This window comes from Amphiura filiformis, chromosome 14, assembly GCF_039555335.1.
Source record: "Amphiura filiformis chromosome 14, Afil_fr2py, whole genome shotgun sequence".
NCBI lineage: Eukaryota > Metazoa > Echinodermata > Ophiuroidea > Amphilepidida > Amphiuridae > Amphiura > Amphiura filiformis.
In genome coordinates, this window is record NC_092641.1 from 21,555,346 (window position 1) to 21,699,524 (window position 144,179).

General features: G+C 36.3%; 3 protein-coding genes and 1 long non-coding RNA gene across 4 annotated transcripts; all 4 read right to left on the reverse strand.

Moving 5' to 3' along the window:
* Positions 1 to 1,000: 1,000 nt before the first annotated feature.
* On the reverse strand, positions 1,001 to 102,730 carry LOC140169277 (angiopoietin-1 receptor-like). The gene is made up of 18 exons (XM_072192532.1): positions 102,476 to 102,730; positions 99,027 to 99,141; positions 97,675 to 97,878; positions 97,141 to 97,374; positions 96,233 to 96,453; positions 95,568 to 95,757; positions 92,296 to 92,402; positions 75,262 to 75,472; positions 73,480 to 73,622; positions 72,232 to 72,475; positions 71,565 to 71,675; positions 70,273 to 70,460; positions 70,001 to 70,114; positions 68,318 to 68,388; positions 67,010 to 67,050; positions 5,514 to 5,607; positions 3,156 to 3,255; positions 1,001 to 2,960 (listed from the first exon to the last, which is right to left on the reverse strand). Exons 1-18 carry the CDS (start codon positions 102,728 to 102,730, stop codon positions 2,889 to 2,891), a joined length of 2,715 nt encoding a protein of 904 aa, XP_072048633.1. The 3' UTR covers positions 1,001 to 2,888.
* Positions 50,644 to 52,679, reverse strand: LOC140169825 (uncharacterized). The gene is made up of 2 exons (XR_011861413.1): positions 52,295 to 52,679; positions 50,644 to 51,310 (listed from the first exon to the last, which is right to left on the reverse strand). It is a non-coding gene; the product is annotated as an uncharacterized lncRNA (long non-coding RNA).
* A 785-nt stretch (positions 102,731 to 103,515) lies between the features above and the next one.
* LOC140169278 (uncharacterized) lies at positions 103,516 to 117,439 on the reverse strand. The gene is made up of 4 exons (XM_072192534.1): positions 117,135 to 117,439; positions 104,875 to 105,050; positions 104,179 to 104,368; positions 103,516 to 103,568 (listed from the first exon to the last, which is right to left on the reverse strand). The coding sequence occupies exons 1-4, from the start codon at positions 117,256 to 117,258 to the stop codon at positions 103,516 to 103,518; spliced, it is 543 nt and encodes a 180-aa protein (XP_072048635.1). The 5' UTR covers positions 117,259 to 117,439.
* A 16,511-nt stretch (positions 117,440 to 133,950) lies between these two features.
* Positions 133,951 to 140,693, reverse strand: LOC140169279 (tyrosine-protein kinase receptor Tie-1-like). Its single transcript, XM_072192535.1, has 5 exons — positions 140,644 to 140,693; positions 140,294 to 140,334; positions 138,406 to 138,499; positions 136,874 to 136,973; positions 133,951 to 134,022 (listed from the first exon to the last, which is right to left on the reverse strand). Exons 1-5 carry the CDS (start codon positions 140,664 to 140,666, stop codon positions 133,951 to 133,953), a joined length of 330 nt encoding a protein of 109 aa, XP_072048636.1. The 5' UTR covers positions 140,667 to 140,693.
* Between the last annotated feature and the right edge of the window lie 3,486 nt (positions 140,694 to 144,179).

Here is a 144,179-nt window from a genome sequence, read left to right on the forward strand (position 1 = left end):
AAATGCAAAAAAAAATCATTCTTGCTTTTTAAAACATGTTGGGTACAGCAATACACGAATTAAATTTTCCTTTGGATTACAAAGTAATACAACAATATAAAATCATTTCAATTTCCAATTCAAAATACAAAATACAAATGCACAATTCTGAGTAAAAAGTAACATATAATTTTCAGTTCACATTTTCAAACAAGTCAGCAATGAAGACTTATATTTTTGTGTAAAGTACTCTTTTCCCTAAATTTCAAAACATAATAGATACAACCATATAAAACCAACTCTATTTTCTTTGCAGGATACAAATATACAATGCTGAGTTAAAAGTAAAACATATCATTATGATGAACACCATTTTTGTGTAAACATTGAGCTCACAATTTAATTTGACTGCAACATAAATGAAAGCAAATAAGTACTGTTTTGTTTCCTAAATTTCAACCATGCATAGATACAACAATATAAAACCAATTGAAATTTCTTCAGATTACAAATATACAATTCTGAGTAAAAAGTAATATATAATATCGAGTTCTTTTTCACATCACAGTATTATGGGGATATTATCTTTTTGTTTAAACATTAAGCTGATATCTTAATTGACAACATAAAATAGTGCTGCACTTTTTTTCTTGATTTTCAAAACATGATAGATATAACAATACAAAACCAATTTTTCCCATGCTAGATTACAATTGAAGAGCTTTGTTTCAAAACCCCTTACATCCATTTTTGAGAACACGTCAAAAAATCATCAAAAAAATCACTGATATATGGGGGTTTGCTACAAAAGCAAAAAGTTTTTGGCGGGATGCTTAGGTAGGATGAGCATCCCGCCATAAACTGCTTTTTTTTTTAAAACACCTTATATCAGTGATTATTTTGATGATTTTCTGATGTGTTCTCAAAATTGGGCAAGTGGATGTAAGGGGTTTTGAAACAAAGCTCTTCAAATACACAATTCTGAGTAAAAGTAACATACATGACTACACGACTGGTCATGGGTCGACAGTCCCAAGGGTACAAAAATCATCCAATAAGAGTTGTTATAAGCCCTATTTCACACTAACACTTATCATAACCCTAAACATAATCCTATTGCTAAACATATCATTGATTCTAACCTTAGCCTAACCATATTCCTACACTAACCCTAAATTAAGCTATTCACCCTTTCCTGGCTGATGACTCTTTTGACAAAATAGACTGTCCCTATTGACTGAAGTAATAAATGCAAAAAAAAATCATTCTTGCATTTTAAAACATGTTGGGTACAGCAATACACGAATTAAATTTTCCTTTAGATTACAAAGTAAAAAAAATAATCACAATTTGAAAACTGGACCATATTGGGGTAAATTGTTTGTTTTTTAATAGATGCGCTATCTAATCCTGCACATTAGTACGTACCACATTGAATCCGATGTGACCTCAGGGAGTAAAGTAACAAGCAATAGACGAAGGTCCAGGTTTAACAGTGACACTCTGGCCTATACAAGGCGCACTAAAAAGATTCCAACAAGCGCAACAAAGAGAGAACACAGTTTCTTCAATGAAGCTTTATTTAAAGCAGTTTATTTCGGTTTTTATTTCTCATAACTTTCATTTTTTGTCAGCTCCTTTGTTTCAGTTTTCTTTTGTTCCTTTGTTTTAAATTAAAGGCACGCACAAATTAGCCATTCACCACTCTCAAACCTGACGTCTAGTCAGTGGAGTTTTGAATAGGCAGTTTGTCACTTTTAAAACTGGACCTTCGTCTAATCAAATGCTTGGTACTTTACTTCTTGAAGTTACATTGGATTCAATAGGGTGTCGTAATGTACCGGATTAGATAGTGCATCTATTAAAAAAAACAAAATTACCCCAATATGGTTCAGTTTTGAAATCGTGATTATTTTTTCAAGTGTAAGGATATTTTTTATGGCGCAGTATATATAGCATTGAGGAATTACTTTTGTGATATATAGATAATAATATAAAGCAACGTTTTCCTCTTAAGGTTATTTTTCTGAGTAAAAGTACAAAATATGATTCTTTTTAGCTGTCATTAACAGACGACAGTACTGTGACAGCATATTAGAGCAATGGGGGATAATTTACCGGTAAAAATCGTGCTACACTGTATTGCTTTCCAAAATCAAAGGGCAACCAATTATACATCAGCCCCTGCTCCCTCAACATGCCCAATTCAATATTAGACAAAGTCATTTTTCAGCTCAGCAGGCCTGTGACACTTCCAATTGAAAGGGTTGGGGAATGTTGGGATACAGGACATCGTCTGTATACATCAAGTGCTTCAAACGACAATTTCCTTGATGTTGTGCTTTATCCAAGGTTGTTTGATGGGATCATTTATTAGTTTTTCAAACAAAACATAATGAACAAATTTTAGGCTTAAACAGCTAAAAGCAATATCATGCTAATGTATACAGATGCTTTTGAGTCATTCGCAATTTTAATTTCCCCTCTTTTACAAAATTATTCACTTTTATAGCATTTTTTAAAGCTTTTTCGGATATAAAATGTGCCTATTAATGACAAAATGGGTGGCACTATTTAGTTTAGTTTGATAAAGTATGCTTATAAAATTTCCTTGGTGCTTGTTTGAACTATTCCGGCTGTTTTAATGGCAGTATTAATCACCTACCTCTTGTAAATAGAGAAATATGATTTAAGATAAATAGCGCCATCTATAGTTTGCATTTAGTTAATAATGAAGTCATTTCTGTATACATCAAACAACCGTGTTTCCCCTTCCCTAGATAAAATCCTCCTTGAGGTCAAAAGTGCCAAATGTTGCATTTGCAAAAGTGCGATTCTTGACCACCGCCTCTGAAATTCACTTTGGGAGTTGCCACCCACCGAAAACACGTTTCTTGTGCCATCACTGCCTATCTGTCATCCTTGTCTCTTCTGATTGCAGCATGTTTGAAGTTCTCATAGTAATGAGTTGACATATAAATCTGAAAAAACACAACAATGGCGAATATATTAAAATATACAACTTTTGAAATTTAAAAGAGCATTGCATGATTGTAACATGCTCATTTAAGGGTATAGAAATAGATATATTAACAAAACAAAGACAAAGGCTTATACATTAGCGAAGTATGTGAATTGCTATACATGTGAATTGTTAAAACATGCAACAGCCATACCTGCTGTTGTTCTGCCATGTTGGTTAGAACATTGACAATATCTTGAAATGATGGCCTTGCATCTGGATCTTCCAGCCAGCATGATGACATCAGCTTATACCTGGATGAAAACAGACAGGTGGCATAATTACAAAGTATTGAATGAAGTTTGTTCATGTCTGGAAATTCTTAAGCTAGAAAAGGCCTAGGATGGCTGGCATTTTCTTAAGTCCCAAATATGTCAGCCATTTTTATAACTCCCAATATTGTGTTGCAATGACGGCAAGTCTATTTTGCATAACAGAAAGTGCATAACTGCATAATGGGATTTGCAGACTAAAAGGACAGAGGACTTGGGGAGTTATTCATTCCTACGAGTTACAGTGTCTGCCAAAATAACCTCATCTCCTATGGCAAAGTTCATTAACACCATTCAATAAATATAGCTAAAAGTTGACCTCAAGTTAAAGAGTATGGGATTTTTTACCCAACAGACTCAAAGGTCATTCTATGCCTGTACAAGTGTATTGGGGAATAAAGCGTGTTTGTGTTAGCTCATGTGGGTGTTATAATTTGTGGTATTAATTGTTTTAACAGGCCTCATGTTCCAAGGATGTCTGTGTTTATATTTATCATTTCAGCTTGTCATATTATGTCTCAAGTCAGTTGAGGAAATTTCTGATACTGTGTTGAGTTGCATGTTGGATCTGTAACCATGGTAATGGTGATAGAAAATACACACAATTTTGGACTTGGTCAATACCGAGGTCAATTAGACATGAAATTGCAGAAGTTTAAAAAGATTTTGTATTGCTCGCCTGCCTGGTATAAATATTAGTCTGATATTAATTAGTAACATTTTTTATAAGATTACAGTGGCAGGGCAAGGGGGAATTTCCCCCATTTTTTTGCCCCCCTCCCCACTTTTGAGGGGGAAAAAACCCCAAAATTACGTAAATTTGGGCCGATTAAAAATAAAAACATTTTTCTAGTCCGAGTTTTCAACAACAAAAAATGGAGGAGAAATTGTTCTGACTTTTGTCGGAATTGCAACTATTTTGGGTACCCATAAAATCCTTGAGACCCCCTCCCCCAAATACTAGTAAACTGAAATGCATTATTTCATCAAATTTGCATTGTGTAATTTGGTAGGCCAATAACAATATTACTTTAGGCCTAGTATACGATATCTAAGACTGAAAATGAACTTAATGAAGAAGAAACAGAGTAATATTATAGGCCTATATGTTTTATATCCACTATAAAACAAAAGAAATTGAAATATACATGGATTAGCTTTTCTGTGTCCATGATTTCGACTTTCCACTGCCAATATTAATCCACAAAAAAACAAACAATTGGAAACAACACAAATCCTGTGAGGTACTACTTCCCGAGATCAATGCTTGGAATGTTCTGGAGTTTTTAACCTCTCATTTTAATTTTAATCTGGAAATGATATTAAGACATTAAAAGTTTACTTGACAACATTTTTATGAGTACCATATAACATTAATGTATACAGATAGACTAAGATAAGATATAGACTAAGATAAGATAAATAAACATTAAACCATACCCCACAATGCCCCACATAAATTAGCATGAATTTGCTATGTGTTCATATTTTGTTTTATGCTAAACATGATATTGTACAGTACAGTGAAAATTCTACTGAATGCTGGGAAATCATTCGGGATCATGATTCTTTAAGTGGAAATTATGTTTTGTTTTATATTATTGGCACCTACCTATCCTATATAGTAGTTTGGCCAAGCCCATATTTAAGACCTTGCCTGCAGGATCTCACGTCCTTGGGTATACAGAAACTCATACTCCACAACTTGAGTTTGCATTTTAAGCACTTACTGTTGTATGAGGCTATTGAACTATGTTATTGGAAATGAGGCTGGTTTGCTTCCAAAGGCTTGAAACAAGTCTAACGCTTATCGAAGAAAAAGTCTACCACCATGATTTTGGAAGTACAAGGCATAAACAAATGCAGTGCAACTCCTCACTCTTGGGAGCTCTACACGATTTTACTCATTTAGCCTGAGAATCTTTGGCATTTTGGTATGCAGGTTTATGCAGTTTTATGCACATTCTGTTATGCAAAATAGACTTGCCGGTTGCAATGATGCTTAATCAGTAATGATTAATGGGGAAACGATTAAGCATCAGTAATAATCTCCTGTACTTGTGTACTTGTACTTGGGTAACATTTGTTTGTGTGTGTTGTTTAATTGTAACACATTGGGTTGGTAAACTGTTCTTGTTCCCTCTTGTAGCGAGCAATCGTTCCCCATTGTGTTTATTATTGTGCAGGATGCGTATCCCCATTACCTACTTTACTCATTAGTTGTTCAACTTTATACTTACATGTCTTCTCCACAGTTTGGGTTGGGCATGCGGTAACCACTTCTCAGATAGTGAGAGATGTTTTTCGTGTCTATGTCCGAATATGGTGTCCCACCTTTTCAAAAACATAATAAAAATCACATAAATAATAATCCAAGGAGCACATTTCGCAAAAAATCATGGGATCGAAATTTATATTTTAGTGTTCTGAACTTAAAATGAGGATGCCTATATGCTTCACCCTGAGAGAGTGGAAATAACTAATGCAAGCACAAAAATTATGATTTTAATGAGTTAATCAGATTCAGGCAAACTGACATTGTATCTAGGTATATCACCTCAAAAATAAGGGCAGCAGAAACACGTTATTTAATGTTTCTACATGAATGACCTTTATTAAAGCATCAAAAATCAAAAAACCGAATTGAAATCGGTCAATGCATTGTGACGTAGTGTCAATTTTAAGATGCTCATAAATGGAATGAAAATCTGCCACAAATTGCTATAATGACAAAATTGGCACATTTCGAGATTTTGAAGGTTTATTTGGACACTTGCTTGAAAAAGCAACGTTAATTTAAGTATCACAGGTTAATTGCCTATCTTTTTTAACTTTGTCAAAGAAAACAAAATGAAAAAATCTATCATTGAATAATTATAATAAATTAACCAAATATACTATTTTAGCAATTCCGGCCAATCTGCAGACAAATAAAAGTTGAAAAAATGACTAAGTTCAGCTAATTAATATGCAAAATTGATGCCAACAGAAAACCGTACATGATATCAGGGTGCGGTTTTTTTCACAAACATATGTATACAAAGTTCTTTCAATTGATAACAAAAAATACACAAAAAGTAATCAATTATGCAAATTAGCTTATTACAGCTAATTATGTATTCATGATATTATTATGTAAATTAGGCATGAGTAATTTTGTTTTGTTTTTCGATGTTTAATGAAAGTCTTTTCATTCATCATGAATTTGGCAAGTATGAACCTGTTATGATGTTGAGTAAAGAATCTGCAGTTAATTACTTTAATATAATACAAAAAACAAACTTTGGCATTTTGACGGTGTCTGGAATAGAATTTGCATTTTTTCTGTAAATATGGTATGTGTCACCATTGCTCAAAGCCAAATCCGAAAAGTAAAAATAAAAATTCATTTGCAATGAGACTTTAAATTAACATTTTAATATCTGGATTAACATGGGAAGAGAAACGGTAAACGGAACAGCCCCTGTATTATACCGCGTATACAAAAATGGTGTGGCCTTCGACACACACAATGGCTTAGAGCTATTGTGGTTTGGAATATTACTCCCTTTAAACTCACTTAAAAAATGTTTTATTTCAAATCGTTCTCCTCAAGTGTGCCATTCGTTGTCGACGGAAATAATTTACATGCTTAGAAAGATTAGTATTTCAGCTAAATGGTGGTAGATCTTGATTTTTCAAAAGGCTTATATTTATTGATTTATGAGGGATCTTCAACAATCCATAAAAATAGGTAGTAGCTCTTAAACGAAGCAATATTTATTTTTTAAAAACCCGATGGTAGTCACAGAAAGGTTTCACACACCATATATCAAAAATTCAAACAATTGTGATAAATAGCACATATGAGGAAATTAATTTTTCGGCATGGATGTTTGCCAAAATCGAACAACTTTCATGCGCGCGCTTTTCAATTTACTGTTATGCTTGCATGCACAGTGTGGCAGAAGTATTGTGCAGCCACTGTGACATGCCTAATAATACACTGAGAGAGTGCAAATAACCAGAACTTGTGCAGAGATTTACACGGTTACACGAATACCAGTCGAATGTTTTACCACTGCACTACCCTGAGTTCACAGTAGGAACATGTACTCCAGTAATCTCAACTAGTCATGATTACATAGCTTACTATTCGTCAGCGTGTCTTAACAGTAAATGACTGGTTGAGATCACCCATACACGTACCATTAAATATGGTAATCTCCGGTACCGCAGTGGTAGAACTGTCAATCAGTAATTTTATTTTTAGTTTGATCAAGCCTTTTAATCATAAGACGTGTTCACATGGGCGGTCATAAGTCACTTATTACCGGTAATAGGTCACTTATGTCCGACCGTGTGAACACGATTTTAGATTATAGACCTCAAAGTCATACTCTCATTTGCCGTAGAAGTGATGATGTAACAGAATTCATAGCAATAGGCTATAGCAATTTTTGAATATATCACCCTGTACTACAAACAAGTTGCACTCATCACATATGTATGTCTGCAATCATAGATTGAATACAATACCGCTCTTTTCAAAGATACTAATCTCACAGTTGCGAGTGATCAGCATGATATGAATATTTTATAGAATTACGTTCCAGGTCTTTATCCCTGTTCCTTGATATCTATGCTAATGTCTAATATGTCTGCACTCATGGGTGTTATGTGTCCAGAAAATTTTCCTGAGAAAATTGACCCATAAATCCTGACTGATAGTGCACACCTACCAAAAGTAGCAATCTCCCAGAGCAAGATACCAAATGACCACCTGAAAAAGAAAAGAAAAAAGAATTTTGAAAAAATGAATACATCACCATGCATCATCATCATCATCACCATCACCATGCATCATCATCATCATTACAATTATCATCTTTATTGTCCTTACAACAAAATCACATGGAAAGGTATGGCTACAGAATGAATTTCTTATAAACGCATCTATGCACAGTTTCTACCTCGATACACATGAGCAGACAATTTCGTCCAACAGCTTCCAATCAAGCAGTCGATTGGCTCTACAGTCTTTGTTTGCATTACACGGTTGGGTGCATAGCATCATATGTGCTGTGTGAGCTTCTATCTGGACTAGTGGAAAATAGGCATCTGTGATTGGTTTTTGTCAAAATATCAAGGGTTCCCTTCATCCAATCAGAATTTTGTTTCCATTTTTGTTTTCATTACGTTAAACGATAACGCAATGTGGTAAATCTGTTGAAAATGACCTATTCATGCAAGATTTTTGACCAAAATGTATGTTTTAAAAGTCAAAACCGCAAGTGTTTCTCACAATATTTTTCAGATTTTATGTTAATATACTATCTTCATTTCAATGAGCAATGATCAATTTTTTTAAATACAAATCTTGTGCGAAAGATTACTAGTTTCACTTGTTTTGTCATACGGTTGTAAATTCAATGAACAATGACTTTGCTTAACTTTACTTTACTTACACATCACTTTTGGTTGAGTACATCCTCTGTGTCAGTGATTCAATGGACAGCCATCTGGTAGGTACACGTTGCTGAAAAGTTGCAAAAAAAAAAACAAAAAAAACAACAATTACTACTTACAGTAGCAATAGGCTATAATATTTTTTATTTATTTTTTTTTTTTATATTTTTTTTCCTGTGTACATTTTACAATCATAGTTTACTCAGATAAATACAGAAATTTGATTTTTATACACCAGGTTTTTTTTTAAATATTAAACAATACATAAACAGTACCAGCACACACACACACACCCACATACATATAGCCTATAATATACATAATTAAAAACATACTCTCCTATTTTTCTACAGACAAATAGATGTGATGTGATGAAAGGGATATGATGAAATTTGAACGCAGTTAAAAGCTTTCACTTTTAATACAATAAAATAATACTAACAGGCCGGTGGTATGGTCGAAAGTGCCCTATGTTTTGTCCACCTGACGTCTGCTCCAAGATGAGGCACCCAGGTGGAAGTGGTTTGCAAGGTAAGGGTTGAAGATTGAAAACACTGAAACCTTCTCTTACTTACATTTGATTTTTGGATATATATGTCTTCTTCACGAGACATGCCAAAATCTGCTACTTTCGCCGTCAATCCTCTCCCTACCAGGACATTCCTTGCTGCTAAGTCTCTATGGATTACCTGCAAAAGTTCACATTGTTACGAGTCATTAATGACTCAAGGCCAAAACACATTTTCTTCAGAATGCACAACAAAATGCACTGTTGGATTAACCTAACAGATCAAAGTCTTAAATCAAAAGTTAAGTATGATTTGACAATAATCTTGTGAGTAGACTTGGGCATCGTCAGTCTTTCGCATATCGCAGCCAAAACATATCGCGATATCGTCATCTGACGATATTTGTATCCATATCAAACAACAAGTATACAAATAAACAAGTAGATAACATACTTATTCAATCCACGGCAATTGTTCAAAACAGTTTATATCCAAAACGTTATTCAAACTACTCCCCATTCCAGATAAATACAGCACTATTTTTTGGGGATTAAAAAAATATGATAAAGTTTTGCAAAATAAAACATAGCTAAATCCTAATCCTTTAGTTAGTGGCAATAAAAAGTACAATTTTAATATTTAGCCAATTTCTTGAAAAAAGAGCCAAAAACATGCATTTTTGTCATGTTTTCTGACAATCGAGTCACAAAAATCAAAGACTTGGAACAAGTCTAAGCATTAAAAATCATGAGTAAATGCCGCAGTTTTGCTCTAATTCCCACTTTTTTTTTGTTACTATAATTAAATAATGGGTTATAAAAATGAAACATGTCTTTTCCAAAAACTAGAATGCATAAACTGAAATTAGTCTTAGTACAAGTCTTTGAGCTTGATTGTTACAGCATACGAAAAACACCCTAAAAACGCATGTTTTTGGCCCTTATTTCCAAAAATTGGCCAAATATTAAAATTTTACTTTTATTGCCAGTTAGGACTAACTAAAGGATTAGGATTTAGCTATGTTTCATTTGGCAAAACAGGATAATATATTTTTTATCCCAAAAAAAATTAGTGCTGTATTTATCTGGAATAGGGAGTAGTATGAATCCATTTGCGTATTATACACTTGCAATATTTTTAAGTGCAATCGGCAGTACTTCCGAGATTTCACCACAAACGCGGCCATTATTGTGCATGGTTTCCACTATTATATTGCACTGCATGATGGGTAGTGAACATTAAGTCGGTCGTTGTCAGATGCTGGATGGGAGACCAGTATCACCCGTCACCACTGCTACTACATATCGTCGCGATGTATCGCATGGCGCCTACTTGTGAGTTACAATCAGTCAGAATCAATCAAATACATTATGTTTAATGATTTTACTTAGCCAGCAGCTTTGTTGTTGTTGTTGATCTCATAGTTCTGATGTATATACTAGTATATCTTGATTTGCTTTTCCTGTGAAGATCACTGTTCAGCGAAGTCCACTGATGACTTTTATACATAAAATCCTCGTACAGTTGTCTATCTCCAAAATGGTGTTATTTTCACCTTTCACACAATTTCCTCAGGAAAAAAGGTCTGCCTCCTTTTTTGCTCTCTTTCCAGTAGTAATGACAGATGTGATTTTTCATAAACCAGACTTCAGCAAGTCGACAGAAGAGTGTATACCTTTCTTGGAAGAGGTACACACTTTGACGTATTCTAGATCTTCTCCGATATAACTGGATAGTAGTCGCAATTTCCTTTCTTTGAAGGCATATGGACTGTTAGGACATTAACTAGCCCACAACAACACTGTAAACTGTGACGAATTATGTTTACATTTTTTATATGCCAAACACAGAAAAATCCCATTATATTAATAAATAGCCAATTACTACTTTCACAACATTATGATGTAATCTGGAAATTCCCAAGAATAATTATAAACATTAACATTTCACATTACATCACTTCCTGGGGGAATTCCAATATGATGTCACATACATTTAACTTTTTAGGGAAATACCCAATTGATAGTCCTGGCTTTGTTTACAGTAATTACGTCACAAAGGGGTTTCACAAATATTATTACACACCGACTTTTGCAAGGAAGTTGACCAGAATAACTTTAAATATTGTAAACAAAGATAAATAATCAAATTGAATTACTCAGGGCACAATATAAAAATAACTGTTTGGAATAGGCTAAACAAACAAAATATACAGCTCAACTGATCATACTTTTCCTACATTCGACCTTGCATGATTTTTGAGTTGACACAGTCATGAAAATAACTATAGATACTTGACAGACCATTAGTAGCCCATTTCTGAACCTTTTCATTGATCATTCATAACAATAGGTATCTGATGGATCCGTAACCTTGATATTATAGTACATCTCGAGGAAAAAGTGCAATGGACATGTTTTCATTTTATGTTTCAAATATCCCGCGCATGAAAATTGAGTATTTAACCCAAAATGGAAAATGGAACAATTTATTGAAAATCTGTTTTAACAGATTTTTTTGACATCTTTTTCTGCACTGTATTATACCTAAATTAAGAAATTTGATAAATATTCAAAGAAAATATAGGTCATCCAAAAATGTTGATTTTTACACATTTTGGGGCAAAAAAGGAAAAATAAGCAAAAATATCAAAATCTGTTTTAACAGCTTCATTCATCAAGTAATAACAAACGGCCTACATGCTTAATTTCTAATAAAATATTGAAATTGTGAAAAATATAGGTATTTATTGATTTTCATGTTTTTTCTTGCAAATATGCTAATAATATGCAAATTATGAAATTGCAAAATAAAGTTTCTACATAGCATACATCTTTCAAGTGTGATGTTCAAAATGACAGACATCAAAAAGAGATTCGATGAAATGTAAAGGTATAGTAACAATTTTGGCATGGACTGTCTGGTTAGGCAAAGTACGGTAAGTTGAGCTGTACAAACAAAAGAAGACTGCATGTAAATTCAACTTTTAAAGGCAAAACTTATAAAGTCTGAGCCTAAAAAGCACCAACAAAACTATTCTTACCCCACAATCAGACACATGTTTCATTGCCTTCGCCACACCAAGTGCAAAATTGAGTAGTTGTTCTTGACTCAGATCTGTGACAACTCTTTTCCCCCTTCTGAAAGCTTCTTCACTCTCTGTACGACTTTTACGAAGATATTTACGAAGATTTCCATGATGAACATATTCCAATACGACATAAAATGAACCTAAAATGTGTAAATTTGAATGAAAAACGAAAATTATGGTCAGTATGTGCCAGAGAGAATAATACCACACCACACAATATATGAAGAGCTTTGTTGCAAAAGTCCTTATATCCACTTTTTGACTTTTTTGAGAAAAACAGCTTTTTTAATTATGTAAGTATTACTTGTTCGATTTGATTCAATTTGGGTTCAGAATAAGCGTTGATGAGTAGAAAGTAAAAGAATATGTTTGGCACATTGTGAAGCCTTCCTAATTATTGTATTAATTATTTTATTTATATCGCACCTTTTGTGGATGCAAGGGCTTTTGCAACAAAATAAATGTACCCCTTTTCTAGAAACCACATTTGCAATCAAATTTGAGCTCATTTGTTTGCACTGCTTTATGTAACTTGCCTAATGCTTTCAAAATCAAAAAGAAAAATTGAAATATCTCATTTACTTTTTTAATTATGCATTTTAATTAAATCTGGAAAAATTTCAAACAAAGTGACCACAAAACAGTTCCTTTTGGTTTGAATAGTTAAAGAACATTTAAGGCTACTATTATAAATCAAAAAAATTAATTATTTTCCTAAAATTTTATATTCAGATTTCCGGAAATTTCTTAAGATTTCCCAAACTGGAAACATACAATATCTCCGGAAGGGAAGGTGGTATGAAGGTCATACAACCACCAAAATGTGTATTATTATCCCCACTATAATGTCATGCCAATAACTCAATTTCAGCAAAAAGTGGATGTAAAGGCTTTTGCAACAGGGCTCTTCATTTATAGGTCTGACCTTGTCTGACAAAGGGGAAATGCTTCATCATGTTCTTGATGAGACAGGTGCCCTGTTCAATCCCAAAACTAGGGTGGAAATATCAATAATTATAGCAAAATAGTGAATTTGAATATTTGAACCACAAAACAATAAAGTACACTGCCATGACTATCTGACTCCTTTTGCTGCCACCCGAGAGTTACACCACTGCCCAGCTATTTCATTGGTACTCTAGGGAGTACACACATCGGAATCACAGGTACATTTATGAACTGTCTCCATACCTGCATGTTCACAAGACCATTATTTGTCTCTAAAAGTGGACTAATATAAATTTATCATGTGAATGTCAATATTTTTTATTTCGGGTTGGGTGTGGTCTTTTGATTTTTTACATAACGTAAGTTTGGATAGGGGCTCGAAACTCTAGCCCTATATCTACGGGTCAGAAAATAGGTACCCATTAATTTACTCTCTCCATACCTGCATGTTCACAAGACCCAAGAATATTGACCACATTAGGATGATGACCGATTCTTGTCATTGTGTCAAATTCTTCCTTAAACAATACTCTGCTCTGATGCAGGTGTACCCTCTGTGAAGAGAAATAACATTAACATAAGTGCTTTGTTATTACTATGCACTTGCGTAATTCTTTGGGGTAATTGTTTTCCACTATTAGTACTAACTAAATTCCTACATGACAGTGGCATTACCAGATATTAATTGAGTGGCAGCAAAGAGGGATATGTTATGGACGGAGAGAAAGATCAGGCCCTTTTACATAGAAAGTGAGAGTAGAAATATAGCATAAACCACTATGAAGAGAGAGGAGAGGAGAGGCATATCAATTTGTAAGCGCTCTTTCTTAAAAGTTATAGTTCATTGAATTTACAACCATATGACAAACCGGCGAAAATAGTAACTTTTTGCACAATATTTGCAATTTAAAGAGAATTGGCCATTGCTCATTCTAGTGACTCTAGTATATGGACAATAAAAGTGTGCTTTTTTATTTAATGACATAAAATTTGAAAAATATTGTAAGGAACACTTGAGGTTTTGACTTTTAAAATCTACATTTTGGTCAAATAATGTGCTTGACTAGGTAGTTTTCAAAAGATTTTCCACATTTGCCTTACTATAACATTGAATTGTGTTATCTGTTGACCTAGTGACGAAAGGTGTTTTTAGGGGGAAGTGTTAGCTTTCATTTGACATAAAAACATTCTGATCGGATGAAGGGAACACTTGAGGTTTCGACAAAAACCAATCAAAGAGGCCCATTTTTTTAGCTAAAACAGCTCCTACATTGCTATGCACTCGACCGTGTTGTGTAATCAAAGACTGTGGTGGAGACATTCACTGCTTGTTCTCTACTTGGAAGCTCTTGGGACGAAAATGTGTGCTCAGGTGTATCGAGGTAGAAACTGTGCGCATGATGGTTTATAAGAGAATCGTTTTTGTATAGATACCTTTCCATATGAGAGGAGAGAAGAGGAGATAAGAGAAGGGAAGAGGAAAGGAAAGAAGAGGAGAGGAGAGGAGAGGAGCGGTGAGGAGAGGAGGGGAGAGGAAAGGAGGGGAAAGGAAAGGAAAGAAGAGGCGAGGAGAGGAGAGGAGAGGGAGGAGAGGAGAGGGGAGGAGAAGGAGAAGGAGAAGGAACATGAGAGGAAGGAGAAGGAAGGGGAGGAGAGAACAAAAGACTATAGAGAAAAAAGAAAGAAAACAGTCCACTTACCTTTGAGAGTCTTTACTTCTGCAGGAAGAAGAGAGGAGAGGAAAGGAAAGGAAAGGAAAGAAGAGGAGAGGAAACGAGTGGAGTGGAGAGGAGAGGAGAGGAAATGAGAGGAGAGGAGAGGAAAGAAGAGGAGAGGAGAGAAGAGGGAAGGAGAAGGAGCATGAGAGGACGGAAAAGGAAGGAGAGAAGAGAACAAAGGAGTATAGAGGAAAAAATAAAGAAAACAGTCCACTTACCTTTGAGAGTCTTTACTGCTGCAGGAATCCATTTATCTTTGATCCAGACTCTGCCCATCTGAACATCACCAAAGTTTCCTTTACCAAGTATCTTTCCTGACAGACTCAGATTCTTCCACTCAATGTCCCATTCTGAAGATGTCACTTCTTCATATTCTAGGCTGTCTAAGCTGATGTCATCATAATCATGATAACCTTCATTATCTTCTATGGTGAAGGTTTGGTTATCAAAACGAATGCCTTCATTTGTTACCTTGATATCACAAAATGAAAAAAAAGAACTAGACTTAGCTGTGGTCTAACCCACGAACACAGCCGTGTTGTGACCCCTAATGACCTTTGACCCCAAAATATATGAAATCGCCCATAGACATTGGCTAATGTCAATGCATGGGTGCACGTGGCACCACTTTGCTATGTTACTTGTGGCAGAAGGGGCATTTTGAAGGTTTTTCGTCTCAGACCGGAAGTGACCCCTTAATGACATTTGACCCCAAATAAAAAATACCACATATGAATTGGGTGACCACAATTCATGTGTGAGAATACCGTTACTGTCCTATGTTTTTCTTAGCAAATAAAATTTTTTGAAGGTTTTTGACCCCAAATCTGTGAGGACCCCATAGACACTGGGTAATAACAATACATGTGTGCAAGTGGTGTCACTGTCCTACGTAATTTGTGGGAGAAGAAGCATTTTAAAGGTATTTCGTTTTATACCGGAAGTGGCCTTAATGACCTTTGACCCTAAATAAAAATACCACATATACACAGGGTAACTACAATTTATGTGTGAACATACCGTTACTGTCCTATGTTTTTCTTAGCAAATAAAATTTTTGAAGGTTTTCGTTTTATACCGGAAGTGACCCCTTAATGACCTTTGACCCAAAATCTGTGAGGACCCCATAGACACTGGATAATAAAAATGCATGTGTGCAAATGGTGTCACTGTCTTACGTAATCTGTGAGAGAAGAAGCATTTTAGTTGAAATCACGTTTTTGACCCCTATGACCCCTGCGTGACCTTCACCCCACGAGTTTCATATGACATGTAGGGGCATGGTCAATGATGGTTGTGACCAAGTTAGGTCAGAAATAAGCATGTAAGTGCTAGAGCAGAAAGAAAGAAAGAAAGAACCTGTAAACGAAAAGACACAGCCGTGACGTTAGTCACGGCTGTGTAAATAAACAGAGTCTGGTCTAAACATTACAAACAGTAATTATGAAGTCAGTTTGATGGTTGAGTTATCGGACAGAAAATTAGATTTTTTCAATGCTCTGAATGCATACTCGACCAGACCCTGAATAATGCTGATATGGCACTATTTACACTAGCCGCATAGATCACGAAAGGCTCATAGGCAGGTATGCCCAGCGTTTTTTCTCTGGTTTATCTTCATATGCATGTTGTGTTTCCATTATAATTTCATGTTAAATTGTGCTAGTATGCGATCTGCCATTCTTCCTTCTCTCTGTTTAAAGTATTACTTGATTTTGGCATATGAAAACCTGAGCGCAAGAAGACTGTAAGTCCACTTTTGACGAAATTGAGTTACAGGTGGTTTTGAAGTTATTGGATGAAGACAAAAATTTTGACAATTTATTTTTTGACATCTGGCCCCCTCCCCATAGGGGTCACGTGAGGGGTCAAGAGGGGTCAAAAATGAAAAAAATGTCCAATGTCGTCAAGAGACACGTCAATTTACTCGTCTCATCACAACGATTTATCGGTTAATGAGTAAGATGGTCACTTCCGGTTAGAGGTCAACTGAGGTCAAATTTTAAAACAACCTTAAAAATCAACAAACAAGGTGTCCAATTGCTCGTCTTTGCACATATACAGCGTGTCCCAAAAGTAACTTAACATTGTGAATTGGCCATATCTCAAATGTTTCCTACTTCATACCAAAATGGAGAACATATTCATATAGACCACTTGGCATGTGACGTCATTGCCCGGCAGTATGCGCGCGCATTATGGCAATTTCCATTGTTCTTTGCCCTGCAGTGTGGGTACGCATCGTAGTTTGCTAAGGGCACATGCATTTTAAATCGCCCGCCACATTCATATAGTACAAGAAAGCCATTGAACAGTGTAGCGGCTCGTTGAAGCATATCGATAGACGAGTCCCTCGCCTTTGTTGATAAACAGTGATGTCAAGTGGTCTATAGATTGATCTTTTAGAATTATTCTGATACCAAAAACAGCATTATTGATGACCCTTTGACCTTACTGTGCGACTGTACATATGTGTGTATCAAACCCACAAAAGCAAGCTCATGTGTTCTTTGTTCAAGAACATGAATGATGTGCTTCCCTGAACAATAGAGTTGGTTCACTCACTGCGCACGCTGCATTTAGGTATGAACATTCATGGATTACATGGCTTAGCGTAAGCGTGACTGCTGTTTTAGATTATAATTAGGATATATTGACAATATTAAACTTTACTTTAAAACAGTTGAAGTGAAGATGAATTTCCTATAGATCAACGGATTCAGGTCGTATGGTTCTTTGCCGAGACAAAGTCGGACAAACTCACTGAAGCAATGTTTAGGGAACAGTTTAATGTAAATTATGCACTACCCAGCCGAAATACAATCCAGCAACTAGTGCTGAAATTCCTATCAACTGGATCTGTTCATGATCTACTTCGGGCAGGACGCGGAAGAACAGGAAGATCGGCTACAAACATTGATGTCATACGAAGAGCGGTGGCGAAAAGCCCAAGGCCCTCAGAAAAGTTCTAAGTAGTTTCCATATAAAACTCAGATAAAACAGAAAATGAAGATTACGCATTGAAAAAAACACTCAAACAAACACAGCCAAATTAAACAAAACAGATTTTAAAATGATAACACGTTATATCGTGTTCACGTCTCAAATGACGAGACTTATTTTGCGTTTATAACGGTACGGTAGATATCCATTAATTTCATGCCAAAGGTGCATGACCACATAGGCATGTTTGGTATCATAACATTTCTAACAGAATTATCTACATACTGTGCAATTTTTGTAACAACACTATTAACCCAAACGCAAGTTATGGCAAATTCACAATGTTAAGGGACTTTTGGGACACCCGGTACTACCAATATGGTTAAATATTTCCAACATCTGCATTCAGTTTTGAGTTAAGCTTTTATTTCAATCCGAGCGCAAGAAGACCGTAAGTCTGAAAATGACATATCGATCAATATTGACCAATATTACAGATATTTACTTGGTTGATCATGATGCAGTCATGTCTACAGTAGAATTCAACTCGACCTTTGCAGGACTTAAACCCCATTAAAAGCTATTAAACCAAGATAACACTCATTGAAAACAGCTCAACTGATTAAATCATATCTTCTCTGGTTAAATACACACAACATATGTGTCTGCTTTACACGTACAATGGAGCAATGAGCTGGGATTATACTTTCAGTTGGGTGAACGATTATAAAGCGAGCGCTAGAGAACAATTGTGTGTGGTCTTTGTTTACGAAATGAGACAATACGTGCTTATTGTTAACCAGCGTTCTTGAAAATGAGAAACATGGTGGTTTGCAGACTTAACACGGTTTGGAAATAATTTCTTCATGTTTTTGGTGTTATCTGTCGTTTACATATCCTTCCTAAAACACCAAAGTACGCATATTTCCAAACATCTAAATTAGCTAAAAATTTAGGACATGTTACAAAACTATATTTTCTAGAACTTTAGAAGAGTATTTTTAATATTAGCCGGTTATTTTTCACACAGCGACGTTAACTAGGCATATCACCATACTTTTATCGTAGGCTATTTGTAGAGGTCACGCGTCAATGGGAAAGAGCACTGTGTATGTGTATAGGAAAACGGACAGTAACTGCAGTATGTATACAAAATGATTTTTCTTGCCTATGCCCATGTACTTGAGAAGTATCAATATTATGGCTTTTTTGGGTTTCTAAATTATCTTATTTCAAAAAGTTTAAACGATCATATCTCAAAATGCCAAATACAGACTAACGGTCTTTTTGCGCTAATGTCTTTATAATTATGTCTTAATGCCAAGGTACATTGATTCGGTTCCATACCTGACATTTCAATATGACAAATTTATATAGAGTCGAGATTCCTTGGTTTCACTGCTCTTGTATCTTTTCTGTGTGAGGAGAATTGCCCTTCTGCATGTAATGACTTACTTGTTTATCAGCTGATTTGTCTTGACTTTCCTCGTTATCATAATGCTGGCCTCTCCTTCTTCTAACCACCAAAATCACGATTATGATCACAAAGATTATGATGATGACTGCTACCACAATACCAACAATAGTTATCTCCTCTCCTCTCCTCTCATATGGAAAGGTATCTATACAAATATTGTTTTTGAGATATTGGCAAAAACAGTGTTTAAATTCTTTTGTTTTATATTGCTTTCAGCCATTGATAAATTACTCATAACTCAGTAACGAGATGTCCGAATCTGATGGGGTTTGCATCAAAATGAAGTGTTTGTAAACTGCAAGAAAATCATTTAAAGAAACTTCTAATTGAAAATTGCCGATATGTGACTCATTCCCCTTGATCATGTCACATAAGTAAATGAAATTTTACTAGGGCGGATGGGTAACAACTCTTAGAGCCTATAACTTGCATTAAAACGTAGAACTCTGGAAAAGAACTGCATAAATTGATCCAATAGTCCCAAAACATATGTAAATTATTATTAAAACCCATCAAACAACAATAAACATGGCTACAGTAGTCGTTAAATTTCGAATTTGTAACATGTTATCTAAAACAACATTTTGAAAGTATTTGACGACGGAAAAATATTTATCGACGAAAACGTTTACAAAGTTGTACATGCGCACAGCTTCCACCTCGAAACACCTGAGCACACATTTCGTCCAAGAGCTCTCAAGCAAGCAGTGAATTGTCTCCACACACTATTTGATTACACTACACGGTTGACTGCATAGCAATGTAAGAGCTGTGGAGATTCTAGCTGAAAAATGGGCCTCTTTGATTGGATTTTGTCGAAACCTCAAGTGTTCCCATCATCCAATCAGTATTTTTTATATTAAACGAAATTCAATGTTATAGCAAGGCGAATGTGCAAAATCTGCAAGTGTCAAAAGTCAAAACCTCAAGTGTTCCTTACAATATTTTCAAATTTTATGTCATTAAATGAAAAAGCACACTTATATTATCCATTATACTAACGTCACTAGAATGAGCAATGGCCAATTCTCTTTAAATTGCAAATCTTGCGCAAAAGTTACTATTTCGCCTGTTTTGTCATACGGTTATAAATTCAATGAACTATGACTTTGTTAAAGAGCGCTGACAAATTGATATGAGACAATTTTACTGCACAGTCTCAAGTTGCTTACCGCCTTTACATTCAAATGTACAGTTAGACCACCGCTTTGTAGAAATACAATTTCAAGTTATTATGGCAGCGCGGAGGTGGTCACGTGCGTATTTATAAAATATTTATCATGTTTATAAATATTGTAGAAGCATACTGATTATAACATCCAATTTGAGCTCCGAGTGCATGTTTCTGAATAATTTTGGTAAAAAGGCCCAATTTGAGTTCAGATGACTCCATTTTATACCCTCAAAACTCAGTTCCGGAGCCCGCAGCACGTAAGTACCTACACTGCCTGATTTATTTTTGAAAAAAGTCAAGAAAATGTCGCGCCAAATTGAGGTATTGTTTAATTCCAAATATCTCGTGAATGAATGTATGGAATCTGGTGTTTTTTTGCAAATTTGTAGACCGATAACACAGGATTGATGCTTTACTCTTTTCGACTTATAATACCATTATTTATTAAAGATAAAGGATCATGTTGAATATCTCCAATATTGAGTAGGCTTTATCACCCATTGTTCTTTACATAATAAGGGAGGTCCCAGTGGTGAAATGACAAACATTTCATTCTTAATGAACCCTTTGTTTTCAAAAGGTCATGTTTTTTGTAATACAAGTAGCCGATAGAGAGGCTCGGTGATGAATAAGAAATTTAAATTTCAAAAGTTTGTCTAATTTTAGACTTAGTATAGCAATTCACTCACACTCTTACTGTTCAGCAAAACTTGCATTAGTCACATTTTAGCGCTTTTTTGATGAATATTTCTTTCGTAAATTGTTGGTACTTTTAATCATGCATATCATGCAAATTTCTATTTCTATTGCAGCAATTTCTATTGTCCTGACTATGATCTCTCATACCATACCAATAATCATATTTGATTTTTTGTTTCATTTTGGAGATAATTTTGATTTTTGTTTCTACCTTGTGTGCTCTTCTCTTTATGCAAATGAGATGGCACTGTTTTGACTAAAGGAAACGTTAGAGGTATTGTAGAAATTGATCGGATCATGTTGATTTTTTACCCCCTTAACCCAATCAGAAAAATTGGCATCATGGTTTATTTGCAGTACGGTCCATGCTGATTGGATATCAAAAAAAAAAAAAAATTCTCACGAAACAACATTAAGGCCCAGACTATAATAATAGTTACCTCAACTTTCATGACTGTGATATCAGCTTGTTCGCTGAATTCCATATTCCCAGACGTATAAATACAAGTGTACTCTCCAGCATCTTCCACAACAACATCCACAATCAGCAAAGTGTTGTTGGATTTCAGTTCATATCGAATATTATTTGATACCCAGGTGACTTCTGCTGTGGTGCTACCATCTACAGTGCATGTCAAGGAAAGATCTTCGCCCGTTTTCAGGAAGGTTTCACCTTTGATAACAACATCTACAGCAAAACGCATGTTTTGAAATCAGTATATTATACAATGACATTTAAAGTCACTAGTACTGGATTTAAATAGTTCATAATAAAGGTAGTCCTAAAACAAAGGTGTGTAAATAACAATGGTTGTAAATACAAAATTAGGTCATTTAAATGTGTAAATAAGCTAATACAAATTACACATCACAAGAGGTGATCATCGGTTATTGCATATAAGCTGCAGAGTGGACTATCAATTATTAGGCAAAATATGCCAATAACCTCGTTAATATTCATTAATATGCAAATACCATGAATCAAAACTATACGGCACAGGCGGTGATCATACTCTATCTCCCTGGCAAGTTAAAAGTTCATCGGTTATTGTGTGCAGGGTGCAGATTGAATTCAGGCAAAATAAGAAAATAAGCTCCTTAATATAATATGCAAATATTCTGACACAAAATTACACAACACATGGGATCACCATAATTCCATCACCCTACCAAATTAGAAGTTCATCGGATAGTGTAAGCTGCAGAGTCAATTAATGGTTTTGCTGTTATTTTTTTTACCTGTATCTCAATTTCTTATTTGCCCTTTTATTCTCTCCCTACCCCTCTATTTCTTTAGGATCCATTTTTTAAACAACTTTATAGCATTGACTTCATTACCATAATCTTGATACACATTTAATGTTATTGTAAATGCTCCTAAATTTCCATTTGCATGTCTGCAGTCATATTCCCCCTTATCATCTGCCTGGGCATCCACGATTGTTAAAGTGCTCTCTACTGAATTTTCCGCTGGGTTCGTTGTGTGAGCCACAATATACTGTCCAGGATCGTTTGAAATTTCGGCAGAATTTCTCTGCCAAACTAAGCTTGGTGGTGGCCCAGAGGATAGATCGAGTTTACAAATAAATATGTAGTCCTGACCGTATGGTCCAGTATGGCTAGGAGGTTGCACAAAGACTACGTCTTCTCCTAAAGCAAAAACAAACAAAAAGTGATGCGTTATTTCACTGGCTAATTTAGAAACAGGTTCCTAATCTTTCCGTTCTTTTTTCAATGTTTTTCCGATATCGCTAAAAACATAAAATCATAAAAGTATAAAATATATACATATTCAGAAACTAAATGATGAGAGGAATCCAACTAAAACTGCAGATATCTGCAAAAATGAGTTGTTGTTGCTTTTTTTGTTGTTGAGAAAAGCGCAAAAAAAAGAAACATTCCAACATGTTACCACAGACCGAGTGACAAACTATAATGAGCTGTGACATCATCACCCAATATACATATCGCCGCCCACAGCCAATACAATCCATTACTCGTTGACTGCCGATAAAACGCCCAATAAAGACTTAGTCACCGGACCGAGCCGGCCAGTTAAAGTACATGCCCTATCACACCACTCCACACCATACATAAATTCTCCCAGTCACATTTCCCAAATATAAATTTAAAAAAGTCAAATTTTAATTTACTTCTTTTAAAGTTTGGCAGAGGCGGGGTTCGAACTCACGGCGCAACCCTTAGTACTCTATGAGCCTAGCGCCTTAGACCACTCGGCTACTTGTCTTGTTGTTATTCATCTGAAACTTATTTAAAAATATAATCGCAACTTCAACATAGGCCTACCACGTGACAAGCAAAGGCAAAAAACGTATTATATTTAGGAATTTTACCATTAATGTGTATTATAATAGAGCTACCATTATTTATATTGTTGAATTCTCAAGCGCATCATTTCGAATTGGGTTTGGATTCCTAAAGCCCGATACTGACTCCACCTGTAGGCCTACATTTTAATTTCATCGCGGGATGCTGAGATGTTTGAAAAGCATCGCAGCATCGCATACTGCTGCGAAGTGGAGTCAGGATCGGGCTTAATTCGAACCACCAGCATCCATGGTTCGATGTAGAGAGTCTTTCCTATTCAGAGGAAATATTGCAATTACACACCTTATTGCCTTTTAACAATAACCAATGACACTAGCACGTAATTCCAGTCAAGCACCAATCTTTAATCCTATTGTTGAAGAGGATAATAAGCTTATACTTATGTATAGCATTCGTAAAAAAGCTTAAGTCTTTGTTTGCTTTGGTTAAATCCTGTTCAAGTGGTGGGTTAACCAACAATTAACAATGAGAGCACATTCCTGAACCTAGTTCAGTTGGTGATGATTTGAAGTGACCGCCAATTATGACCATTTGATATTTAATACCAGCAATGTGGAAAAAAGAAATAATGTAGTGCCAAAATAATGTACCCTTTTACGGAAGGAGCAAAGTTTAACAAGTTACAACTCCGCTTCTGCAGTACGAATCTCAGCGGCGAATGTCAGGTTATTATTTCCCAGTCTTGAAAAAAAATTGCAGGCAGAGGTGGGAATCGATCTCGGTACCTCCCGGTTAAAAAGCACTGTGCAAAACCACTAAGCCAACTAAATATCTGTTGTGAGATGCTTGACATTAATCTTTGATATTGCTTAATGGAACAAATCGCGGAATTAAATCAGTAATAAAAGAAGTAGATTCTTATTTAGCGGCCAAATTGGATAAAAGGGGAAATATTTGTCCCTGATCTAAAGAAAATATAGTTTAGAAAATTATCAAATAAATTTAAATTAAAAATTGAGATTTTATATTTATTTATTTCACAAGGCGACATTATCACAGACAAACACTGTATACGCTAAAAACTCGACCCTTATTACTAGATGATGGCATAGCTCAGTGTTAGAGCATCAGACTGGTAATGTTAATATCGTTAGTTCGAATCCGCCTGCCAGCAATGGTTATTATGATTTTAATGCTACGCTACAATTTGTTCAATTTTTTTTTTATTTATTTATTTATTTATTTATTTATTTATTTATTTATTTATTTATTTATTTATTTATTTATTTATTTATTTATTTATTTATTTATTTATTTATTTATTTATTTATTTATTTATTTAAATAATTTGATATATTTGAAAGGGGTATTTGAGCAATTTGAAATTTTTACCCCCGTATAATCCTATGGGGTCATTTTGAACCCACCCCTCCCGAATTGCCAAAACCTATGAGTTTAAATCATACATAATGATCAGTACGTCAATCATGAGTTAACACCGGTCGGTCACTACATTTATTTGGGAATGTGTAGGCACTGCAGCTTGATTCACCATCCACAACATGATAATGTGTGCACATGCTACATTATATACACTTGTAGGCCTATGTTGTTGTTGGTGTATAAGCACGGAATAGGCCTGGAAGCGGCGCTAGAAATTAGCATGAAGCCGCATTCATATGTAAATAGCGTATTGTTATTTAAATTTGCGCCCAGACGTATTGAGGGCGACAGTCATGTTATCCAGACAGAGAATGTCTTGATGCGCCAGGCATGTCAAATTGCTGAGTGAATGTGTATAAATCCCTTTCTGTATAGGTAATAAGCTAGTATATTTCGTGTTCCAGTTTGTTATAACAAAAAATAAGTATTATATTAAATATATTAAGTGTATAAACTTTGAAATTGACGTGAATTTGAAATGCAGAGCTCCAAATCTAGCTAAATCGTGTAGTGTGAAATTATGCTGTGTGACCCCCTCTGCGTGGTAGAATTATATTCATAAAACATTGAATTTAACATATAATATGGGCAGCCAACCACGATTTATCAGCATTTAAAAGATATATTAATTAACAAAGATATATAATCAATAGTACAAATGACAATTTAACTAGTAAACAAGTCTGAAATCTTAAAATGTTGCCACGTGATTTCCCGAACACGTGATATGTCTACATGTGACCATTATTCAGATTTACCGAAGTATTTAGAGTATGGTGCACGGCTTGCAGGCAACTGTGTATTTCTTTACCTCCGTATAAAATCAATAATTCATGCTGGGAGCCAAGTAACATTCTGTCTGCTTAGTGCAGTTTGGTATTTTATTTTACTTGAGAGCATATAGAAATACATAAAGACGAATAAGGCGCCATGATGGAAAGCTATGGAAGGTATCAAAGGTTATTTTAACTTCAAATACTACTTGTGTTTCACACCTTGCCTCTGTCACGTATTTCCTTCATATTATTGACCTCAAGTCCTAATTTTGACTTTGCTATTGCAAAATGTCATTTCATATCAAATTAGTAGACTTTCTTTGAAAAAACATATCACTGGTGCCTGATGGGAATATCCGTCCGCCATTTCATTAAACTGGATCGTTTTCGCCTGGTTTGCGCCCAGATGTATTGGGGGCGCGCTATACTCTCATTGAACAGGCAAAGTTCGCAAAACTAACAACGTTGTTATTTGCCAATATCAATTAACATGATCCAAGGGTCGAACATGAATTATTCATAACGGATCGATAACTGGCCTCACTTTCTAGCTAGTAAACCAGCGGAATTTTTCATAGGTTTTGCGTTGCTAATAGAACAACCGTGAATTTAGTGTCACCCCCTTGGTATAAGTATAAGTAATGGGCCTTGCAATTGAAATGCCTCAAGCTTTTAATCCGATATGCAGATTATCTATTTGTTTTCATGAATTGGAAGACATTCTTTGATGTATTACTGAGCTCAATGATCTGAAATTACTGGAGTGTGAGGTCAGCATAGTATTTTATTAACAGAAAGTATAGAGGCCCTGCATGAAATTATCGATTGGCTCCAAACAAAGGATTTGAGCCGGTGTCCTTCACCGTAGTTATGGCGGAGTGCAGTCCATTCAATCAAATGTTGTCATCAACCTATTTGATTGCAATCATGCTTTTGTTGAATTCATTTGAGTAGTCCACCATATTTACGGGATGATATGTCACATGCAAGGCCTCTATTCTCTAAATTCATTTCCTAATGTATGTGAGAATGATACAATAATGACATGATGAACATAGTCATTGATGCATCAGTTTTAAAATAGACTAGGCGGTTACCATATTTTACCATATTACCAGGCTGATGGTGACATGCCCATATGACAGTTTTTACTAATTTGACCTCAGATGACCCCTGGCGACCCCAAAATGACCTTCCAAAAATTTGGCTCTAAATGTTGACTGTACCCACCAAGTTTCATGCCCATACGACAGTTTTAGTAATTTGACCTCAGATGACCCTGGGTGACCTTGGATGACCCCAAAATGATCTAAATTTATAACTCTAAATGTTGACTGTACCCACCCAGTTTCATGCCCATATATGAGTTTTTACTAATTTGACCTCAGATGACCCCTGGGTGACCTTGGATGACCCCAAAATGATCTAAACTTATAACTCTAAATGTTGACTGTACCTACCAAGTTTCATGCCCTTACGACACTTTTTAGTAATTTGACCTCAGATGACCCCTGGGAGGGGACCCCAGTGTCATGTGATTTTAAAACAAACATAAACATCTTCTTGCCAGGACAGAACTACACCCACCCACCGAGTTTGAGCCCCGTACGACCTAGTTTCATGCCCATATGACAGTTTTTAGTCATTTTACCTCAAATGACCCCTGGGAGGGGGCCCCGTGGTCGGATGACTTAACGAACATAAACTTCTTCTTGCCAGGACAGAACTACACCCACCCACCGAGTTTGAGCCCCGTATGACCTAGTTTCATGCCCATATGACAGTTTTTAGTCATTTGACCTCAAATGACCCCTTGGAGGGGGCCCCGGCCGATCAAAGCTTCACGAACATAAACTTCTTCTTGCCAGGACAGAACTACACCCACCCACCGAGTTTGAGCCCCGTACGACCCGTAGTCACAGACAAAACCTAAATCTACAGAATATATCCATTACTCGTCTCGAAAGAGCTCAAAATAAATAACTTAGAAAATTTTCTTGATGTCCTTTAACATGTTTCCATAGTTAACCATCGTTAGCCATGGATATCTATGCTGTAGAACTGACCGGTGACTAAGTCCGATTTATTGGGACGTCTATCGACCATCAACGAGTAATGCGGAGCACCATTGACCTATTTGCTAAATATTTATGAGAACCGCATACACTGCCACGAGAGGATGATCATATGACGTGTCATACCGTAAATATGGCAGACTACTCAAATGCATTCAACGAAAGCATGATTGCAATCTACCGCGACAGTTCGTCTAACACACATAACGGGCTATTCCAGAAATTAAAGGCACACCCCTAAAGAAGACATGGGATTCCCAAAAATTTTCACCATTTTTTGCTCTGGGAATTCCCCCAAAAAATGGCCATTATTCTCACAACCCTAAAGAAGACATGGGAATTCCCAAGAAAAACACGCCTTTTTAAGCTTGGGAATTCACAAAAATTTTGGCAAAAATTTGCATGTCTTCTTTAGGGACACTGGGAATTCCCATTTTTGTAAGCATTTTTTTTCAAAATGGGAATTCCCATTATTTTGGATATAATTTTGGTTTGGGAATTCCCAAAACTTTAAGGTAACAATTTACATGTCTTCTTTAGTCCCCTTTTGCCCTTTTTAGGAGTGCAAATTTTCCTCCAAAAGGGGTTGTCATTATTCTGGAAACCCTAAAGAAGACATGGGAATTCCCAAGAAAAAGACACATTTTTAGGAGTGGAAATGCCACCAAACCGGCCATTGTTTTATTATTTTCAAAACCCTAAAGAAGACATGGGAATTCCCAAGAAAAAGAAAAATGTCCCCTTTTTTAGGAGTGGGAATTGCCCCCCCCCCCCGGTTATTATTCTTAAAACCCTAAAAAGACATAAGAATTCACAAGAAAAAGACCCCTTGTTTTTTTAGGGGTGGACATTCCGAATAGGGGATTCTCTAGAATAAAGACCTTCTTTCAGGAGTGGGAATACCCAAGAAACTATTCTTGCAAATATCATATAGGGTGGATAAGTTAAATTTTGGTTCAAAAAGTACACAATTTTGTTCTTCTCTTATTTACCCCCATCAAAACCAATGTGCTAAGAACATTGTAGGCTTTCAAAAAAAATCAAACTTCAATATGAGTTGTGTTGCCTTGCTGAGATACAGCACATAGGCCTATCCTGGAAATCAAGATCTGTGGATAAAGTGTGTTCAAAACCCATACGTAATTTTTATATATTTTATGACTTTCTCAATCAAAACTAACAGCCATTTCCTAATCTAACCATCTTCATACAAATGTGCATGAAAAGGTATGTAAGATTTGGAATTCCAACCAAATTTAACATTGTGTGAGCACATGCTCAACTGGACAAATATCCACATTGACATCAAAATTGCTGATGGAGACATGGTTAGCCTATGTAAAATCAGAGATGTAAAATTATCTCATACTAGTATGGGACAGTATGATAGGCCTATAATGCAGCAAAAATTGAACTGTGTAGCGTAGGTCATCTCAGGACAAATCTATCATGTATTATATAGGCCTAATCTAAACAGCCTAATATCTCATGACTAGTTATAATTGCTGGTGAAATCTTACACTAAACCTCCTCATTATGTAGTTGAGAATGAGGTTTTAATAGCTAGTCAGCAAGTTCTTTAATAGCTAGAATCTCAGTACCAATGAATGCCTTTTTAGTTGTGACTGTCCTTTTTTAATAATATCGCCAAAAATACTAACCCTAATCCTAAACATAATCCTAACCCTAACACTGATGCCTAACTCTAACTAAACAATAGACCTAATCCTAAAAACATACTAAATATAAACTTTTAAAAAAAAGTATAGCATGCACATGTAATTTTCAAGTGGGGGTAAAATAGTCCAAAAACAGGGTACTTGAAAGAAATCTTTAAACAACATGGGACCATATTTCAAAACATTTTGCTGGTTTTTGTAGTAAAAATTACCCCTAGAAATGGAGTAAAAATAACCCCTCTGATATGTGGTAAAAATTACACCTGTAGACGCTTATAAAATGTTGTAGGGGTTTGAAGTTGGGGACTCGAGATCTGGCCTCTGCCCCTCCTGCCATGCAATGAATAAGTTTGATCATGTTGATAGTTGCGGAAGAGCAACCTAATTGGTATCATTTAGAGGCATGCAACCAATGTCCACCATGATCACAGACAAATGTAACCAGTTGCTACTTCTTGTTCCAAGCAAGGCAATTAAATAATATTTTAATATTATTTAAAAGAGGGAGCATGCTCATCTCTTATACTTCCACTTGCCTGATCCTGAGCCTGGGTCCCCTTGCCCTCTTTTCAGTCATTCTTCTCCATTCCGGCGTGCCTAACAACTGGACCTTTTGGCCACCTATATCATTATATATAGACATTCCTGAATAGTGCAACACATGGTCTTTCTGTCTTGTTGGTGGTCGTCATAATTGTCTCAAGACATCGAACATGTCGAAGTCATTCTGTTATAGACTTGGAATGGAATGGGAGTTGTTCTAATATGTGGGGGCAATTTAACAATATACCCAAACCATGTCAATTGCCACTGAGAAACTAAAAATTAAATCACAACAACAAAATGGGATGTTTTATTTCAGGCTGATATTTTTTATAATATAAGTGCTAATTCTATAATCGTCCATATGACAAACAACATATCATATCAGTAGAGTCTCTGGACCTTCGGAATCCACATTGTTCCTCTCTGAGGTTGTCGCCGTTTATTATGGTTTACTCAGAACCATCTTGCAGAATACTCTCCATCTCTGAGCTGACAGAGTGATTGCTCATAGTTGGCTGAGTCTAGTTTCCCCTGTGCCTCAAGAAAGAACAGATGATTAATTGTGTTTTCAACTGATTGAGTGTCCCAAGTTAAAGATAAAATAAAGCAAACAAACAAAATCCCCCTTCTTGAATCCTGGGTGACAAGACCCTGCTCCTTTCAATTGCCAGGGCCTTTAATTCATTCCCCCTTACTTCTTTGTAACCTAGTGACCTATATTTCATGCATATCGATCAATATTTGAAGCAGTTTGGAAAAATTGTGTCTCTGCATTAGGCTGTATTAGGCTGCATGTCAATTTAAGTGAGTCATATTTTCACATAATATTCTGAAGTTGAAAGATAATGGTACAGGGTGTCCCCCCCCCCCAAAAAAAAAAAAACCCCAAACAGAACCCTCATTGAGCCCTCTTTTTCTCCTATTTCTGAAAAGGTAATCAAATATATTTTGGTATGTAAAGAAACCTTTAATCGTTAGCTTAAATAAACCAAAATAATTATGAAGATAATGTCCCCGTTTTTCACTTGGTACACGGATGAGGTTTGGCTTTGGAATGGTCTGCAAGATCACCAGACCTCACACCGCTTGATTTCTTCCATTGGGGAACATCCAAAGCGACGTCTATGAGCAAGGATCAGCTAGCCTCCAACTCCAAGATCTTTGCAACCGTATTATACTGCTGCATTCACAAGTATTGGTATACAACACAATTGATGCAATGAGGACCAGGGCTGAAACAGGTATTTGTCAAGAAGGCAACCAGGTTGAGGGCAGAGCAGCACAGTAAATTACAGGGCTACCTTTTATCCCAAAAAGAAAAATGACTTATGTTGTAAATAAAAAGAAAGCTTAAAACAACAAAGTAAGAAAGTAAGAAACATAATAAACAAAGGCATAAATAAGTCAAACAATCCTACAAAAATCCTACAAAAATGCACCTGTTTACTGAAAGGCATAAATAACCAAAAATATAAGTAATTACCCCACATCCATTTTGCCCACAATTATGACACGTAACAAATTCCACAGCCCATAAGCCCACCGGTAAAGCCCATTCCCTAAATAAAGTTGTTATTTTATAAAGTTATCGTTGAGTAATGTTTGATATTCATGCATTATATTTGTGTTCCTTTTTTTAAAAGTTTTTTTAAAAAAAAGGAACACAAATATAATGCATGAATTATATTGATATTTGAATTATGTTTGATTCAAAGATTAAAATCTTTGAAGTAGCCAAACCTCCGTGGACAGAGGGAAAATGGGTACATTTCTTACAAATAGCATATCTTCAAAAGTTGTGAGCCGATTGAGGGGAAATATTTGTTTTTTCAATTTATTAAAGTTAACGATTAAAGGTTTCTTTACAAAAAATTTATTTCTATACTTTACTGTGTAAAATGGCTTTGACAAATGACATTTTCTCAGCTCAACTGGTTGCTTCAAATCTACATTTCCTTAAAATGACTGAGATGTAGGTAGTCATAGAATATGAGAAAAAGTGTGCCTATACATGTATATGGACAAGATTAACATTTTGTCATTAAATTGCCATTTGTTCAAAATCTGTAGAATTTATTTTAATATTATATTATTGACCAATTTGGTATTTCTACAAAGCCTTATAATTGTTTTCAAATTGACTCAAAGAAGGCATTTTCACTCTAACAGTGTCCAATTAATTACCCATGAATTGCCCTTAGTTATAATATGATGAGAACAAAATATTTTAGAATTTTCAGGCAGGTATATTTTTTCAAATATTTTCTTTAATTTGAAGAACTGAAAAAGGCCACTGTTGTCATTTCAACAGGACTTGTGTCATCGACCATAATTCTCTATTTTAGGTGTGGTATGGCTCTGAAGGGCCAAGACAAATCTTGGAAACTTGAAAAACTTATTTTCCAAGATCTGTGGGGAACTCTTGACATTTGTGGAAAATCGTTTAAGCTTTAAGCATCCATAGCACTAGCGTTGGGCTGGGACAGGCATCTGCTATCTACTGAAGATAGCAACATTCACATAATTAATTCTGATTGGTTTGTGTGCTTATGTGCACAGTGCACACAGTGATTTTCTTCACTTGTTCCATTGTTCCATTGTACTTTTTATTTGTATTGTTTACCTGACACTGCTATGGGTTCTGGAATTGGTCATATTTGGCCATCAAACTTTAACTATTTTCATTTTGTTGTTCAGTTTAGCGTGTCTGCATGCTTAGTACACATTATGTTAGTATACCTTGCACTTTTTTCTTTCCAATTCTGAAAACCTGAATGGCTACACATGGAATGCCCAAAGGGTTCTTAGTTGAACAGAAAAAAGGTTTTTTATCCAAGAAAATTATTTTTAGTACCAAAAAGGGTTAACACTACGTTTTACTTTTCTTAACTTTGTGATGAGTCCCAGAATGAATGAATTAGAATGTCCCCAGGCCTATTTAAATCTTTAAGGTTTTTTATAGAACCTTTTAGGGTTCTTTTTAGAACCTTATTACTGCTTAGGGTTCTACATACAGGACAAAAAAGGTTCTAAGTAGCACCTTTTTTTCAAGGAGTGTAGGGAGTTACGTAACCACTCCGCTGGCGAATTAAAGGAGACATTAAAGGGGCGTTTCGTGATCCACAGCCTCATCCCCCTTTTTCTCAAAAAAGTTGAGATTTTTATACCACTGAAAACCTCTGGCTACATAATGTTTATGCGTACAGAAAATTTCTTGCAGATTAATTCTTTTCAATAGCAAAAACATTGTCAAATTTGTATTTTGTTCTGGTTTGAAACAGAACAAAATTGCAACACAGCAGTTTATACACATAATCATGTATAACTCGCAAACACAAAATCGGAATCAACTGACATTTTGGGGAAAAGCTTTTTTTCATGGATATCTACAGAAAAATGTCATAAAAGTATCACAAAATACTTCTTTTAAAACATGACCATATCCTTGCTGACATTATCAACGCTATGTTGGGCGGGACGGGGAGAGAACAATTTTACCGTTTTACTTTTGCAAAATGAAGACCTAATTAAAGCCATTTGATGGACCATTTTGACACTATTATTGTGTAAAATTTGAGTTTGAAAGAGCGGAAAATTTGTGAAATGATCATGACGGCTCATTTCCCATTCGTGGACAAGTTTTCAATATTATTGTATAAATTCAGTTGCTTGCGCGACGCAGGGGGGTGTCTGAGGGGGGATGTGCCCCCTGAGAAGTGAGAAACTTTTGCAAAATGAAGACCTAATTGAAGCCATTTGGTGGACCATTTTGACACTATTATTGTGTGAAATTTACGTTTGAAAGAGCGGACAATTTGTGAAATGACCATGCCGGCTCATTTCACAATCGTGGACAAGTTTTCAATATTATTGTATAAATTCAATTGCTTTAAACATAAAGTTCCGGGTATCCAAGCATAAAGAAAAGGGCAACTTCTTTTACGCAAGGGGTCTCTAAGTTGGAAAATTGAGCAAAAAGAGGTCCAGTTGAAGCCATTTGGTGGACGATTTTGACACTATTATTGTGTAAAATTTTAGTCAGATAAAGTTTGGAAATGTGTGAAAATGAAGGCCCAATCGAAGCCATTCGTGGAACATTATTCACTATTACAGTAGACCTAATCATTAAGTTATTACTTAAAACAATATAGGCCTTATACGGGTATCCGAACAAAAGTAAAAACGGCCAGTTGTTTACGCATACGTAGGGGTGTCTGAGGGGGAAAATTTTGCAAAATGAAGGACTCAATTACACGCAATTTAACCTTTCTCTTCTCTTTTTCTCGCCTTTCTCTCTCTTTTTCTCCTTTTCTCTTTCTTTCCTTTCCCCTTTTCTCGTTTTTACGGGGGGCGCACGCCCCATCTTTCCTACTTTTGCTATTTTTACGGGGGCGCTCCCCTCCGCCCCCCTCTGGATCCGCACCTGCGATAACCTCTATTATGTGGAATCTAACCTCGTAATACTAATGTACATTATGTATAGGCCCCTATGATGCAAATGTTAACTACGGAACAAATATTGTGGATGGGGAGCATGACCTATAGTGGTGTTTCCATTCAAGCTCAGACAAATAAAGATTACACTCAAGCAAGAGAAAATGAAGACCTATAGGTTCTATAAAAGATATCCCAAGACATGTTATAAGGAAACTCCCCAGCAAACACAAAAACGTTTTTAAAACGTTTTAAATAAGTTATATTTTGGGTTTTGGTTTAGGTAAAAACGTTTTAATAACATTAAAATGTCGGGTTATATAAAGGTCGTGAAATCGTTTTAAAACGTTTTGTATGAAAACACACTACAACAATATTTTAAAAATGTTTTCGAAATGTCATTGTAAACTATTTTGGCAAACATTTTTGGCCAAATATTTTGTCAACACTTAAATAACATTATGTTAAAATATTTGCACCCAGCAAACACAGAAATGTTCTTAAAATGTTTTTTACAAAGCGTTTTAATAACATTTAAATGTCGGGTTATATAAAGGTCGTGAAAACATTTTAAAAACGTTATTGTAAATATTTTGGGCAAACATTTTTGCAAAATATTTTTCAACCCTAAAGTAACATTCTGTTTAGAATGATTTGTAGCAAGATTTCAAAAATGTTTTTGGAATGTTATTAAAACGTTTTTATACCCTTTATATAACCCGACATTTAAATGTTTTCTGTAAAACATTTGTGTTTGCTGTGCAGTTAATTACCAACAAATGTTATTTAATGTTATGAGAACGTTTTATACCATTAAGGCTGGTTCAAAGTGAAAATTCGAAGGCGAATATTCGGCTTCGAATACGTTTTGGGCGTCAAAATATATGCGGCTTCGAATATAAAACTATGAACCGGAGAAAGATATATTTCTACAATTCACAGCGTTGCCCGACTGTTAACAAGTATTGCCCGTTGACCAAGGTAAGCAAAATTTAGAGAATTTCTTTAACGAAGTTAATAAAATCATAATAGGTAAACTCCATTGAACTATTGTCATGATTTAATGTCTGTATAAATGGGTCTAAATAGGAGCAGTGGCGTAATCAGTGGGGGCCGGGGGTGCCAGCTGCCCCGGACAAAAAAAAAACGTGGAAGAAGAATAAAAAATTGGGAAGGGGAAAGAGAGAAAAGAGGGAAGAAAAAGAGGAAGAGAAAGGGGAAAGAAGAGAAAAGGGAAGGAGAAGAGAAAAAGGGAAGGAGAAGAGAAAAAGGGAAAGAAAGAGGGAAGAGAAAGGGGAAAGAAGAAAAGAAAAAGAGGGAAGAAAAGGGAGAAGGGAGAAGAGAAAGGGGAAGGGACTCAAGGGAGAAGAGAAAAGGGAAAGAAAGCGAGAAGAAGATCTATAGGCCTACTACTTTCATTGTGAAATTTGTACTTTGAAACACTGATATTTTCTAATATGCCAAAAACCAGGAGCTTCATGGCGCTCAGCCCCCTTGACCCCGCCTGGGCTTTGCCCCTGGACCCCACCGACTCCACCCGTTTAACGCTTCGCGGCAAGCGAGCTTTCTCTCGAACATAAATACTAAAACTTTTGATCAGAAATTGGGAGATTTTTCATTCTTGCCCCCGGAAGGTCAGGTCTGGTTACGCCCCTAAGAGTCAAAAAGATTTGCTTTTCGGGGCATTTACGACCTGCCTGTAACTGGCGCGGAGGTTGACCCATACCTTCTTACAGGTTTCAACTGCAAAACAAATCAAGAAATGAATGAGTCAATAGATAAATAAATAAATAACAAATAAATAAATAAGTCAATAAATAAGTCAATAAATAAATAAATAAATAAATAAATAAATAAATAAATAAATAAATAAATAAATAAATAAATAAATAAATAAATAAATAAATAAATAAATAAATAAATAAATAAATAAATAAATAAATATCATAAGATATGATTAAAGCGACGACAAATATGACAGCCCTCACAAGTGTTATATATGAGACCACCAACGGTGACCCACCAAATATATATCTGTCAAGTTCAACAAACTTCAACTCCCACAAATATATTTCCGGTGAATACTTTTTCATTGGCTGATATCCACTTGAGATCGGTATCATCAAAGTAGTATTGCTCTCATTTCATGATTCATTGAGCAATCAATTTTGGCATTCGACCGAAATACGCGTCAAAAGATAAAAAGTCTCGTTCCGAACTTGTGTAGGCCTACATTGCTAGGGCCTAAAGTGTGTTTTAATGCCTGATTCACAAATTATAGAAATAAACAAGAATTTATTTTTAAAGAACACGCAATGATAGGGTACCAACGCTCGTGGTTTTGGTTGTTCTGCATAGTTTATGAAGATATTCATTGCAAAGCGCTATATATCAATTCCTACATGTTACTTATTTTTCCCTCTTAATTATTAATTATAATTATGAATTTGACTGAACGCATTACATCTTTAATCCGCCCAAAATAACATCGTTTATAGGTGCCCAAAACGTCAAGAATTCCGCTAGTGCGGAAAAGATGACAAAAATGGGTGAACCTCCGTGGCAAACGCATTTTTATATCAATACCAGTAAACACAAAAACGTTTTAAAACGTTTTAAATAAGTTATATTTTGGCTTTTGGTTTAGGTAAAAACGTTTTAATAACATTAAAATGTCGGGTTATATAAAGGTCATGATAACCTTTTAAAACGTTTTGTATGAAAACAGACTACAACAATATTTTTTAATATTTTCAAAAAATGTTATTGTAAACTATTTTTACAAACATTTTTGCCAAATATTATGTCAATACTTAAATAACATTATGTTAAAATGTTTGAACCCAGCAAACACAGAAATGTTCTTAAAATGTTTTTTTCAAAACATTTTAATAACATTTAAATGTCGGGTTATACAAAGGTCATAAAAACGTTTTTAAAACGTTATTGAAAATATTTTGGGCAAACATTTTTCGCAAAATATTTTTCAACTAAAATAACATTCTGTTTAGAATGTTTTGTATCAAGTTTTCAAGAATGTTTTTGGAATGTTATTAAAACGTTTTTATACCCTTTATAAAACCCGACATTTAAACGTTTTCTGTAAAACATTTTTGTTTGCTGAGCAGTAGATTATCAACAAATGTTTTTTAAGGTTATGAAAACGTATTATACTCTTAATATACCCTTTATATAACCCGACATTTAAACGTTTTCTGACAACCTTTTATAACCTTTTCCGAATAATGTCGAAAACGTTTTGTGTTTGCTGGGTAACCAATGATTTACCACCCCAGACCCTCACACATCCTCTGCCAGGGGCAGGTGCATATGGGGACCTAGAACTGGGGCCACCGGGGTGGAGGCATAAATCTGAATTTGGAGTTAGCCTTTTTTCCTGCATCAGTCGATTTAAATAGAGCTACGTTAATATGGAAACATTCACTTGTACATTTAGGTTATGTTTGTAAGCCTAAATATCATAACCATAAAACATTACTTTATACCATCACTACAGCATTGGAATGCTATTGCCTGCCAGGCATTTTCCTTTTCCTGGACGTCTTAATAGTCCCTTTACTTTCATATCATATAAAAATGGGTACGCTTGTACCGCACTAATAAGGGGGCACACCACTAAATCAATGCGCCATTTGTGTAACCCTAATGAGTTCCGGTAAAATACAGAAACTATTTGAGGTATTTTGGGCTGGTCTTTAGACTTATTAATCAGAAAGAGTGGCGAATTATAGCATAAATACATAAATTCGTCGCATTTTTATAATTATTGAGAAAATAGGTCCGCGAATTAAAAATGGCAGAATCGGGTTTGGAGTCTTGAGAGCATGTCAAAATCATTGGGGATTTTTGAAATCATCGTTCGTCGAACGATATTCAGGTGACCTCGAGCCTTTCATATAAATCAATAGTATCTCGCTATCAGTTGAGCGATATTTAATCCGATCCAACTCATATTTTATTCGTTACCGTATATATTTTGACGTCACAAAAAGTATTCGGCATCGAATATTCGACTTCGAATATGCACTATGAACCGACCCTTAATGTACCCTTTATACATGTTATATAACCCGACATTTAAACGTTTTCTGACAACCTTTTATAACCTTTTGCGAATGATGTCAAAAACATTTTGTGTTTGCTGGGTCCATAAACTTTACAAGAATAAAGAAAAATGAATAAATTAAATGAAATACTAGTATTCGCCTGAGTTAGTATTTACAAAAGGGTGGGGAAAGTTCTTGATTTTGATTTGGGTAGGGGTACATGCAGCTGGGATTAAAAAACCATACAAAAAAAAAATAAACCAAATTTGATGAGGAGACCAACATATTTTTGATTATTTCTGTTTAAAATTATGGTAAATTTCCCCAACTATTTATAGTGGTATGGACAAAATTGCACAAAATTTGCTAAAACAATAAAGAATTTTTTAGATTTTAGGAAAAAATTGGAAACACCACATGCACCTCAAGACACAAATTAAATTATGGCCCAGAGTAATGCCAATAAACCTGAAATTCACCCTAAATCGAGGAGGGGGGGGGGGGGCACTTGATAAAATGGGGTCGGGGGGGTTTATGTGTGGCCACATCTGACATTTCCAGTAACTGTAAACTCAGTATCCCTAGTTCCAGTAACTGTAACTCAGTATCTTCATTTATCATTAGGACGTTATTAGATACTGAGTTACAGGTCCGTAGATGTGAGTATGTTTATGATAAAGACTGAAGTCTTGCTTGCAGGACTCCTTCTCACCCAAATGACCCTGTTATTTGTTTAACTGAACTCCTTCTCATCCAATGACCCCCTTTTTGTTTGCCTGTCACCAAAAGATTCCTTTTTTTTTTCACTTTTGGACACATTTCTGATAATCTCTCACCGGACCCTGACATCTTTTATACTTATTTTTCTACTTTGGCCCCAAATGTTTCCTAGTCTCATGGAAAGACCCCACCCCCTCCTTTTTGGTAAGTCTCTCCGAATTAAGACCCCTAGTGGAAGAGCGAGGTTTATAAATAATGTTTTCGAAAATGTGATTTTTCACTATCACACTGATTTAGCCTTGTCAGTTCAGTAGACTTCATTTACACTTCATTTAGTATTCATAGAAATATTTAAACAGATTTATTGTAATGAAAAAAAGTCGGGTCAAGTGGGGTATGAAAAGTCGGGTATGAGAAGTAGGGTCACAAATTGTACCAACCCGTGGAAAGGTGTGCAGCAGATTTGCATAATTTCAGCTATTAACTTTGGGTATGTTTCAGTCCCGGGTTTCAGTAGATATCCACAAAACACCTATCCCCAAATTTTAGTTGATTCCTATTTTTCGTTAGTGAGTTATGCATGATTTATATGTATTATAGGCTCAGTAGGCTATACTTGTTATTTTGTAAACAATACAAATTTGATATCACATGGGGGAAAATGGGAAATAAAACGACAAACTATTTTAAAAATGTTGAAACATTTTGACAACATTTTAAAAATTATAAGTATTTAACTGGGGAAAAGTCATACAAATTATAAAATTCAGTGAAATCACTCAAAATCTCATAAATATTTTTGAAATTTAACAGTCCTCGATGTAAATGGTATAAATTTAATGATATTTACTTAAAGTGTGTGTAGCTGGGATGAAAAGCCGTCCATCATATGAAAATTTTGTCCTTTTGTATTTAAAAAATAGATTTTTTTTCCCAAAAGCACCTAAAAAATTTAGGTCTTTTCAAAACAAAATCACATAAAAATATTAAATCACAAGAAAAAATATGTAATCGCAGGAAATAAATGTGAAATAACAGGAAAAATCATTCCATTATGTGTTTTTTCATATTGAGATTGGGGCTTTTGCTTAGGTAAAACTCAATTCAAAAGTATATTTTAATATTTAGCTATATTTAACCCTGATCTTCAATTTGTCCATCAAGTGTTCCTGACATTTCACCTATGGCCAAACCATCTCCATAAAATACAGTTAAATTGGTTTACAAAGATCTACAGGTTTATATTAATTTGAACAAAGTTAACTAGTCAGACCATGGAAATAGTAGATATCTACTATTTCCATGGTCAGACTAACACTTCAATTAATTCACATCAATACCCGGTATCAATATAAAGAGAAATGTAGGCTACGATACGGCCTAAAACCCCAGTAATAACCACTATAAAAAATTCAAATATGTAGCATGCTCAAGAAGGTATATCCTACGGTGTCTGATCTCCGCCAAACTCCCCCTTTTATAATTCATCTCCCCAAATTTTCAGTTTTCCCCTTTTTGCGAAATGCTTTCCCCTTTTTCAAATAGTTTCCCTTTTAACTTTCCCCCTTTTCAAATAGTTCCCCCTTTTCGACTTTCTCCTTTTCAAATAGTTCCCCTTTCGACTTTCCCCTTTTCAAATAGTTCCCCTTTCGAATTTCCCCTTTTCATATAGTTTCCCCTTTTTCAATTTCCCCTTTTCATATAGTTTCCCCTTTTCGAAGTTCCCCTTTTCATGTTTCCCCTTTTTCAATTTCCCCCTTTTCATATAGTTTCCCCCTTTTCGAATTTCCCCCTTTTCATATAGTTTCCCCCTTTTCGAATTTCCCCCTTTCATGTTTCCCCTTTTCGAATTTCCCCCTTTTCATATAGTTTCCCCTTTTCAATTTCCCCTTTTCATATAGTTTCCCCCTTTTCAATTTCCCCTTTTCATATAGTTTCCCCCTTTCGAATTTCCCCTTTTCAATTTCCCCCTTTTCATGTTTCCCCTTTTCGAATTTCCCCTTTTCATATAGTTTCCCCTTTTCAATTTCCCCCTTTTCATATAGTTTCCCCTTTTCGAATTTTCTTTTCACCTTTTACATAAATACCATTTTAAAACAGATATCCCCCATTAAAATAGTTTCTCCTTCTTAAATTTTTACTCCTTTTTTATTCCCCGTTTGACGATGCGTAGGCTTTACCAGTAGGCACCGACCATCTATAGTGCCAGCCTTCATGCTTCGATCGTGCATACATGTACTTCGATATTGAAATAGGTCCAGCCTACACGTTGAAAGCACGTGATTGTCTGATACAAATTCTTGAGCTAAATAAAATGAATAAAATGATACTTATTATGTAATTTATGAATTCTAATTCTATAGGATATAGATCTACATTTAAGAAAAATCATAATCTGAATTATATCATGCAACTAAATATAGACCAAGGAAAAGGCCAGGAGATTGGAATTCGAATCAATTAGATTGCCTTATTAATCGTTATTATTTTGGACTTGTCTCGACTTTTAAAAAAGACTAGGCTTAATTGCTACTTAATTCTTCATCTAACATATATAGGGCCTACTAATTCTTTTTGGATTTTTGAGGCGTGCACCACTGACCGAAGTCCCTGGTTCATTTGCCATAGAGCCTTTGATTAGAAAGCACATTTTTATTGTTACGGGATTGTTGACAAACAAAGAATAGCGAAAATTACTCGGAACTGGCTTAAAAATAAAGTTGCATAAAATCACACAGCCACACTTGTCATAAATATGCAATGCCCATTTTGTCCAGGCCCGTTTTATAAATGTATGCTTTTATTGTCATTTCACTGTTAAGACCGCTTGTTTTAAACTTTGGTGCTAACTTTAAAAAAAACTTTTGAATATATAGCACAAACAATTCTTATTAATATGAGGCCTATCTAGGCTTCTGTAACAATGGCAGCCAGTTGTTTGTTGTCTCTGACATATCCCTGTTTATAGACAAGTTCTTCACATACTTTCAAACATAATTGCTATGAATTTGACAAGCATAAATATTTATGCATGCCATTTCACCCGTTTAACATTCTGAACATCATTTGGTTTATCAATCATATCGGATTTGCTCTTTGTACAGCCCCCCTATAAAAGTACATAAAAGTTGACGGATCCCTAACCCATTGAATTTAGCGGCGCTTGCACAACAGGCTATAAATCTACCTACGTTGGTATCCAAATTCATGTAGAACGCCTTTCCAATAATGGATGTAGCGGAATGAGCTCTAGTGAGTGCACGGTACTCTCCAGGGTCCAGGCTTACTGGTAAAGCCTACGCACGGAAAACGGGGAGTACCCAAACAAAAAGGGAGTATTAAAAACAAAAGGGAGTATTATTTTAAAAGGAGAAACTATTTAAAATGGGAACCTATTTGTGAAAAGCGGGAGGAAAGTTAAAAGGGGATTATTTGTAAAAAGGGGGAACTATATGAAAAGGAGGAAAGTCGAAATGGGTGAAAATAAAAAGGGGGAGGATTTGTAAAGGGGTAATTCGAAAACGGGGAAACTATTTGAAAAGGGGGAAAGTAAAAAGGGGGTAATTATTTGAAAAGAGGTGATTAGAAAAGGGGGAAACTATATGAAAAGGGGGAAGGTGGAAAAGGGGGAAACTATTTGAAAAGGGGAAAAGTCGAAAAGGGGGAAACTATTTGAAAAGGGGTAAGTCGAAAAGGGGAAACTATATGAAAAGGGGGAAATTCGAAAAAGGGGAAACTATATGAAAAGGGGGAAATTCGAAAAGGGGAACTATTTGAAAAGGGGGAAATTAAAAAAAGGGGTAATTATTTGAAAAGGGGAGATTCGAAAAGGGGGAAACTATATGAAAAGGGGGAAAGTCGAAAAGGGGGAAACTATTTGAAAAGGGGAAAGTCGAAAAGGGGAAACTATTTGAAAAGGGGTAAGTCGAAAAGGGGGAAACTATATGAAAAGGGGAAATTCGAAAAGGGGGAAACTATATGAAAAGGGGAAATTCGAAAAGGGGAACTATTTGAAAAGGGGAAAGTCGAAAAGGGGGAACTATTTGAAAAGGAGAAAGTCGAACGGGGAACTATTTGAAAAGGGGAAAGTTAAAAGGGGAAATATTTGAAAAAGGGGAAAGCATTTCGCAAAAAGGGGAAAACTAAAAATTTGGGGATATGAATTATAAAAGGGGGAGTTTGGCGGAGATCAGACACCGTAATATCCATACAAAAGCTGCACTGAATGTTTTATCTTAGATAATCTATGGTTTTATCAAACTTTGAAACTACATGTACACTGTATAGCATGTATACAGTATAGTCATGATAGTAATGCTGCAGGCATCAGGCATATAGACCACAGATATTGGAACACATTGGGTCAAGGTCATATTATGTAATAGTTTCTACCAAGGGTTTCTGGTTTCTACTGTCTACATGTAGCATGATCAGCGGCAGGTTCGTTTTGCATACCTGCATACTGCATATTTTTAGAGTTTCTTAGTGGCGAGTTATTTGGAGGGCATGTTTTGGTGATGTTGGTGCGAACTGTGTGGTGGTGGCGTGTATGGAGAGGGGTGGATGGGTGTGTATATGCACTTCCGTTTAATTTCTTGATATTTTTCATTTTGATAGGTTAATGAGTGTTATGTTTTAACTTCGATAATATAAATTGGAGAAAAAAGAACCCAAGATATGTAGTAGATGCACTGTCACCTTAACAGTTTCACTGGATTTCCCCAAGGCTACATATGATGATATGATCATTAATCAAACTTACAAACACCTTCGATCCTCTAACCACATGTGTATATATGGTTTATCTACCATTTCGTTTTTGTATTAAAATGTATCATTGCAAACAAGCAATGTATTGTATCATTATTTTGTTCTCAACTATAAAACAGGAAGTAACTTTACTGATGAGCCCCTTTAGAATCGAATAACAAAAAGAGGCAGCTTTTATGAATTGCATGGCACCATTTTGGGCCGAAAAAATCAATGTTTTGGTTCTCGTACCTTCCCTCCTCAATTTCTGAGATTTGTCAGATTGTTTTTAGTTTCTAGATTTTGGAATAATAATATTTTGGAATGCTTTTAATAGGAAAACTTCATCAATAGACCTAAATAAGTTTATTAAGTCTTTTCTAAGGGGTTTATCCCTCAAAATCACATGTTTGAGAAGAGAAAACAAAAGGGACTTTCCTAAAGACTAGGAAAAGATTGAAACTACTAACAATGAAAATTTTACATTGGAAAAAAAAACCTACCTCATCAGTTCATGAACACTCATGTATAAAATTACCATACCTCGTCCCCGTGTCCCCTATTAATAGGCCTATGATACTAAGTTTAAATTATACCCTCCCCCAATCCCACTTCACCAAATGTTAGGGTTCAGGTTTATATCATTATTTTGAACTCAAACTATTTCCCAATATTGGCATGTTTAGATGTCTGTATGGTGTCAAATTCCACCTTTCTATTTCCAGGGTCTACATGTATGATTCCACATTACTTGAGTACCGGGGTATTTAGCATAGACCATCCAAAGATAGGCATTATGGGATATGATGCCACAAATCTACACTCATAATTGACATAAACAATGTGTATATTTTGTTTTGGAGAATAGCAAGAACAGCCATGTGCTAAATGAAATGTTATGTTAAGGTGATGCTGACTGAATCATTTAAGACTGAATGTTGTTCCAAATTGAGATGCAGACACCCAGAAAATTAATTCACACTCATAACACAGAGCTCGAGCATTGCACAGTCATCCAATCTAATTTATAGCATCACTCGCAAATGTTGAGATGTCTGCCCAGGGTCAAACAAATGTGTTTATATTTTGTTTATGATATATGCCCAATCTTGCAGCATTTGATGCTTACAACTCGCCACTAAGAAACTCTACAAATATGCAGTATGCAGGTATGCAAAACGAACCTGCCGGCATGATCAGAATACCACTTATTTGGTTAAATTTATGTAGCATTTATATTTTTGCAAAAGTCTGGCTTTGAAACTTCCACAATGCAGACAATAAATGTAATTTCCTTGCCCCTTGAAGTCTTTTTTAAAATAATGGGCAGTGGACACAAAGTCATACTTGATTTATAAGTTGATATTTTAATACCACAAAATAACAGGAAAAATAAAGAGTTGAAGTTTCTGAGATAACACATTTTGTCTTGTTTTTTGTGTCTTCCCTGGGGTAAATTTTGCAAGTGATTGAGTTATATAAAGTGCAGGAAACGATTGAAACTGCCCCCAAAATAAAACAATTGTAAGAATTTTTTAATATGGTTAAATCGCATGAAGTATTTATAAAAATGGTAAAATACGAAGTAATATTTCTAAACTTCCCAAATAATTATACAATTGTAAGAAATTTACAAAAGATGCCAAAAAAGTTGTTAAATCGCATGAAATATTTAAAAAAAATTGCAAACAATTGTAAAATCACAGGAAATAATCTAAAAACATCCTAACATTTGTAGAATTCCGGGATATATTTTTAAAATGTCCCAAAAATTGTAAAAACACAGTAAATATTTCAAAATGGGTAAAAAATTAGTAAAATCGCAGGAAATCTTCAAAAATTGCTTCAACAATTTTTTTTTTTTTAAAAAGAGGGAAATCCCAGAAAATATTCAAAATCGCCTTAACAATATTTTTTTTAAAGTAAACTCACTGGAAAAAATCTAAAATCGCAACACATTTAGAAAAATAAAAGTGGAAATATGTCAAATATGTTAACAAAAGATTTCCCATTTTACCCCCATGAAACACTCCCCGGTCGTTGCACCTCTGAGTAAGGGGCAGGGCAGAACAAATTTTGTGTCTAAGGGGCTGTGCAATAATTATGAGCCGGGGGGGTAAAATTTCCAAACGGCTCGCCAAAATCGCTTGCCCCTCTCGGCTCGCCAAAAATCCCCGTGCCCCCCCCCCCCAAGACCGAAAAAAAATCTTTGCCCCCTTGTACATGCCAAATATTTGGGATGCCAAGTTTCAAACCTTAAATGGTCTATATATATATGTTGCGAGCGCAGCGAGCAGGAAGATTTGCATATTTAAGCGTTTCCGTAAGAATGTGTGCCAAAATCACTTGCCCCCCCCCTCTCGGCTTGCCAAAAATTCCTTCCCTCCCCCCTTTGGCTCGCCAAAAATTCCCCCCCCAATTTTACCCTCCCCTGGGGCTCATAATTATTGCACAGCCCCTAAATTTTTAGGCTTGGGAATTCCCAAAATATTGGTAAAAATTTGCCTGTCTTCTTTAGGTACACTGGGAATTCCCATTATTTTTAAGCATTTTTTTCTGGCAGTGGGAATTCCCAAATAAAAAGGGCAGCATATTGAGGCAACCCTAAAGAAGACATGGGAATTCCCAAGAAAAGTGCCCCTTTTTAGGCTTGGGAATTCCCAACAATTTTGACAAAATTTTGCCTGTCTTCTTTAGGGTCACTGGGAATTCCCAAGTTTTTTAAGCATTTTTTTATCAAAATGGGAATTCCCAATTTTTTGGGATAAAATTTTGGTATGGGAATTCCCAAAAATTTTGGCAAAAATTTGCATGTCTTCTTTAGGGTCACTGGGAATTCCCAATATTTTTAAGCATTTTTTTATCGAAATGGGAATTCCCAATTTTTTTGGATAAAATTATGGTCTGGGAATTCCCAAAACTTTATGGTACAAATTCACATGTCTTCTTTAGGGGGGTGCCATTAATTTCTGGAATAGCCCAACAAATGCACTACCATCAAATAGGTTGATGACAACATTTGATTGAATGGACTGTAATGCACTACTGATTACGGTGAAGGACACGGTTCAAATACTTTGTTGGAATATATACATGTTATGCAATATCGATCAGCCAAGCAGAAGGCAAATTGCGTCAAGTAGCCATGAGTTATGCATGATAAAATTGCATAAAGTTGGCCCGACTGGGTGATTTCCGACCATGGAAAAATACCCGAATGATGTCCTAATTTGGCTCAAATATACGTTATGGTTCATGAGTTTGACTGCAGTATTAAGGCAAAAACATTGTTTGATTGCCCTCCACCGACCGACCCAATATTGGCCAAAGCCCTTAAAAAATTGAATAGTTTAGTGAATGGAAGATGTCCGCGAACTTGCAAAAGTGGGAAAGTAAAAAAGGGGAAACTATTATAAAAGGGGAAAAGTAAAAAAAAAGGGCAACTATTTGCATAAAGGGGGAAATGTTGGGGAAAAGGGGGAAATTAAAAAGGTTAACTGTGTTTGCAAGGGGGGAAACTATTTGAAAAAGGGAAAAAGTAAAAAAGGGGAAACAATTTGAAATGGGGAAGTAAAAAGGGAGCTATTTGCAAGAAGGGAAAGTAAAAGGGAAACTATTTGAAAAGGAGAAATTCAAAAGGGGAACTATAAATGCAAAAGGGGAATCTATTTGAAAAAGGGGAAAGGAAAAAAGGGGGAAGTATTTGCAAAAGGAGGGGGACGAAGTATTTTGCAAAAATGGGGATTAAAAATGGGGGAATGAATAATAAAGGGGGAAATTTGCGGAGATCAGACACCGTAGTTTTGTTTCAAAAGTTCCGTCAGAAATGTACAATATTCTTACAGCATATAACACAGCAGCGATTGCAACTCAACAAACAAACAACACCTAAATGCAAACTATTGTTTTTAATTTCACTATAATGATGACAGGAGATACAGTGTGATACGGGAGATAATGATGACAGGAGATGACAGGACCTACACCAAAAACGTGTTCTTCTCCAATGACAATATCTTCCTTTATTTATTACCACCATGTCAAGAAACTCTAAAACTGATTTAATTTTCAGTGTTCAATATCAATTTGTTCAATGTATTTCTTTTTTGCAATAGTAAGAAAGAAATAAAAAGACAAAATTATGAAAACAAAGGTGTGTCTGTGTTCAACTTTCGTTGCGCGATATTTTGATGGTTAGCCACTCTTGACACCTTTGTCATCTTGCGCTCATACGTTAAAGACCCATTCAGTGATACCAACGTAACTGTACAAAAATTGTTTATAAATTGCTTAAAGTAAAGGATATGTCATTCAAATTGTCATGCTATTTTTGAAATACAAAATTTGACAAAAACCGAAGAAAACAGCAGTACTGACGATGTTGAAGCCCCATTCAAGTACATGTAGCTAATTTATATACTGTCAGTATCACAGCAGCAAAAGAAACCCCGCCGCGATTGGGAAACACCAAACATATTATCAAACGATCGCATCACGTGATCGCTTCAGTTGTGATCATGGCTTCCTTCGCGATAGACGTCCGGTCGATCGCAGCATCACAGCATTCTGATTTACAAGACAACGAGTTTGTAAATATTCATTGAATAGGAAAACAAGAGAAGATTCGGATCAAATTTGACAACTTTCCTGGAGGCCTTGCAATTTGTCGCCTGGCATACATTTCGTTCCCAGTCAAATCTTCCGAGAGAGAAGAGGTTGTTTAATTATCGAAACGAACGAACTGCAAGACGAGACAGTCAGCGCTCAGGTCACGGGCCGTAGCGGGCTTAGATTCAGTGTACACACGCTACACTCAGTGACCTCCATGTAGAGCAAAACATGGACCGAAAGCCATTCAAAATTTTCGTATTTCATTAACTCTTTTAAAAACAGTCAATTTAACCATACATGATTCATGATTTATGTACAAAATTCTGAAGAAAAATTAGATCTTCAATTAGATTTTACCCCTCGCAAAATTGGAAAATTTTCCTATTTTTCCGTAGCAAAAACAGTCTAAATAAACGATGTTCCGCTTTGCCCAACACATTTATACTTCAGAATATCAAAGATTGATATGTTTTGTCATGAAAAATACCATAGTTTTAAGCCAGGACTTCTTTTAAGAAATTCAAGACCACGGTTTATTTGATCGAAGTCACAATCGGTCCCAGTCAAATCTCGCCATTTTTGACTGCAGTGTGTTTTGATTTTGCCACAATCAGCAGGTCATGACCTTTCACTAATTGATCGCTCCTGATTGGACAGTTAAGTTCCACCAAGGTCGTCCAAGTGGTGGGGGGAGGGGGTACATGTTATTGAAAAATAAAATAAAAATACCAATAATTTTAAATATTGGGCAAATAAATAGGTTATATAGGCCTACATAATAATGAACTCCCTGAAACGTGTGTGACTAAAATCAGTGGTTTCAAGATTAATTAAAAATACAACTTGCAATTCAACATTTTTGCAAGTAATTACTCAACATTAATAGAGTGGTTCAAATAAGGGGCTAGCATTTTCTTCGGAAGGGGGGTTCCCAAATATACAAAATGTCGGCATCAATAAAATTGTGACCCCTATTTCCGCAACAGAATTTTTTGACCCTTCTACCGATACATCTTACCTCCTTAGTAGGCTAAATTTTTTTTTGAATAAAATAAACACACTATCTGTGGTCATCTTGTGACTCCCTACATTTTGGTCATCAAATATTTTATGACCCCCCCATATATTTGGGACCCCTTTTGAAGAAAATGATAGCCCCTAAGAGCCTGGTGGGATTTTTGACAGGTCAAAAGGATGCAAGCAATTAGTGACTGACAGTCCATGGTAGAGGAGGGCAGGAGGGATTTCCCCCTTTTTATTCCCACAGACAGCTGAATAATCACAGAAAAATATTATTTTCGGCATTTTTTGTAAATTTCACACCCTCATCGAGTCAAGAAAAAAATCCTAGCTCCGGCATTGCAGTTGATTATTGGCGGGCATAATAAATACTACTTAGGGACTGATCGTTATTTACGGCAGGAGGGGTAATGGGTGTTTTGGAAAAATATTGACAAAAAAATTGTGTTCCCCCCGCGTCTGCTCTGCTCAAAATTTTCGGATTCCCCTTGTTTTCCCAAATTTCTCCACTCCCCTTTTAATTCAACAAAAAAAATTTGTGTTCCCCCTCAAGACCCCCCAAAATTTTGGGGTTCCCCCTCAAAATGCCCATTTCCCCCTCTATCGCATCGTAAATAACGATCGCTACCTTAGGGACACACCATTTGATTATGGGGGCATCAGAGTTTGTGTCAGGCAGAATTTTTTTCCGCCAATTTTTTCTTCTTCAATTTGTTGGGGGAGAATTTTTTAAATCATCAGCGAAGCAAATTTTTTTCCCTGTTACACTAGTGGGGGCGAAGTTTTTTCGTCTCACTAGTGAGCAAAGTTTTTTCCCTGTCTTACTATCGGGCAAAGTTTTTGTTAAAAAAAAACCTGTTCCCCACCTGGAAATCAAATGGTGCGCCCCTTATGGATGATTGAATGGAAACAAAATCATGATAAAACAAAAAAGATACATATGAATGTTCCAAGTTTCTGTTATATTTTTCATTTTTATTCAGTAGTAGTAAAAATAAAATAACTAAATTATTTAATTATTATTAAATAATTATTAATAATATTAAATAATTATCAGCTGCAAATAACACCATCTTTTGCACATTTCTGCCTTATCATAGGCGTTGTCCCTGATGCTGCTACACCGACAACTTGTTCTACAAAATTATAGTTCCCCTCATCTCTGTTGAGATGAAGCAGGTCATGTTCGGAACAGTCTGGCTTTCAACGTTTTTCAACTGCAAATGTGAAGTGAAGTAATTTGTGCCCAGGTCTGAATTTTGAATGTCAAGTAATTTTATGTCATTTGTCCAAGTCAGAACAGTAGAACTGCCTCATTTTTTTTTTTTCAGGGTACAAGCATATCACAATTATGTAAATTCTGCAGCAGTTCGAGAAACAAAGTCGGAATTTCATGTGTTTGTTCCCACATGAAGAAATAATATCTGGCTAAATTCCTGCAATATTTCGAGTAAGTTCGACACCTGCCATGCTCGAACCGTTGCCCCTGGCTTGTTGAATGGAGTGACCGACCAGTCAACTGAGTCTTTGTAAATATCAAAAGTGTCCCCGGCCATCGAAGTATTTGATGAGCGAGTCCTCAAAGAAAAACAACTTGCAGAGCCCCAAATCTGGCGAGCACCTGTAATGTATAGAAAATGAAAATATCAGGTTTATTAATACTACAGGAAAAACAACAACAAACCCCCCCAAAAAAAAAAAAACACACCATAAAACACACAATCGGATTTGTAGAAAAAACTGAGCTGTCACGCCCGCCACGATCAATATATCATAAGCAGGCATGGCAGTGACGTAGTGAGTCATGTGGGGGTGGGGGGTTTGGGGTGACACCGACCATGATGGGGGGGCAGTCCTACGTTTCTTGACGATTTCTTATCGATCATGTCGATTGGATTTGGAGGGCACATTGGCGTAGCATGGATCATCACATGGGGGGGGGCACCGACCATGATTGGGGGGGGCACAGGCACCGGGTCTGATGGGGGGGGGCACAAGCCCCTTTGACCATGATGACACTACGGCTACGCCACTGTGAAGCATGTCAAATTACGCTTAAACTTAGTATGCCATATCGCGCGGCTTGCATGACAACAAATGCCTCGAGAGCATTCTGAGGGAAACCGAATACCCCCAATTTTTGTTCCATGCCTGCATCAAGATGGTGATCGAGTCCCGGTTCTTTCATCTCTAATTCTGTGGCACAGACCGAAAATGCCGAATTCATTTGCTTACACTCTTACTCTTTCCAAAATGGTGTATAAACAATGGTTGGCTTGTTTTAAGTTTCATATTTGGGTTTAGTAAAAACATCCACACAATTGTCTCAACATGACATTGAACGTGGACATTCGATTAGAAGACAATTTAAACACAAAACGGAAGAACAAACACTGATTTCCGAAGTAAAAATCAGCACATGCTGAAACTGGCGACATTAAAATAGCTACCATCATGACAATTTTAGCGTCAATAATCCTTCCTTTTACTCACTTTCTGGTCACCAAATGCAATTTCATGAAAAAACAATATCTTGCTCGCCAAATGCACCTTCCAATATTAAAAAACAACTATGAAATCATAGAAAATATATGCTTTTACTTACGAAAAAATCACTGCTCCGGACTCGGCAAACAATGTGACAGGCCACTGTTTACTTTTCAACGTGACCCTTGACACGAGTTCTCTGATAAATGACGTCATACATAATACTGCACATGCGCATAAACTGAATTTCCCGAATTTGGCTGGTAAAATTTGATCTTTTTTGTCATTCAATTGTAAGAAAAAGAAGGAACCGCATACGGTAAGGTACCAAGGACGCTTTCATTATAGTTTAGGGGTGTTATTTATGTGGATGGGAATCTAAGCGGCCCAAATTTGAGCGAGTAATAGCAAGTTTAAACGGGCGAACTTTTGTGTGCATTTTCTATGGCACTCGCAAATCCACACTCCACCCTGCAGTGCGTAATGGGATAGTATCGTTTGCTGCTGTGTGTCAGTATATAAATTACAGATTCATGTAAAATGCCTATTTTATCTTAAATTACACGGCTTTCGGCTGAACTATTACCACATCTATGACAATGACAGATACCATAAGCTGAATGTTTTTGAAAGGTCAAAATTTTCAATTGATCGTCGACTTTTCATCCCACCTACATACACTTTAAGTATATATCATCAGATTTATAAATTTTACTTCGAGTACTGTTAAATATCAAAAATATCAATTTTAATGATTTGCCATAAAATGTGTATTACATTGCGAATTTCAAAAAATCAAAATTATTTGATATCAGAAGGACATTCTTCGTATTCAGAATGCAATTCGATATGTCTGATGTGCTCTAATGTCCCACAATAAATACTGTCCAAACGTTCATACCCCTTCCCTTAAGGTTGGTCTGAACCTGGAATTATGGAGCCTCATAACGGCTAACAGTTCCTAGATATTTTTATCTAGTTTTTAAAAAAAAATGTGTCCAAGAACTTTTTTGTTACGTTTAACGAAAAAGAAGTGGGCCAAACAACCGATTTTTGGAATTTTGGGCCAAAGCATTTTGGCCAAAATTTGACCTCATAGATGAATTTATCAAGTCTTTGCCATTCTAAATATGTAAACTTTTATATACTTTAGACCAACAATTAGCAGTTATGAGGCCCGAAAGCATGAAAAGTTTGAGTATGAAAACGTTAGGAACGTGTTCATTTATGAAAAGTTATGATAAGAGAACTTATGGTTTTAAATTTGGGTTTCCAAAATCTAGCATGTGTAAATGGGGGCAAAGATTTTTGGCGCCTCAAAAGGGGGGAGGGGGCAAGGTTTTTTTTGGCACGTCCAAAGCGGGGTCTAAAGATTTTTTTACAAGGCCCACCAAGTGGTAGACAATTTTGCAATATTAACCACCTGGGTAACACATGATTATTGCACAGATACAGAACTCGTAATATTTTCTTAGTTAAAACTCGAGGGTGTATTCAAAAATCATTTTGCCTAAAGTTTATGATATTCTACATTTTTTTTTTTCTGTTAGATTTTTCGCTGAGAGGTATCGAGAACTACCTAAAATGAGCCCAATATAACGCTAAATATGATCAAATGAACGAAGTCCCTCAATCTCGCCCTCAGTGCTATTTAGGTGTACGTGTAGGCTGACCCGTAGCCAGGGAGTTAACTTTTCAGGAAATAAATAAAGCAATAATACACAAGAATAACCGAGTTATAGTGACAAATTAACAAAGGGACCACTTCAACATTTTAAGCCAAAAGGTCAATTTTGGGTTAAACCTACCTTCTGCATGTAAGCATATGTAAATTTATTTAGGAAAATGTCCACTTTTGCCAAAACGGTGATAAATCTGATCATTCAGCATAGCGATTAGTCAGTGGTTCCGGAACCGGGGGGGGGCTCTCATGTGGTGGAATATAAAGAGCATATTCTTTCACAGGTTCGACATCTTCAAGACGCAGTATAATGGCCGAGAAATTTGAGTTGATGAATCTTGACTCTGGCAACCAGTGGAGTGGTATTGGTCAGGTTGTAGATGGTTTCATTTGGAATCCTATCCACACGCTTGATGTTTAACATGACTCTGTAGCAAGATGTTACAAAGGCATTGATGTAAAGCTCTCTCCCCTAGTAAAAGTGGCACAATTATTATTTTACCCTTTCGTTGTTAAATAAACATATCTCGAAATTGAAACAAGCAACTTGAACAGAACAAACGGCATTTGATAGCTAAAACTGCGCCCTTGACAACGGTATTTTCTAATTGACAAAGAGGGCGCTTTTCACTTGCACAATTTGTTTTGAGACAAGCTGTATTCTGTTTTATGTAGGCTATACAGGGGTAAAAATATTAAAAACTGGTACCTTCATTCTGTTGCTGTCTGTATTGTATGTGTGTCGCCCAGGGAACTTACGGGTGCAACTCGGCCCCGTTGAATAACTACATTATGTCACTGATATAATAATTTCATTACCCAATCACATAATATTTCACCTACCTTGAGCATCAACAGAGTATTCCATTGCCATTATCGTGATGATTAAACATGGCAAAAGAATAATCAACCGCTGTTTTCCCGCCATTGTGAATGCTCGTCTGCTAAGCTGAGTCTGGCTGTAATATCTAAATTCAGAATGTACGTGCTTAACCACCAGGTACATGTACATAACAAAAAATTGAACACGGAATTAAATTTTGCATATGGTAGCAAGGCTAGTGTCAGTGTCACCATTCGAACAATAAAATGCCTCCTAAATAATTGAACAGAACTAACATTTAAAATGTCCTTGAACAGTTAAATGTATTGTTCCTACTTACTATATATATACAGTTAATAGGATCAGATGCATAGACAATTATTGACCTGGAACTTCAGTTACCCAGTTTGCGAAAACAATATGAAGAATTTGAAAAGAAAATCATGGGAAATCCCCAATGACTTGGCATTTAATTTAACCCTTGACAATGTGTTCATGTCTAGTGCAAAGAAAGTTTTAGTCAAGTAAATTGAAATAATTTATAACCATTTCAATAAAAGTAACAAACCAACGATGTGAAGAAAGTGTCATTATATATTATATTTGTAAGCTTTTCCTCATCACAATGGTTCTTTCTCATCAAAAATAAACATTGCAAAACAGTTTTCAAGAATATCTACTAATAAATATTGCCGGGCCATCGAGAGACCCGTGGCTACCGGTCGCCGATCGAATAGTTGGGGTTCGAATCCCGAGGGGAGCAAACAAGTTATTTGTTCATCTTCTCTCCATATCTCTTCCTTATTTCCGTTCCCATAGCCAAAAGGCACGGTGGAAATTAGGGTTATGTCATACAAGACCAAATATCTAAGCAAACCAGAAACACGTCGCTTTCCCCGTTATTCCCTAACTCCATTCCTTTCACAAAATATTCTTCACCACTTTCATCAGAAACTAAAACAAGAATTTTGAAGTAAAGGAAAAGTACAGAAGCAAGGAAAACAAGTTCCGGAGAAAAGAGCCAGGAAAAACCCATGACATAAAGATACAAAACTAAGATAGAAAAAGTAAAGAAATAGCAGGAACAAGAAACAAACAAGTAAGAAAGATAAAAATATAAAAATAATGTAGTTCGAAGAAAGAAGCAGAGAAAACAGAATAAAGAAAACCGAAAGTGAGAGAGAAAAGACATAATTATGAGGAAGTGAAAGAAGGAAGAGTAAGACAAGACAAGGAATGGAAAGATGAAAAGAGGTATGAGGAAAGGAAAAAATGTAATGAAGCGAAAGTTGTATTGTTCAAAATGGTATCGTATAATATTTTCTCCATTCAGAGAAAGATGAACATCAAGGCTGTCAACTTTCTGCACAATGGTTATATTATCTATTGACGTTTTGGCCTGTAAAAAGATAAGAAATGGTATGAAACTTCCGGGGATTCTCTGGCAAGAACAGTGTTGTTGTTTTTTACTATTAGTTCAAGTGATATAACATAAGTGACAGGATTATGTCCATTTTTGGCATACATTCACTTTTTAATAACACGCTCTAAAAATGCTTAAAAAACACAGCAACGTTCAATTAGGTCTATGCAAAATTTTCTGCTCGCTACGTTGGCATCATACGTCTAGACCAATGAAAGTTTACACAAATTTGACATGTGCAAAGGGCTGGCCAAGATTTTTTGGCAGGCCGAAAAGGGAGGCAAGCAATTTTTGGCATGCCCAGGGCTGGGGGTGGGGCAATCTTTAGCACGCCATTGGGAATTTTACCCCGGGGCTCATAATTATTGCACAGCCCATAAATGATGGCGAATCAAGAACTTCATAACTGTAGTACAACTTTGAGAACTTTCTAAGAAATCAGTAGGTGTGCTCGTGTCATAAGTTGTGTAGATATGCCGGCTTTATTGATCCATCCACAGCGATAGTAGGGCAATCCATATATGCTATGTCCAGTTTAATATAATCGTTTAATATAATTAGGCATGGGTCTATATTATACCTATAATGTACGACGCACAGTTTTCAACATTTCAGGATTACGTTTCTGGCAGGGAGGGAGGGGTTCAGCTCAGAAACGAAACTAGTTACGTTAATAGGATGTCATCGATCTTTTGGTCTGTTCCCTTAGTTATCTAATTATCTTTGATCTTTAATGATTTTGTGATGTGCACCCTTAAAATCATGCAATTAGGAGAACCCCACAATTAGGGTCGGTTCATAGTGAATATTCGAAGGCGAATATTCGTTGTCGAATACTTTTTGTGACGTCAAAATATATACGGCAACGAATAAAATATGATGACACGCCGAGTTGAGTCGGATTAAATATCGCGCAACTGATAGCGAGATACTATTGATTTATATGAAAGGCTCGAGGTCACCTGAATATCGTTCGACGAACGATGATTTCAAAAATCCCCAATGAAAATTAACCTGCACAGTTGTGCAAAATACGCCTGGATAGTTCCAAAATGGCTGATAACGAACTGAAAGAAAACGTTATTAGTGCGGTACAAGCGTACCCATTTTATATGACATAAAAGTAAGGGACTATTATAAAGACGTCCTGAAAAGGAAAATGCCTGGCAGGCAATAGCATTCCAATGCTGTAGTGATGGTAAGTTATGTTTTATGCAAATAATATGATATTTAGGCTTACAAACATAACCTACAAATGTACAAGTGAACGGTTCATTGTTTGCTAAATCCAAGCGAGATCACCCGAAAATCTATTCAAGAGAAATTTCTACTGCTGCTGATGAAAAATCTAGTACCAGTAGGCCTAATAAATTCATAAAAAATAAAAATAAAATAAACATTTAGAGCGAATGTTTTTACTCACTGCTCATCTGATCCACTTTCCCCGGAAATATCGATACTCCTTTTTTTCCTGACTTTCCAGACATAATTATGAATAAACATCAAAATTAATGTTTACAAAACAATCAAATATATATATACATTCGTTTGCATTTTGTACATTAATATTAATATTAATATTAATAATGTACAAACATTAAAAAAGGGGCCTAAGAGTATGTCTATTTTTAATCATATATTAATTCCGCCATGCCCAAACATATTTTATATATGAAATCGTGTAAAACTGACCCCTTGTAAATCTATGGAACCCCAAATTCCAATCAAAAATAAAAACAACTTTGTTATCAAATACACTAGGCCTATACATTGTATTACAGGAATTTAATAGGCCCTAGATGGTGCATTTTAATAAATAAATAGATTAACACGGGTAATGGACGAGACATATTTGGCAATACCGGATTGACCACATAGGCAGTGAATAAAGAAATTAATAAAAATAAAAATAAATTAAATGAGAAAATGAATGCAAGGACATTTGGTAAAGTATTGTTTTAGAATGCGAAGGAGTCCTAAATGTTATCCTGGCCCAGGACACTGATTAATGTAAATTCGACCCACATTTATTTTATCTACTTTTGCCAGCATTCAACCTGTTCAAGGTAATTTATGCCTATTTTAAATAAAATTCCGAAATCTGACGTATCAACGTTGTATCGTGCACAAATTATGATCCGAGACTATTTCATTTGACACGGTTGTATGGATTTCAAAAGATCGGTCCTATGATAGATATCGATTAGAGAATTACAGCAAGAGACTTTGAGGATGCCGTAATCCTCTTGACCATCAACCAATCAGATAGACATATTTCAGAAATATATTCGTAGAGTTGAAACTTGTTCAACTCTTGAAATATATATTTCAAGTAATCTCGTTTCACATTTAGCAGCAGTTTGGCTTGCAATAAAGTCACGAAGGGGCGGTAATGCTAATATACGATTTCAGTCAAATATTGGTGCAAATATACGATTTCGGTCAACTATTTGGCTATTCTTTGCCCAAAATTATGAAATGTATATCAGTAACAACTCTTAGGAGGGTTTTCGAGTAATTTTAACGAAATAATGAGGTAAAATAAAAGAAAACCCACTTACAATTTTGGACTTGACGCTTAACTGTGGTGTTCTAGGGGAATTAAAATATCACAATTAATATGTTTAATTCAAAATCGTTGTCCTACAAGCACATGTTAAATGGCTCGATTCACATTGGGTATAAGTTGGGACATTGTCAGATTGTGTGAACATTTTAAATACAAACAATAAGGTTGAAAAGAAAAAGCCATTTAAAAATAAATTTAAAAGATCGTCTATTTGTAGCTTTATGACACTGAATAGACCAAATATCTGCCTCTGACGAAAAAAAAGTTTTCCATGCTGATTTGTTTTTGTAACGAGTATGTCATTTCAAAAAAGAAAGAAAAAAAAGGCGGATATTACTTTTTAAAAACTCAACGCATTACTATTTATAGGCCTATAATTATAATTATAATGTTATACTTGATTAGATAACAATTAGCCATGTGTTTGATAATTACAGAAAATAAAATATGCAAAATTGTTTCTCAAAGCAAATTAAATTACCTGGAATATGATTGCATGGTGTTAAAGTATGCAGTTGTGAATTGTAAACAAATGTGAAAAAAGAAATGGCCCTCTTGCATTATATGACCACTGGGGGTCACTTATATTCAATTTGCTCCTCCTGATCATCATCAACCCCCCAAATTATTCAAATGTTAATACTTTTTTACAACATTTATTATGCCTACTGTATTGGTCTCATCACAAGCTTTAGTTTGACACCAAATTTAACTACATAGGCTGTAGGCATCCCTGGGTAGGCCTATATTATGAACCCCAAAATGTTACACTTAAAACGCATGGTCACTTATTGAGTTATTTATTTCTTTATTAACTTATTAATTAATTTATTCATTTTTATTTTACAGACATTAAATCATGACAGTAGTTCAATATTGAGTTTACCTATTATTGTATTGACTACGTTAAAGAAATTCTCTAATTTTTGCTTACCTAGGTCAACGGGCAATACTTGTTAACAGTCGGGCAACGCTGTGAATTGTAGAAATATATCTTTCTCCGGTTCATAGTTTTATATTCGAAGCCGCATATATTTTGACGACCAAAAAGTATTCGAAGCCGAATATTCGCCTTCGAATATTCACTTTGAACCAGCCTTTAGGCAAGTGATTAATCCTATACCGTATTGTGTACAGTAACATAATCAGTCACATGCTTAATCCCAACTGTCAGGCAGGATGTTAATAATGATGGCATCACCTGGGGAATCCAGGCATGACAAGCAGTGTTGCAATGTGCTATGGCACAAAGGATGTTTTCATCTCCTTTTTGCTTGGTTTGTTCTTTCTTTCTCCTATTATATAAAATGTTTGGTCCTGACCAATGTTTTTTTTTCTTCCCGTTTTTCCTGATCATTCACATTTTTTGCTTACTTCTGTAAGGCATCATTGCATCTGCTCACACTTGTTAAAGTGTTAGACCCGAAACGTTGTGTATTTAACATTATTATTATTATAATACAGGGTGTCCCAGAATGATTTATACCGGGAAAGTTGGTACTGTTACTAGTGGTAATGTTCTTATAAATTCTAAGTTAAACCCCTAATTATCGCACATGTTATTTGGGGTTCCAGTTTTGGGGTCTCAGCTAACAACCAATCACATCGCCGCTAATCTCTACCACATTCGCAAAGAATTGATAAACGCTCGTCGTACATCCAATCGTTGTCATATGATTATCTGACGGCAGTCTGCATGATAACTGGCCTCAGGGAAGGGGCAGCCTATTTATTTAACATGGCACAAAGAGGTACGGGGCAACCTACTTTGTTTCAAACTCTCTGCAATTGCATCAGCAGATAGGCAAGGTCTGCTTGTTTTCTGTTGACAGTGGGCAGTATTCAGTGAACGGCTCTTTTCTCTTTTCAAAGTAATCAAACTTTTTACTTAAGCAGATAGGTCTGCTTGTTCTCTGTTGACAAGGGCTGTCTTCAGTGAACGGATCTTTTCAGAGCCACCAAACCTTTTATTTTAGTAGATAGGCAAGGTCTGCTTGTTTTCTGTTGACAAGGGGTAGTCTAGAGTGAACGGCTCTTTTCTCTTTTCAGAGCCACCAAACGTTCTATTTTAGCAGATAGGCGAGGTCTGCTTGTTTTCTATTGACAGGGGAAAGGTTTTTTTTATTGCACCGCACCATCTAAATTTAAAAATGTGAACATGACTATATGTTTGACAAACCTTTTGAAATCCTTTATTCATCTAAATCGCCATGTTTTTGAAGTCTTGTTACATTTAACGAGGTATCAAAATAAATTTGGCACATCCTTTGTGTAAGATATTCATGAGTTAGCTAGTGTAAAGACTCCATTGAGGAATTAAGCAAATTAAGGAATAAAGTTATCCTTCAAGATGGCTGTGCTATAATACCATACTGCTCTCATTACACAGATCATTAACCACGAGTTAACTTTTTGAGTCATTTTGAGTATTCTTGTTAGACAAGCCTATCTGTTACTATAAAATACAATTTGAACCTTTCTCAGAAAACATTTAGTCGTATGTCGTATATAAAAGTTTTAATATTCAGAAAAACATTTTTGAAATCTTGATGTAAAACATTCTTGTTAAGAGTAGACAAAATATTTTCCAAAAAGTTTGCCAAAAAATAGTTTACAATAACATTTTGACACTATTTTCTAAATGTTGTAGTGATTTTTTTTAAATAAAATCCTTTGAAATTGTTTCATGGCCTTTATATAATCTGACAGTTAAATGTTATTAAAAGGTTTTGACCAAAACCAAAATGCATTTGTAACACGTTATATCGTTTTAAAGACATTTTTGTGTTTGCTGCGTTACAAACAAATATACATAAACAATTCAGATAAACATAGCAACATGTGTGGGTTTTTTTTTCTGAATTTCAAAATATGATATAGGTATACAAAAATAAGCTATTTCATATTTTCAAGATTGGCTAACAGCTGCATATAGACCACAACCTACTAAGCAATGAGGACTATGCACTGTGATTCCTTGTGTTCGCAATTGAGATTACAAAGTGAACTGTGGACATCTGCAATTCCTGGCAATGACTGCAGTCTTATTAAATTAAGACAATGACTTAATTTAAAACGGTCAAACATATGCATCACACATAGAGATACAAAAAGATTCCTTTCTATCTAAATTCCCATGTAATTTTCAAATAAAATGTGCAATTCACAACTGAACTTTAGTATTAAAAATCGAATAATTATAGCCAACAGTAACTCACTTTCCTTGATTGCCTCTAAACTATAGAAAAAGAGTACTGGTTATGAATGTCATAACATGATACATGTATATATAGAAATTAAAAATCATTCACTACCTTAGAAGAAACAATTTTGTTGCGGCTTTTTTTTGTCATTGTACATAATTTTCAATTTTTTTAGCTTGAGCTCACAATTTAATTTGACAGCAATCATGAGTGAAAGCAAATTAGTACTCTACTGTTTTTCTTAAATTACATGCATATAGATACAACAAAATAAGACCGATTTAAATCAGATTTCAAATATACAATTCTGAGTAAAAAGTAATATATAATATTGAGATCTTTTTCATACGACAATATATGGAGCACTGTGAAATGATCTTTTTGTTTCAACATTAACCTATAACTAATTGACTGCATAAGATATTGCTGTACTTTTCAAAACATGGTACATAATTATATATATAACTATATAAAACCATTTTGTTTTCAAAGCTAAATTACAAACATTCTGAATAACAGTTACATTATATGATTTAAGTTTACAAATTACAGTACATGTATATTGACTGATTACAGGTTGATAGTCCAAATGGTCCATAAATCCAATAAGAGTCATTATAAGCCCTAATCCCGGGCCTAATCATTAGCCTCACACTAACCATTAGTCCCTTACCTATAACATAAGCCCTAATCCTAACCCTATTGCTAAACATAATGAGCCCTGACTCTAATCCTATCACTCTAACTCTATAGCCTACTCATATCCCTAACACTAACCCTAATGCGAACGCTAACCCTAATCCTAACATAAAAAATAGCCCAAGGATGCTTATACTGATATTCTCCAATATATCGGGACGTTGATATATCAGGCTACAGGAACTGAGCTAACCTAAAATATGCCATATCCCTAACTTGACCCTTTCCGGACTACCGACTCTTTAGACAAATGGGATGTTTCTTAATCTTATCGACTGTAGACGTAATAAAGCAAAAATAATTCTTGTTTAAAAAAAAATTATGGGTACATACAGCAAATAAACTAATAACCTTTTCTAATGCTCACAATTCTGAGTAAGTGGTATATCATGATATGATATGATAATGAGATTATCTTTATGACATATAGATACATCAAGTTTGGTTTGTGATTGTCAAATCCAAGGATACTCACATAAATTTAGACTTTTGCCATCTTGGCTGATGGCTTCTTCAGAATGACCACTGGGGATCCACTTTTCCCGCGGGATTGACCGCTGCTTCCGGCGATTTTCGCATCACTCGGTTGCTGAGTTCTTATGAGTGGATCGTATACGTGATCAAGAGAGTAACTGCCGATGTCACGGTTGACTGTTTTATCCCCCCGCCTTCTGATCCAAATTACTTCTCTGATGAGTCTTGCTGGTTTCCATCTTTCTCGAATAGTTTAGGCTCTTCCCAGTTGATGACATGATTTTCTATGGTAATGTGGTCGGTTATCGCCGATTTGTTAAGTTCGGTTGTTGACACAGTTCTATTCTTTCTTGTATATTTCCTACCAGCGACTTTTCAGCGTCTTTCTGATGTTCTTTGAGTCTCACTCCAAACGGCCGTCCCGTCTCGCCGATGTAGGACTTGTCACATCCTTTACACTCAATTTCGTACACTACTCCACTAGTCTTGGTGGTATCGACTTTATTCTTTGGGTGTACAAGTAATCTTTTCAACGTGTTGTGTGGTTTCATGACGACAGAAATATTATGTTTTCGGAAGATCCTCTGGAGTTTCTCTGATAGGCTTTCTACATAAGGGATAACTACCATGCCTTTAGTTTCTGTGTCCTGATTGGAGTTCTTCCGCTCTCTTTTGGTCTTATCCAAATCTGCTTTTTCAAAAGCCCACTTGGGGTCTCCACAACTGTATACCGCCTTCTTAATTCTACTCTCCTCCTCTTCCTTGTCTTTGTCTTCTGTGACGATGGTATGCATTCTGTCCAGTAAAGTTCTGACGAGGCCGATTTTTTGGTGTAATGGGTGCTGTGATTCAAAGTTCAAGTACTGATCGGTATGGGTTTTCTTTCTGTAGACCAACAGTTTTACACTACCATCCTCCTTTCTCACAATGAGTGTGTCTAAGAATGGGATCTTGCCATACGTGATCACGTATCCGATCCACTCATAAGAACTCAGCAACCGAGGGATGCGAAAATCGCCGGAAGCAGCGGTCAATCCCGCGGGAAAAGTGGATCCCCAGTGGTCATTCTGAAGAAGCCATCAGCCAAGATGGCGAAAGTCTAAATTTATGTGAATATCCTTGGACTTGACAATCACAAACCAAACTTGATTTAAACTTTCAATCCTACAAATGCATCTGTTTCATATAGATACATAATTATATAAAGCAAAGTTTAACTCTTAATGTTACATTTCTGAGTAAAAAATATATGATTTTGAGCTGACTTTAACAGACCACAGCATATCTAAGCAATAAGAATAATATACCGGTATCCTGCTATATACTGTAATACTTTCCAAAATCAAAGCGCAACCAATACATCAGCCCTGCTCCCCAACATGCCCAATTCAATGTTGAACAAAGTCATTTTCACCTCAGCAGGCATGTGGCACCCTCCAATTGAAAGGGTTGGGGAATGTTAACATACAAGACATTGTCTGTATACATCAAGTACTGTAAAACACAAATGTTTTGTGCGATGTTTTTGTGCTTTGCCAATTTTCAACCGTTTCACTTGTTTTTAACTCGCGGTTTCAAAGTTCCATACATTTGCATTGTCCTTTTTATAACAGGGAACACATTCACTCATTTTTATTTTTGGCAAAAATAAATGATGCGCAAAAATATGCACTTTTACAACTTCTACAGTTTTCATGTTTTACATGATACTTGCCCGGCAAACGTTTAACAGGAAGGTTTAATGTATGGTTTTATGAAGGATATAAAAACGTTTTAATAACATTCATAACACATTTTAGAAAACGTGATGCAAAACATTCTAACAGAATGTTATTTAACTGTATTTGCCATAGCGTTTTAAAAACGTAGTATTCATGATCTTTATATAACCCGAAATTTAAATGTTATTAAAACGTTTTAAAAGACGTTTCAAAGAATATGTTTGTGTTAGCTGGGTGGATACGCTTCACACCAGAGCACTCTTGCTTCATAAATTGGAAGTGTTTTGAGCAAGTATGCCATGTATTTTTTTTTCTAGGATATCAGCTGTATAATCAGTAAAAATTACTGCAGCCTTAATTATTCTAGCTATTTACAGTAGTGGCATGAGGGTCAATTCCCTTGATATTGTGCTTTCCCTTCCCCTAGATAAAATCCCCTTTTTGGGTTCAAAAAGTGCCAAATGTTGCAATTGCAAAAGTGTGATTCTTGACCCCCGCCTCTGAAATTCACATTGGGAGTTGCAACCCCACCCACCGAAAACACCTTTCTGGGGTCATCGCTGCCAAAAACTGCCTATCTGTCATCTCTGTGCCTGTGCCGTCATTGCCTATCTGTCATCTTTGTCTCTTCTGATTGCTGCATGTTTGAAGTTCTCATAGTAATGAGTTGACATATAGATCTGGAAAAACACAACAATGACGAATGTATTAAAATATACAACTTTTGAAATTTAAAAGAGCATTGCATGATTGTAACATCCTCATTTTAGGGTATGGAAATAGATATATCCACAAAAATAAAGACACAGACCTTGGCGAAGTATGTATAAGAAAACACGCAACAGCCATACCTGCTGTTGTTCTGCCATGTTAGTTAGAACATTGACAATATCTTGAAATGATGGCCTTGCATCTGGATCTTCCAGCCAGCAGGATGACATCAGCTTATACCTGGATGGAAAAAGACGGGTGGCATAATGGTATTTACAAGGATTGAAATAAATTTGTTCATGAATGTCTGGTAAGGTAAAAAATCAACCACAAAACTCTGGCTGTCGTTTTCTTTCAAATTCTCGGTCAATTTATATATGACCCCAACCTCGTGTTTTATGTTTTATGACCCTAATGATTGTGGCCATTATTTAGGCCTACATATATATATGACCCCCTACATTGCCTTTAAAAAATATATGACACAATCAAAGAAATCAAAAATGTTGGGTTTTTGATTCCACATGCCACCTTGTTAATTTTCATTGGGCTTTTGTTCACAATCGCACTTCTGCTTTCTTTTTCGTACTTACATGGTTTCTCCACAGTTGGGGTTGGGCATGCGGTAACCACTTCTCAGATAGCGGGAGATGTTTTTAGTGTCAATGTCCGAATATGGCGTCCCACCTTTTCATAAACATAATATAACAAATAAATATTCCTTCTTTGATACCCAAGGGTATTATAGGTATTATTTTCATATTGTGCAAAAATATTGGAATAACATCAGTGGAAACTCGTTATTAAGAGCTCTGATAATACAAAAAACCTGATAAGACAATTTTGATTTTCAGGTCCCTGGCACTGAATCCCTATGTAATATGTTATGGATAAGACACAATCCTGATAAGACAAACTAAATTTTTGGCCCCACAAATTTCGTATTTAAGAGTTTCCAATTTTTTGAACTTCAAATGAGGCGGTCTATATTATGTTTTTACTCTACCAGGAAGAAACAAAAATATGTATATATAAAAAAATAACGCAAGCCGAAGACATTTTTTGACTTTAACAGACTTTATCAAACTGACATATTATACATTGAGAAGTTTGGGTCAACAAATCACAACTTCCGTCGGCAAAAAATATTTCCGTCAGTACATTAACAAGTTGTGCCCCCTCGCTTCCAAAACCCTGGCTATGCCATTGTCAAGCACCATAGCTGTATACACCAGGGTGCATACTCCGGTGTGCAGTGGTAAAACTCTCAATCGGTCATTTTATTATCAGACTAAAATTTTAGATCTCCACATTTACACCTTATTGCACCAAAGTCTATTGTATGACAAAGAAGCAGAAATCACGCAAATATATAACACAGCAATCAGCAAACCTAACATTTTGAGTTGTTAAAAATTGCAGTATTTCTAGAATTAAAACAAAACATGAAATAATTCGGGGGGGGGTGAGGGAACGACTTGTGCTTTACGACTGATTCATCATTTGCCTTTGAGTAAATGTACACTTACCAAAAGTAGCAATCTCCCAGAGCAGGATACCAAATGACCACCTGAAAAAAAAAAAAGAATCATTGTCATCATGAAGAATGATAATTGTAAATTTAAACTTATGATCTCAACACAAAATTAAGACGTACCTCAAATTTTCGGTCACAACTTTGACCTTCATCTGGAGACTGGCAACCCAAGTTTGGGATCAGTGACCTTTTGGACACTTGACCCCAAAACCCGGTCGTACACTCTGGGTAACTTGTATCGGCCCCCGTCGCGGTTGAGAGATGGTTGGTTGACTCTGATGTAAATTGACTCCTTCACACCCCTTTCAAAGTATCTAGCGTCCCGGTCGAGGATTTTGACCTCATCCAAATCAACTTGGTGGCCGGGGGATTCAATGTGGATGTGCTGGGAGACTTCCGACGAGGTAGTACTCGGACGACGGTGTTCTGAGAATCTGGTTTTCAAAGATCTTTCAGTCTCACCAATGTAAGATTCTGAACACTGACCCCGCAGGGTTTTCCCCTGACAGGGGATGTAATAAATTGGTCCGGTAATGTCTTTCTTCTCAGTATTGTCTTTAGGTGAGACAAGTAGCTGCCTCAGAGTTTGAGTGAGTTTAAAACAAACTCTGATGCCGTAGGTGCCGAAGATTCTTCGTAAGGCTTCGGAAGTTCCTTTAACGTAGGGCAAAACTACTTGTCCTTTTGTCTCAACGTTTGTATTTTTTCGGTTACTGTTCTTAGATTTCCCTTCTATATATACAAGTTACCCAGAGTGTACGACCAGGTTTTGGGGTCAAGTGTCCAAAAGGTCACTGATCCCAAACTTGGGTTGCCAGTCTCCAGATGAAGGTCAAAGTTGTGACCGAAAATTTGAGGTACGTCTTAATTTTGTGTTGAGATCATAAGTTTAAATTTACAATTATGAAGTCTACCAACACAGATGAACTTTCATGCTAATGAAGAATGATTGTAAATCTCTATAATTCAAAAATGTTTCCTTACAATCCCTTTGTACTGATCATAATTATCATCATCATCATAATCTTCATCATCATCATCATCATCATCATCATCATCATCATCATTATCATCATCATCATCATCACCATCATCATCATCATCATCACCACCATCATCATCATCATCATCATCACCATCATCATCATCATCATCATTATAATCATCATTATAATCATCATAATCTCCATAATCTTCATCTTCATTGTCATCATCATCATCATTGTCCACATCGTGACAATCATCATCACTGTCATCAACACGATCAGTTCCCTCATATTACATGAAAAAATAAACTTACACATCACTTTTGGTTGAGTACAACTTCTGTGTCAGTGATTCAATGGACAGCCATCTGGTAGGTACACGTTGCTGAAAAAGAAAGTTGCAAAAATGGTAATATATACACGTAGTTAACAATATCTTCAATTTTTCTACAGAATATTAGATGGGATATGAAGGACATGCAGGAATTTGTCACTACATACCTACACTTTTCCCCCATACTTGCTATTCTTTGGTTCACCTCTAGTTTGGCAGTGACGTCAATGCCTTTCCGCGGTTGTGCTACAAGCTTGACGACAAACGGTCCTTGTATGCGTGCCTGTACACTCTGCACTATTAACTCTAGGTGCACGTCACCCAGCGAAATACGCATCAATGTTACTACTGAATGTGAGTTATGTCTATGCCTATGAGGCTGATAACATTGAATACATTTTTCAAACTTTTGATGTAAACAGGGTCGTTCCAATTAAAATCCACACCACCCCTGTGGAAGATTTTGGAAATATCTTCCGCAACGGGAGTATGTATTTCAAATGGAATTAGCACATTAACCAACTCTTGAATATTTCCCAGTTCAGGTGTATGAAATTCAAATAGAGCTGCCTAATGTGCTAATTCCATTTGAAAGTCATACTCCCCCTGTTGAAGATGTTTCCAAAATTTTCCAGAGGGGTAGTGTCGATATTAAATGGAAGAGTCCTATAATCGGCAGGGTTACTGTAAGTAATTGAGTTGTTCAAGATGAAAACAGATAAACTCCTTTATTTGCAATTTGCAATGACCTTTTTCACTGTTTCATTCAAGATTAAACACAGTTAAAACCTTCACTTACAATGAATGATACTTTCAAACTGTTCAATTAGCCCTAACAATTAACATAGGAGTTGCCCTATGTTTTGCCCACATTTTGCACAAATGCGCAAAGTTACCCAACATTTTGCATAGTCGGGCAAACATTTCCATAACGTTGCATAACTTTGCGCAAAGTTAATGCAAAGTTTCACAAAAATGCAAAAAATTCAAATGACAACTTTACCCAGTTAAGCACAATTTTGGATTTTTCCCCAATTGAAGAGCTTTGTTTCAAAACCCCTTACATCCACTTTTGACCAAATTGAGTTATTGGCATAATATTATAGTGTGGGTAAAAATACACATTTTGGTGGTTGTTTGAGCTTCATACTACCTTCCCTTCCGGAGTTATCGCATATTTCCCGTTTGGGAAATCTTAGGGAATTTCTGGAAATCTGAACTTAAAATGAATATAGAATTGTTTTGTTTTAAATTTTTTGATGTATAATGGTAGCCTGGAATGTTCTTTACCTATTAAAACCAAAAGGAACTGTTTTTGGGTCACTATGTTTGAAAAAATCATTTTAATTAACAAAAGGTGTAGCTTCGGAAATACCCAAAACATGCCATTTTCCCGAATTTAATTAAAAATTCATAATTAAAAAAGTAAATGAGATATTTCAATTTTTCTTTTTGATTTTCAAAGCATTAGTCAAGTTACATAATGTAGAGCAAACAAATTGGCTCAAATTTGATTGCAAAGGTGGTTTCTAGAAAAGGGGTAAATTTATTTTGTTGCAAAACCCCTTTTGCAACAAAGCTCTTCAATTGATGAAAAAGAAGCGATAGTTTTGTGCAAGGTAAGGATTGAAGATTAAACAAATGGAAACCTTATTTTACTTACATTTGATTGTTGGACATATATGTTTTCTTCACGAGACATGCCAAAATCTGCTACTTTAGCCGTCAATCCTCTCCCTACCAGGACATTCCTTGCTGCTAAATCTCTATGGATTACCTACAAAAGTACATAAACAATAACTGTTGCGCTTAGGGTAAAAAAGTATACAAACAAATAAAACTTTATTTGACTTCATGCAAATTCAACTTTTAAAGGCAACTTATAAAGTCTGAGCGTAAAAAAGTTTTAAATAGCCCCAACAATTCCATTCTTACCCCACAATCAGATACATGTTTCATTGCCTTCGCCACACCAAGTGCAAAATTGAGCAGTTGTTCTTGACTCAGATCTGTGACAACTCTTTTCCCCCTTCTGAAATCTTCTTCACTCTCTTTACGACTTTTACGAAGATATTTACGAAGATTTCCATGATGAACATATTCCAGCACGACATAAAATGAACCTGAAATGCGTAATGTTGAAAAACAAAACAAAAATAGTGAGTATATGCCTGAGTTAATATACAACACCACAAAATTAGGTGGGTCTGATCCTATTTGACGGAGGGAAAGTGCTTCATTCTAAAGCTACCCAAAAACTGGTGAACTGGTCAGTAATTATAACAAACTAATTTGAAAGATTTGAAAATTTGAACCATGAAACAATAATGTAACTATGCATCTACAAAAGACATAAAAGAATAGGGAGCTTTAATAATGCCTACCCATTCAAACTATTACGTTATGTTAAAAAATATAAAAGACAATATCCATCCTTTTTTTTATCAGGGTTACTCACACTATTCTAAATTCAAGTAATTTAAGATTTTACACACTGAAAATTGTATAGCCCACATAGTGACATAATATTTTATATGTCACCTATACACATAAATCAACTTTCAAAAAGATGTTTATGACGTGAATTATTATGCACCAAAGAAAACACATGTAGTATAGATACCACTCCACAAAATTAATCGGGTCTGACCCTAGAAAGCTCTAGAAGCTTTTATTAAACAATCCATGGTTGGAATCCTTTACTTATTCTTCTTTGCATCTCTTAATTCTAGTCCTATATCTGCGGGTGTGAAATCATACTACAGGTACCATGATGCAGTCATGTCTACAGTAGAATTCATCTCGACCTTTGCAGGACTTAAACCCCATTAAAAGCTATTAAACCAAGATAACACTCATTGAAACAGCTCAACTGATTAAATCGGATCTTCTCTGCTTGTGCACATGTGTCTGTTTTTGCATGTGCGATATCGCAATAAAGCTGGTATTATAGCTTCAGTTGGGTAACCGATTATAAAGGAAACGGAAGGACACAATGGTATGTGGACCTTTGTTAACCAACCAGTATTCTTGAAAATGAGCAACATAATGATTGTTGACTTAACACAGTTTGGAAATAATTTCTTCATATTTTTGGTGTTATTTGTCGTTTACATATCCTTCCTAAAACACAAAAGTGCGACCCTCTCCAAACACCTAAATTAGCTAAAAATTTAGGACATGTTACAACTGCAGTAACTGCAGTATGCCCATCTGTATCTCCATACCTGCATGTTCACAGGACCCAAGAATATTGACCACATTGGGATGATGACCGATTCTTGTCATTGTGTCAAATTCTTCCTTAAACAATGCTCGCTCTGATACAGGTGTGCCCTCTGTGAAGAGAAGCAGAATAAAATTAACATGCTTATAATATATGAATTTCTTGCACTCTGACTATGTATGGTTAATTATTCTCCAAATCCCTACATGACATTGGCATTCCCAGAAATTTGTAATCGAATAGCAGCAAATGGGGAAATATAATGACTGGAGGGAATGATCAGGCCCTTCTCCATAGAAAGAGCGAGAAGAGGAAGACAAAACAGGAAAGAATATATCACTACTATGACCGAAAAGGAAATACATAAAAAATAGCAATCCACTATCTTTCTGGAAGCCCTTTAGGAAGTCTTTAGATTTTACAAGAACATTTGCGCGCGAAGAGCGAGAAAAATGTCTATTATAGACTATTTTAGCCCAAATTAAAGCTGCATATTGCAAAATTTTATGTAGGCTACATTGGCCCAAATCATAGCGTTTTTGCGGCTAAAATTGAAGATGCACATTGTACATAACAGGGCAATTTTTTTTTTTTTTTTGGGGGGGCAAAATTTGGGGCCCTGGTCCAGGGCCCATCTGACCCTATGGTAAATCGGGCCCTGCACTTGCCTTTGAGAGTTTTTACTGCTGCATGAATCCACTTGTCTTTGATCAAAACTCTGCCCATCTGAACATCACCAAAGTTTCCTTTTCCAAGTATCTTTCCTGACAGACTCAAGTCGTTCCACTCAATGTCCCATTCGGAAGATGTCACTTCTTCATATTCTAGACTATTTAAGCTGGTGTTATCATAACCTTCATTATCATCTGTGGTGAAGGCTTGGTTATTAAAACGAATGCCTTCATTTGCAACCTTGATATCACACATTTGAGACATTTTACGAAAACATTAAGAAAAAAAACCAATAAATGTTAAGTTGCAATTGGACTTGAAATGTAGGCCTATACATAGAAGACAATTCTTTTCCATTTTAGCCTATTTTACTAATTAACCTCAAAGACCTTTCATCCTTCAGTATGTGACCTTGTACAACAGCATTTCATGAAGGTTCCCACATTGTAGCTATGACCAAAGTTTGGTAATGTCCTACCTGGATTTGAAATGTACATGACTTGTAAGCCTATTTTACACACTGAACTCAAAGACCTTCGATCTCAACTATGTGATCTTGAACACCAGCATGTCATGAAGGTTCCCTCGTTGTAGCTATCACCCAAGTTTGTTTGCATTTGAATATGATCTGTTTGGTAGGGGTCAGCTATACGATTGATTAATTATGTGCCCCTTTGAAAATTGGGTGCGTTATGCCACTGGCTCAAGCATGGAAGACAATATATAAAGATGGGTACAGAAACTTGAATGCCCAGACAGACAAACCATCTTTGGTTACAAAGAGACTGGTTGCGTATCCAGGAATCTAGTTTGTCTAAGGCTAACATCTTTACATCACCCTTATAATATTATAGGCATGTGGACCATCATGTTATGCGACTTATCAGGGTGTTTTCTTTCTGAATACAGAGGATGTTGCGAAAAAGTTGTTTTGTGTGTTGTCATTGGTTGTGGCGATATGCGCAGGGATATGCTCATGCTTTAGTATCAATTATTTTGGGCCTTATTGAATAAAGCCATACCCATATTTAGGGATTTTTTTACCTATAAAACGGCTGATGTGGCAGTTTTCGACACATTAGAGCAGCACATCAGCGTATACCTTATATAGGCCTACGTAAATCGCTCCGGATTTTGGTACCCGGGGATAAAACACTACAATAAAGCAGATTTCTTAAAGATTAACATGGTTAAGATTTCTTTGATCTACCTTTTCTTGAGCGAGGAGAAATGTAATGACCTACCTGGTTATCAGCCTGTCTATCCTGACTCTCTTTATCATGCTGGCGTCTCCTTCTTCTAACCATCAGAATCACAACAACGGAGATCACAATGATAACGATGATGACAGCTACCACAATACCAACAACAGTAGAAGAGACTGGTCCTGTAGAAAGAACGAAGTGTGATGATGTTTATAAACCTATAACATGTGCATGTGAGGAAAAATTAGCAAAATTGAAGCATCTTGCCCAAGTCTGTTAGGCTTAATATTTCCTGTTACCGCAGAAAGTAACTTCATCAATTGCACAGGCATATATTTACATGTGTGTCAGCCGTGATCATAGCTCATTAAGTTTGCGTCATTAAATGGAGTAGACAAAGGTTAAAATTGGGCAGAAAAAACGAGAAAAAAAGAGATAACAGACGATTTCCAAACAGTCAAAGTCTCAGCATCACCCAATTATGAGGGCCGATTGTTCCATGAAATGTGACAGCTACGTGAACTGCGTAGTTTTACGGTCTTTCGCGTAAATATAAAAGATATAAAGATATATCACATATAACAACATTTTACTCAAGTTAGACTATCTTTTGAACAAAGTGCTCAATCCCAAAAGGGAGAGCGTATAAAAACTCAAAGAACAGACCTTCCAGAATAGGTAGTCCTTACTCTGAGTTTCATGCCTAAAAAGGCAATCGTCAGACGACGCGATGAAATGCTTTGGGTGGACTACCATCTCTTGGGAATGTGAAAGAATATACATTCCATGGTGTCAACACAGCCAACGTCTATTCAGAGTCAGTCTGTCTATCGGAGATAGTCAGAAAGTGCTCAACTGCAAAACAGGAGCGTAATAACAACATTGTACTCAAATTAGACTATCTTTTGAACAAAGTGCTCAATCCCAAAAGGGGGAGCGTATCACGTATATATATGCGAAGGTACGCAACGTTGGCGTGATTGTGTGACAAGGCACGATGTAACAGTCGCCCCTCATGAATATGCAAGAATTCATAGCATACAACATACCGAGATATTCGGTAGTATGCAGATAATAATTGAAATGATGAGTTACAAATCAAAGGTTTAAAAAATATTGAAAACAATCATAACATGAAACATATACTGCAGTTAATAATCATGTTCTTAGAAAGCATATGATTAAGCTTACCCTAACAATCCTGGGGTCCGTTTCACTAAAATGTTAACCGAAGTAACAGTTCGTAAAGTTATGAATACCCAATACTACAGTCTGTCCACATAGAAGTACAAACCAAATCTGTGGCATCGAGGGTTGATGCTTTGCGTCACATGCGAACGCGACGCGACGCGACACGTAAAGAGCGTGGTGCGCTCGACAAGTACAAATCGCGCAACAGTTGTCGCGCCAAAGAAGCATTGCACTGAAATAATTATTCTCATACCTCCAATTTCCGAGGTCTATTTACATTGTAGGCCTACTTCTAGGTGGACAGACTGGCAGGTAAATTAAGCAATTCTTGGCCAAGCTTCAACACTATAATAAACGCTTGTGGCTCCGCGATAAACACGCGTACATGCTCAGCATGCTACATAGACGCGACGCGCATGTTACAACTTGGCCAAGAATTACTTAATTCACATGTAGACGTAACTTTACGAAGGGTCCCTGTGGTAAATCCCTATTACTTACAAAGGGTACCGTTCGCAACTTAGCAAGTTTAGTGAAATGGAACTTAGTTACGAACAATTTTGAGACTTACAAAGTTTCGTAAAGTTTCGTGAAATGGACCCCTGTTCTTAGAAAGTCTATTAAGCTTACCATCAATTGTCTTGTGTATTAGAGAGACAGCCTTTCCTTCCCCCTGTGAGTTTTCAGCTGATACGTAGATCTTATACAGTTGACCTGGTTGTAAGTCTTGTATAGTAAATGTGTGAATGTTATTGTTATTTCCTCTCACATCTTGCGTTAGATTTGTAAACTGTTTAGGTGTCGATCCAAGGGACTGTTCTTCTAAAGCCCTGTAGTCAATCTAAATAGAAGATAGAAGAGATATTTAGTGCTTTAGGCAATCAATATTCATGAGAGTGTACATTCAACGTCCAGTTTGCGAAATTGGGTGACTTGTGTTTGGTAGGTGTGAAATACATCTGACTGGGCGTTTTAATTACGTAACGAATAAAGGCATATTGACATCATAGAATGGCTGCCCAGTGCTGTTATGTGTTTAGTTATTATATAGGCCTAATAATTATTATTAAATGTATTCATCATTCCTTTCTTTTCCCTTCTCTGTACTTATTCTTTCCTAGGCCTACACTTTATCACTCCCTCCCTCTCATTGTCCCCTCTCACCCTCCCTGAGCCCTCTCTCATTCCCATCATTTTCCTTATATTTCTATTTATCCTACTTGTCTTTATTATATCTTTTTATTTCTCCCTTCCTCCAGCCCTCTCTCATTCTCCATATCCTCTCCTCCCCTCTTCCTCCTCCTCCCTCCCAAGACTTCTCACAGAGGTGAATCTGCCCTCCCATCCCACTCCCTCTTTGGGTACGCCACTATTTCTATACCAATCTCCTTCTTAAAATAAAATTAAATGGACATTTCTTTAAAACAACCTTTATAGGCCTATACTTATACTTACAAAGTGTAGGCCCTATGTAGGCCTACACAAAGAGCTTTTAATAGAAATAGAGTCGCAATAGATTATATAATCTTTTGTTCGTTTGATGCCGATTAGAAGTTGCGACAGGCTATTCATAAAAGTGGTACCATTGTTTCGAATAAAGGGGTTCCGCCATTAAATTGGTCACTGATCCGGCATCATATTAACGCTCTACACAACAGGCGAGTATCAATAAGTGACCACACTACAGTCATGTGTAAGGGCAGTCATGTGTAAAGTGGTACCATTGTACTCGTGTATCCCAAATGTGTGCTTGTGTGGGTCTGGAGTCTATAAGGAGGCTTTAGCTGGCGATGCAATCATCTTTACCACCCACCTGACGTTAGGCGTTTCATTTAAATAAATTGAATGCTCTTGGTGATCGATTACACATTATAATGTATGAAGGCTGCCATGTTCAGTCCATATATCTATATTACACTATAATGGTAATCGCTATACGTATACATGTAAGTATAAGTATAGGCCTATAAAGGTTGTTTTTAAGAAATGTCCATTTAATTTTATTTTAAGAAGGAGATTGGTATAGAAATAGTGGCGTACCCAAAGAGGGGAGGGGGTTGGGGAGGGACAGATTCACCTCTGTGAGAAGCCTCGGGAGGGAAGGAGGGAGGAAGAGGGGAGGAGGGGATATGGAGAATGAGAGAGGGCTGGAGGAAGGGAGGAATAAAAAGATATAATAAAGACAAGTAGATAAATATAAATATAAGGAACATGATGGGAATGAGAGAGGGAGGGTGAGAGGGGACAATGAGAGCGAGGGAGTGATAAAGTGTAGGCCTAGGAAAGAATAAGTACAGAGAAGGAAAAGAAAGGAATGATGAATACATTTAATAATAATTATTAGGCCTATATAATAACTAAACACATAACAGCACTGGGCAGCCATTCGATGATGTCAATGCCTTTATTCGTTACGTAATTAAAACGCCCAGTCAGGTGTATTTCACACCTACTAAACACAACTCACCCAATTTCGCAAACTGGACGTTGAATGTACACTCTCATGAATATTGATTGGCAACATTTTCCAATATGTCAGCGCTCTAATCGGAAACAATAGAACAATGGACCCTGCAGAGCGTTGATTTGAACTTATGATCTTCCGTGCAAGCACCGTATAGTGTAAAATGTCTATCCTTTGTAGAACATAATTTCTGTGTAGCGATGGTGATTTTGGTATCTAATTATGTTTTCTTGCATGAGAAATACAACTACGCAACTTAAAAAACTGTACATGAAACCAATAACCTAATAATTACAATATGGATGTTTTTAGCAGCCCTGTTGAAAAGAGGGTCATCGGTTCCTTGTATAGTTTTTTAATTTGCTTAGTTGTATTTCTCATGCAAGAAAACATATAATTAGACACCAAAATTACCAAAATCAGAATTCAAAAAGGTCGTTGACCTTTGGAAATTTATCATCAAAGCGCCCTTTAGAAAGGTCTGACGCATAACAAACTATACATTTTTGGAATCCTCATGACCATACGAGTATTTTGATATATTACTTGGCATAGTTGGAGCACTCTGAAAATTTGACCCCCATGTGACCTTGATTGACCCCTCCCCGGAATGCCCGGAAGTTTCAGGAGGTGAGCCCAAGCTAAATTTATTCACAATCAAAGATCCCAAAATGACTCTCAAACTTTTGTTTTATGATTTAGTCACGGAGTCTACAGGCTGGTCCTCTACTAAGAATGCTATAACAAATTTACATTTTTCTGGAATGTGTACACTGTACACCGTACGCTTGCTGTTCCTACTGATTTTGATACTGAAATAATTATTAAAATAACGTTTTTTGATTATTTATGTTGGCATTTCTAGAGTCTATCATTATAGGCAAACATGTAAGCTCATTTCGCAATGTACCAGACAAGCCCGGGAAGACAAGCCACACGCTGTGTTGTAACTGTGCTTGGGTTCGTACCAGGGTATCGATCAACGTAGTGCCGTACTATTACACTGACTTTCCTATTCGGCGAGGATGACAATTTTGACCTCCTCATCTATTTAGAAATAGAGAGGTAGACAACAGACCGTTCCAATTGTCCAAACATTCAAGTATCAGAAGGATGGTCCACAATAGCGTGATTCACGTAACAGGGATTAAAAAGCTGTCAAGTAGAACCATGTGCTTCTTTTGTCCAATTTGCCATCAAGATTTCAAACGAAAACAGTTCAGACCCAGAGCACGATCATGTCAGAAATTTATATTTTGTTCTGGGCAGTGACGTAGCGTCATAGGGGCATGGGGGGGGGGGGGGCACGTGCCCCCCCCCCAATCGATTGCAAAAGTTTAAAAATCCCAAGGAAAATTGCCAAAAAAAACGGCTTGTGCCCCCAATCAGCAGATGACCCACGCTACGCCACTGGTTCTGGGACTGATTATTCGGACTACGATCAACGTATTATTCATGCTTGCTCAACTGAGGATAATTTGTAAACCAACAACTTGCATGGGACAATGGGTGGAAGCCGTTTCCAGTCCCTTCAACACAGTCCCTGGCATACCATACAATACATGTATAGGCCTATGTATAGTAAATTTGTCTGCTTTATCTGTTTTGTGCTGTTTAAGCAAATAGTTAAACATAATTTCCATAAAATATAAGCTTTTACTGTCAGATATGTCCCCTTTTAATTTTTGATCCGAACAAGTGAGGTAAAGCAAAGAAAATTGGAATTTACTACTAGCGCCAATGAATGTTATACGATTGTAAAACGGTACGATCCTCTGGGTGTGTGTGTGGGGGGTGCGTATGTGTGTCCTGCACGCGTATTTTTTTCTGCAACTATAACGGGACGCAATACGATACCGGTATGTTATAAGAATCAAACTTACAAGAAAGATGGCTCTTGTCAAATCTTACAATTCTGTCAGAGAAAATATGCATATTTGCATTAAATTTTTAATTAATTGACATAATTGATTAATTAATAAATATTTTATTTAATGATTTACCATAATGCCAAACATGTCAAACAATATGTCAAATTAAAGCTAATGAAATGCTTTATATATTGGTCAGAGCACATTTTGCAGAATGCATTTAGTATTTTAGTTACATGATGCCAAACATTCTATTCCAATTTTTTGCTATACACGTATAGGAGCTGTACTTTTAAAATCCGCACCTAATCAATAATTTCACTCCATTGTCAAAGTACTGTGCTCTCTGTAGCATTATGGAGTGACCCGGTCCTGGAGTGTGATGGTTTTGTAGCAGATGACAGTGCTCATTCAAGCCTGTCAAGGACAGTTAGTAGCCACTTGCTGAATGGATGGCCATTATCAGCTATCAAAGAGATGCCTTGTGCAGCTGCCAATCACAGTAGAGGTTTGATTTTTGTTAAAAACCCAAATGTGATATAAGGACAAAGCTGTGCATGTTGGTACTTAATTGTTTGGATTCTTATGTTGAAATTCCCTTGTATTAGTAAATGTGTAGTGTATATTGTTCATAAATTATATAGCTTTTAAATGTTGGGCATTTTTGCTCTGTTGCACTGTACCATTATCGAATTAGAGCAAATCAATTACCGACACAAGCAGGTATACAGTGTATTATTTTATTTTTATTTCGTATCTCAGGAGCATCTAGCTCACTTGGTAAGGCATCAGAATTTGGTACACGAGTGCTTCGAACTTTAAATCGGAAGGTGGTGAGTTCGAGCCTCATCACGGTCACATTAATTTTATAAATAAACTATTGTTCGAACTTTTCATATTTGTTTTTCTTTTATTGTTTCTTTTCTTTGTCTTTTTTTTCTTGTTTTCTTTTTTTTTTTTTTTTCTTTGATTCATATTGCCAGGGTAAGAAGAGGAGGGTACTAACGGCCCATTCAGTGATTTTTTCATCCGGACGATCGTAAAAATCATCAAAATTCAGATTTTGTACTAGACTGCGGAACTCAGTCTTCAATGATATAGTCAGTAATAATCTTTTGGTCATTATATGACTATCATCATTTGACGACTGAGTTCTTATGATACATCATCCGAAGAGCAGTTTCAGACAATTGCTTGGGATTGTTGGGGCAGAGGTTAGCTTTTGAATTCTTTCATGACCACTGAAGCAGAGTCAAACCTGTCAAGGACACTCGGCGTGAATTGAACTGACCATGTCACTCGCAACAAAAGAATTTCAAAGGTCATAAAACATCAATTTGGTATCTTCTGCTAGTGGTTCAGCCTAAAGCCGTATAGGCCTATTTAAGACAAAAATAATGCATTTACGTGAATCTGTAATTTATATACTGACAGTATATATAAATTAGCTACATGTATTTGAATAGGGCTTCAACTTCGTTGATACTGCCGTTTTCTTGGGTTTTTTCCATTTTTTTCATTAAATTTTTTTTATAAAAGTAACAATTTGATTTTTTTTTCACTTTCGCTGGGATCACTGAATGGGGCTTTGCAACGCGATATATTCAAAACTTGTATTCACCTAGTGTTATAGTATTAATCCGATTATTACACAACATCGCCAAGGAATCCAATAGCGATGTTGCGGCTCCCGTATGCATATGTACCGTAGATTTTGATGAATAGATTTACGGTTAAAAGTCAATCAGCTGTAAAATTTGAAGTAGCTTCACGTGCGTGACGCACCACGAATACAGGCTTATATCAATCAATAAATCCCACCGTTCAGCAGTTAAGTCTTTATAAATGTGACCCTGAAAGTTGTGCCTCATACATCAATAATAGAGCTGGTGGGTGCTGTCCACTTTATCTGCCAGGTTTCAAGGTGTGTCTGTGGTTTGATAGACACCGGTGTTTGAATTGGTCTAGCGTCCTCATCGCTCATAATAATTTTTTTATTGTTGGAATCGGGGCGAGTTATTGTTCTGTTTATAAAATAGGATCTTTTGGTGATAGTGATGAAATTGGGAACATCATCTAAATCTAATTCCACCCTTTCCTTCCACTTTCTCCCCGGCCGGGGCTTTTCCTCCCCGCTCGTGATTATTTTGTTCGTACATCATATTTGAAAATTTGTTCCGTTTTTCATAATCAAACACGGAATAAAGCAAAGCTCCGCCTGAAAAAATAAAAAAATCCTGAAAAATCAACTGATTTTACCACATGCGTTAAAATATAGGCCTATTTTTTCCTATCCTGTCCTCGATCTCTTTTCTTCGCCTTTCCTCTCCTCTTTTCTCATCTCCACAGATGTCCGCATTTTTCTCAAAGGTTCCACAAAGTTTAATTTATTGGGTAGGCCTACACATCGTCAGTTCGAACCACTGTCAGTTCGAATTTTTAGTGCATACTGCAGTATTCCGTTTTCCTATACACAATACACAGTGCTCTTTCCCATTGACGCGTGACCTCTACAAATAGCCCTACGTTAAAAGTATGGGGATATGCCTAGTTAACGTCGCTGTGTGAAAAATAACCGGCCAATATTAAAAGTACTCTTCTAGAGTTCTAGAAAATATAGTTTTGTAACATGTCCTAAATTTTTAGCTAATTTAGATGTTTGGAAATATGCGTACTTTGGTGTTTTAGTTAATGTTATAGGTAATAGTACATTGCCTAGTTAACGTCGCTGTGTGAAAAATAACCGGCCAATATTAAAAGTACTCTTCTAAAATTCTAGACAAGATAGTTTTGTAACAAGTCCTAAATTTTTAGCTAATTTAGGTGTTTGGAGAGGGTCGCACTTTTGTGTTTTAGGAAGGATAATAACGACAGATAACACCAAAAATATGAAGAAATTATTTCCAAACCGTGTTAAGTCAACAATCATTATGTTGCTCATTTTCAAGAATGCTGGTTTACAAAAAGCAGACCATTGTCTCATTTCGTGAACAAAGGTACACATACCATTGTTTCCTTTCGTTTCCTTTATAATCGGTTACCCAACTGAAGCTATAATACCAGCTTTATTGCGATATCGCACATGAAAACAGACACATGTGCACAACCAGAGAAGATCCGATTTAATCAGTTGAGCTGTTTCAATGAGTGTTATCTTGGTTTAATAGCTTTTAATGGGGTTTAAGTCCTGCAAAGGTCGAGATGAATTCTTCTGTAGACATGACTGCATCATGGTTAGGCTTAGGGTTCTTAGGGTTCCTAACCCTAACCCTAACGCTAACCCTAAACCTAAACCCAACCCGAATCCGAACCCTAAAAATTCGGACTAACGGTGGTTCGGTCAGCCCCCCAGTGTGTGTATTTCACGGAGTTGTCACTGTGTGGAGAGAGAAGAAAGGGGGGATGGGGCGAGAAAGGGACCGGGAGATGAGGGACAGGCGAAGAGGAGAAGGTAAATATTGGATTAAGTTCCCAATTGCGGCACCACTTTCACCAAAAGACCCTTGAAGTTTTATTAGCTGAACTCATAATATCGATTTGGTTCAAATAGTAGTAATAATAATTATTATTATGATGAGAGAGAGAGAGAGAGAGAGAGAGAGAGGGGGGGGGGGGCACCTGACCACTTCCAATGAGAGTATAATCAGCCCGATATCTACCAGTATTTGGCAGCATGCTTATTTGTATTTAAAAAGATAAATTGATTAGCAAATCTTTGTTAAAGAAGCCAAATTATAAATCAACTCACATAACCCCTTCGGTTTTCGTTTGGTACAATACACAAACAGAAGTTTGCTCCATTTTGCGCAAAATGGGTTGATCCCCCCCCCCCCCTGAAATTCACTTTGACCCCTCCCCACCCTTGTACCCCCGAAAAATGCATGCAGCCGCCACTGCCCCCGGCCCCCCCTAATCCCCACCTCCCCCACCCCACCACTGATATGGTTAGTTTCCGTAAGGGATTAGTGAAACTGTTCAGCTGCGCAAGCCCGATAAGTGTTATGGCAATTCTCTTCATTGTTTTACCGTACACATTAGGTAAAGGTTTACACCCAGTCGCCTTTGGAACAGCGGTTTTATTCAATAAAGTCAATCAATCGTCGCGATAGCGTAGCGACTGAGTTTAAACATTTACCTAAGGTGAGTAACCTGTTCCGTAACAAACAATGAAGAGAATTAGCATAACAAGCGGCCTTATGCGCTCTCTAATCCCTTACGGTAACTAACAATGAAGGAACATAGTAGTCATGGCTACGGTATATCCTTTATCCATAACAATCAAACGTACGGTATCTAACAAAGGAGAATTAGCATACTAACAAAAGAATAACCTTAGCGGTCATTCACCTAATCCCAGAGAAGTTGGTGTGTTTACATGTTCGTTTAATTTCGAAAGTAACTTCCGAGTGTGTCCACACGAGACGTAGGCCTACTTGTAAGTTCACTCCCGGGAGAGGAGATAGTGGAGGTGAGAGGGGATGAGAGAGACGGGGTGGGTGGGTTGTGGCCATGTGTGGGAGAAAGAAGAAAGGGAGAGAGAGCAGATAAGGAAAGGGGATGGACTGGGAGAGGAGGAAGAGTTAATGTTACAGGAGGGAAGCGGACTTTGGCATTGTACTTGGTAACTTCAATCAAAGGCGATCAGTCCCCCCCCCCCCACCTAGAGGGAAAGAGGGTGTGTGTGTGTGTGTGTTTCATGGAGTTGTGTGTGGAGAGAGAAGAAAGGGGAGAGTGGGGTGAGAAAGGGACCGGGAGATGAGGCACAGGTGAAGAGGGGAAGGGAATAAATGGATCAAGTTCCCAATTGCCGCACCACTTTCACCAAAAGGCCCTTAAAGTTTTATTAACTGAACTCATAATATCGAGTTGGTTCAAATAGTAATAATAATTATTATTATGATGATGAGAGAGAGAGAGAGGGGGGGGGGGGGGGGGGTGGGGGCAACTGACCACTTCCAATGACAGTATAATCAGCCCGATATCTACCAGTATTTGGCAGCATGCTTATTTGTATTTAAAAAGATAAATTGATTAGCAAATCTTTGTTAAAGAAGCCAAATTATAAATCAACTCACATAACCCCTTCGGTTTTCGTTTGGTACAATACACAAACAGAAATTGAGATAGAAAAGACTTTTTGCTCCATTTTTGCACAAAATGGGTTGATTCCCCTGAAATTCACTTTGACCCCTCCCACCCTTGTACCCCGAAAAATGCATGCAGGCGCCACTGCCCCCGGCCCCCCTAATCCCCACCTCCCCCACCCCACCACTGATATGGTTAGTTTCCGTAAGGGATTAGTGAAACTGTTCAGCTGCGCAAGCCCGATAAGTGTTATGGCAATTCTCTTCATTGTTTTACCGTACACATTAGGTAAAGGTTTACACCCAGTCGCCTTTGGAACAGCGGTTTTATTCAATAAAAGTCAATCAATCGTCGCGATAGCGTAGCGACTGAGTTTAAACATTTACCTAAGGTGAGTAACCTGTTCCGTAACAAACAATGAAGAGAATTAGCATAACAAGCGGCCTTATGCGCTCTCTAATCCCTTACGGTAACTAACAATGAAGGAACATAGTAGTCATGGCTACGGTATATCCTTTATCCATAACAATCAAACGTACGGTATCTAACAAAGGAGAATTAGCATACTAACAAAAGAATAACCTTAGCGGTCATTCACCTAATCCCAGAGAAGTTGGTGTGTTTACATGTTCGTTTAATTTCGAAAGTAACTTCCGAGTGTGTCCACACGAGACGTAGGCCTACTTGTAAGTTCACTCCCGGGAGAGGAGATAGTGGAGGTGAGAGGGGATGAGAGAGACGGGGTGGGTGGGTTGTGGCCATGTGTGGGAGAAAGAAGAAAGGGAGAGAGAGCAGATAAGGAAAGGGGATGGACTGGGAGAGGAGGAAGAGTTAATGTTACAGGAGGGAAGCGTACTTTGGCATTGTACTTGGTAACTTCAATCAAAGGCGATCAGTCCCCCCACCTAGAGGGAAAGAGGGTGTGTGTGTGTGTGTTTCATGGAGTTGTGTGTGGAGAGAGAAGAAGGGGAGAGTGGGGTGAGAAAGGGACCGGGAGATGAGGCACAGGTGAAGAGGGGAAGGGAATAAATGGATCAAGTTCCCAATTGCCGCACCACTTTCACCAAAAGGCCCTTAAAGTTTTATTAACTGAACTCATAATATCGAGTTGGTTCAAATAGTAATAATAATTATTATTATGATGATGAGAGAGAGAGAGGGGGGGGGGGCTGCAACTGACCACTTCCAATGACAGTATAATCAGCCCGATATCTACCAGTATTTGGCAGCATGCTTATTTGTATTTAAAAAGATAAATTGATTAGCAAATCTTTGTTAAAGAAGCCAAATTATAAATCAACTCACATAACCCCTTCGGTTTTCGTTTGGTACAATACACAAACAGAAATTGAGATAGAAAAGACTTTTTGCTCCATTTTTGCACAAAATGGGTTGATTCCCCCCTGAAATTCACTTTGACCCCTCCCCACCCTTGTACCCCCGAAAAATGCATGCAGGCGCCACTGCCCCCGGCCCCCCTAATCCCCACCTCCCCCACCCCACCACTGATATGGTTAGTTTCCGTAAGGGATTAGTGAAACTGTTCAGCTGCGCAAGCCCGATAAGTGTTATGGCAATTCTCTTCATTGTTTTACCGTACACATTAGGTAAAGGTTTACACCCAGTCGCCTTTGGAACAGCGGTTTTATTCAATAAAAGTCAATCACTCGTCGCGATAGCGTAGCGACTGAGTTTAAACATTTACCTAAGGTGAGTAACCTGTTCCGTAACAAACAATGAAGAGAATTAGCATAACAAGCGGCCTTATGCGCTCTCTAATCCCTTACGGTAACTAACAATGAAGGAACATAGTAGTCATGGCTACGGTATATCCTTTATCCATAACAATCAAACGTACGGTATCTAACAAAGGAGAATTAGCATACTAACAAAAGAATAACCTTAGCGGTCATTCACCTAATCCCAGAGAAGTTGGTGTGTTTACATGTTCGTTTAATTTCGAAAGTAACTTCCGAGTGTGTCCACACGAGACGTAGGCCTACTTGTAAGTTCACTCCCGGGAGAGGAGATAGCGGAGGTGAGAGGGGATGAGAGAGACGGGTGGGTGGGTTGTGGCCATGTGTGGGAGAAAGAAGAAAGGGAGAGAGAGCAGATAAGGAAAGGGGGTGGACTGGGAGAGGAGGAAGAGTTAATGTTACAGGAGGGAAGCGGACTTTGGCATTGTACTTGGTAACTTCAATCAAAGGCGATCAGTCCCCCCCCCCACCTAGAGGGAAAGAGGGTGTGTGTGTGTGTGTGTGTATCATGGAGTTGTGTGTGGAGAGAGAAGAAGGGGAGAGTGGGGTGAGAAAGGGACCGGGAGATGAGGCACAGGTGAAGAGGGAAGGAATAAATGGATCAAGTTCCCAATTGCCGCACCACTTTCACCAAAAGGCCCTTGAAGTTTTATTAACTGAACTCATAATATCGAGTTGGTTCAAATAGTAATAATAATTATTATTATTATGATGAGAGAGAGAGAGAGAGGGGGGGGGGGCAACTGACCACTTCCAATGACAGTATAATCAGCCCGATATCTACCATTATTATGTTTTGATGGATCCAAGTTGTGAAAATATTGGATCCAAAACATAATAATGATAAAATTGGATGCTTTACGCCCAATATGTATTGGTCTCGCTATGAGTTGTAAAATATTGGACTCGACTACGTCTCGTCCAATATTTTAAAACTCATAGCTCGACCAATAAATATGGGCTCAACCGATCCAATTTTATATCAGTATTTGGCAGCATGCTTAATTGTATTTAAAAAGATAAATTGATTAGCAAATCTTTGTTAAAGAAGCCAAATTATAAATCAACTCACATAACCCCTTCGGTTTTCGTTTGGTACAATACACAAACAGAAATTGAGATAGAAAAGACCTTTTGCTCCATTTTTGCGCAAAATGGGTTGATTCCCCCCTGAAATTCACTTTGACCCCTCCCCACCCTTGTACCCCCGAAAAATGCATGCAGCCGCCACTGCCCCCGGCCCCTAATCCCCACCTCCCCACCCCACCACTGATATGGTTAGTTTCCGTAAGGGATTAGTGAAACTGTTCAGCTGCGCAAGCCCGATAAGTGTTATGGCAATTCTCTTCATTGTTTTACCGTATTAGCCACATTAGGAAAAGGTTTACACCCAGTCGCCTTTGGAACAGCGGTTTTATTCAATAAAAGTCAATCAATCGTCGCGATAGCGTAGCGACTGAGTTTAAACATTTACCTAAGGTGAGTAACCTGTTCCGTAGCAAACAATGAAGAGAATTAGCATAACAAGCGGCCTTATGCGCTCTCTAATCCCTTACGGTAACTAACAATGAAGGAACATAGTAGTCATGGCTACGGATATCCTTTATCCATAACAATCAAACGTACGGTATCTAACAAAGGAGAATTAGCATACTAACAAAAGAATAACCTTAGCGGTCATTCACCTAATCCCAGAGAAGTTGGTGTGTTTACATGTTCGTTTAATTTCGAAAGTAACTTGCGAGTGTGTCCACACGAGACGTAGGCCTACTTGTAAGTTCACTCCCGGGAGAGGAGAGAGTGGAGGTGAGAGGGGATGAGAGAGACGGGTGGGTGGGTTGTGGCCATGTGTGGGAGAAAGAAGAAAGGGAGAGAGAGCAGATAAGGAAAGGGGATGGACTGGGAGAGGAGGAAGAGTTAATGTTACGGGAGGGAAGCGGACTCTGTAACGGTAACTAACAATGAAGGAACATAGTAGTCATGGCTACGGTATATCCTTTATCCATAACAATCAAACGTACGGTATCTAACAAAGGAGAATTAACATACTAACAAAGGAATAACCTTAGCGGTCATTCACCTAATCCCAGAGAAGTTGGTGTGTTTACAGGTTCGTTTAATTTCGAAAGTAACTTGCGAGTGTGTCCACACGAGACGTAGGCCTACTTAAAGTTCACTTCCGGGAGAGGAGAGCGAATGAGAGAGACGGGGTGGGTGGGTTGGGGCCATATGTGGGAGAGAGAAGAAAGGGAGAGAGAGCATGATGAGAGAGATAGAGAGGGCGCCTGACCACTTCAAAGGCCAGTATAATCAGCCCTATATCTCCCCTTCGGTTTTTATTTAGTACATGTACAATATTAATTGAGATAAAAATACCTCATTTAAACAAACACGTACAGGAGGCGCCGCGGGGGGGGGGGGCATGGGAGAAAATTGGTTGATTTAGCCCACTCCCATGCCCCCGAAAAAATCCTGGCCCGCCATTGTTTATGACATGAAACAAGAACACACATTTTATGACAAACAAGGTGGTGGCAGTACACAAAAAATATGCAAATGTAAACTTGTTGCGCCAATTTTGGCCAAAAGTTGTCTACCCCACCCCAAAAATTCACTTTGCCTATATCCCCGAAAGAGAAATTCATGGCGCCGCCACTACCTCCCCCTCCCCTTGAGAGGAGCCTGAGAGAGTGAGATAAGGATAAAGCCGACCTTTGGCGGAAATATTTGAGGAGAGAGGTATAGAATTTATTTTGCTTTCCAAGGCCAGAACAAGAACCTACAGATATAATCAAATCAATTCCGCAGTGGCCCAGGAATCGCGCAGGGCTGGGGGGGGGGGAATAATTTTGGTGGGGCCAAGTACCCTAGGCACCTCCCAATAATCTAGGACAAAATTCATAATTTAAGGGTAAAGTTCATAATTTTAAGATCAAATTCACAATTTCAAGGTAAAATTCATAATTTGGAGGTATTCATTATTTTATTGTATTGTATTGTATTTTAAGGTCAAATTCCTAATTTTAGGGTATAATTCATAATGTAATTGATTTTAGGTTAACATGTATGCATTTCGAAACCCGCCCTCCCCCACCCACCCCCTTCAGCATATCGGGTCTCGGAGCAGGCTCAAAATAATTGCCCCCCCCCCTTCCCTATATTCAAAATCGTTCAGAAATTCTGCTCCGCGATGACCATGAAGCTTGTGAATCGAAAACCACCGCCCTCATTGAAGAGGACTACTATGCATCGATGCACAAACCCTCTCATTGTTATGTGTATTATACTTTGGATTCGATTTCAAGTCGGATTTATTGATTGATATCACCACGCTCCTCGTGGTGTGTCACGCATGTTGAGTACTTCAAATTATACAGCTGATTGACTTTTAACCGTAGGTCTATTCATCAAAATCTACGGTGCGTATGCATACGGGAGCCGCAACAACGCTAATGCAAATAATCACCTAGATTATGACGTATCATACTGTAAATATGGCGGAGTACTCAAATTCATTCAACAAAACCATGATTACAAGCTATTGCAATCTACCGCGACAGCTCGTCTCACACACATAACAAATGCACCATACGATCAAATAGGTTGACGACAATGTTTGATTGAATGCACTGCATTGCGCCATGATTACGGTGAAGGACACCGGTTCAAATCTTTTGTATGGAGCCAATCAATAATTTCACGCACATCCTCTATTATTGCCCAATTATTGCCCGGGATGATTGCACACTGTAATTGTTATAATGTTTGATGAAATCGTGTTTAACTATTGCTTAAGAACGGCACAATACAGATAAAGCAGACAGATGTACTACATGTGGTACGGTACATGTATACACATAGGGAATGTGTGTGAGTATTACCTAATTATAATAGGGGCGTATCCAAAAATGAATTCACGCCCCTTTCAAATGTCGAGCCAAAGTGCAGGCCCTATGACTTGTATGTAACTTGTATGCAACTTGTACAACTTGTATGCTATGGCAAAACCACAAGCCGATCATATGACAAACTTAAAGCAGTAGCGTAGCCAGCAGGGGGCAGAGTGCCCCCCCCCCCAAAAAAAATGAAAGAAAAAGTGCCCTCTGACAAAAAAATGAAAGAGAAAATCAGGAGGGCAAAGGAAAAGAAAAGGGCAAGGAGCCCTTTTCTAGCAAAATTCAGGGCCAAAATAGTGTAAAATACAAAATTTTCCGCGCTACGCGCGCACATTGTAACAATAAAGCCCTTTTTTTACCCGGAAAATGGGCGAAAATAGTGTAAAATACCATTTTTTTAGCGCTACGTGCGCACATCATCCCAATAAGGCCTTTTTCGAGAAGCTCGAAGACATACAGTATCTATGTATTGTATGATGCAACTGCAATTTTTTTCGTCTGTGCCCCCAAAATTTTATTTTGCCCACCCCCCGACCAAGAAAGCTGGCTACGCCCCTGACTTAAAGCCTATGCTATGGTAAAACAGACCTATGCTTTACATAGGGGCCTACCATAGGCCTATGGTAAGACCAAGCCATAGGTCTACCCTATGGCCAAAGAATAGGCCTATGCTATGGCCTAAATATAAGTCTATGCTATGGCCTAAATATAAGCCTATGATGATTTTGATTTAAACTTTTAATCCAAACACAAGGAATTAATTCATACCTCGGAATTTTCAGATGGTACTCCATCTTTCATCAGCGAGTGAGTGACTGTATCAGGTCGTGATTTTCTTGACCTTTGACCTGATAACAGACTCGTAGACTCCTGAACGTTTGAACCGGCCCCCGTCTTTGTTGAGAGATGGTTGGTTGGCTTTGATGTGAACTGCTTCTATGACTCCACGTTGGAACCACCTGCTGTCTCTGTCAAGTATGCGGACTTTATCCAAAAAAATGTCCACAAAATGTCCTGGAGACTCGATGTGAATGTGATTTGAGACCTCTGATGCTGTACATGGGTCTCCTGTGTTCATTAAAGCGTGTTTTCAGAGAACGTTCAGTTTCGCCAATATAGGCTTCTTTGCACTGTCCGATACCGGTAAGAGTTTTGCCCTGGCACGGGATGTAATATAGGCCCTACCGGACTTGTATTAATGTCCTTCTTATCTGTCTTGTCCTTGGGTGACACGAGGATTTGCCGTAGTGTGCGGGTCGGTTTGAAGAACACGCTAACACCGTAATTGCTGAAAGTCCTTCTAATGGCTTCAGATGTGTCTTTGATATAGGCCTAGGGGAGAACTACGTGACCTATATTTGGGCGTTTTTCGCCCACATCGCTCGTTTTGTGAGTTTTTGGTTGTGTAGATTTATCGAGAGCTTTATCATTTGGGGTATCCACATTTCACTAAAAGCATTGTTCACATGTGATTTCTCGTACTCGCGATCCTGGAGGTTAGTGACCACGGTGTCAGCCCTATGGTACAAAGTTCGGATGACTCCAAGTTTGTGATCAATGGGGTGATTGGACGAGAAATTGAGATATTGATCGGTGTGTGTGCTTTTGCGGTAAATGGTGACTTTGATGGATCTGTCTGGTTGGATTACGGTGAGGGTATCTAGAAAAGCAAGCGAGTTGGTTTCCTCTCCTTCGGTTTAGATGGTCCGTAAATTCTTGCGAGTGACACTTCTTAAGTTTGCAATGGGTGTCGTCTACATAGCGAAACCACCACAGAGGTGGGTGGGGTGCTGTCGCAATAGCTCTCTGTTCAAGGTCTTCCATGTGAATGTCGCACAGTATCGGAGAAAGCGGAAGGCTCATGGCCGCACCGTGTAAGTGTTCATAATAGTCTCCATTGTAAATAAAATACTGTTTCAGACAGGTTTCACAGAGTCTAACTATCTGGTCAGGTGTTAATTCAGTTCTATCACCCAGGGCGCTATCCTGTTCTAGGCGAGAACTTTCAGGAGTCTACGAGTCTGTTATCAGGTTAAAGGTCAAGAAAATCACGACCTGATACAGTCACTCACTCGCTGATGAAAGATGGAGTACCATCTGAAAATTCCGAGGTAGGAATTAATTCCTTGTGTTTGGATCAAAAGTTTAAATCAAAATCATGATTTATACCAACACAGATGAACTTTCATGAAATATGCCTATGATATTGCCAAGCCAAAAAGACAAAACCATACACCTATACAATAAAAAACAAAACTATACTTATGCTTTTCAATAGGCCTAAGCTGTGGCTAAAACATAGGCCAATGTTGTGGCTAAAACCTTAGGTCAATGTTGTGGCTAAAACCTTAGGTCAATGCTATGGCAAAACCATAGGCCTATTATGGTGTTTCTATTAGACACTATCTATTTTTCACTTTTTTTGTACAAAACCAATTAAGTTATTTTAGAGGACAATTCACACAACAAACAATAAGACTTTTATCGCAGGAGATGGAACTAACCAGCCCGGTAAAGAGAGCATCACCCCCTGTCTGATACGCTACTGTCCAGATCCCTTTAAATTGCATTCCCACCTGTGAGAAACTTACATGATATAATGCGATAGCACCATTAGGTTCCAAAGGCTCTGTCCATTCCACAGTAATACTTGTTGTATCAGCATCAACTACTCGGATATTTCGTGGGGGGCCTGGAACTACATCATACAAAAAATAAACACGCAAAAGAATTAACTGATACACTTTACCAATGCTTTACACATGGGTGGAAACCTAATGAATTTGCTGGCATGAGGCTGTCAATCACCTTTAAGCCAGAACATTAATATAAGAAAGTAAGAGTAACCTTAAGGCCCGGTCACACTATGACGGACGATAAGCAACGAAAGGTGACGAACGTGAAAATCACAAAATGTTGACGGCAAAGCGACGACAAAAAGAGGAAAAACAAGATTCGGTGACGAGTGGGAACGACCTTTAGCGACAACACGACGGCAAGGGATGAAAGGCTGCGGCAGGAAACGGAGACTAGCGACCAAATCCGGACGTTGTCTGGGCGATGAGTGACGAAGTCTCGACGGAGCCCGACAACAAGCAACGAGGTCAGACGGCTGGCAGCGGATTTGCTTGCGGCAAGGAACGGCAGCTGACGGTGGATTGCGGTGATGATGACGTGACTCAGCAGCCGACATCAAAGCATGTGTGTGTGCGGGTCGTATAGTCCCCTTTGGCGTTCCCACTCTTCACAACGTTCTGATCACTGTGATCAATAATAATCAAAAATATTACACATATCAATAATAAACAAAAATAGTAAAATCAATATCAATAATAATCCAAACTATTAATATCTATTTCAATAATAATCAAAAATATCAACATCAATATCAATAGTAATCAAAAATATTACACATATCAATAATAATAATAAAAAATTATATAAATATCAATAATAATCAAAAATAGTAAAAGCAATATCACTAATAATCTAAACTATTAATATCTATATCAATAATAATCAAAATATTAATATCGATATCAATAATAATCAAAATATTACACATATCAATAATATTCAAAAATATTACACATATCAATAATAATCAAAACTATTAATATCTTTATCAATAATAATCAAAAATATTACCATTAATATCAATAATAATCAAAATTATTACACATATCAATAATAATATAAAAAATCAATATAAATATCAATAATAATCAAAAATAGTAAAATCAATATAAATAATAATCTAAACTTTTAATATCTATATCAATAATAATCAAAAATATTAACATCAATATCAATTAGGCCTATTATAATCAAAGATATTAATATCAATATCAATAATAATAAAAAATATTACACATATCAAAAATAATAAAAAAAATTAATATAAGTATCAATAGGAATCAAAATATGAAAATCAATATTAATAATAATCCAAACTATTATATCAATATCAATATATCAATAATGATCAAAAAATATTATCATCAATATCAATAACAATATCAATAATAATCAGAAATATTAATATTTTTGATTATTATTGATATTATTTTCTTTTACATGAACTTTAAAATTGCATCGTGCCGGGTAGTCTATTGAAATCGAAGTGATGTTTACCAACGACTACCAACGAAATTGTGACGACCTCAAAACGACCAGACACGGTTTCGCACGGTATGGAAACGTCAAAGAAATGAGGGTTGCGGTTTCCAACGAAATCTGAACGGAATCACATCTGATTCTTTTGCCGTCACAAAATTTTCAACATGTTGAAAATTTGCCGACGAACGCGACGAATAATTGCGGCCGTCTGCGGTCGCTAACGGATTCGTCAGCGACAACTAACGGCAGCACACGGTGAGTGACGGTAAATTCAAAATTGCAATTCGCAGCTTAACGTCGCTTGCCGTTCACCCCTATTCGTCATAGTGTGACCGGGCCTTTAAGGATGACGAGCTGATAACGAAAATTCTGTTATAATTACGGACAGCTCGTCACCCATTTCATAGGCCTACTTTTACATTTTTTTACTCTTTACCCAATAATGTCCCTCATTCTTCAGGCCCTGCCCTCTATCGGGGGCTAATTTATAGTTTAAGCTTGTTTGCTATTGTTTTTGGAGCAAGATTGTTTCTTTATAAGCCTGCGGCGCACACCGACACCGCCTGGCTAATAATTATTTGGTGCAGCAGAGACACTAAAATGAATACACGGGATCGATACACGTGAATTGCTATGCACGATTTTGATATCAGACGAAAATCTTCGGATACCGGGTTAGAAAATGATGAATATTTCCCGTAAATGAATTTTTCTCAAGAAACCAGATGTGGTCTCATACACTTGAAAATACGTGTTGAACAGATATGATGGTCGCTAGAATGCGCTTTGAAAATTGGCCGTGCGCTTTGAACTCAAAGTCGGACCAAAACTCTAATTTTATATTGCGTTGGTCCTGTATGGACTACATCGTGTAGTACAGCTGCACTCACTACTAGGCAGTATAAAAGTCGATGACCATTGACCTCAATGGGGTATACAAGCTTATTCACGCACAACCAAGATCAATTACCCGGCTATTGTGAGTAGCCTTAGTCATATCCCTCGACTAATTATTCGTCTCAAAGAGCTTCAAAGGTCTGAACCAAATGGCCAATCGTGGCTGTGGATTCAACCTACCATGGCGATTTCTGCCATGAAGATATAGGGTCGATGACACTGTGCGGCGCAACCTTGAACAAGATTGTCTTTGAGCAATATTGTCTTTTGAGATAACGCCCCGTAGCCACCCCAGTCAGCCCCATACCTCATTTTGATTTTTAACATAGGCCTACCAATATTCTGCTTTTTATATTCTATGGTCGTATATTAGGCCTACCTCAAATATTTCTAATGTGAATTATGACCAACAGACGAGGGCGCTATTACTGTACTAAAGTACGTGGTATTTTGACCACGGCATACATCGTGACCATACGTATGCTGTAATACAGAATATCCATCCCAGCACGGCATCTACCGTTCCAATACCGCCGTATTGACACAGTGTTTTACGTGTACATATGTTTGTATCGGGTGTCACACGTTACACTTCCAAATTCCTATTGCGAGCGCCTGCCCTGGCCGCCTGCTCTAGTACACCGTTGCCAAGGTACTCGGGTGGTTCTGTGCAGTACCAGGGGAGTACCAGTGTATTACCAGCGCAGTACCACTGCTGGTGGGCCCTGTGCAGAAGCATTGGTATTGTGTAGGTACTACTCGATGTGTACCAGCCACGTACCTGCAATTGGCCACGTTGTACCTGTGCAGACGGGCCGAGTTTTTATTTTCATTCAAATTTTCTCACCCAAAGCTGCTAATGTGATTTGTATAGTACGGTCCAGATCTTCACCATACACAGTATTGACACATTGGCAAATCAGTTGAGCGCCATCTATGTCAAAATCTCCGCCTAGCGATAGAGTCACGTCTTTCCGAACATACCATATCTCCTCCGTTGAATTTGACGGTTTCACTTTTTCTGTCTCTATAAAATTCTATTTAAAAATAGAAAGCACATTCTCTTGTTAGTAGATTTTAAGTCCACTGATTAAAGACAGGGGAGTTTATTTCAAAACTTGTGTACTGGGAATCAGTAAAGAATTGGAGCATAATTATAAAAGATATAACATGAGCAGGGCTTAATGATTTGCTTGAAAAAAAAAGCAAATTGTACGGACAAATTGAATGGAAGAAATGGCAAATATTGCAAGCAAATTCTGTTTCTACAAAATTCTATTTAACAGTAAATGATACATTTTGTTTGTTAATAATTTTTCTTTAAAGTCCACTGATCATAGATGCGGGATATTATTTTGAAATTTACCTTTTGAAACTTATACATTATGGCATATAGATTTGCTGGGAAAAACATAGCAAATTAAATTACATGAGGGGAAAAAAGAAAGAAAGACATTAACTTGTACAAGGTTTACATTAGAACTGATAGCAATAAATTTATGGACTTCTTACAGAAACACCATTTGTTGCATTCAAAAGTATTGGCATCTCTGCATTAGGCTCCAAGATGTAAACGTCTATAGTAGGTTTATCTAGTGCAGCTGTACTGATACATGACACTGTATGCTTCTTCTCTTGGCGAAACAGGACAGTGTCTCCATCAACATAACTAGACTGAGTCAACATCCCATCGGCTGTGACATCGAGGAGCTGTAGATTTTCGCCACATGGAGCTATAATAACATATGATATAAAATGTCATTAACACAGATTCAAGTCACATAAGACATAACACCAAAGTGTGGTACCGAGTCACTTTTACATATTTATTGCTTCTACCACAACAATTGCTTGTGTAAGCCAGTTTTACTTTAGTGCACAGCAAAATAAAATTCTTTCCAAAGTTTACTTTCTGACAATTTCAAATGCAACTGTTGTTTGTGGACGGTCTGATTTATTCATTACAGTATTTTCTCTATTCTTCCCCTCCCTGACTCCCCCTATCCTGAGGAATATGGACTAATCACGTTGAAATCCATAAACGCCAATGGAAGACATGACCTTAATCTCCTACACAGGGGGTGCATATTTAAATGGGGTCGCCCATTCAGGTATCTCCATTTGAAATTTAAACTCCCTGTGTGGAAGATTAAGATCATGTCTTCCGAAGGGGATATGGATTTTAAATGGATTAGCCTATTTAAGTACGTTCCCTGACCCAATGTAATCATAACTTATAATCCGGTGCTCCATGTTTCAGGATAGGGGATTGTGGTAGGGGTGAGGACGTAATGGTGCATTACATGGTGGCATTATCACCTACGCAATCTGACACAAAGTTAAGAATTGCCCCAGCACCTTGAATATTAGAATCAAAAACATGTATCATAGTGGTCCATAGAACAGTAACCATGTCTTACCTGGAACTTGCAAGACAGTTTCCACACAGAGTGGTTCTAAGTTTGGATCTTCATCGTATACATCACCCTCCGCATCACCAGTTCCCCCTGGTATGGCGACATGCTCAGCACAACATCTGAGAGTTCCTCCGTGGATCTCATTGGTGGCTTCAAAGGTGATATTGCTCAGGGTGTCCATGTGTCCATTTATAGAAGAGGGGCCAGACGAATTGGATATCAGTACTGTAGGTGCACCTGTAATGAGCATAAGGACCAAATAATCATGGGGATGGAGAGAGTATTTCAGACAATCTGAAATGGGCCAGTTATCCTGGGGATGGAGGGGTTATGAAATTGCTACTATAGGGAGAACAGACCAATACAAAGTATTTGTCATGTAATTTCTAGGCAAGGTTTAGATCACTACCACAGTCATTCGTGATCAAAGTATAAATGGTCACATGTTAACTGAATATTCTTGAGATCAGAAAGTGACTGACTTGACACTTACAAATGACCCCGGGCAAATGACTTTAAAAAATATTATTACTGTACCTGCATGTGCAATAAGGTCAAAGCTAACACCATTTCTAGGCGTGAAGTACCACTTGATATCAGCTGCAGGTGCTGACTCAAATGTGGTGCATCCAAAGACGAAAAATCCACTTTCTTTTAAATATGTATATAATTCGCCAACAGGTTCATATACAGTTATTACATATGCATCTTTCATTTCCATGAGAAGTTCACTTGGTTCATCTGAGAATAAGAGAAGGAATTAATGCATTTGTTTATCGCGTTTGTATTGACATTGTTGTAGTTCAAAGATGCTGTAATCTGTCATCTGCCGCACTTGCAGTGGCCCACTATGGCATAAATAATCAGCCATTACGATTTCATAATTGCCTGGAAATAGCCTGGGTCATGAACGCATTTAAAATTTGAAACATTTTGTTGGGCCTTACCTTGCGTGGAACAATATTTAGAACATATCGTCACCCTGCTACGATAATTACCTAAGTCATATTTTTTGTAATTTTGAGAACAATGTACAAAAAATATGGCTCAAGCATGTATCAGTTTATGTAATCACCCTAATTAGTTCTGATTATTCCCTTTAATTTGAATCATTATCATTTGTTCTTATGCAAAGATTTGTGAATGGAAATATTTAAATGCATGCTAAAAACATATTTTGTACTTTGTTCTCAAAAGTACAAAAATCAGGCTGACGATATATTTTTCCGTTCGCTACTTTACCTCTACTCCCAGAAAAATACAACACTAATTTTTTGGGATTTAAAAAAAATTATCCTGTTTTGCCAAACGAAACATAGCTAAATACTTATCCTTTAGTTAGTCCAAACTGGCAATGAAAGTAAAATTTTAATTTTTGGTCAATTTTTGATTTGAAAATAAGGGCCAAACACACGTATTTTTTTGGGGTGTTTTTCGACCTTTTTCGTATTCTGTGACAATCAAGCCCAAAGACTTGAACAAAGACTAATTTCAAGTTATGCATTCTAATTTTTGGAAAACACATTTTCCAAAAAATTAGCAAAAATAACATAATATTAAAATTATGAGCTAACTCTAACCCTATACTCAAGATTTTGAATGCTTTTTTTACAATTTTGTGACTACAAAATGTAAGAAAACATGCAAAATTGCATGTTTTTAGACCATTTTCCCTGAAATTGCAAAAATATTACAATTTTACTTCAATGCCAGTTAGGACTAACTAAAGGATTAAGATTTAGCTAAGTTTCATTTGGCAAAACAGGATAATTTTTTTTTAATCCCAAAAAATTAGTTTTGTATTTTTCTGGAATAGGGAGTCTTTCGATGCAAATAGCGCTAAGTACATTCACAGAAATCCTGGCTATGCCACTTATAATTCCATATACCTATAATTTCAAGCTCAACACAGTGTTCCACTGGGCTAGGATCACAACCAATATATGTTGCTGTATTTTCAACCCTACAGCACAAATCACTTCCAGTGCTGCCAAAGTCATCTTCCTGCAATTCAAGAACAATCATTAACAATGTCAGATCAATTTTTTTAACTTACTGTAATCTAAGTGTCTTCGTAGAAACACATTCGCTATTTACACAGCACCGTACACTTACCGGGTGACTTCACAAGAAACACATTTTAATTTACATAGGGTTAGAGTTAGCTTTTACAGTTTACATATCAATGCACACTTAATCATAAGCATGTGACATGAACCAAAATTAAAAATGAAATAGGTCCCGGACAGAACCTGCCTCCAGTCGGAAAATGTCATAGGCGATGAAAATTATATTAAAAATAAAATAAAATCCCAAAACTATGGGATATTTTAATATATTAATTATATAAGTAATTTCCAACTTGGAAATTCCTTGGTAATTACTAACTTGTAATATCTTATTTTGTTTCAAGTATAACATGTATACAAATTAACATGTCAATCAATAACCTGTCAATCATCCTTTGATCTAATTGACGGTCTCCGCGGAGCCGCGGATTATATTGATTAATCAAATATGAAAAGATTGTTGATTCATGTCATGTTGGCTTTTAATATAAACTTGCATTTTTAATTAACGTGGCAAAATTATCATGACTTTCTAGGCTGTATTAAGCATGTGACATGAACCAACATCATAGCAATGGCCCAGACAATGGTCTTTATAGTGTGCTACCAAATCCACAAGGCCGCAAATTTCCTCATCTATTTTTATCTTCACTAAATTAGAGATGTTGGTACAACAATATCCGGGGAAATAAACCTATATTTTTATCATTGACCCTTTAAAATGTGAAGGCTGAAATGTTTTGAATTTTGTAACTAGTGCATCTGAATTCTTATTTTTCTGGACAATCAAATGCAAAGTTTGACGGGTGTTTCCATAACCTGACCACCTTTTCTGACTACCTTTTCTGACCACCTTTTCTGACCATCTTTTTTGACAATCTTATTTGACATTATTTTGATGTTTGCTTCATTGTTGTTATCTTTACACTTTGCACAATAATATTGTACCATTCTGGATGTTAAGTGACATAAAATTGAAATTTCAAGTGAAATTTCTTTTGTTTTTCCATACTTCCATGGTTTTTCACAGGGCAGTTAACTTCTCAGTTTAAAGAGGAGACAGTTATCATTGCAGGTGCTGGGTCAAACACAATTACCGTACCACTTCACAAGGTCATATTCATGATATTTGTCAAACATGCCCTGCAGATATTAAGGGTGCAGCATGATGAATGTGAATATGGGTTTAAGAGTATACGAGGTATTGTTGGTCGAAGCAGATTTTCATTATCTGAATCAATATATTATTGAAAAATAACACTTTGGTGTTTTGCAGAAGTTCATTATACAAATCATATACTTTGGAAAACTTGCTTAATTTATTGTTAATGAGTTATGTGCGTTTTACAAAAGTGTTGTTGTTTCAGCCCTCTCTACAACATAACTCAAGAACCACATGACCTACAAAAGTATATCTGTGATATTTGAATTATTCTACACGCTCGCTATGAATAAGCCCAATCGCCATAACTTTCAGGTTTTTAGGGACACTTTGGCCTCTGACATATCTGGAAAATTGCTGTAATCAATCATTAATTTATTATTGTAATAATGTTATCATTATAAATAATAAAATAATTAATTTATACAATAATCAAATTTTTGGGTTTGTTTTTATTCTAGTAACACGTTTTAAATTATATTTTGTACGCTCAAAACCCCAATTTTTCTGAATTTTCCCGATAGGTCAAACAATGCATTGCAAACTTCCAATGCCGATTGGGCTTATTGAGCAATGCAATTTTTGCTAAAGCTCACTACCATTTGCACGGTGCTGTGAACTACTTTGTTTTCTGCTGCTTCGACCAACAATACATCGTATACCCTTAATTGTCCATCAGACAGACAAAGTCTGAACAGGGAAGTGCTGAGGGTAACACTAGGGAGCACTCGTTCGAATGAAGTCAGGAAATTGGATGTGTGTGCAAAATTTTATTTTATTTGTTTTAAATAATTTAATTTACCATGAAAGTGTTGTAGTTTTTTTTAAGTTTCAAGTTTTTATTTGGAAATTGCTTTTACATCAGTGGCACTCGATCCGATGGTGCATCCAAGACATTAAATATATAAACAAAACTGTATTAAACAAAACAAAATCAAAGGATACTCGACAAGCAAAAGGTACAAATAAATGATCTAAAGTGAGAAAGAAATAACAACCATGTACCCTTAAAAATGTTGTTTATCTATTAACAAGTCCCAGAGAAAAGCTTGCTAATTATCACCCAGCATGACTGTCTATGATTATGGTGTAAAACACTAGGATCCAAAACATTCTCATCTGTGCTCAGTTCTTTAACTCCAATACATTTGTACATTCATTGAATGACCTTTGAAAATTGGGGTACAAAAACCTCATACTCTGCAACTTGAGGTCAAATTTTGCACTATGATTGTTTAGTTAATGTTATTGGACTATGGCATTGGGATAAGGCCAATCAAATATCACAGGGCTCACTGTAAAAGCTGGTCAGAAAAGGTAGTCAGAAAAGGTAGTCAGAAAAGGTGGTCAGGTTATGGAAACACCCAAGTTTGACTCCAATTCTAAAGTTATTGAAACACCATTCATAAATTCATAACATATGGAACAGATCAAGTAGGTCTAGTGCAAGCAGATTATTTACACTTATTGCACACAGGGCTGTTTATCATTGATTTAAATCACACCGATGTAAATCATTGATTTAAATCGCGATTTAAATCACTTGATTTTTTTTAATCACTGATTTAAATCAACCTTTTTAATTTTTTACCACTTTAGATAAATAAATATAAGTTAATTTCTTTCTTAAATTGACTGTTTTACTTCATTCCTAATGTTTCTACAACTTTTGGATACAATTAAAATACCTCTATGATGTCACTTTATCTATTGCTAAAAATGCATTTTTTAAGGTGCAGAATTCAACAGGTTTTTTCCCAGGATTTTACCAAATTTTTTCTTTGAAATTTTCACATGTAAAAACATGTTTCGATTTTTTTTGTAAATACCTGGTAGGATTGTGCATATAGCAGTTCTTGGAATAAAAAAATCGATTTAAATTTAAAAAAATCCGTTTGAAATCAAAAAAATTAACAACCCTGCATTTTATCTACATGTAGCTAATTTCAGAAATGATGTTATGAATGACAATAATAACTTATAGAGCCAATTCAAGACCAGTCGGCCTGATGATGCGTCATGGATATGACGTGATACCGTAGCCATCATAAATAGTAAGTCCAGTTGAATAGAATTATAATTTAGTCAACTATTTGATCATACTTACACGAAAAGAGAGTGTACTTTCACTTGCAAACAGTTGACCGAGTGGAATACCAGGAGCCCGTGGGTCCGGGTCAAACTCTGTTGTTGTAAGATTTAGTATAAAGTTGTGTGGCGGAATCAAACGGTAACTCAGCTCTGCCGCTGGACGAGCTTCTTCAGCATTACATGTGAACAAATATGTTGTGCCTAGATGGAGTCTTATTATATCTCCATCAGCCAAGTCATGTGGATTGTCTTCTGCTGGATCGCGCGGCATACTGCAGTTACTGTCCGTTTTCCTATACACAATACACAGTGCTCTTTCCCATTGACGCGTGACCTTTACAAATAGCCCTACGTTAACAGTATGGGGATATGACTAGTTAACGTCGCTGTGTGAAAAATAACTGGCCAATATTAAAAGTACTCTTCTAAAGTTCTAGAAAATATAGCTTTTTAACATGTCCTAAATTTTTAGCTAATTTAGATGTTTGGAAATATTCGTACTTTGGTGTTTTAGTTAATGTTATAGGTAATAGTACATTGCCTAGTTAACGTCGCTGTGTGAAAAATAACCGGCCAATATTAAAAGTACTCTTCTAAAATTCTAGACAATATAGTTTTGTAACATGTCCTAAATTTTTAGCTAATTTAGGTGTTTGGAGAGGGTCGTACTTTTGTGTTTTAGGAAGGACATGTAAACGACAGATAACACCAAAAATATGAAGAAATTATTTCCAAACCGTGTTAAGTCAAAAATCATTATGTTGCTCATTTTCAAGAATGCTGGTTTACAAAAAGCACGCCATTGTCTGATTTCGTGAACAAAGCCACACATAAGATTGTTTCCTTTCGTTTCCTTTATAATCGGTTACCCAACTGAAGCTATGAATACCAGCTTTATTGCGATATCGCACATGAAAACAGTCACCTGTGCACAACCAGAGAAGATCCGATTTAATCAGTTGAGCTGTTTCAATGAGTGTTATCTTGGTTTAATAGCTTTTAATGGGGTTAAGTCCTGCAAAGGTCGAGATGAATTCTACTGTAGACATGACTGCATCATGGTGCAAATGGATCGTTGACGGTAAGAAGTAATGGAGCATCGGGTGAATCTGAAAGGGAACAATACACATCAAGATTATAATTAGCATTTATTTATTTATACTTTGACACTTTGCCACTGAGATTATCAGAGAATGTTGACATGAACCAGAAGAAACGAAAAATTGAAACTCAATAAATCTAGAATCAAGGAAATTAATGTGGGCACACTCTAGCATACTAAATCTAAGTCTTTTTTTTTTTTTTTTTTTGCTCAAGATGTTCTTTAGCCATTTTGATGTGGAAGTAAGGAAGTAAGACAATATGTTTTTTTTGAGTGCAATTAATGTCATGTGCAATTTCATACTGCCCTTTTTGTTCTTTTGTTCTTTGCTCGGTTTGTGATCGGGTTTTTTCAAGATTACTCCTACTGCCATTGCCTAATGTTCAGTGGATATTTGTCAGTGTTATTTTCAGCGTCATATTAAAAATTGACCCCAAAATGGAGAAAAAACATTGCTGAACAAATTTGAAGGACAAATCAATAATGTGTTGTCCATATGGAAAAAAAAATCAAATAGCTTGTTGTGTTGCCAATTGCAGGGTATATTTAGAACATACTTCATACAACATTTTTATTTTGGACAATTTTTATGACAAATGAGCCAATAATTGACTTACCTACTACTTCAAAGGTAAACTGAGAACACACTTGGGACCTAGGATCACAAACTTCAAGAATCTCTCCATTGTCGTCTAGTGTGAGACAGTCTTGTGGAAATGACACTCTTGCAGTGGAGTCGCTTAAGTCGGGGTTATTAACACTAGGTGTGATATCAGCAGGTAAAACATTATCCACCATGATTCCAGCCTATGGTAATGGTGTCCATGACAAAAACAATGATGATGATGATAATAATAATTCAAATTTGATAAATAATATTATGTAAATTTATTAAAATGTGGATATGGATCGTTTATAACATTCAAATTTTGCATAAATTTGAATTTGATTTTGCTTAATTAAATTAACATTATCATTTTGGGAATAAATCTTAAATATTAGCAGAATTATTTAAGAATTACGTTTTAGTATCATATGATTTAGATTTTTTTTAAATTTAATTTTGCCCAAACAGTACATTCCAAGCTAATGAATGTCCCCGCTAAAGGATTAGTACTCTCATGGTCCATTGACCAATTCTAAAGCGACCACAGAGAGTGTGGAAATCTGAATTTATAGTCTATATAATACATAATTAATAAATTAATGTTGATTTTTTCAGATCAGTACCCCAGGGATTGAACCCATGCACCAGAGTACCCAAACCACTGTGTCCCATTTCATCTCTTAGTTCCATCCTGATTTTATCTTACCTTTGGCATATCATCAGCAACTGTTTCACCATCAAGTGTTATAGTAAATGGGTTTACTGCTGGATTTGCTCCATAAGCAATTAATATCAAGTCAAGTGCATGATGACTACAGACTGGAACTTGTGAATGTAATTCATCATTGTCTCCATCAAAGGCTTTAATCTCAGATGGAGCCACTGTGATTTTAAATACAAACAAATTAAAATAATAGTAGGTATGTCACAGTGGCTGCACAATAATTCTGCTACACTGTGCATGCAAGCATAACAGTGAATTGAAAAGGGCGCGCTTCAAATTTGGCCAATTTTAGAAAACATCCATGTCGATAAATGAATTTCTTCATATGCTTCATTTATCCAAATTGTTTGAATTTTTAATATATGGTGTGTGAAGCCTTCCCGAGGCTACCATCAGGTCCCCCAAATTAAAAATTGTTTTGTTTAAGAACTACTGCCTGTTTTTATGGATTTTTGAAGATCGCTCATAAATCAGTAAATATAGGCCTACTGAAGTAAAGGAACTACCACCATTTAGCTGAAATACTAATCTTTCTTAGTATGTAAATTAATTCCGTCGACAACAAATGAAACACTTCCCTAAAACCAGTTGAAGCAAAACATTAATCAATGTTTTTTTAGGAGTAATTTTCCAAACCACAATAGCTCTAAGCCATTGTGTGTTTCTACTGCCATACTATTTTTGTATACGCGGTACAGTAAAATTGCTGTTCATTTTACCGATTATAATCCCATGTTAATCCAGATGACAAAATGTTAATTTAAAGTCTCATTGCAACTGAATTTTAATTTTTACTTTTCGGACTTGGCTTTGAGTAATGGTGACACATACCATGTTTACAGTAAAAATGATAATTATATTCCAGACACCGTCAAAATGTCAAACTTTTAATTTTTTTGTATTGTTTTTAAATAATTAACTGCAGTTCATTTATTCAACCTCATAACAGGATCATACTTAAAAGATTTATGATGAATGAACAGACGTTCATTAAATATTGAAAAAAAAAAAAAATTACTCATGCCTAATTTGCATAATAATATCATAAATACATAATTAGCTGTAATTACCTAATTTGCATAATTAATTACCTTTTGTGTATTTTTTGTCATCAATTGAAAGAACTTTGTATACATATGTGTGCAAAAAAACCGCACCTTTATATCATGTACGGTTTTCTATTGACATCAATTTTGCATATTAATAAGCTGAACTTAGTCATTTTTTGAGATTTAATTTGTCTGCAGATTGGCCGAAATGGCTAAAATAGTATATTTGATTAATTTATTATAATTATTCAATGATGGATTTTTAATTTTGTTTTCTGTAACGAAGTCAGGAAAGATAGGCATTTAACATGTGCTATTTAAATTAACGCTGTTTTTCCAAGCAAGCGTCCAAATAAACCTTCAAAATCTCGAAATGTGCCAATTTTGTCATTACAGCCATTTGTGGCAGGATTTCATTCCATCTACGAGCATCTTTAAATTGACATTACATCACAATGCATTGACCGATTTCAATTCTGTTTTTTTTTTTTGATGCTTTAATAAAGCTTAATAATGTAGGAACATTAAATAACGCGTTTCTGCTGCGATTATTTTTGAGGTGATATACCTAATAATAGTAATTACAAAGAAAAAACTATACATTTAATAATGTTATTTATAATAGCATCAAATGCAGTCATTTTCTCTCCATCAGCATATTGCATTAGCATCCTGAATTATCATAATTATATACCAGTTTTTTTTTGTTTTTTATGTGAACAGTTATTTTTTATTTCTTCAGTGCTCCAGGTACGCGCTGGTGATCGGCATCGCGTAGAAGTTGCGTTCTCTCCTGTTCTACGCCCTGACAACCAATAGGTGAACCGTTGTCAAGACTGTTGATCGTCGAATTAGTGTGATTGTTTTATATCACTTTTGTGTTTTTACGCTTGTGTGCGCTCGGCGCATCACAGAAGAAATGAAAAGGTAAATTTACATGGTCCAATTTTGTTATGTATGGAGCCCATCACCCGAACGTTTCTTATTCCAAGATTTCAGTTTGAGTGTTAATACAGTATTTTGGAATGGCCCATTTTATAGAATATATAGAAAAAAACATACATGGATGCAGCTAATTGGGACACCACCCTATTCAGTCCAGCATTATACATATAGGGGGAAATTTGGAACACCTAAGGGGCAAAACAAGACACCATATTTTTACTCGGCTATAATACTAATACCCGACAAGTGACCACTACAAAACAAAATGTAAGCCTATATCACTAAGAGTCTAGTAGACTTACGTTTCACACAAAAATGGTGCCTGTCGCCCTCTGGCTTCATTATTTTAAAGGCATCCCATTTTACCCCGTGCGAAATTGTTGCTGTCCCATCTTACCCCGCCTCCAAAATGCTGGGATAAAATAGGACGCCATTGATTTACTATGGGATTTTTTGCTGGGGCAAGATGGGACAGTGCGAGTTAGCGCACAGTAAATCAATGGCGTTCCATTTTACCCCAATTTGGCACATTTCTAAAAGAAAACTTTTCTTATAATTTTCGAAGAAAAGGGTAACAATTTTTGTCTTATTTAATTGAAAATGGTGGCTTAGAAGTTATTTTCTAATTTGAGAAATACTAATCCGGGACATTGATTCAGATATTTAGCCTCAATTCGTGACCTCTGCTGGTCATATGAAAAAGAATGGAATATTTATTTTGATGTTTAAGGCTTACGGCCCTCAGAAGTTCCTAATTAATGAAGAATGGTACTTATAATTGGTTGGAAATATAAATAAACATTATATAAAAGTTCTTTGTTTGGTTCTCTATGTCTGCTTATGTGCATAGTGATTTTCATCACTGTTCCAGTGCACTTTTGTATTCCTATTGATCCGTATTGTTTTTGCAGCTGCAGGTTTAACACTTCTGTAGGCCTTAAAATTTATTTATTTATTTATTTATTTATTTTTATTTATTTATCTTTTATTTATTTAGTTATTTAGTTAGTTATTTTGCGAATGAGTCTGAGAAGGTGTATGCCTATATAGGTCTATTATAAAACTACACATTTATTTTATTTCGTTTTGTTTGTTGAATACAAACGAAAAAAACTGTGAAAAACAAAAGAACTTTTGTACAAGAAAATATTATTTAAAACAATAAGGTTACAGAAAACAATTCTTGTAAAGTCACTGTATCTGAAAATGTCAAGCGAATGCTGATATGCTTGGGAAGGAATGGTGATATTAAACAAAACTCAATTTACATTGTAAACCAGTTGAAATAAGAACGAAAACCATAATTTTAATGTCATTGTTTAGGAAACAATAATGCTCAGAATTAAAAACATCGGTCGATGTTTTGCCACAAGTTTAAAAAATAACGGTTAGTTCATGAAAAAGAAGAAGTGAAATTTAGCAAAACGCGACGAGGTTTATTTGCCCGTAAGAGAGCTCTGTTGTTCCGCTATTGTATCCGCTATTGTATCCACTATTGTATTCTATTCATAAAAGCTACTGCAAGAATCGCGGCAATCCCTGATATCGCTGGTGTCTACCGCCGGCGTTTCGCATTTATTAACATTCAAAATGATCCCATACTCTTACATTTATAGTCTTATTCGTGCTTTTTATATAATATTCAGAAATTGCAATTATGAAAACTACAAACTTTGAAAGTGAAAATATATTACCATCGAAAATATATCATACTTAAATTCTATAGAATCTATAGATACCCAACCCAGAAGTGCCCATTTATTTTCTAAATTTTTGTGTGAACACGATAATGCGATTGATTTTCTTACACGTAAAAATACGGCCAATTCAGAGAGAAAATCTTGTTTCTCGTATAGGGCCTACTACAGACAATTTCTTTTTGTTGGCTGGCCGCTGAGCTACATCTTTTTACTAATTATAGATACGTCAAAACGTGTTCCCATGTTGAAAGTGTACACGCTATTTCTACTTGCTTTAAAGAGAGCATAATTGAATGAAGTCGATTTATTTGTGCCAGGATTTCATTTAATATAACTATTTTTTATTTTAATAATACCCCATACCTAACAAGAACATAAGAAAATATTGTAAATGCCATAAATATACGCACTCATGCATAGGGAGACAAACATAGTAACGTTCATCTGTTCTTTTCATTCTCGTTCATTAACCTTTGGAACATTTCACATGCATGATGTTTGCATCAATGCCTTCTCGGCAATCTGGCCATAGGCCTATAGTAATTTAAATCGTGAAACCGTAGAACGATCTGTTGGTCAGCATAGATATTGAATAAAATTGATTCCCATCACATTATTCAAAGCTACATCCTTTTTTGGAATACAGCGATCTTTTGTGCGTAATTATAGAGGGCCAGGGGATTCACTCTATCATTAAAAAAATTATTTGAAGGAGTCAAAGAGCCCTAGGAATAAAAAAAAATGTAGCGTAATTCACGCCAGATACAATTTCTTTATACGACAAAAATTAATTTTTGTAATCGATCAAAAAACGAACGTTTTATATCAATTTTAAATTTAGCCTGAATCCGTAAATATGGTACCTCTCGCCCTTTTTTGAGTCAAGGCTATTTTTACCATTATGCAGCGAACCTTGTTGAAGCTATTTCACATACATGTACAAAACATTCTAGAGAAAGAATGAGGACATATAGTGTTGAAATATCTTTTGTTGATTTCGAATGATAATATCATGAAGTCGTAAATTTTAAGGTCAAATTCCTTAAACCAAAACAAAACATTGCGCCGCGGATAATTCCCGACTTACGCAATTTCATCATCACATCAGTGTCTTTATTATTTGTTTGAAACCTTTCCCAAACGTTCGTGCTATTTATGCATAAAACGGCCAATCTATCTTTACAAAACGGTAAACAAAAGGCTAAAGATGGCATTATGAGATTTATCTTTTATCATTACACTCCATCGCTCAACTGCCACGGTGGCCGAGCGCTAGACGCGTAATCGAAGGAAGTTTAGAATGGCTGGTTCGAGTCCCAACGAAGCCTGTGGAAACTTTTTTTTTCTTCAAAATTCATGATCGCATTCCGAAATGAGTCACTTGTCGGTAAATCATGTATCGTATCCTTAAAATGAATTGACAATAACTTGAAATTTGGACAATTTGAGATAAATCCATATCATGGGTAATGTGAGGGCGCTCTTTCCATTGGTGACATCCTGAAATCACCACCATGGCACCAAATAATGAAAAGTAATTGAACAAAATGGTGTTGTTCAACGATGTTTTAATATAAAATTATACACTGACGTTTCGTACAAAAGTACTTTATCAAAGTGAGCAAAATAGAGAATGTCTCCGAGCGCGGAAAACAAAATTGAGAAACGCGATGTTAAAAGGTGCGTACTAGAAATGGCGCTACATGCAATAAAAAGCATCGCGAGCGAAGTACTTTTGTACGAAATGTCAGCGTATAATTTTATATTAAAACATCGTTGAACAACACCATTTTGTTCAATTACTTTTCACTTTTTACCATGCGATGTTACGTGGGACTCTTAACTTTTTTTCTGCACCAAATAATGAGATTTATATATTTTCTAAGACATTAGATCTGTTTAATAATTTATTTTATTCAAAAAGAAAAACGTCAAGTGTTCAAACTTTAAAGCTCTTTTTCTCGAAACAGCGATTTTAATTTCAAGTTAGATCATTTTACCAAATCAGGGCCAAATTAGGCTGTTTAGCTTAATCATGTGAAGTGGCCTCGTGAAATGATATCACACTGATCAGACTGGTATTTATGTTATTACAGTGAGGTCCACATACAATGTTCAACACAAAGTGAACGATGTTATAACTTGGAGGGCTAACAAACCAACACTGTCAAATTCGACTGACGTGTGTACAACGTGGGAAGCTATGAGAAAATCGAACACTCGTTGTCTGATCATGCATGTGTTTATGGTTCGGATAGCGGTTATTTAGCAGCTTTGGCTCCGCGTGGTTTATTGACACTCTATTAGGGATAACCATCAAAATTTCATGTTGACCCTATTGCTACAAAAGATTGTTTTCTGGATAGAACTTATCAATAGAAGTATTTTGGTGGTTAAATGGTCAAAATCGGTCAAAAACTTTTCGAATTATGAATTTTCAAAGTTTCCCATTCTGACCGGTCATTGGAACGAAATAAAACGACAAGGTCCAAAAATATCAATTGGGAGCAAAATTGGCATAAGCATATATTTACCTTTATATATTTCTTTATTTTAACATATATGCAAACATGAAACAAGCATATTGTGAAAGTACCAAAGGGGTTTCTTATGGAATGGCACTTTACTAGTCAATGGCATAAATTATTTTTTCAAACCGAGGCATTGAAATCATGCATTTAGCGAACATTTGCCAAAAATCATCCAAGATGGCCGATATGGCACAAACTCAAAATTGCACTAAGTCCAGGTAAACTTTTTTTTCACAACCAAAAATGTCGATGTTATTAGGTTTAATATGACCAATTAGTAGGTGTATGCAAATTAAATCTTAAGTGTCATTGAAGGTCATTGACTCATTCACAACAATAGAGGTTATCCACTTCACTCATCATGCTCATGTGTGACTTCAAACAAAAGGTGCTGGTTCCCGTAGTATTCCTCATTCAAAACAATTCAATACATGACCTCGAAGTTACCTGCATGACTTTCGCGGGCTATTTTGAAACAGTTATTGTTGCATATTCAGGTACTTCTTTTGAAAGTTCTAAACAAGGTATAGCCAGCAGCAAGTTGTAGATGGTATGGGCCTAAATATAAGAAAACGTTTAGGGTTGAAATCAGGTGAAAAATACATCAAATGAGCACGAAACTTCACATTTATGTTCAGAAAGGTGTCTTCTTAGCATGATTCGAAAGGAGTAAGGAAGCTGGTGATATAATTTGTAACCGAGATCTACATGTTCAATATTTTAACCTTTTTACAGAGGGTATGATAGAGGTATTACAGACAACTCTGCCAAATTTCAGCGCAGTAGACCACGTTTTCACTTGAAATTATTGACATGAATATTTTGTGCCATTCTTGAGCAGTGCTGAACTCAGCCACTGGCAATTAAGCGCACTGTGGCGATGGACCAATTTTGACTCGCACTTACAGGAAAATGAAATAAGTTATGTTGCTGTAATTTGCAAGATAGTTACAAAATATAATTGGCATTAACTTCCCAATTTTTACAGAAATATATTGAACAATAAAAGAATGAGATCAATTTAGAAATGTCTGTGCAAGCAGTGCACAGTTGAGCTCCCTGCATGTCTATGGGAGTGTTCTAATCAAGTTGATGGTTCATTGGTCATCCCTATATATATAGTCATCAATATGTCGTTTCCAGTCCCTGGCTGAACTATTGGGTTCAGCTATTAATTTTTTAAATAATTCTTTTACCCCATGCAGCTGATTGGGGTGGTTACGGGTCGTTAAAACCACTAACCGCGAAATGAGGATATCGAACTAGTTTGCCCCGCAGGGCTTAAAAGAAACACAAACCGCGAAATATGGATATCCAACTAGTTTGTCCCGCAGGGCTACAAAAAACTGCTAACCGCGAAATATGGATATCCAACTAGTTTGCCCCTCGAAGCTTAAAAAACCACTCATCGCGAAATATGGATATCCAACTAGTTTGCCCCGCAGGGCTACAAAGAACTGCTGACCGCGAAATATGGATATCCAACTAATTCGCCTCGCATGGCTACAAAGAACCACTTACTGCGCAATATTTTTTTACCTCAAAAAAAGAATTAATATCTACCAAAAAACGTTTCAAAACGTAAAAAGGGGCCAAAGTTTAAAAATCTTTCCTGTGTGGCTTTTCACCCTTTTTAAACTTGGTCCCATTTATGAAAGTTTCTAAAGACCCACACGAAGTCTTTAGGCTACTTGTTTGTTTTCTTAGTTGTCAGTGTTCATTTTGTAGAGTAAATGAATTAATGTTCATGCGTGATTGACGTTTTTCCGTAAAGACGTTATAATGTATTTTGATTTAAGCAAAAGTAGCAAATACTCACTTTGTTAAATTCTTTATCGGCTTGTGTGATTCTGCGCCTCATGTACAGATGTAGGGCCTATATGTAGCAGGTCGACAGACAGTCAATATGCTAAGTATACAGCCTGTCTCAAAAAAAAATTGTGCAAGTGAAAAGCGCCCTCTTTGGCAATTAGAAAATACCATTGTGACATAATGCTTACATCAACGTCAAGGGCACAGTCTTAGCTCTCAAATACCGTTTGTTCTGTTCAATTTGCTCTTTTTAATCTCGAGATATGTTTAGTTAACAACGAAACGGTAAAATCACAATTGTGCCACTTTTACTAGGGGATAGGGCTGGTACATGTAAATCAATGATAGCGGATGTTGATGCGTCTAATGCACCCCCGTTCGCATTAGACGCATCAACACCAGCGCGAGTGCATTGTTTTGTCTAATTTCATTAATTTGTCTAATTTTATGAACTTGTCAAAGTTCATTAACCTATAAGTGTGCAATATTTATTTGTCTTTTAACATGTCTTGAATGACAAATGAGAACAGTATACCATGGTAAAATCATTGACATGCAGTGATGTATTTAATTTGACAGCAGAATGTGAAATATTTAGTTATCGTTTAATTTGTCGTAAGTGGAAAAAGAGAACCATTATATCTTTATCATGATAAAACATTAAAAACAATTTTGTATTGATGTGTAATTGATGCATTCTTTTGATTTCACGAAGGAACTCTTGATAAACTTGATGCTCTCATTGATTTACATGTACAGCCCTATTCCTAGTAAAAGTGGCACAATTGAGATTTTACCCTTTAGTTGTTAAGTAAGCATATCTCAAGATTAAAACAAGCAAATTGAACAGACTAAACGGCATTTTAGAGCTAAGTCTATGCCCTTGACGTTGATGTAAGCATTATGTCACAACGGTATTTTCTAATTGTCACAGAGGGCGCTTTTCACTTGCACAATTTTTGTTGAGACAGGCTGTATATAAAATACTCTACTACTCTTTATGAACACGCAATATAATAAAACATGTTTTTGATAATACATTATAGCCTATGCTTTCGAACAGTCTTAAACCTAATTGTTGCATGTAGAAATTAGGACTCGTTCTTCATGTTATTACACTGAATGGGACCAAGTTTTAAAAAGGGTGAAAAGCCACACAGGAAAGATTTTTAAACTTTGGCCCCTTTTTACGTTTTGAAACGTTTTTTGGTAGATAATGTTATGCATAAAACGTAATCGCGCCATACAATTTCGTGTAACAAAAACCGGTGGACCATCATCACCTATAGAACCTATCCAATAACCGGAACGGTATAACAATTGAAGTTGCAGGACAGATTGGTGGACAGATTGTTTTGCTAAATTGGATAGTGTCCATGCCCTAAGTTGCGAATGGACAGTCCCACTCGATTTGTAAAATGGTCGCGAACCCTTTTGGTGGACGCAAGTAATTGCCTAAAATGAGGCAAAATTGAAAAGAAATGGGGTTTTAAATTGAACTTTGGAATTTGAAAAGTATAAATCACGTTATGTCTAAGGCTGTTCTAACACTTTTCTTTGATGACTTTGGCCACAATTTTTCATTTTTTTTTTTATCTTAAAAATTCAAGAATCTAAGCTAATTGAACAGACAGTAGTGACTTTCAGACCTAAGAAGTTTTTCTTGTTCCAAAGACATTATAACCACAAATCTATTGAAATTTGAGTAACCTCGCGGCAAATTTGAAAATGATCCGTGAAACGTTGGGTGCCATTTACCAAATATGTATTTGGACGGTTCGATTATTATACAGGGTGTCCCCAAAAAGAGGCCCCTCATTGCGCCCTCTTTTCTCCTATTTCTGAAAAGTTGATCAAATGTATTTTGGTATGTAAAGAAACCTTAAATCGTTAGCTTTAATAAACCAAAACAGTTATTTCAATCGGCTCACAATTTTTGAAGATATGCACTCTTTAATAAATGTACCCGTTTTTCACTCTGTTCACGGGTGAGGTTTGGCTACATCAAAGATTTAAACGAAACACACGGTTAATGACATGGATAGATAATAGTATTAGGCTTGGGAAAGCATTCACTATAAGCGAGGATCACCAGCTTCGCAACCCCGTAGTACCGCAAGTATCCGGTGCACAAGGATGGTACGCAAAGCAATTGATGCAATAAGGACCAGGGCTGAAACCTGTATTCGTCAAGGAGACAACCAGGTAGAGGACAGATCAGCACAGTAAACTCACTTCAAAAGAACCAAAGACAAACTAAACAGCCCTTTTCAGGGCTGCCTTTTATTCCAAAAAAGAAATGACTTATGTTGTCAATGAAAAGAAAGCAAGAAATGTTAAAGTAAGAAAGTAAGAAACATAATAAACCGAGGAAGTAATTGCAAGTATAGCAACAGAAGTCCCATCCCACATCAATTTCGCCCAAATTAATAACACTTAACAAAATCCATAACCCATAAGCCCACCGTTAAAGTCCATTCCCTAAAATAAAGTTGTTATTTTATAAAGTTATCATCGAGGAATATTTTATATTCATGCATGGTAGGCCTATAATCATGGAGTTATTAAAGATGGAGAAGAAATAGATTACGTAACGCATTGAAACCTTGTGCCGATTTGAAATCTGACAAACTATTCATCGAAAGGTACCTTTTGTTTGGGACAAAGGGCTTCCGCCATTAAATCGGTAAGCTGACCCGACAGTGTATTAACGCTTTACCTAGCAGGCTACTCTCAATAAGTGATCAAATGGAAGTCGCGTGAAAGCGCTTAATGGAATGAAAAGTACCTATTATTATACATAAACCCAAGGGTGTGATTGAGTAGCCGTAAGCACAAAAGGCACACATTAGCCGCTAAGGCTGAGTTCACATAGAAGTATACGGTATACGCAGGAAAGTTGAAAAGAAGGAGGAGAACGGAATTATATCCTTGAGATAATCCCGTAGGTTATCCTGTCGCACCTATTCATAGTCCTTTATTCTCAAGTAGTTACACATCTACTTGAAAGTAGCCTTTGATGTGATGTGTGTTGCCGACTACGGTTGATTAATTTTCACTCCAGAATTGAAACCATATCCAATGTTTCTATAGAATCCTTGAAAGTATGACACGTGTGTGTTAAGTACCTGATGTTGCTCTGAAGGGATGCCACACGTGGATACTATAAGAAAGAAATGTAGTTTTGTAAAGATTCCAAAAAAATCCGCCCATTTTGGAACATATATTAATTATTTAGGAGAGTGTTTTAGGATTTTGTTAGAAAAGGGATGATTTTTGATCATCTATATTTTTATTGTTTTATGTATTTTCCTGTCATTTCCTGCAAACCTAATAAAGATATTTTGATAATTGAAAATAGGCCGTATCATAAATCGTAGAGGTTGAAAGCGTAACCAAGCGTGCAAAATTATTATTTGCCATGGAACTTCGGTCATATTTTATTTGAAATAAACTGGATGTTAGGATCTGCATGCATGGTATGCATAGTATTGATGTTATACAGACACTGACCTTTCCCTTAGGCTGCGTTCACATAGAAGTATACTATTCGGGTATACGGTGCACGTTTTACAGGTGCTTGTAACTTATATTTGCAGTAGAAAGCATGAAAAGGGCACACGATATCGGGACATGATAATCAACTTTAGGTGCCGAATTCGGAACCAAATGCGATGTGAATACTGTTTAACGTTGCCTCTGGATAAATTACGCTGAATATTGGTATTTCATATTCTCACAAAACTACTTTACGAGAATCCAATCAGATTCATGTAACAAGCTACGAATCTGAAGGCCTCATACATCGTGTCATTATTTATATTTTAAAGTGGTACGGTATGGTATACCGGACTGGGGTATATCCGGGATATCCGGGAGGGGTAGACTTTTATTGTTCAATGACAAGTTAGTAGGCCAAAAATTTGTTCAATTTGTCAAAATCCATCAAGTGGGTCAAAATTAGACAAAAACTTGTTTAGGGGGTCAAATTTTTTGGGAAAGCGCGCTAAAAACTTGCTTAGGGAGTCATTTTGCTCACAGAGGAAAACTTGTTTAGGGGGTGTTCGAAAAAAAATTGGTCACGCATTCGTACACTCTCATATTTGAGTGGCCCCCCGGGGCTACACCCTTTTTTGAAATACTGGATACCCACGAGATAAAATGTATGTACTCTAATACCATGAATACCCGAGCATGAATCTTACCTTGTGCATGGCATCCTCGTTGACAGAAAACAATAAGTATCACAAAAATATTTTCTGAGTAAAGCCAAATAATATTTTTCCACCCATCATGGCGCCATGTACAATTGTTCCAAAATATAGTCATGAAACTTCAAGCACACAGAACATTGTCAGTAACATTGCTTTCAACACCATTGACGGTTTATCACAAGAGGTGCTGATACATGTCAATCCATGAAGTTGAATCTCTTTGCAATACTAACTGATTATTGGATCATGGTTACAATTAACTGTAAGTTGTATCTGCAGAAACTAGCCGAAATTTGGAAAAGTGGTCACTTCTTAACAAAACACACGGAACTTAAAAATCTCTGTATGACTGAACTTGTGTGTTGTTTTAATTATTTACCTACCGAACATGTGTGCATAATTTTTATATTAAAAAGAATGATTTTTTTTGTATTAAAGTGGTATTAAGCAAAACCAATATTCGTTATAAAAAATAAATAAAAATCTCATTTAATTACATGAGTCATAAAAAAATCAATATATATTGTAATTTCTTTTGCATGCTTGTTTTGTTTCTTTTGAATTTTATTTACAATATTATTTGGTATTAGCACTTTTAGGGTTTAATTGAGTTCGTGCTTCGATGCCAAATAATGTTGAACTAATAATGGTAAATTTTATGAGACTCTTTGTTATGTAAACAAACTTGTTCCACAAACTTGTTTTATATTTCTGATGCGGGTCAGTTATTTTCTATATGCATCGATCAGTACGGTTTTCATAGACCGACCGGGTGATTTTTTCATGTACACTGTACATGTATTCAAAAGATAAAAAGCACACAAATCCAGACAAGTGGGTGCTTTTTGCTGAATCAAGCAAAGAAATCAATCACCAAATTATTGTAAAACTCTAGACTGATTGATTAAATAAAATGTCTAAAATTTGCTATAAAGAACATGGAAGTGGAAAAAATGATAACATTGGCAACCAACTGTGGTAGGAACATAAGTGTGTGTTGTTCTTTGTTGTTTGGTTTGTTTGTTTGTTTGTTTGTTTGTTTGTTTGTTTGTTTGGGTGTTTTTTTTTGGGGGGGCACAAAGTGATTTCATTTTTGTTTTCCATAAACTATTAGTTTCCACTGATCGCATTATGATTTGAAGCCAACAAAATGAGGTAAAACGAAGACAGTTTCTAATTCATTATAATTATCGCCAATGCGTACAAAGTTGTTACGGTGTTATAGCATGCAGCGATTAGTGGCTGGGGATTAGTGATCTTTGCAACTTAATATCATACAAACTTCATAATATCACCATGTAAGAAACATTATGTTGATAAATACTGATCAACATTTTATTTGCATATTAATTAGCTTATATGCATAATTAATTAGCGACAAGATCAAATTTTCCAAAAATGGTAGCTAATCAACCGAATAACGCACAAAGTTCATAGAGGTGTCAAACTTCTTCTCTTGAAAAGATCTAGTGAACCTATTTCCACATACATAGAGGCCGAGGGGTAGGTTAATACATGCTATATTCAAACATTCAGAGAACATTCAAAACGTGACGCCCTCTACTCATATCATCTATCCAAAATAAATAAAAGTTTTGCACATTGCATTTAGGTTCATTAGCAAAATTACAGTTACGGCATATTCTTGCCAATTTTGAAGGTGATGGGGATATAGTTTTGATTCCACATTTTACATTTTTGGTAAAATATGAAATAGGAGAAAAAATATTTCATAAGTTATAACATTGACATATGGATATTAATTAGCTAATTATCAAAATAATGGTTTCAGAACTATAATGATTCAACATACATGGCTGTGCTAGATTTCGTTAATGATATTAAAAGGGCATTCGACCGGCCATGTATACTTTTGGTATTTTCATAGACCTGTCGAAGGCCTTCGATAGCTTTGAGCACAGCATTCTCCTAAATAAATTATACGATTATGGATTCAGAGGTTAATCTTATGCTTGGTTGTGCAATTACCTGTCAAATAGAAATCAGTTTGTCTGTTATGACTCTTGTCCAAAATAAAGTGTGGTGTTCCTCAGGGGTCCATCTTAGGGCCACTTCTTTTTATTTTTTATATGAACGATATGTACATTGCATCTTATTTGCTTAAAACTCCTTTTTGCCGACAATTTTATATACTACTGTTATTAATTCCCATAAAAACAGATATTTTGTGTAAAACAGTAAATAATGAAATAAAGGAACTCTGTAACTGAAGACAAATCTGATCTTCCTGGGTACATGTTTGCAAACAACAAAAACGGACAATAGTAATGAATTCAAGAAGCAACATTTCTGGGAATTACGTATGATGAAAATTTGACATGGGAGAAGCAAGTAAATTATGTTTTTATAAATAAATATAAGTTCAAGAAACATTATTGTACCAAATAATCATTTTACCCGATGTGCTTTATACCAGTTAGGGACCGTTCATTATTTCCACCGAAGGGGGGAGGAGAATTCATGGGGTCAGATGATTTTTGTCAGGCAAAAAGGGGGGTCAGATGGTTTTGCACCTCAAAAATACTGGAGCTTCCGGGGTTTCGCCCCCTGGACCCGCATCTAGGGCATTGCCCCTGGACCCCTGACCATTTGATTTGCGATTTGCGTGTCAGCCGACAGTCCTAGTCCGGACTTGAGTCTGTCCTCGGAGGCATCTGATTGTTTTCCACCTGTCACGGTGTGAATTGACATAAATTTGCACCAAAACTACATGATTTTCTATGTTAAGTTCACAGTTACACCCACTTGGCACCACATAGGGTCTATTATATAATTATATTGTAACCTAACACACATAGGTCCTATTGTAATACAATTGCAAAATTGTATGTGAAACAATATTGTAAACAAGTTATTAAAATACCCAGTGGGGTTCTACCCAGGCCCGTAACCAGGGGGGTGGGGCCCAAAAAGTCCCCCTTTTTACCCAAAAATTCCCATTTGCGAATGTAGCGAGGGAAACAAATAGGGGCTTTATTATGCCTTTTTGGTCAAAAAAGGTCAGAATTTTGAGGAATAAAAATCCACCCCCCCCCCCTTCAAAATAAATCCTGGTTACGGGCCTGGTTCTACCTGTTTGAAGGTATATGGGGATGTGCCACGATTTTGGGGTCCTTTTCAGCGATTTTAGTATGCCGTAAAACCCCGTCTACAAGCATAGTGTGCTTCTGATGAAAGCTACATTAATCCAGTCGCCATTATGGAGTTAGAGCAAATAAATTACGGATCCAAGCATATACAAACAAGTATTATTTTAAGACCGATCTATTGCATTGGTAACGCTTGCATCGAATTAATTTATAAAAAACAATATAAATGCTTGTAGACGGGGTTTTACGGTATGGGTGGCTATTCAGTGGAGACCAATATCTGAGGGAAAAGTGCCCAATTAGGGTAAATTTGGGTTCTTTTTGTGAAAAATTGGTATGTACTGATGGCCAGGTGACAAAAACAGGAAGAGAGTAAGCATAATTTTTCAGTCTGATGTGGCAGTGACTTAACGCGTTGAAGCAGCTGGTCCATGGGCACATTTATTGCGTGTCTGTATGCGCGTGTGTGCGTACGCCAGCGCTTTCAGTTCCACTAGCTACTTGAAGCTGTGCCTAATGAAATGCACACTGACATCACTGTCGCATCAGGGTGAAAATAAACAAATATATTATAAATTTTATTGGCATAAACTAACCACCGAAACTATCGAAGTGAATACTTCCTAAACTTAATACAGAACTTAAAAATCTCTGTATGACTTACTGGGTATTTATTGTTTTGCCTACAGTCGGAAAATTCTATGTAATTGAAAAAGACATAAAGATCAATAAATCAAAACCACTGCTTGTTCTCCAAAATCAATGAAATCATATCCATTTTTAATTACACGAGTCACAAACAGTCAATATCCTGCCCTTTTCTTTCTTTCTTTTTTGTTTTTAGCTTAAATAAAAGACTACCATCAGGCATATCAAGGGTTAAATGAGTGTGTGTTTCAATGCCTTGATAATAAACTTTGCAAAACAATTTTCTAACGTGTTCCGTAAACTTGTATTCCCCCTTGTATACTGATGCGGGTCATCGATTTCCTACTGTGCCTTGATAATGTGTTATTGTGCTTTAAATGCCAATCTGGTGACTTTTCGTGTATTCAAAAGCTAAATTTTGATTTAGGGGGAAAAGGCTCCAGACGTTTGGGTCCTTTTTCCTGAACCAAGCAAAGAAATTACCCAATTAGGTGTAAAAGACCGCTTGACATGTAATGTCTGTACTTGGTACTATGCATGTAATCTAACAATCCAAAAATGCAATTTCAAAGCTAAAATATCTGTTAAAATTTGAAAAATCAATAATGTTAGCACCATTTTCTTTAAATCTTGAATTTCAGGGTGGAATTAGAGTTTAAATTGCCAAAATATAGACATTTCCAGTGATTTATTATTTGTTCCGAAGGGGTGGGGGATATGTGGGGAACAAGGAGTCTCTGTTTTCGGTTATGGCCCAAATGATATGGCGTATGACTAACTTTAAATTAAGTAATCGCCATTTTGTTTCTAGGAAACACAGACGGTGAATGGCATGATAGACACAGACTGCAAAACTGCTCTGTCGTATGGCGCATATTTAATAATAATAACAGAAAAGCCTGATTTACTCGGTGAAGAACATGGTGTATTGGACATAAAAGTTGATTTCTTGATCCAAAATATTAGTTTGTCGACAACCAATGATACCCGGAACCAGGCATGATGCAGTCATGTCTACAGTAGAATTCACCGCGACCTTTCCAGGACATAAACCCCATTAAAAGCTATTAAGGTTAGCCGAGAGTTTTTCATGCGCTTGATTTCAGAGGGGCGTAAGTTCATAACAGAAACAGCCATGCAGAAAACGAACAAGCGTACCGGGACGTAGGCCTACTTACAATAGAATATCGATCCACGGTCAAGACATGAAAAGGCTATGAAACTTGGCTTAGCTCGTGCCCGGAGCTCGGATGCCGGGGGGTGGCACAAGCCGTTTTCGGCAATTTTCACAAGGATTTTATAAATTTTAAAATTGATTGGGGGCACTTCGTCAAGCTACGCCCTGGAAAATGTGTTGATTTTGAATTTATAGCCTTGATATCTTTGATGAAATCAATACTGCTATTCCCCTGATTACAATGTAAGGGTACAGGCAACAACAACAATATCAAAAAGCAATTAGGGCCTATTTGTAAATCGAATTTGGGATGAAAATCAACAAGACAGACTTAGCAGGCCTACAAATTTCTGAATTATATAAAGTGAAAAACAATCAATCACGATTCACTGCACTCAGCGAATCAATCAAATAAAACTAAAAAGAAAGGAGCAAGAAAGAATAAAGAAATAGTGAAAAGAGAAAGAAAGAGAGAAAGAAAATGAACGAAAAAGAAAGAAAGAAAGAAAGAAATGAAAAAAGAAAGGGAGAAAGAAAAGAGGAAAGAAAGGAAGTAAAAATGAGAAAAGAGAAAAAAAAAAGAAAATTCAGCCACACGGAGACTCGAACCCACAAAAAAGTTCATATTAGATTCCCAATCCAACACTCTATCCACTCGGCCATAGATCAGCTCACGCAAATGTCTGTTCTCAAAGCGGATGATATAACTATAATTGGATGCAATTACAAATGATTACAATCGCGTCCGCATTATGGCTCTTAGAATAAACACGCATGTCGGCGCTGAAATTTTGAACGAACTGATGGAGGAAAACCTCGTTTTTTGCAAAACTAGCTTCAATTTGGAGTGAAAATCAAATGGAATAGCAATTGGCAGAATGTTGAGAAATAATGTAGGTATTCAGATGTCTAAATTAACGTCTCGTAATCAAGATATCGATAATTTCACAAACCAGCTTTTTCTCAAGCAAATTCTCCAAAATTTTCCCCCAAAACGGGCTTATAAAATTTAATCGGTACTGTATTTGGTTCTTCCCCATGGCAACATTATTTCTTTGTTCGATTTGTAATACAATACGAAAGAGAAGAAAACAATCGCTCGGTGTGGATTTATACGGAGCGCACATTTGAAAAAAACCTCATGGAACGTGTTTTTGATCTTGTGAACATGGTGGGTAAAAATGCTTTAAACGAAGGATTTTCAAATTTATTCTAATAATTTGTATATAACACACACAAAAATGTTAAGCTACATCCAATGCACTAACATTTCAGTCGCTGCGATATTTGATTACTGAGAAAACTCTGTTTTAGAGAACAACTTTATACGTCTTTTATACGTTTTTTATACGTCTCTTTGTGTAACCTTAAACCAAGATAACACTCATTGAAAACAGCTCAACTGATTAAATCAGATCTTCTCTGGTTGTGCACATGTGTCTGTTTTATATGTGCGGTATCGCAATGAGCTGGTATTTATAGCTTCAGTTGGGTAAACGATTATATAGGAAACGCAAGGAAACAATGGTATGTGGACCTTTGTTCACGAAATGAGACAATGGCCTGCTTTTTGTTAACCAGCATTCTTGAAAATGAGCAACATAATGATTGTTGACTTAACACGGTTTGGAAATAATTTCTTCATATTTTTGGTGTTATCTGTCGTTTACATATCCTTCCTAAAACACCAAAGTACGAATATTTCCAAACATCTAAATTAGCTAAAAATTTAGGACATTTTACAAAACTATATTTTCTAGAATTTTAGAAGAGTACTTTTAATATTGGCCGGTTATTTTTCACACAGCGACGTCAACTAGGCAATGTACTATTACCTATAACATACACTAAAACACCAAAGTACGCATATTTCCAAACATCTAAATTAGCTAAACATTTAGGACATGTTACAAAACTATATTTTCTAGAATTTTAGAAGAGTACTTTTAAGCGGTTATTTTTCACGCAGCGACGTTAACTAGGCAAATCCCCATACTTTTAACGTACGCTATTTGTAGAGGTCACGCGTCAATGGGAAGAGCACTGTGTATTGTGTATAGGAAAACGGACAGTAACTGCAGTATGGTTTTTAATCGATAAAGGCGCGATTCTGCATAATACTTCCATATACTCGGAACACAGACATGAATTTACAATTATTATTTGATAACATGGTATTACATTTTAAAGGTCATGAAGGGCAGGTGGGGTCATCAAAGCGGAATTGAATAGCTGAAATGGTCAATTCAATAAACAGCCTAAGTATGGTCAAATTTCAAGCTAATGCTGCATTCACCATTACAATGTTCACAAAACTGATTATCCTCTCTTTCCAGCTTGTTCTTGATCAGAAGCTGCAGCGCTTGTTCTAAGCAGTTATTCTCAGACGTCTTTGCTCCTTGAAGATGACCCCTACACCCCCTATATCAACTGGCACAGCTTCTGGCACAGCAATTTCAGTAATCTCACAAGCTACATCGAGAACGGTGGTGTAGTAGTTTGGGAGTGTCGGTTTCTTAGGGATGAAATCAAAACTCGATCGTCGGTTGACCGTCAGATACCGGCGGTTGAATCGCGTTTGACTGTTCCGCGCTCCAACTGGACGGATCTGCCCGGAACCGGTGGTCGACCGTAGGTCGGGCTTTGATTTCATCCCTATACCAGTATCTGACTGTAGAACAAGTGGCTCTTTATGGGTACCATGCTTAGAGCTAGTGGAGATCTGAAAAATTCCAGTACCATCATGATCATGGAAAGATCCTTTAGGATTGTGGTGAATGTTGTCTTGGGCTCCACTGTGAAAAAACCTCTCCGTAGATTTGCAGGACAAACTAATCTCTCTTCTCTAGCACGCTTGCAAACAGCTTTTGCAAATTGTATTCTATATCTATTTCCCGATTGTAGCTGATGCTTATGCCTAGGGATCGTATAGGTTATCAACTATTTTCTTGCTGCGAGTGAGAGTATTTATACTTTAATAATCCTACATAGATTGAAAGAGGGGGTTCACCATCCATGGAGTGTTGAATGTTTCCTGTTGCAGAACGTTTGCTTTAAACTGTTCTATACACTGTTGCATAATTGGAAATAAGAGACATCCTGGTTTTTCGCACCAATCCCATTCAGCGTCATATAGATCAAGCACCTCAGACTTGTAGGAACACTGTTCTGCTGACAGTCAGGTAAAAATCTGCCTTTAAATTGGGATGAATGTTATTGGAAACATACCTTTCTTATGAGTTTTGCCACTTTAGCCACCAGGGGAGCCTCTTCTTCAATATCACGGGATTTCACGGCGTCTTTGAGCAACGTTTTCATACCCCTCATTGAAGATGAGTACTGTATTTTTTCCATCAAATCGCTCATGGCATTCACCAATAAATCACCCCAACATTGATGTCTTTAATCTTGTATTGTGCATTTCTTTATTAACTCCAAGAATCTGAAAGTAGCCTTAATATACAGAACATAGTTCTGAAAGTTTGAATCAAGATAAGTGTTAGTCTCCACACAGCTTTCAATGTATGTTACAAGCTCTACAAACGCTTGTCCTTCGGAAATAAATCTAATACTAGAACTTACTTTTGCAACGTTGACACGTCGCGTCTGGAACCAACAGAATTCATCAGGCAACTGACCCGCTGGACTAGTTGGTCACTTGATAGACGGCTACGTATCGTCTTGTTGGCCTTGTTCCATGCATGAGATCAATTAAAGCGGTGTCCCCCTCTCTTGTTCAGTGATGGCTGCTCAATACGCTCCGGCCCAGATGGCTTCTTTTAAGCCATAATGTGTGATTTACTTCACATCGACGCCCTCAATTTTACTCGGATTTCTATTTTTTGCATAATTATAATGCCCAGTAGTGTACTAAAATACCACGTAAAAGACAAAGCCTGAAGCGCATTAATAACAGTAAAATTTCACTTTTTATATTAAAACCGGGTCGACCCGGTTTTATTCAGAGTTCATCGATCAACTGCTTGGTAACATCTCCCGTGGATGTCCGTGTATACACGTCGAGCGTACAGTATAACATGTTACGATCGGCGAGAGCAGCACACGCATTGTTGGAGCTAGAATGAAATCGCAATTTTCTTCGTTATACCTCATTTGTTTGGCTCGAAATTAAAAGGGATAATTTGATCAGTGAACACAAACATTTAATTAGGAATCTATTCTTTATGCAAATCACACATTATTGCTTTAATGCCTCTCCTTGTCGGTATTCCTCCTGATACAGATATATCGACTTCTTCGTTCTTAATTAAGTATCCTGTATCTTTTAAGTAAAGGCACACAGCGGAGATTCCCAGCAAACACAAAACGTTTCCGACATCATTCGCAAAAGGTTATAAAAGGTTGTTAGAAAACATTTAAATGTCGGGTTATATAAAGGGTATATTAAAGGAGTATTTCGTGATCCTAGCACCCTCTTTTTATGACATTTTTCAGTAGATACCCACGAAAAAAGCTTATTTCCAAAATTTCAGTTGATTCCGATTTTGCGTTTGCGAGTTATGCATGATTATGTGTATTACACCACGCCATAGATAATGTGTTGTAATTTCGTTCTGGTGCACCAGAACGAAATTCAAATTTCACGATATCTTTGCTAAACGAATTAATCTGCAAGAAATATTTTGTACATAAACATTATGTAGCCAGAGGTTTCCAGTGATATAAAAATCTCAACTTTTTTTGAGAAAAGTGGGGGATGATGCTGTGGATCACGAAATGCCCTTTTAAGAGTATAAAACGTTTTCATGACCTTAAAAACCATTTTTTATAATCTACTGCTCAGCAAACAAAAATGTTTTACAGAAAACGTTTAAATGTCGGGTTATATAAAGGGTATAAAAACGTTTTAATTACATTCCAAAAACATTCTTGAAAACTTGTGTTATTTTGGGGTTAAAAAAATATTTTGCGAAAAATGTTTGCCCAAAATATTTGCAATAACGTTTTGAAAACGTTTTCATGACCTTTATATAACCCGACATTTAAATGTTATTAAAAGGTTTTGAAAAAAAAACACTTTAAGAATATTTCTGTGTTTGCTGGGTTCAAATATTTTAACATAATGTTATTTAACTATTGACAAAAATATTTGGCAAAAATGTTTGCAAAAATGTTTGCAAAAATAATAATAATATAACATATTTTGAAAACATTTAAAAAATATTATATTGTTGTAGTGTGTTTTAATACAAAACGTTTTAAAACGTTATCATGACCTTTATATAACCCGACATTTTAATGTTATTACAACGTTTTTACCTATACCAAACGCCAAAATATAACTTATTCAAAACGGTTTTAAAACGTTTTTGTGTTTGCTGGGTTTCCGTTTCGTTTGTACTGGGTCTCTTGTGTTGACCAAATGCAGGTTTAAAGTCTATTTGGAATAAAGCAGTCGGTGTCACCGCACACAACACCATATACTAAGCTCGAGGTGTTTTTTTCTTTGGCTGTTATTCGTTATTCTAGATCCGGAGGATCAGTGCCCTAATAGAGGCATTAAAGAAGCCATCTGGGTGCGTATTGAGCAGCCATCACTGGACAGTACAAGACTCCACCTATCGCCACCTAGCCTTCTATCACGTAACTAGTGGGTCATGTGCCTGCCTGATGAAGTCTGGAAGTTCAAGACGCAACGTAGTAAAGTTGCAAAAAGTAAGTTCCAGTATTAGATTTATTCATTTATTAGATAACACCAGTTTTTGGGGCGCCCTCTACGGAGGCGTCCCACAATATTGGCATGTACTTGTGAGTAGCTTCTAATTTCAGTCTTACTAGATTTACTCCGCAATTGTTGTGCTATTTTGCTAAAATTATGCCCTTGCTCAGAAAAAAATCCACAATATGCTTGGATTTGATTTTATTATTGTTTTCTGTTATGCACAGGATAAAATGGTGTGCGTATATTCTTTGTTTAAAAGACAAAATTAATGGATTTGTAAAAACACCAAATAAATCGAGACCTTTGACCTTTGTAACCACTTTGACCTTTGTAACCAGTTTACCGCCTCTTAGAACCCGATAGACGGTGACCAACACTATGGATTACAATAGCCTAATCTGAATGGCATAGTCCAATAAGCTCAAATAAACAATCATAGTGCAAAATTTGACCTAACTTGCAGAGTATGAGTTTTTGTACCCAAAGTTTCAAAGTCAGGCATCTTATCAAGATCAAGATAGTGATAGTGACATAACAATTAACACGCTTATCTTACCAAGGTCTTATCTATCTGCATGGTAATTGGAAATATTATTATGGTGTAGCCTATTTGTTTTAAGGATGAAACAACTGGCTCCTTTTGCATGGAAATTAGAACAAATTACTATACAAGCTGTATCAAAAGTTTGGTACCCAGCAGTTTTGATAGTAATTGAAAAGCCTGGTTCTTCCAAATGCAATATCGGGTCCCCTTAAAATGATAAAATGATCAGACCATAAATCTTTTGTGACTGTTTATGACATTAATCAACAAATTATGCGGATCCTAGATGTGTCGAGGATGTTATGTTTATGAACAAAACGTTACGTTTGTATTTTCAACATTGTTAATCATTGCTACGTGTATGTTAACAAATGAAAGTTCTGTAATTATTTTAATTCTTCAATGCTAAGTTAGTAAGTATTCTTTTGGATATCATCAAATTGTAAATCTCTAGTCAGATTTTCAGTGTGTTAACAACTATGTATCAAAGATGTTACGTTCATGTACAAAACATTAACGTTCTTATCTTGTAAACATTGTATACCCATATAGCTACTTTTGAAGAATGAATGTTCTGTAATTGTCTTTTATCCTTCATCTCTATTAGATTTTCAGTGTATTAGCAAGTAGATGATGTATATGTATCACAGACGTTATGATGTATATGTATCACAGACCCGGGATCACAGACGTTATACATTCATAAAAACTTTTCTTTTTGTCAAAATAGTGGTAGATCCTCTTCTATACTATCCATCATATACCCCCTGCATAACGAAATTCAACAATATTCAATATCCAAAGCAATATCATCACTACAATATGCCCCAAAATTGAACTCCCCACCCCACATAATCGCAAATTGACACGACAGCTTCATTCCAATTCAATTTATTTCATCCAAAACGGTCCTGTGATACACCTTCCCCAATCAAACACATTTGTCTTGCATTTGATCATCTTCTACTCTTCCCTAGAAAAAATCATTATGATACCAAATCCCCGGGACCAAATCTAAACACCATGCCATGGAATTCACCATATCACGTCCAAGCTCACATAATTTGGGCGCCCCATTCCTTTTTTAAAGGAATTTTTATTACGTTAGGAATTTGACGCATGAACCCTAAATGACGCTAAAAAACCTAAACTTGACCTCAGATTAAACAAAAGATGATTTTGCTAATTGTATTTAGGATCTACATCTCACAAGCTTTGATTGGATACCAAACATGCCATGTATACTCAAAGTTATCATTTCCATGTTATGGCACAATTATAGCAAAAAATGGGCGTAGACAATGACGTCATAAAAACCTGAAAATTGTTGTATATACCCAAAGGAAGGTTCGTGTCAAATCTCTTGCTATTATCCAGAAGTGCACGATCATTGTGAAAATTTGCAGTTATTGACCCCACTATAGGTATCAAGCTAGATGTTAGACCATAGGATATAACCATGGAAAATATGAAAGGGCTACTTTTTGCTGAAATATGACGTTGGATGTAGAACTTGGTGAATGCCCTCATAGATACAACAATATAAAACTAATTCAATTTTCTCTTCAGATTGGAAATATACAATGCTGAGTTGAAATAAAAACATATAAGATTATTGAAAATGATATTTTTTGTAAAGCTTGAGCTCACAATTTAATCTGACAGTAATCATGAGTGAAAGCAAAATAGTACTCTACTGTTTTTCTTAAATTTCAAACATGCATATAGATACAAATTAAGACTGATTTAAATCAGATTACAATTATACAATTCTGAGTAAAAAGTAATAATAATACTGAGTTCTTTTTCATACGAAAATATACGGAGCACCGTGGAATGATCTTTTAGATTAAACATTAAGCTCTCTTAATTTACTGCATAAGATATTGTTGTACTTTTTCTTGATTTTCAAAACATGGTACATAATAATTATATATAACTATATAAAAGCATTTTTTTCCAAAGCTAAATTACAAATACACAATTCTGAATAACAGTAACATAATTATATGATTTAAGTTTACAAATCCTAAACCTAACCCTATTGCTAAACATAATGAACCCTGACTCTAATCGTAACTCTGCCTCTAACCCTATATGTTAAATACCACTAATTATGTATTACACGGGTTTCAATGGGAAAATGGCTAATTTCGAGTGGAATTTTCTCATATTCAGAACTCTCACAGTTAAATGCCACTAATATCAGGTGAAACTATATGATTTAGATGCTAAATGATCAAAAATTCAACATAGGTTGACCTGAGACTTTTCTTGTTTTAACGCACTGAACCGTAAACACCTTAAAATGACAATGCGCCCTCGAAGCTGAAAGTTACAATATAGTAGGGCGAATATTTACTAAAAACCGAAGCCGTGCGTGTGAATTTTGGTACTATTACAACAAAAATGTCATAATTATAAGGAGAGAAAATGTACCATTTTGAAACATCAAACCCTAAAAAGTACTTTTTTGGCTATATAACTTGATCAATTTCAGCGATTTTAATGCAGTTTAACCTATAGCCTAACCATATCCCTGACACTAACCCTAATGCGAACCCTAAACCTAATCATAACATGACGACCTGAGCGCAAGAAGACCGTAAGTCCACTTGGCCCCTCACCATGTATACACTAAAGTTGTGTATATTTTCGTATAGTTTGGTAATGTTTTATACATGTTCAGGGGGTAAAAACATATCTTTCACAACCTTTCATGATGTTTTCACCCTGGAACATATATTAAACATTATAAAACACTAAGAAACTATACGTAACTTTAGTGTATACATGATGAAGGGCCAAGTGGACTTACGGTCTTCTTGCGCTCAGGTCTTCACATAAAATTTAGCCTAATGATGATCAGACTGATATTCTTCCACATATCGGGACATTGATTTATCAGGCTACAATAACCTAGCTAATGGGTTTAAAATGTGCCCTAAACGTTAACTTTACCATTTCCGGACTACCGACTCCTTGGACAAACAGGTTGTTCCCTATTGACTGCAGAAGTAAAAAACCAGCAGATAATTCTTGATTTTAAAAACATATTATTTGTACAGCAAATAAACTAAATTAAATAACATTTTTCTTCAGATTACAATTCTTAGTAAAAAGTAATATTGACCATGGTATTGCATGATATTATATATAGTTTAAGGGGGTACTACACCCCTGCCAAATTTTGTGCCTATTTTTGCATGTTTCTCACAAATTATAGCGTATTGGTGACAAGTAAGATATGTATATAGGGGCAAGGACTACAACTACTGCACTGGAAATTTTATTTCAGCATAGACAACAGTTGTGGAGTTTACAGTCAAAAATGAGGGAAAACCAATATTTGATCAATAAATCAATAACTACTTGACTTGAGTTGCTGAATTTTCAGTGCAGTAGTTGTAGTCCTTGCCCCTAATAGTAATATACATATCTTACCTGTCACCAATGCGCTATAATTTTTGAGAAAAATGCCAAAATAGGCACAAAATTGGCCAGGGGTGTAGTACCCCCTTAAGTGGAAACAATTTCGGATTTCTTATTGACTAGATTTTCTTTCATTTGCATTATTTCGAGCTTTTCTGAGAGGCATAGATTGCATAGGCCTATACCCGATTCACGCATTATTGTGTTTGATTTTTTCACAATGTCCCATTTAATTGAAAAGTTTTGGTTATTTGTTTTTAATGCCCATATATATATACTTGGAGAGCTCCGTCTCTTTTTGGTATTTCTTATTTTGAAAAGATTTTGTGTGATTATTGTATCTGGCCTTGAACGTGCTACCAGATAGGCCCATGTACACCTTTTTTGTATCATCTATTGATACAGTAGCCTTGTATATGATTGACTCAGCAGCAGCTAAACACTTCCCACGAAGGGGACATGATTCTTTATTTCTGCAGTTGCCGGTTTTTTTGGGGCACACCCTGATTTCCGTGCGCAGTGGTGACGTGGGAATTATGCGCCTTTATGATGGTTTTCATGTTTGGCATGCAGCTGTAACTGATTTTGACCGTGTTTCTGTTGAAAACTTTGTGAAGAACATGCCCCCGTGGAAAGTGTTTGTCAATCAACTTCAAGAACCTATTTCCAACATTGGTCTTTCAACTTTTTCCAACAGTTTCTTGGTGTATTCCCGATGCGATGGTAAGGGGGTGTTTTTTCCTGAGTATTTCATGCTGAACAGATCCATATGGCTGCGTGCTGTGTAATTCGTCTGGTGCAGATAAAGAGAGCTCAACCAAATGGGAGCATAAACAAAATTGTAAAAGTTATCTGCAACAGTTCAGAGTGCTCGATACATTTCTGTAGAGCCTAAATAAATATAATATACACAGATCAGCTATGAGCTGGTACCCAAGGTTTCACGCCTACGACGGTTACCAGCCAACTGATTTGCTGGGCGGTTTGTATCTATTGCGACAAACGGAAACAATTTCGGATTTCTTATTGATTAGATTTTCTTTCATTTGCAATATTTCGAGTTTTCCTGAAAAGCATAATTGCATATACCCGATGCACGCATTATTGTGTTTAATTTTTTCACAATGTCCCATTTAATTGAAAAGTTTTGGTTATTTGTTTTTAATGCCCATATATACTTGGAGAGCTCCGTCTCTTTTTGGTATTTCTTATTTCGAAAAGAGTTTGTGTGATTATTGTATCTGGCTTTGAACGTGCTACCAGATAGGCATATGTACACCTTTTCTGTATCATCTGTTGATACAGTAGCCTTGTATATGATTGTCTCGGCTAAACACTTCCCACGAAGGGGGCATGATTCTTTATTTCTGCAGTTGCAGGTTTTTTTGGGGCACACCTTGATTTGCGTGCGCAGTGGTGACGTGGGAATTATGCGCCTTTATGATGGTTTCATGTTTGGCATGCAGCTGTAACTGATTTTGACCGTGTTTCTGTTTAAAACTTTGTGAAGAACATGCCCCCGTGGAAAGTGTTTGTCAGTCAACTTCAAGAACCTATTTCCAACATTAGTCTTTACATTTCTACTGTATGGCCTGCATTTTTTCTAGGATATCAGATTGATAATCAGTAAAAACTACTTTAGTCTTAAAGGATATTCGTGATCCTAGCATCCCCTTTTTATGGCATTTATCAGTAGATATCCACAAAAAAGCTTATTCCACAAATTTCAGTTGATTCTGATTTTGCGTTAGCGAGTTATGCATGGTTATGCGTATTACATTGCTCCATAAGCAATGTGTTGTAGTTTCGTACTGGTGCACCAGAACGTAATTCAAAATTCAAGATATTTTTGCTGAACGAATTAATCTGCAAGAATTTTTTTCGTACATAAACATTATGCAGTCAGAGGTTTCCAGTGGTATAAAAAATGTTATACCACTTTTTTTTTTTTTTTTTGGGGGAAGTTGGGGATGATGCTGTGGATCACGAAATGCCCTTTTATTTATCTTAGATATTTACAGTAGTAGCATGGGGGCAATTCCGCCAATCGTGGACTTCCCCCTCCCCTCCCCTAGTTAAAATCTTCTTTGAGGACAATAAATCCCAAGTTTTGCAATTTCAAAAGTACGATTGCTGTCCCCGCCCCCTCCTGAAATTCACTTTGGCAGTTGCAACCACCACCCACCAAAACACATTTCTGGTTCCGTCACTGTTTATCTGTCATCTTTGTCACTTCTGATTGCAGCATGCTTGAAATTCTCATAATAATGAGTTGACAAATAGATCTGAAAAAAAAACCCAGTTACGAATATGTTACAAAATATTATACAACTTTTGAGAGTGCAATTAAACAGAGCTAAAGGAGCATCTTGTGGTTCAAGCATCCTTATTTTAAAGGATGGAATATATCCATGATAACAGCTTATTTATAAAATTTCAGTTGATTCAGGCATTGAAGTTGCGAGTTACGTGAAGTGAATTTTATTACAGTACCCCATAGGCCACTGTGTTATAATTTATGTCTGCCGACAGACAGAAAATACAAATTAGACGAAATCTTTTGTCAAATCACCGAATCTACAAGAAAAGTTATGCGCACAAAAAAAAAATGCGCAGAGATTTATCGTGCGCTACGCACAGGCACAAGACGTTGATCCACAAGCCTCAGCACACTTTACAGGTTGTCGCTGACCACTACGGACCCACATCATTCAATAAACCATTAACAACAACACAGGGACTTTGCAGCTTCAAGAGCGCACACCCTAGACATTCCACAAATAACCTTCGCAACCAGGATCAGCTCCCCGAGTTTCGTACGGGTTACAACGAGATAATTAGCAGTAAGTTCCTTGTCCAGGGGAATTTCAAGCTAACTCTATTTTTTCACGTGAGCGTACTAGGCACCGCCAGGGTTTGAACCCGCAACGTCTCGCACCATAGTCGAACGCCTTATCGATTGAGCTAACTTGACTGCTAAACATTAGGTAGTGTTAGTGTTAGTTTTCTGATGGTTTGAAAATATTAACTTTTTTGGATTAAGTGATGTGTATGAAACCACAGATATTGGAACACTATCTGTGCAGAAACCTACTACTTGGATATTACAAAATTAATAAAGGCCCTATTTGGTTAAACACTTTTTATTATCTATTACACGGTTTTCAAAGGGAAAATTGCTCATTTCGGGCGGAATTTTCCCATATTCAGAACTCTCACAGTTAAACGCCACCAATGTAAGGTGAAACTGGATGATTTAGATGCCAAATGATCAAAAACTCCACATAGCTTGACCACGTTGACCGTAAACACCTTAACATGGCAGTGCGCCCTCGAAGCTGAAAGTTACAATATGGTAGGGCGATCATTTACTAAAAACCGATGCCGTGCGGATGAACTTTGGTAATATTACAACAAAAATATAATATAATGAGAGAAAATATACCATTTTGAAGTGAAGCATCAATTCCCAAAATGAACCTCTTTTTGGCTATATAACTTTGTTCAATTTCAGTGATTTTAATGCAGTCTTTTCAAATGCCACACAAACAAATAGTTAATTATTCTTATTTCCACGCACCGTCCAGGCCTATAAGTGGTATATAACCTTTTGGATTCTTGCATTGTGACATAAAAGAAACCATATATCATCACAGTCACACCATGCTATATGTATTGTTTAGAAATTGAGGTGTTAATTTTCACAGGGCATTTCGTGATCCACAGCATCATCTCCCTCCCCCCTTGCTAAAAAAAAAAAAAAGTTGAGATTTTTATACCACTGGAAACCTCTGGCTACATGTGTACAAAATATTTCTTGCAAATAGCAAAAATATCGTGAAATTTGAATAACGGTCTGGTACAAAGAAATTACAACACATTGTCTACGGAGCTGTGTAATACATTATACATGCATAAGTCGTAAACGCAAAATCAGAATCAATTGAAATTTTGGGAATAGGCTTTTTTCGTGGATATCAACTGAAAATGCCATAAAAAGAGGATGCTAGGATCACGAAATACTCCTTTAAATTAGGTAATTGGATCACAAATTGGTGTTTGTTACTTGCACAAAGTTTCAGTATATGCATTCTGAATTCATGACTTTTAACAAATGTGCTTCATTATTCTCCTTAATTCGTAACCAATTTTTGACTTGTTATACGAAATTATATCCTTCATTAATAGATTCGTGTTCATTGATTGGTTAAAAGTGTGTCACGTGATCAAAAATAAACACACTATTCTGTGAGGAAGTGGAAAAAAGTACTATTTACGTCCGTAAATAGTACCTCCAAGCCGTAAATAGTACTTCTGGATATTTACTATTTACGGATAGCAGCATACCCACGTCGTAGTCCATAAAGCATAATAATAACATTGAACGTCGACATTGACTATGAGAATATTTTGTTACTGCCGAGAAACGACAACACGAACATGGCGAAATATTTTTCAAGATGGGGTGGCTGCTACTGCCGAAGAAGATTCACGATTTCAGCTGTTTAATTTGAATTTCATACCAGTTTTAGCGTAGGAATATTTACCCCGGGAATATTTACTGTATTCATACGAACATAGAGTCAGATTCAGAGCGACACTGACATGGTAAGCTTAAAACAAACACTGACAGTGCGAGACTAAGCTAAGGCAGCCGGCCTACATGTAGTGCCGTGTGTACGGAGGCCTATCCCGATGCATGATGGCGTCCGAGTTTACATGTAAATCCTTTTACATGTAAATCTTTTAACTAATCAATGAACAAAAAGTCTATGAAGGCACAATGGAAAGAAAATACAACTTGAACAAATAAACAATGACAATGAGTAAGCTTAAAACCACTAACACACGAACATGACAGAGTGGACCGCTTAAACGGGCCTACCGTGCATAGGCCCTACCTAGGCCTATCTCGAAGCATGGTGGAGTTTTCATATAATCTTTTAACCGATCAATGAACAACAACTCTATGAATGAAGGATATAAAACAAATATATACTGCCTTTATTCGAGGTTCTGGTTAAAACTATGGTCCCTCGCTGAGATCAATAGTACTATTGATATCACCTCGGGCCCATAGTTTTAACCAGAACCTCTCATGGCAGTATATATTTGTATAACATGCAACAGCCATACCTGCCGTTGTTCTGCCATGCTATTCAGAACATTGACAATATCTTGAAAGGATGGCCTTGCATCTGGATCTTCCAGCCAGCATGATGACATCAGCGTATACCTGGATGGGAAAAAAACGAGTGGCATAATGGCTATTACAAATGATTGACAGAAGTTTGTACATGAATGTCTAAAACCTCCTAAGGAACAAATACCTACGGTGGCTGTTATTTTCTTCCAAAGTTTTATGATCCCCTTCTACACACACTGGCAGTCTCAAGTTATTTAAAAAGGTCAAGAAATGTGTTAGTGCATAGCGGATGCACATTTTGAATGGCACAGTGGTGGTTGTTATGTGTTAATTATAAGATTTCTAATAATTATATGTGCAATCATTGTGTCATTTTGTTTATAAATATATTTGTATGTGAAGATTTGTGAAGATTTGTGATTATGCGAAAATAAAACAATCTGAATCTGAATATATCACTTGAAACCATCCAAACCAAATATATTTTGGGCATTAAATTTGATTGAGGAGCTTCCCCCTAACAAAATGTTTTTTTTATGAGGTATATATGGGGAGGATGAGGCTGTTAATCTGGTCACCAGCCTTAATCTTAATGCGCTATCTATTTGTATCCATATAACATCTTTTCATTAAAGGGTATATCTATTGCAAAAACAAGTTTAACTCCATTCGAAGAGAATAATCATTACATTACAAGTTGACACTTGTTGCAATTTTTTATTCGTATTTCTCCTGAAAAAAGAGAGATTGTGTTGGTAAAACTGCTCGTACGGTCCTCCCCCGTTCGAAGCGAAATTGATTTCAATGCAGGAGACTGATGACGTACAGTAAATGAAGACTAAATGTTCACGGGCAGTTACATACACATGAGCCCTCGGCATGAGCTCTTTTGATATCCAGTTATGTATATAATGCGGGAACTTGTACCACGAGAAATTGGGAAAGTTCAACAAAAGGTTATTTTTCGTGCCATTGAAATTGTTTATTTGCACAATAAATACAATATGGATATGTCATGCTCAAATTCAAAGCTCGTATGGTAACATTGATCTAAAATATTTCTCATCAAGTTGATATACAAATGAATAATGTAATATCACAATTTACTAATATACAATAAAGATGCGGCCTGAATTTATCCATATGTGTAAAAACCATCAAATTTGTAATACTTGATTCAGAGTTTTTTTCTGATAACAAAAACAGTATACGTTCTGCGCATTGAGAGTAGTGTTGACAGTCCATTCTCTCAAAGCTGGCACACTTCATTTCATGACATCACAGTAGTTTCTGAGTCAAATCTATCTCGTTAGATTTGACTCTTACAGCGGAATATCAATTTTAAACGACTTATTTTTTCAAAAAAAAGAGTCATTTTCATTGTCCTCATAATATTTGCTTGCCAATGATATGATGTTGTCCGAGCAATATAGCCTTTAACCATGTCATTGTCTGTTGAGCTTTTGTTCACAATTGCACTTTATATAAAAAAAAATCATTATTTGTTCAAATCGGCACTTACATGTCTTCTCCACAATTGGGGTTGGGCATGCGGTAACCACTTCTCAGATAGCGGGAGATGTTTTTAGTGTCAATGTCCGAATATGGTGTCCCACCTTTTCAAAAACATAAATAAGAATCACATAAATGATAACCCAAGGAGCACATTGAGTCAAAATGATTGAATCCAAATTTTAATTTCTGTGTTCTGAATTTGAAATGAGGCACCATGCTTCATCCTAAGAGGGTGTAAATGACTAATGTAAGCCCCCAAAATTACGATTTTATTGACTTTATCAGATTCCGGCAAACTGACACATATACATTGAGAGAATGCAAAGAAACAGAACACGTGCGGAAATTAGGCTTGGAAGATTACCAGTCGACAATTTTACACCTACGCTACCTGAGTTCACAACTGGTTCTCTAGTAATCTCAACTAGCCATGATTACATAGCGTACTCCTCCTCAGTGCGTCTTAACGATCAATAATTGACTGGTAATTTATTTTTATTTTCAGTTTGCCCTCTTAAATTCAGATAATTATACATATTCTTATAAAATTATGCTGATATTCATGAATAGGTAACTATCAAGCAAATATTGAACACAGCAATCAGCAAACCTAACATTTTTAGTTGTTATAAATTGAAGTATCTCTCAAGCGTTAAAATGAAAACATAACAGAATTGGAGAAGGGGTGAGGGAACGACCTGTGCTGGTAGACAACTAAGATATACGACTGATTCGTATCTCCAATTCTGTTATGTTTTCATTTTAACGCTTGAGAGATACTTCAATTTATAACAACTAAAAATGTTAGGTTTGCTGATTGCTGTGTTCAATATTTGCTTGATATTTACCTATTCATGAATATCAGCATAATTTTATAAGAATATGTATAATTATCTGAATTTAAGAGGGCAAACTGAAAAATAAAAATAAATTACCAGTCAATTATTGATCGTTAAGACGCACTGAGGAGGAGTACGCTATGTAATCATGGCTAGTTGAGATTACTAGAGAACCAGTTGTGAACTCAGGTAGCGTAGGTGTAAAATTGTCGACTGGTAATCTTCCAAGCCTAATTTCCGCACGTGTTCTGTTTCTTTGCATTCTCTCAATGTATATGTGTCAGTTTGCCGGAATCTGATAAAGTCAATAAAATCGTAATTTTGGGGGCTTACATTAGTCATTTACACCTCTTAGGATGAAGCATGGTGCCTCATTTCAAATTCAGAACACAGAAATTAAAATTTGGATTCAATCATTTTGACTAAATGTGCTCCTTGGGTTATCATTTATGTGATTCTTATTTATGTTTTTGAAAAGGTGGGACGCCATATTCGGACATAGACACTAAAAACATCTCCCGCTATCTGAGAAGTGGTTACCGCATGCCCAACCCTAACTGTTTTATTGACTTTATCAGATTCCGGCAAACTGACACATATACATTGAGAGAATGCAAAGAAACAGAACACGTGCGGAAATTAGGCTTGGAAGATTACCAGTCGACAATTTTACACCTACGCTACCTGAGTTCACAACTGGTTCTCTAGTAATCTCAACTAGCCATGATTACATAGCGTACTCCTCCTCAGTGCGTCTTAACGATCAATAATTGACTGGTAATTTATTTTTTATTTTTCAGTTTGCCCTCTTAAATTCAGATAATTATACATATTCTTATAAAATTATGCTGATATTCATGAATAGGTAACTATCAAGCAAATATTGAACACAGCAATCAGCAAACCTAACATTTTTAGTTGTTATAAATTGAAGTATCTCTCAAGCGTTAAAATGAAAACATAACAGAATTGGAGAAGGGGTGAGGGAACGACCTGTGCTGGTAGACAACTAAGATATACGACTGATTCAACTGTTGCCTTTTAGTGTACACTCACCAAAAGTAGCAATCTCCCAGAGCAAGATACCAAATGACCACCTGGAAAAGAAAGAAAGAAAATAAGAATTAAAAGAAATGAATAAATCTCTATAATTCAAATATGTTCACTTACCACCTCTCTGTACTTATCATCATCAACATCGTCGTCATCATCATCATCATCATCATCATCATCATCATCATCATCATCATCATCATCATCATCATCATCATCATCATCATCATCATCATCATCATCATTGTCATCATCTCCAGCAGCGTCACAATCATCATCTTCATTGCTGTCATCATCGTCACCACCATGACAATCATCAATCATCACGATCATTTCTCCCTAAATATACTTACACATCACTTTTGGTTGTGTACATCTTCTGTGTCAGTGATTCAATAGATAGCCATCTGATAGGTACACGTCGCTGAAAATATCGCAAAAAACGAACTTTATATTCCTTAGAGTTGTAATATGCTATAATAAACATACCGTAAAACCTTGTCTACAAGCATTATATATTCCTCTAAACGGGGTTGTTTTTTAATGCAAGAGACGAGAGGCAGAAACTCTCCAGAAAAACATTATTTGGAGTTTGAACAACTATATTACTGATATAGGCGACTGTACAAACACGTATTATTGTAAGATCAATCTATTGTAATGTGTTTGTGGAGGGTATTTGCCTTTGTCTCTTTCGTCAAAAAATACCTCGTGTAGAGGTATATATGAATATATGAATACAAAAGCCACCTAAGTCCATACTTTGGCCAAATTGAGTTAAGCATGGGAAATTGTTGCTATACATAGGCCTGTCATATGCATGAAAGAACAACTCAAATTCATCCTCTGTGTCTATTGGGCATGTGAAAAATAGCATGTATGAAAGAATCACCCAATTCCATGATTTGAGTCTGGTAACACATTGATTGAAATCCAGTATGTATAAAAGTCCACTTGTAACACATTCATTGCTAGAGAATGACTTTTGAACAAAAATGGGTTTAATAAAGGAAAGTGTGTGGTTTATATTACATGGCAGAATGCTTATCAACATTATACATACCTGTGTGCTTTATTTTGTATTATCTTACTAGTGGTAATCTCATTCTAACATTGTTGTCTTTGTATATGATTCGAAAAACCACCTAAGTCCAAAATTTAAAATGAACCCCACGAAGTCCCTGAAATGCTAATCGTCATACCTAATACAGGTTAATCCACTCATTTGCACGTAAACTTACCATATTGACCAGGTAAATCTAACTGAAGGAATTAAAATGATACACGGGTTTTTCTCTCAAAATAACTTCGCATGGACTTAGGTGGCTTTTGTATTCATGTATTCATATGCTTGTAGACGGATTTCTACGGTAGTTTAAAAAAATACTCTCCTATTTGTCTACAGACAAATAGATGGGATGTAAGAGATATGATGAAATTTGTAACCACAGACCTACACTCCTTCATACTTGTTATTCTTTGGTTTACCCCAAGCTCGGTAGTGCCGTCAATACCTTTTCGCGGATGCACAGCAAGCGTGATGACAAACCGCCCTTGTGTGCATGTCTGTATGCTCTGCGTGATTAACGTCGTCCAGCGAAACACACATCTATGTCATTACTGAATTTGAGTTCTGTGTCATTCAAGATTAAAAAACCTTCACTTTCTTACTATTCAATTAACCTTGACATGCCAGGGTGATGTGCTCGTAGGTGCCCTAAGATTTGCTCACCCTTGCTCCAGAGGCATCCAGGTGGTAGTGTTTTGCAAGGTAAGGGTTAAAGATTAAAAACAGGGAAACCTTCTTTTACTTACTTTTGATTTTTGGACATATATGTCTTCTTCACGAGACATACCAAAATCTGCTACTTTAGCAGTCAATCCTCTCCCTACCAGGACATTCCTTGCTGCTAAATCTCTATGGATTACCTACAAAAGTACAGATACAATAACTGTTAGGCATAGGTAAAACAAATAAAAAATACCAACAAACAAATAAGATTCCATGTATATTCAGGTTTTAAAGGCAACTTATAAGGTTTGAACGTAAAAAAAAGTTAATAGCATCAGCAAACCTATTCTTACCCCACAATCAGACACATGTTTCATTGCCTTCGCCACACCAAGTGCAAAATTGAGTAGTTGTCCTTGACTCAAATTTGTGACAACTCCTTTATTCTTTCTGAAAGCTTCTTCATTCTCTATACGACTTTTACGAAGATATTTACGAAGACTTCCATAATGAACATATTCCAGTACGACATCAAATGAACCTGAAATGTGTAAATTTGAATGAAAAGAAACTAAAATAGTGAGTATATGCTCTGATGTGGCTCCTGATGAAATCAGAGCCACATCTAACGAAAGCTTGACCAATTTCACACAGTGACTGGCTGCAGCAGTACTGTAGTTTTCACACATTGACCGGCTGCAAATTCTTGACGACTTTGTTGCCTTCCACTCCCCATTTCTTGCCGCGAATTCACCTTGTTGTTTTAGTCATCTGGGCTTCATGTACTGTTTGGACTTTCACTACTTGCCACAAGACTTACCAATGATGATAATGGGATTATCATTCAACGTAGCAATGAAACAACAAAAACTACGGTAGGAATATTCCATTTTCTTATCCAGCTTGTACCGACCCAGCAAACACAAAAACGTTTTAAAAACGTTTTAAAAAGTTATATTTTGGCGTTTTAAAAACGTTTTAATAACATTAAAATATCGGGTTATATAAAGGTCATGATAACGTTTTAAAACGTTTTGTACGAAAACAGACTGTAACAATATTTTTAAATGTTTTCAAAAAATGTTATTGTAAACTATTTTGGCAAACATTTTTGCCAAATATTGTGTCAATACTTAAATAACATTATGTTAAGATATTTGAATCCAGCAAACACAGAAATATTCTTAAAATGTTTTGGCCAAACATTATTCGCAAAATATTTTTTCAACCCCAAAATAACATTCTGTTTAGAATGTTTTGTGTCAAGTTTTCAAGAATGTTTTTGGTATGTTATTAAAACGTTTTTATACCCTTTATATAACCCGACATTTAAACGTTTTCTGCAAAACAGTTTTGTTTGCTGAGCAGTAGATTATCAAAAAATGTTATTTAATGTTATAAAAACGTTTTATACCATTAATGTACCCTTTATATAACCCGACATTTAAACGTTTTCTGACAACCTTTTATAACCTTTTGCGGATGATGTCGAAAACGTTTTGTGTTTGCTGGGGAGCTCTACCATGCTGTTAGACCAAGACTGCAAACTGTGTACTTTATTTCATTTTTATGTGCATCCGACCGGAGTTTGGAAAGGGAGTAAAACATTTTGTGAACCTTCAAAGTCTACCACAGGGCTGCATGCCACAGTTTTACTAGTAAATCTGAGATATTAAACTAAACCAGGAGGGTGAAAGTGCATAGGAACAATGCCGGAAACTACGTCACGCTATTGTTCGACTTAAACTACATCATTTTTAACCCCTTCCGTTTCCGTTAATACAGCTTTAGTCTCCTCCACCTTCGCAACACGGTACGTGGAGTGACTGGAATCACAATGACAGCGGAGGAGAATACTAGCTGGTCAGACAATTTAATTCTATCAAGCATATAATACCTGAACAATCACCGTCATTTGATCGATTTACTACAGAATATATTGTATACACAAAATATAATTTTAAAATTGTAAACCTGTTAACTTATATACCACCTACTTGTGTACTAAAGTATAAGGACACGTGAATAAAATCATGTAGAAGACAAAATGGCCGCTAATCCGCCTATTGTCTAGACTTAAACTACATCTTCCGGTTTGTTACGTAATACTAGGATGCCATGCCCTGACTAAACCCAGGCCCAGCCAAGCGGGGTCGT

What these genes read in the sequence shown, in the direction of transcription:
- LOC140169277 (XM_072192532.1), bottom strand. Translation starts at nt 102,730, where the DNA reads ATGCCGCGCGATCCAGCAGAAGACAATCCACATGACTTGGCTGATGGA. An exon ending in AACTGTCTTGCAAGTTCCAG is followed by an intron (nt 96,454 to 97,140) that starts GTAAGACATGGT and finishes ATGTTATTATAG; the next exon opens with CTCCATGTGGCGAAAATCTA. An exon ending in AATCACATTAGCAGCTTTGG is followed by an intron (nt 92,403 to 95,567) that starts GTGAGAAAATTT and finishes TGTATGATGTAG; the next exon opens with TTCCAGGCCCCCCACGAAAT.
- LOC140169278 (XM_072192534.1), bottom strand. Translation starts at nt 117,258, where the DNA reads ATGACTATATTTTGGAACAATTGTACATGGCGCCATGATGGGTGGAAA. An exon ending in TTGCTGATGATATGCCAAAG is followed by an intron (nt 104,369 to 104,874) that starts GTAAGATAAAAT and finishes CCATTACCATAG; the next exon opens with GCTGGAATCATGGTGGATAA. An exon ending in GTTTACCTTTGAAGTAGTAG is followed by an intron (nt 103,569 to 104,178) that starts GTAAGTCAATTA and finishes GTTCCCTTTCAG; the next exon opens with ATTCACCCGATGCTCCATTA.
- LOC140169279 (XM_072192535.1), bottom strand. Translation starts at nt 140,666, where the DNA reads ATGTACACAACCAAAAGTGATGT. An exon ending in CTGGGAGATTGCTACTTTTG is followed by an intron (nt 138,500 to 140,293) that starts GTGAGTGTACAC and finishes GTTTTTGAAAAG; the next exon opens with GTGGGACACCATATTCGGAC. An exon ending in GCATGGCAGAACAACGGCAG is followed by an intron (nt 134,023 to 136,873) that starts GTATGGCTGTTG and finishes TTTTTTTTTCAG; the next exon opens with ATCTATTTGTCAACTCATTA.